Source organism: Anomalospiza imberbis, chromosome 6, assembly GCF_031753505.1.
Source record: "Anomalospiza imberbis isolate Cuckoo-Finch-1a 21T00152 chromosome 6, ASM3175350v1, whole genome shotgun sequence".
NCBI lineage: Eukaryota > Metazoa > Chordata > Aves > Passeriformes > Viduidae > Anomalospiza > Anomalospiza imberbis.
The window spans coordinates 32244417-32360853 of NC_089686.1; the positions used below are offsets into that span (position 1 = coordinate 32244417).

The 116437-nt window shown below is 37.0% G+C and overlaps 2 protein-coding genes and 4 long non-coding RNA genes across 13 annotated transcripts; 3 read left to right on the forward strand and 3 right to left on the reverse strand.

Moving 5' to 3' along the window:
• Nucleotides 1-14107: 14107 nt before the first annotated feature.
• On the reverse strand, nt 14108-20495 carry LOC137475629 (uncharacterized). The gene is made up of 3 exons (XR_010999991.1): nt 20134-20495; nt 19073-19241; nt 14108-14422 (listed from the first exon to the last, which is right to left on the reverse strand). It is a non-coding gene; the product is annotated as an uncharacterized lncRNA (long non-coding RNA).
• LOC137475628 (uncharacterized) lies at nt 14664-17321 on the forward strand. Its single transcript, XR_010999990.1, has 2 exons — nt 14664-15850; nt 15915-17321. It is a non-coding gene; the product is annotated as an uncharacterized lncRNA (long non-coding RNA).
• Nucleotides 20496-21099: 604 nt separating the features above from the next.
• THBS1 (thrombospondin 1) lies at nt 21100-37002 on the forward strand. The gene is made up of 22 exons (XM_068193090.1): nt 21100-21259; nt 21423-21517; nt 22242-22819; nt 23305-23380; nt 23628-23824; nt 23999-24124; nt 25655-25748; nt 26093-26266; nt 26640-26816; nt 27114-27287; nt 27463-27590; nt 27708-27860; nt 28360-28578; nt 29078-29185; nt 29571-29730; nt 30124-30242; nt 31899-32133; nt 32519-32746; nt 32958-33229; nt 33685-33782; nt 33893-34032; nt 34655-37002. The coding sequence occupies exons 2-22, from the start codon at nt 21448-21450 to the stop codon at nt 34660-34662; spliced, it is 3534 nt and encodes a 1177-aa protein (XP_068049191.1). The 5' UTR covers nt 21100-21259; nt 21423-21447; the 3' UTR covers nt 34663-37002.
• Nucleotides 22539-26199, reverse strand: LOC137475631 (uncharacterized). The gene is made up of 2 exons (XR_010999992.1): nt 26071-26199; nt 22539-23410 (listed from the first exon to the last, which is right to left on the reverse strand). It is a non-coding gene; the product is annotated as an uncharacterized lncRNA (long non-coding RNA).
• Nucleotides 37003-43434: 6432 nt separating the features above from the next.
• On the reverse strand, nt 43435-113777 carry FSIP1 (fibrous sheath interacting protein 1). Of its 8 annotated transcripts, none has more exons than XM_068193096.1 (13): nt 112489-112615; nt 112213-112360; nt 111954-112123; nt 110978-111130; nt 109457-109626; nt 108512-108596; nt 106963-107061; nt 103999-104090; nt 103159-103266; nt 99580-99744; nt 95428-95565; nt 46980-47526; nt 43435-43573 (listed from the first exon to the last, which is right to left on the reverse strand). In XM_068193096.1, the coding sequence occupies exons 2-13, from the start codon at nt 112278-112280 to the stop codon at nt 43548-43550; spliced, it is 1821 nt and encodes a 606-aa protein (XP_068049197.1). In that variant the 5' UTR covers nt 112281-112360; nt 112489-112615; the 3' UTR covers nt 43435-43547. The 8 variants fall into 8 exon arrangements, with proteins under 8 accessions (XP_068049197.1, XP_068049198.1, XP_068049194.1 ...); XM_068193097.1 differs by lacking the exon at nt 43435-43573 and adding an exon at nt 43954-44108; XM_068193093.1 differs by lacking the exon at nt 43435-43573 and adding an exon at nt 44204-45701 and having other exon boundaries at nt 109457-109629; nt 110981-111130.
• LOC137475633 (uncharacterized) lies at nt 72673-73054 on the forward strand. Its single transcript, XR_010999993.1, has 2 exons — nt 72673-72782; nt 72933-73054. It is a non-coding gene; the product is annotated as an uncharacterized lncRNA (long non-coding RNA).
• Nucleotides 113778-116437: the final 2660 nt, after the last annotated feature.

Here is a 116437-nt window from a genome sequence, read left to right on the forward strand (position 1 = left end):
AAAGCAACAAACAGAAGTTCTTTACAGAAAATGGGCACTGGTGCAAGCAGATATTGTTCATTGACAGCTTTTTTCAGAAATATGAGGCGTTACGAAAGATTGGGTTGACTCAAGAGCAAGTAGGAATTTACTGGGCCAGAAGATACTTGAGTTTTCCTGAAATTCCTGTCTGAACTTTAAATAAGCCTCTTGACATTGAATGTCCTCAAGAAAATCTGTAACTTTATCTACTTTTTCATGATATTATAGATATTCATGTCTTGGAAGTGTGAGCTGACACAAGGCTGAGGTTGAACTGCAAATGTCAAAGCATTACATGGAAAGATTTACGTGCCCTATTAGTACTTATTTTTCATTAAAAGCATATAGATCTTTTAATTTAAAAAATATTCTTCCAAAAAAAAAAGACAACTAACCCAAACATTTTACCATAAAAACAAGCAGCTACTATGGTAATTAGGTTGCACCAAAATTTGGCTTTGGCATGTTTGTTCTTATCTGCCCTCCAACAAAAAACAGCCTTGCAGCCTCTTAGCACTGTAAAGGCTGGAAGTAAAATGCAACTCTGATGGGAAGATCATCAACGTGCTTGCTGCAGTTTTGCACTGCCACATCAGGAATCAAACCCAGTTTGCCCAGACAGAGCCTCAATAGTCAATCTGCTGCTATATTTTGGTTCTCTAAGGACTCTGAATCATCCTATCCTTTTGTGTACTCCTCCCACATGCAAGGTCCCATATGAGGCAGCTTATCCTTCCCAGCAAGAAAGGCTGCTCAGAGGTTCCCTCATGAGCATGTGTAATATTGCTGCTGAATTGGCCAAGGATGTAATGCAGAGCACCAAGAAACTGAGCACAAAGCCAACCTAGGAGCAAAGAGCAGAGCCTTGGACTGCAGTTCCACCAAGCTCTATAGTGTACCATGGGACAAGGTCAGCTGCTTCACAGATTACTGACATGCTCTGCAGATGATGGGATGCTAAGCAGGCAAAAAGCATAGTTTTCTTGCATTGGGTTTTTTCCATCCTTTAGATGGGAAAAGTTTTCCAGTATCCTTTATCATGCTGTTTTTAGTGATTCTTCATTTGTTCAAAATTATCCTGGTATGCTTTTAGAAATTATACGTGACCTGAGTAGTAAGGAAAATCCAAAGTTGGGGGGTTTATTTCGATTTTCTAAAAGTAATTTTGAGCATATATCAACTAATTAAGACAAAATAACTTCTGATATTATCAAATTATATTTCTTCTAGGATGGCTCAGGCTTTTCTATAAAGTATCTTTGAATCATTCAGGAGTTGATTCATTATGCTAGAGGAGGCAGACAGATGGTATGGAAGATGGTAGCACTGTCTATCATTGCATAGTAAGGACATTTTTCCATTATACACTCATATTAAATAATGCATTTTACTGAGCGTTAACATTTCATGAAGGGATTGTGCTCATGAGTTAGTCATGGTAAACTGGGAAAAAAAACCCCAAAAAGCCACCAGAATCATTACTTTCTTCTTCTTAAGTGCAGAATAACATCTTTAAGGACTTGCCAAATAATTGAGATCATGCTTTTGTTTAAAATCAGAAGAAAAATTCTTTTAACCCCAAGGGAAAAATGTCTTAGCGGTACAAAAAGCACTGTTTTAAAGCAGTGTCAAAGGACAGGGCAGCACCCATTGGATTCCTATTCCATTTTAGTTTCATACCTGTAGTCCCCAAAGATATTAGGTGAATCAGTCATCTGGGAGCTTATCACTGATTTTCAGAGGTCAAAGCAAATTATTTTTAGAACACTTGCTTTAAAGCACGCTGCATTAAAAAGGGAAGTGATGCCTGTGCATTTTCAGTCTCAGGTGTATAATAAAAATTAGACTTGAATTTTCATGTTTTAGAGGATTAGGAATTTTAAAAGTAAAACCAGAAGCAAGGCTTTGCATTATGCTGGGAAGCAGGTACAACAATCCATTTAGTGTGGATTTTAATAGAAAATATTTTTACATGTCCCTTCATTTGTATTGGAAGGGTATTTGGTTCTGCAACATTTAAGTAAATCAGTAAAGTTTCTTATAGATAAAAATTTTGAAATTATTTCCTACTTTCAGTTTGTGGGAATCTGAAGTGGGAGGATTTTTGGCAGGCAGAAGGACTTTAGGGGGTTTAAGTAAAGTTCTTTTAGTTACCAGACTTGTTGAAAAATTCCTGTTTTCAGAAAGCTCAGTTTTGTGGTGTTCATTTGGTTTTCCAAAGGCCTGTCCCTATTCATGGGAGTACCAGAATTCAGGGTCACCTGTTGAGCTTTATGGAAGCCATTGCCTGATTTTTTTATAGATATATAATGCAGTATTCTAAAACAAAGAAGATTAATAATCTTAGCATTATGGTGATGTTGAAAGATGACTTTGTGCCATGAAATTAAAATGTTGCTGTCATACAGAGAGAATGTAATCTGGAAATAGGTTTATTAACTCTTTGGGAAGCAAGGATTCATGAATACATATTGAACACTTGTATTAATCCATTCTAAAGATTTGCATTAATGCATTCTAGAAGCCCTTTTGAATGACAAAAAAAGAAAAACATTCTTTCCTCCAGGATACTAAAAATGTAAGTTAAATTCTATATATCAGAATGGAATAACACTATTAAACTTCTATAGTCTTCTATAAATTTCTTCTACTTTTTATAATTGCAGAGATTTTGCAATGAGTTCATCATTTCCCAATACTCCGTTCTGATACAATGAAGCATGTGATCCTTTCAGTTCTGGATATAACAATCCTATTTCATATATGTCAATGTATATACATTTAACCTTAACAAGCCAAGGAGCCAATTAACTTTAAAATAGCTTCCATCTAAAACCCTGTCAGGACACCAGTCCTTCTGAGCCTCACTCAATGCAGCTGAATGCATTTAGGCTTTAAAGTTTCACTGAGAAACAGCAATAACTAACTATAGACTTCCTCAGTCCACTTAAAGTGACAATAGACAGAGAGAAAGAAATTAACATTTCAGGACTTGAACTTTTGCACTGGCGTCTGACTGATCGTTAACAGCTTTAACATTTGTTTAAAAGTAAGCAGACACATACCATAGATTGAGAAACAGAAAAAAATACCCTGAGTGAGTAATCTAACCTGAAAGTTACCATAAAACTACGCAAGAAAGCAAAATATTTTAAGCAGCATTTCAGAGCAATGTGCTTATTTATTTAAACCTTCAGCCCATGTTTGGTGTAGACACTAGGCTACTGATGATTTGCAAAGGATTTGAAATGTATATATCTGGCATTGCATAAATGAAAGGAAATTTAAAAAGAAAATTTTCACATGTTATTTTCAATTGCAACATTTCTTCTCCCTATCTCAGCAACTAAATTACGAATGGACTACTGTGATGGTTTAGAAATGGTACTCCCTCATTTAGTGCTTCCACTGAGCCTCTCCCAGCCATGCTGCTGCTCACTCACTCTCCCGCCCCATCTGCCCTGTGGCAGGATGGAGAGGAAAGTTAGAGGCACAAAAGGTAAAGATCACAGGTTGAGATAAGAATAACTTACTGGAAACAGCAACAGGATAAAATAATTAATGGTAAGAGCAGCAATATTAATAAAAAAATTGTACAAAAGTAATAAAGTGATTCACATGCAAAATGCTCAGTGTGGAGCCTGACCTGACCACAGCCACGCCACCCTGACCTCTCCTTCCAGCTCAGAACCGGCACTACCCAAATGCTCCCTCTGCCATGCTTACTTGACTGGAACAAAACACTTCTCCTCATAAGAGACTCTCCACCCCTGGCAATGATGTACCCAGAGGTGGTACAGAATCACCTCTGGGTCCTGGCCATGCCCCTCCGGGCTACAGCAAAAATTAACCCTGCCCTGGATGGAACCAGGACAACTGCACTGTGCAAATGCTTTCTCCCAGCCCCACTCTCAAGGAATGTGCAAGTTTGACTTTTTGAAAGATTATTGAAGTCTGATGAGTTGATAAGCAAGGAGAAAAAGAAAAGCTTGAAGTAAGAAGCACTGGTTCCCTTTGGAGTCTGACTGAAGTGCCTTAAAGATGCCAGGGACTCACTAGAGGTTTATGAGATGCTGTCTGTAGAAAGTTTTCTTTAGGTTTTTTTTTTTGTTTTTTTTTTTTTTTTTTTTTTTTTTTAATGAAGCTCTTGCTTTGATTTTGGTACCTGTACCCAAGATCAGCACAGGAGATATGTTGGTTCAGATGGGCCAGATTGTATTTCTGCCACTGGTAGACTTGGCTCAAAGGGGCAATGTGCCCTGATCCCATCACACAAAAATGTTATCTCTTCAGAAATTCTGAGGGAAATTTTCTGTTACTTTGCCAAGAAGCAAAATTAGCAGATTCACTGAAATAAAATACATTATCTAGTTGCTAGAGCAAAATCGCAAATGAACAAGAAATTAATCAACCCAGCTATAGATAAGGTCAGAAAAGTTCAAGAAGAGACAGGTCTTTCCAACCTTTTGCAGAAGTTTAATATCAGCTGAAGGCTTGTTCATGTATGCCATATACTGTAGCAGTTGCTTGACAAAGGACAACACTGGAACCATGCTATTTATTACCATACACTTGGTAACTTTTTCTTCTCCTCCTTCTTTCATAAACACATTGGCTGAGAATCACTGTTTTGCAGCTGCCAGATGCAATAAATTTCCAGCACACTCAAAATCCTAGCTTTAGTTTGTTCTCAAAGAAAAGGCAGACACTATAAAATTTAGTAAACAACTAGCCTGCAAACTGAAAATGCCCCAAAGTCCTGCCTGATAATGCCCCTCATACAGGATTGAAATCAATTTAAGACAGCAGTTCATAATAGATTTTTTGACCAGGGAAGGAAGGGGTAAAGTGTGGTTTTCATTTCCTTGGGAAAAAATGAAGACTTTTTAAAATGTGACTTTTGAATTTCTCTGTGATAGGCACAATGGCAGTGCTAGTCAAGAACATCACTTTTCCAGAGACAGAGAGGGACAGATACTAGTTATGGCATAAAGGATACTAGTTATGGCATTTGGTGCATCCATCAGAGAAAATCACTGAACGAAAGGAAAGGCTGAATTTGAATCTGGCATTTAATGTTTAGGTTCATTTCTAGAACAAACAGCTCTACTGTGCATGCTGCAAAAAATGGAAGAGTGATTCACTACAATGTGCTGGCCTAAAACAAAGCCTCCTATTCTGTTCAGAAGTGGAAGTTCACTCAGGAGCCTGCAGTAGAGACAGATCCTGATTAAAAGCTCATAATAATGAGTGGGAGATTTCAAGTGGCTTGGAGTGATGAATTTCACTCTGTGCTTTAAATACTCCTCATCCTTCCTCCACACCTGCATATCAGCAAAGAGTCATGTTGAGGAAGTCCAGAGGAGCGGGCTGAGACTGGAAGGGCTCAGCAAAAGCTCTCTAGGAGTCTTGTCCTCTTCCCCATCTTGTTAACAGTTTTCCTTTCTTCCTCAGTGTTGATTTTCCTCCTCGTTTTCCAGACTTTTCTTTGCTAATGTAATTTGGACTTAAAACATTCTGGAATTGTAATTCTTCCACATTCTTGCCTTGAAGACAATTATAAACAAAGATATGTTAATAAGATTCATACTCAAGTGGACTAAATGGGGAAATCATGGGAGAAAATGTGACAGTGATGCAAAACCCACTGTGTGAAAATCTATTGGGTTAGAGGACTTTCAGAATTTCCTACGAATACCCTGAAACTATTCTTTAAACTAATGCTTTCATCCAACAGCCGCTCACAACTGGAGAGTTTATAGGTCTATTATAAGCCTGCCAAGAGTACTGTGGTCAAATGCAAGTCCAAATAGCCTCTCCAAAACATCCACACTGGGAGAAAATGAAATAAGTTTGGTTTGTTTGACATTTGGACAGAAAAAAAGCAAAAGAAAATTCAGTGCCTAACTAACAGTTGCCATCTGCCATGCTAGAAATTGGTATTTTCACTTCCCAAGGTAAAAAACAGTAGGCTGATAGGAGGCTCTTACTCATGACTGCAAGTGACTATTTTGAAGGGGAAGTTAAAACATTAGAATCTAACTTTAAATTAGTTGACAAATCACAATACTTGGAGTAAGCATTCAAAGACAGAAAGGAGGAGAGATGCAAGATCCTGACTGAGCAGTAGGCCTTTTGCACATTTCCCAGCAAAGAAAAAAAATAAAAGGAAAAAAGACCCACACGATGAATACAGGAAATGATTCAGCCTAAAAATTTAAACAGCCACCCAGAAAAGAAATGGGATAAATGTGCCAAATAAAGATATATACATTTCTGCAGTTGTTATCAAAACTTAAAATAAACCTCTCTCCATATTGAGGTCTCCACATTGAAAACTATCCATTATATAAATTTCCAGTGAGGTCCTCTAGGCCCAGGAGCTGGGATCTGGCAGATCAGAAGGGGATATGCCTAAGAGTTTTACACTGTTCTCAGTTGTGCTGAAGACCATATCTCCCATCATCCACATTCAATAACTGGACAGTGCACCTTGGAAAGCAATTTTCTTCTGCTTTTCAAAACCACTTGGAGTAGACATTTGGATTACTCTCAGTATCTAGCACAGGACAGATGGACACAGTAGTTTCCTCAGGCAGGCCATTCTGATTTTTTTCTGAAATTGGTCTCTGTGGGGTTTTCTGGCATCAGCTCTCAATCTCTTGCCAGCTCAAATAACCTGCCAGAAGCCTTTGACCATTGCCATTTCCTATGCCAGGCTAATAGTCCTGAGTTTCTCTGCCTACTGCTCATTCTGGGCCATTGTGCTCTGTGACATTGTTATGGGACTCAGATCAGGCTCATTGATTCTTGCAAGGTAAACAGGCCCATAGACAATATGCTAAAGAGGTCAACTAATCCAGAAATAATCCCGCTATTAAAGCTGTTTCTTCACAATGAAAATTAAAGGAGAGGGGGTGGGTAAAGGTCAGGAGCAAAAATGAACATCTAATGAACGTAATCCTGCCAGACTGGCGTGACATGCTGTGTTGATTCTTCTGGAGGGTGAGTAGCCAGTTGTGCATATGTGTGTGTTTGAGAACACACACATCCTGAAGAATTTTGGAATACAGAAAGCTTAAGGCTCCAGAAATGCCACCATAATTTATATATACACTGAAGACAGAAAAAAAAAAAGCCACAGGATTGAATTTTGCCTTTTTCCCAGCCATGGAAATCTCAGTCATGATATCTTTGGCACCTCACCAAGAAAATCTTTACTTTACATGCCATTTTGTGATTCGAATTATTTAGACTTCATTTTGACCAGAGTAAGATCCTGCACCAGTCTTCCCTGCCTGTCTAAATACGTAGTTGAGGTTGTTTTACTTCTGAGTCTATCATCAGAATATATCACTTTCTTTAATAGGGATAAAAGCCAAGTTTCCTTGCTGTTCAATGTCAAAAGCCACATGTAATTGTCATGCACTTAAAGCATAAATGCTCAGCTGGTTCAGAATGTCACACTGGGCCTCTGCTCTAAAATCCCATCTAGGAAAGAGATCGAGACACCTTGTCTTAATTCACCTAGAGAAAATACTTAGAAGAAGCATTTAGAAATTTCCAAGTGAGCAGCATTCACAAAGGGCTTTTGCTGCAAGGAGATTTTCGACTGGCAATATGATGACTTAACTGAAGGATAGCATTTTGTCCATCACAAGGTTATCAAAAACTACATGCTGAAGAAAAAAATAAAAGATCATTTATCTTGTCATATGGAGTGATAAATCATAATATTTGTCAGCGTGTATTTTTCAGTTTATTTCTGGCTAACTAAGGTCAATGATATTGTAAAAGACACTGCAAAGGCTTCCCTTTATTATCCAGGTCATACAAATAACATATAGATAAGTGTGGCACTCTAGACGACAGACATTTGCCAAAATTACCTAGAAGAACTTTAGAGCCAAAATTTTCATCGTCAGAAAATACGTTGACCTTTAGTTTCTCTCTGCTTTTTAAAGTCACTGGATTACAGTTGTAAATCATATTAGAGAATCAATGCTACAGCAAAATGCCCCCCAAAAAACTGAGGTTGACCAATGTTTGAAGTCTTCTTTTACCAAAAGGTACAGATGAAAAAGTTAGAGAAATTTTCTCTTAGACAAACCTCTTGTCAAGCTAAGATGCTTCAATCATTTTAGAGATTTTTTACTTTTACAATCTTTCCTCATTTTATGTGTTCCCATCTCCTTTGAATGGTTACCAACTTCTGACCCAAATAGAACTTCAAAACAGACTTTTATTTGGAACAATAACCCTGCCTCAAAAAGCATAATACTATCTTGCTCAATTTACTAACGGCAACAAAACCCAATTAATGATTGAATTTGTGCCAAAATGAAAATCTGGGTTGACTGAGGGGTTTTGTAGGAAAAAAACTGTTAATGATTTCATATGACTGCAGAGTATCGATTTTTGCAGATACATTTTCTCCTCAAACAAATTATCAGAGATAGTACCATATTCTAAACCAGACAAGAGACAAAAAATTTAAAAGACCACCACCAGAGGAAAAATTACCAGTATTGTTCTCCAGCAACAGAGCAACTGTTGGTTTTTCTGGCCATTGCAACACACAAGTAACCACTACTCTTCAGATGATATGACACACTCATACTAACAGTGATTCTCCTCCCATCTCAAGAGGATTATTTAGTATTTCTTTCTGAGGTCTTTTACAAACCAAATATTCGTTCCTATTCTGCACATCCTGAGCACTGATCCCAAACACTTTTGCTAAAAAAGTGTGTTCTAGTGTATGTTCTTTTGCATGAATAATTTGTACAGTAATCTACTTTCCTTTCCCCACATGACTGGATTAAAGTTTTATGGGGCACAGGGTAAAACCAAACAATAAGAACAATCTTATTGTCATCGTCACCAAGTTTCACAGCAATTCTGTTCTCATGTTTTCCTCATTCCATCATTTTCCTCCTCCCTTTTTTAGACAATTAATTTCTCAACTTGCTGTCCCTCAGTCTGAAGTCTTCCCTGCTGCTCACATGAAACAGTGTAAGTTACTGACTGTTGAAAACTTCAGCTGAAATGCAGCCAGGTCAAGATGAGGTTATGTAAAAGTTTAAAGGCAACATTTTTAGGTCACATTCCCAGCAGCACAGATTCCAAATGTTTCAGTAAGCAGACTGCACTTAACACTCTAGCTGACAGTATTCATTAAATTAATACTGTGCCTATAGACAGTTCATAAAGTGCATTTTTACCATGCACACCCTGTAAGTACATGCTGTACTTGTACCATTCCCAGACTACCTATACAGTCAGGTATTTATTTGTACTCAGGCACAGAAATGAAGAAAATTTAAAGTAGTTGTTTTTCCCAAAATAATTTAATAAAAAAAAGATGGCTTTTCTTTCCCTTTCTGTGTGAAGATTAGCTAATCTTTGAAATTACAAACAAAATTAAAAGCCTAGTCATTCTAAATACTTTATACTGGGCATGCTTATTCTCCTTTCCTAATACCATTGCATGTGCCAACTCTCACCACTGTGAAGAATCTCCACTACATAAAACTTCAGTTTTGATTTTTTTCCTTTAGTAAAATGGCTTTTATGGTATTTTGGTTATGCATTCTCATGACTGGAGATTGTCATGGAGATTTATTTGAACATTTTAGATGTGAAACCTCTTTGTAACTCTTGGAAATGTATTCTGTTTGGTTGCAAATCCTGAGAAAACAAGTATTTCTTTATAGTTTCAATAAATTGAGTGTAGGACTGCAGGCATGAATGGACCAGAAGAGAGTCACAATATAGCTCTAACAGAAGGACAAAACCTATCCATCAGAAAAAAATCACTACATTTTCCTTGTGCATTTCCTCAAATTATTTTTGAAGCACTTTTCTAGTGAACTAGTACAACACATTACCTCCTATTTCCTGCTGGCTTCTGACTGAGATGGATAAATTGAAGTCTGGTGGAATCTATCTAGGCAATGTATTATTTGACAGAGATATAATTTTTTTAATGCTCTGAATTCATTACAGTATTGTACTTTTGATATGGTGTATGTATTTCATAGCTATCCTATAATTTGTGCTGTGGACCTCATTGATGGGTGATCTGAGGAATGAAAAACTGATTTGGCTTCTACAGGGCAACCAAAGCAAGTGAAGGGCAAGGTCCAGATAGGAAGGCTGTTCATCCTTTGTACTCCCACCAAAGTGTATTTATAAATGTTCTCTTCCTTTCCTTTTTCCCTTCAAAGTTCGAATTTTTCACTTCCTACTTGGCTCTACAGTTACTCATCTTTATGTGGAAATTTCTGTGGTTGTTTGTTGCTAGACAAGTTTACATTTTAATAATTGCTTATGCAGAATTATACAAGCTGGGAAGGCAAAGAATCAAGAACAAAACCAACATTCCACAACAGGGTGAGCTTCCAACTGCAGAAATAACAATGGTAATTAAAAAGGAGTTTTGCAATTATAAAATTGCTTTAGCTATAAAAAGGAAACAAATTAAAATACTCATGGTGTCGCTAACATCCTTGCATGATGAAACAACTACAAGCTAGTGTCCATAAGGCAGCTTTACAGGAGAAAGAAATAAGCCAACAAATTCTAAAAGCATTTGGATTACCATACATTAGCTAACATTCCCTCCATAAACATATCAATACATGTATTATAAACCCTGTCAGAATTTCCCTTTGGTGGTTAGAATTTATATACCAACTAAAAACCCCATAACCTTTATATACATACTTTCTGCATTTTGTTTTTATGTATTCAGTTATACAGTCCTCTTTAACCTATTAATATACTAGTATCTTGTTTATATATGAAGAAGTTCAAGACACAGAATGTCTCTTTTTAATGAAGAAAAGTCGTGTTTCCTTTCCATCAAAACATGCTGTGGCTACCAATATTCCCCTTATTGAGTATGTCCTTAAAGAAGAACAAGAGTGTTTTGACTTACAATCTACTACACGTGAAAAATATGTGGATCATAATGCAGTCAATAGCAGCTAGCTCATTCAGGGCTAGGTCCCAAAATCATGGTCATAACTGGGACAGCAACCTCAACCTCTGACTACTGGCACATTCCAATCTGTTAAAGCTAAACCTCTCTCACAACCTTATGGTCAGGCATGTTGGGGTGCAGAAAACCATGCAGAATGTCCTGTTTCTAGTTTAAGTTCATATATTTAGATGCTTGCCTCCAAAATCAAGACTTGCTCTGCCCGGAGAATTTCTCCACAAACACCCCATTCCTTAACATATCATAGGCAATGGGGATTTTATTTATGCTTTTTTTTCTTTTTTCCCCTTCAGCCTACATGGGCTACCTGACCTCAAATAACACCTTCCAACAAAAAAAAAAAAAAAAGGAAGTTGCCTACCTTTACATGCCAATCTACATACCACATTCCACTGCCTTTATAGTTTCTAACTCCTGAAAGCTCTGATTAAACATGTCTTCCTACTTGTTCATAGAATGGCTATTTTGTGTGGGTTATCACTGGCTCAGAAATAAAACCTCAAACACAAAGCAACACTGAGTGATTTATTCAGCAACACTGAAGGGGCAAGTTTCTAGCATATGAACTGAAAAGCTACATGCAGAGTTATGAAGTCCAGAAGCTACTAAACATCTACATCTTCCTGATTTTTTTTGGTCTATTTTTATCTAAAAGCAGAAATAATGTTTATCTCTCCCTGAGATAGATGCATTATTACATTCAATATGCATATACCTTATCTGCTTATGTTTCTACAAGTGAATTGGAGGCTGTACCTTTTCCTGGTTTGTGACTATTGGTCATACTCTGAAACATGTTCTAGCAGTTTCCATTTTCTTGCATCTGTATGTTGAATACTATCCTGTCTTTAGCATGATAAAAAATTGTTCAAAGCTACAAAGCCAACATTTGTTTTTTAGGCTTCTTTAGCATATGAAGCATGTTTGTAGGAAGAGCCATAAGAGGAGAATACATATACTGAAATGTACAGTTTCTCAGAGATAAACTTAGTAAAGTTTGAGAGTTGTTTCTCAATCAGTAATTTAGCAATGAAAGAGAAAAGCAGAAAGATAGAATCCACAGTGTCCAGAAAGGACAGGTACTTTGGATTAAGAATGGTATCATTTAAATCTGTACATGCCTGAGAATGTGTGCAAAGATACTGGATGTGCACAATTGCATGCAGCAGTCAGCAATCTAAAGGAGATTCTGCATTGAAGAATTACACTTTTAATAAGTACATTTGGCACCACTCTGCACTGAGGAACTACAGGTAGTTAAAAATTTCTGAGTGAAAATTGCAGCTGGAATCCTCAAATCTTTACTTTTATCAACAAAAAAATGTTAGGCTGCCAATGTAAGGCAGTACAGTGCTTTGTCTACCTGTTGAGGAAAAGACTGAGAACAAAGATTCAGTGTTTGCCTAAATGAACAATGGAGATAGTCTTGTATTAACGCTACTCACAGACTGAGCCAGCTAGACATGCACATCTGTGGTGCAGAGACGCTACCGGTTAGTACTGTGTCAGAGTTAAGCATAGCTGCAAGGCTGTGTATTTTACTTCAGACCTTTTGCCAAGACATAAGATAGTATGTACTCCTAGATACAGACACTCAAATTACATTCCAGCTTATGCCTTGCTTATGCCTTGGCTTGATGTTTTCAGATAGGTTCCTTTGGACAAAACTTTCCAAATGGCCTTCAAGTTTGGACAGCTTTACCATTGCAGGAAATCAGACATTCTTAGGAAGCAAATAGTTTACATTTGGCCAATACATCCAAGGCTGTTCTGCAGCAACATCAATTTTGAACTGGCAGTTTTTAAAAATCTTACTGTCAAGACCTTTCTTCATGCCTCTATTTTCCACCCTTGCAATTGAATAATATAAGTCTACAAATGTTTAAAGAATATTCTTGAGTACTTGAGTACTCCTGTAATAAATGTTCTAATACTGACAGTAACTTCCAAGACTTGCTGGCTTGCTCTGTGCAGTTATATCAGATTCTTGGTCTTCACTTACCTTAGCAAAGTTGGTTAAAACCACGTTAAGATGCAACTGCTCTACCTTATAAACAGTCTTGTATACAAAAAACTAAGTTGAAATTCATCACAGTGAAGACCAACTCCTGGATATATGAAAAAGAAGTTAAATACAATGCAAAAATAACTGGAAAGACAAAAACCAAAACATATTGACAGGACTGGAGGCCTGCATTAAACCACAGGCAGCACAAAAATTAATGATATGACACTTTGCAAAACTAAAATTCAAGGAAAGAAAGAGAAGACTACTGTCATGCTAGTACATGCTACCAGAAGTATTCTATACACAAGAGACTAATTTTTTTACTTAAGTGTTATTATGGCCTTAGATAGTGAACTGCATTGCATAAGAGTTTTTATAACCATGCTTTTCAAAAAAGCTAAAGAAAAGCTGGAAAAAGTCCAAAGTAGAGATGAAGAGGTTCAGAAAATATGAACTATGAAGAGAGATTGAAGAAATTGGCTTTGTTTAGTCTAGAAGACTGAGGAAAGACATGATAGGAGGCTTTCATGCATACAGGATTCCTTGTAAGGGGACAGCAACCAACCTCTGTGCCTCGTGGAGGACAAGAAGAAATCAAAGTCATTTCCAATACAGAACACTGTACTGTGAAAGCAACTCTACAAGAAGAGAGGAGTAAGCAAGCTGCATGGGGAAGCTGTGGACCTAAATTGAACAAAATGTTTACAAAAACAGGTTGGGCAACTGGAAATGGTCTGCTGTACTTGAGCCTCTTTAAGCTCTCTTTCAGAACTGGAAGATGTTATAAGGTCTCCTTGGAGCCTTCTCTTCTCCAGGACGAACATTCCAACTCTGTTTACATAGGAGAGGTGCTCCAGCCCTCGCATCATCTTGATGGCCCACCTCTGGGCTTGCTCCAGCAGGTCCACAAACTACTTATGCTGGAAGTCCCAGAGTTGGATGCAGTACTTTGGTGGGGTCTCACAAAGGCAGAGCAGAGATGAAGAAACTCCTCCCTCAACCTGCAGACCATGTTTCTTTTGATGCAGTCCAGGACATGATTGGCTCTCTGGATTACAAGTGCACATTGCTGAGCTTCTCAACCATCAACACCCCTAAGTCCTTCTCCTCAGGTCTACTTTCAATCTGTCCTCTGCCCAACCTGCATTCATGCTTGGGATTGCTCTAAAACTGGTGCAGGACCTTGCACTTGCCCTTGTTGAACTTCATGAGGGTTGCATAGGCCAACCTCCCAAGTTTGTCAAGATCCCTCCGAGTGGCATCCCAATTTGGGTTGTCTTTCCTTACTCAGATGGCAATTTTCATAGGGCCTGGTAGAACTTTCTTAAAAATGTTGCTCCTCTGCTGAATTTGTGTTTGACTGTGCTTGAAAACAATTTTAAAGTTATCTGGGGGGTAGGAAAAGAGCAATTTGTTACACAGACCTATTCAAACAGACACAGAGCATGATCACAGATGTCTTATCGCCTTACAAAATTTGGCTAAAAAATAAATCTACCCCCGTTCAAATCATAGACAAAGTAATTTTGATGTATATATTCTCAGGTCCTAGGAACTACTTTCACTGTCATGTTTGTTAGGTTGTAGTTCTTGCTAACAAAGTGAGGCTATTAAAAGAATATGCTAGGCTATAACTTCAAGGCCCATGTGTACCAGAGCAATTTCCTAGAGGACATCCTAATATTGAGTGAAAGCATGCCTAGGCTGAGCTGTTGCAGAGCACTGCTTGTGCTTTCATTCTGTTTTACAGGCTAAGTCTGGAGCCTCAAAAGGGTCATAAGAATTATTTCTCAGTATAGATCAAATTATTTGATGTCTCTAATGTTACTGAAGTTGTCAGACTGTCCTCTTTCAGATATTATAAGAGTTTTATTTCAGAGAATGGAGAGGTGTCTGGATAGTGGCAAATACTCGTTTTATTTTTTCGGGGGAAAGAAGAAAGTATGTGCTACACATCAGACTTTTTTAGCTCTTGCATGACTCTCTCCAGAACTGCTTCCTCTACTCCACTTGCTGTGCAACTTGGCAATGCTACAGTATCAAGCAAACTGCTAAGACAACTTTCTCAAAATTTCCTCCCATTCCCAAAAGTTAAAGTAATTAAAGTGACACAATTTGGGAGACAACTGTAATTGATATAGATATAATGCTATATGTGATTTGAGTTTAGAAAGCATGAGTCACAGCAGGCTGCACTTCTGTCATGGATTAACCCAGCAGGCACCTTAACACCACACAACCACTCACTCCCCCCATCAGTGGGATGGGGTAGAGATGCAGAAGAAAAACAAAAAAAATCTGTCGGTTAAGATAAAAAGGACAGAAAAAGAAAGGAAAAATAATAACAACAATACTGCTATTTGTTATTACTGTTATAAGAATTAAAATATACAATGATGCCCAATGTAATTGCTCACTGACCGATGCCCAGCCAGTTTCCAAGCAGTGAGACACCATTCCCATGCCAATTCCCCAATTTTATCGTATAGCATGATGCCACATAGTATGAGCTTTCCTCTGGCCAGTTAGTGTCAGCTGTCCTGGCTGTATCCCTTTCCAGCTTCTTGTGCCCCCCAGACTACTCACTGGTAGAGTGGGGTGAGAAGCTGAAAAGTCCTTGGATCAACATAAACACTACCTAGCAGCAACTAAAACAGCAGTGTGTTATCAACATTATTCTCATCCTAATTCCAAAACATAGCACTGTACCAGCTAACAGGAAGAAAATTAACTCTATCCCAGACAAAATCAGTATCACTTCTAATAAAGCCATGTAAGAACCTGATTCTGAAGAATTTTTGACTTTGTGTAAGCAGGTCTGTGGCTGGTAGTGGCCTCCCTGGATCACGATCATCACTGTAGCCACACGCTGCTACAAAGGTCAACAGGGCTAGTGATGTATCTAAAATCTACAGGAATGGGAAAGGCTTTGCAGTATTCAACACAACTATTATGACCTCTGGGATAAAGAAAAGGCTAGACATAATAAGTACCCATACTTTCTATGCACTTTTTACCTCATGTATATACATTATGTAGCTTGCAGTTCCACTTAGTAGCAGACTGCTTGGGAGTTTCAGCTGGGGTGTGTCAAGGATTCTTAGTCATATATTTCATAGATCATTTTATTTGCTCAAAATAATCTCTTGGCAAGACATCTTACTTCCCTGCCCCTAAGGCATTGTTTGTAATAAAAGTCTGAAAATAACTATACCAGGCAAATTTGTTATTCAGTCTTCTTCTTCAACATGAAATGGAATCTCTTCCAGTCTGTGTTCTTCCTAATGAGCTGCTGCATCAAACTGCACAGAAACTCATGCAGAATAAGGGAATGACTAAATTCTTTATTTTACAGCTCAGTTGTGAAGTTCATCCTTTGTCTAATCTTGTTAATTCTAGACCAAGTTCATAACACAGACTGTACTATAGAGAGATTGCACTAACAGTTTTTGTGCAAGTAGAAAAAAAGCAGAGCTACACATATTGCGATAACACAGAGAGGACATTGGAAATTACCAACAAAGCTTTCTGTTTTATATTTATCTGTCCCTTCTAGACACTCCATTTTAAGCAACTGGCCTTTAAGAAACTCCAGGCACACCACTTCCTAGCACAAAGTTAATCTTCCCTCTCATGAGCACATTACTGTTTATTCATCAATTCTCTTCGTTATTTTAAACACATATCTTTCAAGTTGTGTAATGACAGAACAGTCCTTTTTTAATATACAAGTTATTTGTTTTTTCTACCACATGACTGCCAGCAACACCCAGCTATGTATTGCACAGATCTTCCAATGCCTTTTTTCCTGATGATTGGAAGATATTATGCAATATTAAGTAATTAACAGCATTTTTAAGAGTGTTCTATTGGATCTTCAAATAATTGATTGCTTCTGCCTAATTAAAAGAAGGAAAGAAGAGGGTAAAGATTTGTATATGATATGGTATTTTGCTCAAGTGAGGTTTCATGTTGTGGCAAAATGTGTATGTTCTGTCTTGTGCATAATCAATCCTGCCTGATTGTGTAATATGAAATTAATGGAGACAAGAGATGCTCTGAGAGGTGATCAAAAGTTAAATCTCTTTTTCCCTTTATTTGTGATTATGTTGTGAGGAATACAAGCTCTGTAGCTGTCTGTTTACAACTCACAAAAACACACCGGGACACAGATTGCTAACGGATGTAAATGAACAGCTTTCTTTCACTTCAGAGGATCAAAGGTCCCAGTATATAAATGTACAAACATGTACTTATGGTCACCTCTGCTGAATAAAACATCTAAAAGGCATGTCCACAAGTATGTCCACAAGAATTCTAATGAAAACCAAGGAAACTCTACCATGTGCTTGAATTTGAATACATGCTCTAATAATTCACTGACTAGAAATACTTCACTGAGGCAGAGACTAGATGCCTATATCTACAGTTACTTTTCATCTGCTGCTTACAAAGGAAATACATGAAAAAGCCTTTTGATTGAGAATACTAGGGTTTTCCTCTTTATGCCTTCACAGACAAAAGAAACCAACTTGGTTTTAATTTCAGGAATAGAGTTTGGGGGTGTTTTTTGGTTCATTATGCAAATTTTAAATATTTCTTTAAAATAAATGCTTTCTCCTTCTAGAGAAAAAAAAAGGCTTAAAAACTACAGAATGGCTTTACTCTTTCTGGTGAAAAATATGCTACTGGCATTACATTAGTACAAAAGCATATGCAACCCTGCAAGAAAATTTTATCACCCAGTTAATCCATTTAAAGTATACTCTTCTCTTTAAATTGTAGTACATTTTGCAAACCCCAAAATCTGACTCTTAGCAAAAAAATGTGCTGCACACCCACTACAATTTAGAAGAAATTAAAACATTTCTGTTTTTTAAGGGGTAAGGGCTCAGCTCCGTGGGTTAGCTATCTATTAATGAAACACTGCAACTTCCCAAACATTTTTTTTGGTATGGGAGAAGGTCTAATTTTGATGGAAGATCTTCAAAAACAAGAACTACCCAATTTGCCTTGTGTATGCAGGCAGATTACAGCTGTGATTAGCACACAGAATATGCCTGCAAAAAAAAAAAAAAAAAAAAAAAAAAAAAAAAAAAAAAAAAAAAAGAACACCGAAACACCGATAAGCAAGGTATTCTTGTCAAGAACATAGGCACCAAAGTATTTTTTTATTCCAAATTAGAATAGACTAGAATGACTCCTGAATTAATGTAGAATGACTCTTTCACAGACATGGCACAGATTTGCAAAACAGCAATGTCCTGAATTCCACCCCAGAGGGGAAGGATTATGCCCTGCATTGAAATCCACACTCCTCCAACAGGTATCTACCCGCCCTTGGTAGGCAACCATTAGCTTCCTTACTGTCAGGACAATAAACATCAACAGAGGACAGCCCACAGAAAGTCATAAATGGTGAGATCCTTCTCATCTGACTTTAGCCACTGTCCTAGTTTCAGCCAGGACAGGGTTAATTTTTTACAATAGCCAGAAGGGGGCGTGGGGGGGTGGAGGGCAGGCCCTAATGTCAGAGCCCCATCCAGCCTGGCCTTTCAGAGATGGAATAAAGAATTTCATCCTAGTATCTAATCTAAATCTACTCTCTTTCTTGTACCTTCAGGTAGTGAAAGGCCACAATAAAGCCAATCCAGAGCCTTCTACAGGCTGAACAGTCCCAATTCTTTAAGCCTTTCCTTGTGGGAGAGGCGCTCCATTCCTCTAATCAACCTGGTGGCTTCCTCTTCTGGACTCACTCCAGCAGCTCCATGTCCTTCCTGTGCTGGCACCCCAGAGCTGATGCAGCCCTGCAGGTGGGCTCTCACCAGAGCAGAGCAGAGGGGCAGAATCCCCTCCCTGGTCCTGCTGCCCACACTGCTCTGGATGCAGCCCAGGACACGTTTGGCTCTCTGGGCTGGGAGTGCCCATGGCTGGGGCATGTCCAACCTCTCACCCACCAGCACCTCCAAGTCCTTCTCAGCAGGGCTTCTCTGGATCTGTTCATCCCCGGCCTTTGTTGATACTGGGAGTTGCCTGACCTGGGTGCAGCACCCTGTACTTGGCCATGTTTAATCTCATGAGATTTCCATGGACTGGTTCCTGAGCTTGTCCCAGTCCATCTAGATGGTGTTCCATTCTTCAGGTGTGTCCACTCCACCACTCAGCTTGGTGTCATCTGCAAGCTGGATTATCCCTTCATCTATGCATCTGAGAAAGACATTAAATAGAACTGGTCCCAGTACAGACCCCTGAGGGACTCACGTCCATCAGGACTCTGAGCCCTTAACCACCACCCGCTGGATATGACCATCCACCAATTCCTTATCCAGCAAACAGTTAACAGATAAACTGATCTTTTTCTACCATTATACTTACAGAAGCTAAATACTCTGTGACATATGATACTGCATTCACTATGCTCTTCAGCTTTATGCTGAGAATACTGACTGCAAGAAGGGAGAAAAATTATCTCAACTAGCATAAATGTTAAACCTGTCCAGGTTAGAGCAGTCCATGTGCTTGCATGCTCTCTCTCTTGCTGATCTTTTAGGTTTTTTTTTACTGACATGGCTCTCATCATCACCATCATTTCTCTTCTGTCTCAGTTCTTTATCTTGAGATGGTTGAGGTTTTTCTTCTATGAATCACTGTACAGTAAAGAGAACTACTTCAGATGGTATACTCGATCTTCTAAGTTAAAAGGGCAGACAATAATTTTGGCTTTGCCCTAATATACACAATTCTGCAGCTATCTCATTCTTTGGGTCAAGAATTTCCCAGAGCATTTCCTAGGATAATCTGTAGTGCAGTAATTCCTTCTCAGACATTAGCCAGCACAATTGTCTGATGCATTTTACACAGTTCAGAGTCCAACTCAGTCACTGCTCACTCCAATTTTCCCTCACCACACACGCAATTGCCTGACTAGGTCCTTCTCATTCACTGACACTCCACTTTCCACGGGAGCACATGCCAAGCACACAAAGGCCAGGGAATGCAGAGGAATTAACCACTTTTGGAATTTGATTACTTCAAAGCTGTTTCACACGCTCAAGTCACTTTTAGTCATTCAGAATATGACATGATGTAAGGAACCTACCTTTTAACCTATAGATTTCTTGTTACCTGGAATTCATATTACATGGGAAATTCTTAGCTGAAGTAGTGTTAGTCATTTTATTCATTAAATAAAGCTGCTATGGGAGACTCTCAGCTGTGCTACGGCGATAGTAATTTCATTCCTAAGGCCAACTTTTTTGACGGTCATCCCCACACACTCTTCTCCAGTGACAAGGAAAGATGGAGTGGAAAGGCGACAGCAGGCCCCTGCTGCTACAGCCTGCCGTCCTCTGTCCTCTCTTCCTCCACGGGAAACGCCTCCACCAAGGCTGGGCAAGAAGGGCTAGTGAGAATTGAAGTTATTCCCCTTTTGTGAACCCAAGTGTCCTGTGTGCTGTGTATTGGAACTGTGTATTGTATATTCTCTGCCTCTCCCTCAGTGGGCAGGCAGAGAAAGTCTCATTAAGTGAATTGCGTTAATTAAGTGAAGGATGCTTTCACTAGCGCCTCGGGACAGCCGGAGGCAGCGGCGTCTGGGCGCAGCCCTCCTCCAGGGCCCCGCTAGGTGCCGGCGGCGGGACGCGCCCCCAGCGCTCCCCCTGCGGTGCGCGCGGCCGGAGAGCAGGGCCGGGACGCCGAGCGGGCGGCGGGACAGCGGGAGCGGGTGCCAGGCGGGGTTCACGGCCGGCTGGGGGAGCGAGGGCCCCGGCGGCCCCGCGGCGGCTCCCGCTGCCGGCGGGCAAGGCGATGGGAGCCGGGCGGCGCGCGGGGCCGCGGGCAGCGCGGGAGGCCCCGAGGGGCCAGCGCCCCCTCGCGGCGCGGCCGGGCGGCTGCGGCTCCGCGTCCGCCCGCTCCCCCGGCCCGCGGGGCGCGCCCGCCCCCGCCCCCCGGCCCCTGCGGAAAGTTGTCCCTGGCCCCGGAGCCACCCGGCTCCCGCCTCCCGCTTCCTGCCCCGCCGCCGCCGATTGGCCCGCCGTGCGCCCAGGAATGCGAGCCATCCCTTTATAGCCGGGCGCGGCGGCCGGCGCCCGCAGAGTCCCGGCAGCGCCGCTATAGCTGCCCGCCGCTGCTCGCCCTCCCGCGCCGGGACAGTCGGGACCGCCCGCGGATATTGGTCGCCGGTACCCAGAGGCCGGCGCTGACCGCCCGGATTGCTCTTCCCGCAGGTAAGTGCTGAAGCGGGTCCCGCCGCTCTCGCTGTCCCGTCCGAGGGCGGCCGGGGACACCTGCACCGTCCCCGCTGCGCAACCTTCCTGCCGGCGGGAGCCTCGCTGGCGCCGGTCGTGGGTGCGACGGCAGCGCGGTGACCTTCCTCGTGTGTGTCCCCAGGCTGGTTCAGAGACAGACCTTTGCCATGGGGCCAGCGACTGCTCTCTGTCTCCTTCTCCTCGTGCTCGGCGGCTCAGAGACCAAGCGCACTGCAGGTAAGGCCAGCTCTGTGCTGCTACCGGGGCAAAAAGAAAAAACTTTGGTGCCTGTTGTAGGCAGATGAAGTTGTGCTCGGTGGTAAAGAGCTCCAAAGCTCTCAATGAACAAAAACGTTTCAACCTGAGCATCAGCTAGTTGGGAACGGGAAACTTCCTCTGGTGTGGAATTTGTGTAACCTTGAGAAATAGGAACGCAGAGTCTCCAGAACTTGAGCGTGTAGCTTGTCTACCTCTGCGCTGAGCAGAAGAAAGGAAGAACGTGATGTAGGAACTGCCTGAAGAAGGAATGGGGTAGTAGGCTGTCGTCTTGGTGCCATAGAGAAGCGGCTGCTGTGCTGCTGTCACTCAGCTGGATTATGCAAACTCACTTTGCCATGTCCTAGCATAGGAATATTGCAGATTGGGCTTTGCTGTCTATTTCTGTGCTGCTCGAGTGTAATGAGGTGCCAGAATGGCTGCTACCTTCGTGTGTCAGTCAGCGGGTACCTGGCACTCCTGTGCCGACTGGCTCCTGTACAAGAATGCACATGTACTGCTGCACAGCAGCTCCTGGTGGGACTGCTGCACCATCAGAGCTACTGTCTGTGCTCTGATGTGAGGCACTGTGCCTTGCACGATGTGCACCAGCAGCCAAAATGTTAAGTAATCCTGGGAGATTTGCACCTACTCAGCCTCTTGTCCTTTTCTCATGAAGCTTGTCCTGCCTGATCTCTCTCTGCAGAATCCAGGAATGATGATAACAGCGTGTTCGATCTCTTTGAGCTCATTGGCTTCATGCGGAAGGGAGCGGGGCGCCGGGCCCCCGGGGTGTACCTGGTGAAGGGACCAGAATCCTCCAGCCCTGCTTACCGCATTGAAGATGCCAGTCGCATCCCTGCTGTCCCTGACTCAAAGTTCCAAGACTTATTAGATGCCATCCATGCTGAGAAGGGCTTCATTCTCCTGGCCACTCTCCGGCAAGCCAAGAAGAGCAGAGGCACGCTGCTGTCTGTGGAACAGAAAGATGGCTCTGGTCATGTCTTCAGTCTAGTATCAAATGGCAAGGCAGGCTCCCTGGACCTGAGCCTTTCTGTTGATGGCAAGCAGCAGTTAGTGTCAGTAGAGGATGTCTTGCTAGCTACAGGACATTGGAAGAATATCACCCTGTTTGTGCAGGAGGACCGAGCTCAGCTCTATGTGGGGTGTGAGAAAATGGAGAACGCTGAACTGGACATCCCCATCCAGAACATCTTCACTAGGGACCTGGCCAGCAGTGCCAAGCTCCATATTGCCAAAGGGGGAGTCAATGACAACTTCCAGGTAAGACTTTCACTTATGATTTTGCCTAGAATTTTCAGTCATCTGTTTTGAAGGTGTATTAGCTACTCAACGAGCCTAAATAGCAGCAAAGACTTCTAAATCTCCTAAAGTTTACTAATGGAGTTTGAAGGGTAAAGCATTAGATTTGCAGGGATGGAACTTCCTGCAGCAATGAGAAGGCACTGAAGCTTCCAGACAGGTAGTTGCAGCTTCATTGCTCAGCTTCTTATATGAGATTCAGAAATCCATGGGTTTTTTCCTTCCTGCCTGGAGAGTTGCCAAGTCCTTATGCTCAAGGATAAGACCGTTAGGAAGCAGGGCTGGTTTTCATTAAGGAGAGTAGAGCAATATGTTTCACTTTTCCGTCTGTCTGTCATGAGATTGCTCTGTAAGATCTTGCATGACCTTCAGTCTCTCCAAGTGCAAGTGGTACTTCTTTCCCTTGCAGTTGCTGCAAATAGCTGTAATTCTTCCTCTGTCCACAGGGTCTGCTGCAGAATGTGCGGTTTGTGTTTGGAACAACTCTGGAAACTATTCTGCGGAACAAAGGCTGCTCCAGCTGTAAGTTTACAATCTTCTGAGTCCAATGACCTATTAAAAATAAGATTTCTCATTACTTTAGAAAGACAAGTTGAAACAGAACTCAGAAGTATGCTGACATGCAAATCCACATTGCATAAGAAATAAGATTATATTTCTACAGGCACTCTAATGAAGCTGGTGGCAGCTGTTTAGCAGGTGTTAGCCTGGAATGATAAATGCATGTCATATAAAAGGCATTTACTTCACGTCTGGTTTTTTCTCTTAGCCACTAGTGCAATCATCACTTTGGACAACCCCATCAATGGTTCCAGCCCAGCTATCCGCACTAACTACATTGGCCATAAAACAAAGGACATCCAAGCAGTCTGTGGATTTTCTTGTGATGAACTAACAAATATGTTTGTGGAACTGCAAGGACTACGGTCCATGGTTACAACACTTCAAGACAGAGTTCGAAAAGTGGTAAGTGATGGTCAACTTCATGGTACTTTTCAGTAACTAGCACTTAGTGAATTAATTATAACCTGACTTTTGAGAGCCTGTGTAAACAGCAAAACAGTTTTACTTTGACTTTTGTAAAAAAGGGTATTTCTGTATTAAATCCTAAATATCTTCTTTTTGCTTCTCACGCCCAAGACTGAAGAAAATGAAATCATTGCCAAAGTAGTCCAGATCACTCCTGGAGCGTGCATTCATAATGGAGTCTTGCACAAAAATAAAGAGGAGTGGACTATTGACAGCTGCACTGAATGTACTTGCCAGGTAAGATTCCTCACATTCACAAATCAACTGAATATAAACTCGCAAGCTGGAATTAACAGATATTTCTAAACGGCATTGTTTGTTAGAAAGAGTGAATCATACACAGAACTGGGCATACTAAAGAAGCCATAGAATTACTCAGTTTATTTAATTCTACCAGATCTCTGCTATAAAGGCAGCTTCCATACCTTGTCTCAACAGCAGTATTCTAGAAAATTACATGAAACTGAAATTATATGTATCACTCTGATACAGCCATTAACAGTTTTAGTTCCTTAATTTGGGGAATGCCTGTATTCTTTACATAAGTCCATCAGCAAACTAAGTCAGTATCAATATCACAAATGTATAGTACTATCAGCTCTTCTAGATCTGCCTTCTGTCCTCACTGAACCTCCTGCTGACTTAGTAGAAAAAGACATTGTACTACTCAATAAAGGCACTTAAATTCGTGGTGTTTTTCTTTAGCTAGAAAATGTTTCTAGGTGTGTCCTATTAGCTTTTCTAGATTATATGGAACAGCAATCCCTTTTGGATTTCAGTTGTTTAAATCCCTGGGTCACCTGGCAAGATACTTAAGCTTTGTGTTTCACTTCTGCTGAATGTTGTAAATATACACAAAACATACAGTTTCAGGGTTTCTTTAAATTATTTGCTAGTTCCATTTAAGTATACCTTAGCAAAAGCACTTTGGGGTACCAGTCTACCAAATAGTGGGTTAATTAGCATGCCACTCTTTAGAAACTAAAAGTCAGGTATTTGTATATGTGCAATACAAGGCAACTCAAATTCTGTGTCTGCTTCTTTAGTTCTCTACGTCTTTTGTCTTGTAGTCAGCAAATGGTAATTGACTTTTGCATTTGCCTCGTTCCTACCAAACTGTTTACTCAATGTTAGCTGTAATTGCCTTAATCTAGTAATTTGCTTGGGGAGATTAAAATAGGAATCATGAGAGCATTCTTCTGACCAAGCTGCTACCTTCAAGAAGCAAAACTACAGACTGCCCTTTAGCTCTTATTGAGATTGGGGGTGGGTGTTCTTACCCTGCCTGTTTGGCTTACAGATCAAAAACCTCTAATTATAAGTTATAGATTGTACGGCACTTGAGCAGAGTCCACTAAACTCATTTTATCTTTACCATATAATCAGCTTAAATCCATATTAACTGAAAAAAAAGTTGGCTTTTCATTTTTGTATCATTTCTTTGAAATCTGACCTTGTACTTTGGGTATCACATAATAGTCATTTACTTGAGCCAGCATCTGCTAGCTACTACTGGTAAACTTCTGCAGAATCAAAATATTTCTGCTTTTGACTAAAAAACAATGGGTGAGAATGGAAACAAGATGAACTTTGGAAAATACCTGGGATTACCCCTTGGGTGGTATTTTAACTCTAAATACAAGGGATTCTGCTTTAGATATGCTACTGAGTCTTAAAGTTCTTCAGAAAAGGCCCCTGTTATTTACTCAGACTCCAAACATTGTTTATATTCCACTTGGTAACTGTAATTCCCACAATTCTTCATAGAACTCTGCCACTATATGCCGGAAAGTGTCCTGTCCTCTCATGCCTTGTTCCAATGCCACCGTGCCTGATGGGGAGTGCTGCCCTCGGTGCTGGCGTAAGTACTTAATACTTTCACGGTCCTGTAGCAGTTGGCCACATCTAACTAGACTCATGCTGCTCTACAGTATACCAGAGCTGGATATCCAAGGGTAACCTTGTACTTCTGAATAGGTTAATCTGATGTGTCTTTGAGGCTAATCACTTACGTGATCCGTGTTCAGATATTTTCTACAGTATGCAACATACTGAAATGTTTGAGTTCATGGCCTTTATCTCATACAATAAAGGAAGATGCATATGGCTGCTGAGAGCAGTTGTGTCCTTTTTTGCGGAGAGAGGGGTAGGAGAAAAGATATGGAAAAGACCTGGAGTCTTACTCAGAGCTGTATCCTTCTGCAGCTAGCGACTATGCAGACGATGGATGGTCTCCTTGGTCTGAATGGACCTCGTGTTCTGTGACCTGTGGTAATGGGATTCAGCAGAGAGGCCGTTCCTGTGACAGTCTCAATAACCGCTGTGAAGGCTCCTCTGTACAGACTCGGACTTGCCACCTTCAGGAGTGTGATAAGAGATGTAAGTACTTAATCTACTCATGCTGGTAGTAAAACAGAGGCTGCTTTTATTGGATGTATGTTAAAAGCAAGGATTACCATGTAGCTCTGCCACTGGCATGGATCCTTCGCTTCTAGCTTTAAGGACTTGTATTAACAAGGTGGAGGGGAGCAGATAGTTAATGCAGTAGACAGGCGCATGTTAGGACACTGCTCCCAGGACGAAATGTGATGACAGTTTAGGCATGAAATTTCCCTAGTTGCAAAACTTGATCTGTGACAGTCAGGAGGCTATCCATTACACATAGAGTCTTTGGTCCTGGTACTGGCTATGTCCTGCGTGCTGTACAGCTGAAGTCTTCAGAAATTATGAATAACAGAAATCTCTCTTGTAGTTAAACAGGATGGTGGCTGGAGTCACTGGTCACCATGGTCATCATGTTCTGTCACTTGTGGCACGGGTATCATTACTAGAATTCGTCTTTGCAACTCTCCAGTACCACAGCTGAATGGCAAACCTTGTGAGGGTGAAGCAAGAGAAAACAAAGCCTGCCAGAAAGATCCTTGCCCAAGTAAGTGTGTCCTGGTGGTAACTACTAATTGGTAGCTTAAATAGTGAACGTTCTGAGTAGTTACTAAGTAAGCTTGTTCTATATTCTTCATAGAGGTGGGCTATGTAAAACCTCAAAGGTTAGTTTCAGATGAAACTATTTTTATGCCTCTTCCATGGAGTCCATTAATTCTGGCATTTAAGTCAGAGCAATGTCTGTACTGCTCTCCCTACAAAAGTAAAGTCCTTAGTCAGGTAGAAACTAGTTGTAGCACTGAATTTAAAGCTATACATGTTTTCTCTCTTCTTCTCCCTTTAGTTAATGGCAACTGGGGACCATGGTCTCCATGGGATGCTTGCACTGTGACATGTGGAGGAGGACTTCAGAAACGAAGCCGTCTCTGCAATAATCCTGAGCCTCAGTATGGTGGGAAGACTTGTGTAGGTGAAGCTAGAGGGACTCAGGTCTGCAACAAACAGGACTGTCCGATTGGTGAGTATCCATTTGCCCATAAACATCTGAAGGTTGTTGATAATCTTGAAAGTACCAGTGTAAAGTCTGCAAACCTCAAATGCTAGAATTTTAAACCAGGATATCAGCCAAATACGCTAGTGTAGCAGCATGATAAAGTGTCCTTTATCATAACATTTCCTCGCTTGTTTCACAGATGGGTGTCTGTCTAATCCCTGCTTTGCAGGGGCTACATGCACCAGTGCCCCTGATGGTTCCTGGAAGTGTGGTGCCTGTCCTGCTGGCTACCACGGTGATGGTATTCACTGCCAAGATATTGATGAGGTAAGAAGACTATAGTTTGGTCCTTGAAAGGGAACAAAAGAAAATGGAAAGGGAGAATAGAATTACTGTTTCATAATGCTAACTGTTGTTCTCCTTTATCTCAAACTCATATTTCAGTGCAAAGAGGTTCCTGATGCCTGCTTTGTCTTCAACGGAGTGCACAGGTGTGAGAATACAGAACCTGGGTACAACTGTCTGCCTTGCCCACCACGTTTCACTGGAACACAGCCATTTGGCCGCAGTGTTGAGGATGCCATGAGTAACAAACAGGTATTGTCAATTTGAGAATTGTTCTGGGTTATGAAATCTCACAAAGTTTCTAAAAAATAGAAAACGCCTATGTGTTCTAGGCAAAAAAGACTTGGAGCATTTAATAAAACACCATCTTCTGTGATTCAGAACAGAAGAAGCATTAACCAGTTTCTTTTGAAGATCAAAATGAGTTTTAAATACCATCGTCCTCCTCAGCCATGGAGGGTTCAGAGGTTACACATAATTTTAGGAGTAACTCAGGAGTAAATCAGTATTCACTAATGATACAACAGTATGTGCCTCAGATATCTTAGTGCTTGGTTCCATTTGATAATACATAAGGTTTGAACAAGAAAAATAATTAGTGCTAAGACTGGTACTGGAGTTGAGGACCGGAAGAAAGCCATGTATGAGACTTTTTTTTGCCTGATTGATTAGGATGTATTTGAATCTTTGGGGGAAAAGTGAGGGATAAATTAATGTTTTCAGTGGGTTTAATTTCTGTGTGGTCTTCTAGGTCTGCAAGCCACGTAATCCATGCACAGATGGAACACATGACTGCAACAAGAACGCCAAATGCAATTATCTTGGCCACTTTAGTGACCCCATGTATCGTTGTGAATGTAAACCAGGCTATGCTGGCAATGGCATAATCTGTGGAGAAGATACTGACTTGGATGGATGGCCAAATGAGAGCCTGGTTTGTGTTGCCAATGCTACTTACCACTGTAAAAAAGTAAGTTTATCTGCTTTTACCATCTGCCATTCTAACAGCCTAAGCTATTAAACTATGCTCTCTGCAAAAAACTTTCTAGGGATAGAGGAGGTGTAGGGATACCATTGTCCAGGCACTGCTAGGAGGCTCTTGCTGTTGCTGTATTGCTTTATATATTCTTGTGATATGGGAAAAATAAAGCCTGATTATTGTAAATGTTCTAGGAAGAGTCTAATTTAGACCATACCTATATCAGCTTTGTTCTGATAGCAATCTCCAAGGGAAGAGCAGCAGGGTAAGATTCTCAAAAGCAACCCAATCTTTATTTTAGAAATTATTTAACTTTGGCTTTCTAAGACTTATCACTGTAATGACTAGCTTAAATGGACAGAATTACAGTAAGGTTATTCCTACCTGATTGAGGTGTTACAATTTTGCCTAATGATTAGATTTTACCTGCTCAAATCTATATTCTAATAATACCAGGAGTGAACATCTCTGTGTAATTCTTTCCTTGTAGGATAACTGCCCTAATCTGCCTAACTCAGGGCAGGAAGACTATGATAAGGATGGGATTGGTGATGCCTGTGACAGTGATGATGATGATGATGGCATTCCTGATGACCGGGTAAGGAAACAGAAAAGAACAGCCTTTGAGGATGTGGCTTTCCCATTCCCCTTCCCAAAGCTGGGGTCTAGCTTCTGACCTTAATCTTAAGAGAGGATCATAGGAAATTGCTGGCACTGACAGCTATCCTAGAAACCTTAGATATGCATAACTGTGCAGACAAACTTTCTGCAGCTGTTTGAGCTTTGGAAGTGAATTTTCATTTTTCATTCAGCCATTCATACACTCATGCCAGCAATGGGGTGTTCTGAGATAGTAGCATCTGAGTTTTAACTGTTTCCCCATCTTTCATTTCTTCTTTCATAAAGCAGTACAAGCATAAGCAGAATCTGGTTAAAGCTTTAATCTGACTCTTTTTAAAACTTGGCTTTTCTCACTTTTACAGGACAACTGTCCATTCATCTACAACCCACAGCAGTATGACTACGACAGGGATGATGTTGGTGACCGCTGTGACAACTGTCCCTACAATCACAACCCTGATCAAACGGACACTGACAACAATGGAGAAGGAGATGCATGTGCAATAGATATTGATGGAGATGGTAGGTGGCCTCTGATCACTCCTTTAGATGGTTTTCTAATCAGCCATGAATCAAATGAACCCAGTGTAATTCTGATTTCCTACCAAAATTTCATCCCTGAATGCACAAAAGTTCCCTTGTGGTGGTTTCAAGACATGAAGGCTACTGAAGGAACAGTTAGGGCTAATGGAAATTCACTTTGGAATATACACCTTTTGGCACAGTTCAATTCTATCTCCACTCTCACGAGGCGATAGAAGCAGAAGTCTGTGACAGAGCTAGTGATGAGTCATGTTTCAAAGCTTTCAAATGATGCTCAAAATGCTTTAAAAAAGGTATGAAGAAGTGTGTGGTGGCTTTATACAGTCCTTTTTAGCATTTAGATGTCTGATTTTCATTCATGAACTTTTACAGGGGTGCTTAATGAAAGGGACAACTGCCAGTATGTCTACAATGTAGACCAGAGGGATACAGACTTGGATGGTGTTGGAGATCAGTGTGATAACTGTCCACTGGAACACAACCCTGACCAGGTAAGGGATTTGAATCATATAAATAGAGGACTGGTGTGCTAAAAAATACAGCATGTTGTGTGTTGTAGAAAATATTTGAACGGGTTACACCTGAAATTTTACTTGTCACAAATCATTCTTAGCACTTTCCCATTTGGTGCCTTTATTAAATAACATGCCCTCAGAGTTTGAACAGCTGCTAGGTATTTTTTGAAAAGTAGTGTAGTGAAGATCTGTAAGACTACTGCATGTGCTTGTTGCCTAAACCTTTCTTAGGTTTGTCACTTGTGGTGATCCTCACAGACAAAATATGAAATACTTTGGGAACATTGTGTAACATGTGGGTAGTGGAACTACTATCTTCATAGCCCATAGTGCTGTGTTCACTTAGACACAAAGTTGTTCTTTAAATTTTGTCCCTAAACTTGAAGCCAACTGCATTTCAGGAGATAACTTCTCTAGCAGTAAGTAGAAGGCAGCACAAGTTGCTTTTCTCTAAGAAAAAGTCATATTCTGACACTTGTAAAATTCACCTTCAAAAAAATCCAGGCGGATCCAGACTCTCACACAACTTACTGATTCAAAAACTGAAGGCAGAAGTAGATAAAGCCTGTGACATCCTGTCAGTTAAAAGACTAAGTTTAATAGTTTCAGGGACATAACTGGAATGTTTGAAGGGTTAGAAAAGCAGATGCAAGTCAGTGGAATGTAGCCTAAAAGCAGTGTTACTTGAAGGATTTAAACGGATAATATAAAATGTCTTAGTTATTGTCGCTTGCTTTACTACTTCCTCACCTGAGGGAAGAAATCGCCTGGAGATCCTTTGAGGCAGCTGCTTTCAGGAAGATCCTTTCTCTTGTGACTTTAAAATTTTAATATAAGACTAATAGCTTTCCAAACACTATCCTAATCAAGTTCTAGAAGTGGAGATACTAGATTTCAAGTGCCAGAATTAGCAGCTAATCCAACAGTGTATGGTATGCCTTCCGTCTACACCAGGGTCACCCACCTGTGTTCACAAGACTACTAGGCTAAATGTGAGGCAACCTCAGGGGTGACAGGATTGTTTTTCTTAGTTCAGGAGCTGATTATGCAAATGACTGGCTAAAATATGTGATCAGCAAGCACACTAGTTAGTTAATGCAGTCTGTCACCACCATGGGAACAATAGTCTTGACTGATGAATCAGGGGGCATGAAGAACATTTATGATAGAGAAAATTAAGCTGTGGTGTAGAGGATATAACACCAAGCATTGGTAGACTGTTCTAATGTTACGGTCTCTACTGACTAAGTACAGAGTAATCCAACCCTGATTTGGCCCTCAAAACCGCATTGCTGCCAGGGAAGGCACGAGATAAAGTACCCTGCATCCAGTATGGTAGACTAGTGACAGAAGAGGCATGTGGCAAAGGCACAAGATAGCTGATGATCACACTGCTTTCTGATGCTGTGAATTCAAATTAAAACCAGAACAAGACTAAAGTAGCATAAAACCAGTTAGCACAGGCAGTTTTAAGTGTGTATTAATCCACCCACTATATCCATCTTAGCTCTTGAAAAAGAAAGCAGAAATCCCAATTAATTCTATATATTAAGACTCCTATTTCAGAGACTCCTGTCTCAGCCTTCTTTAAGTGGCCTTTTAAAATGTTTTTTTTTTTTCCTCCTCTGATAGGAAGACACTGATTCTGATCGCATAGGTGATCAGTGTGACAACAACCAGGACATAGATGAAGATGGTCATCAAAATAACCTTGATAACTGCCCCTATGTGCCCAATGCCAATCAAGCTGACCATGACAAGGATGGAAAAGGTGATGCCTGTGACCATGATGATGACAATGATGGTATCCCTGATGACAAAGACAACTGCAGATTGGTTGCCAACCCAGATCAAGCTGATTCTGATGGTAAGAGAGCCGGTATCATAATAACATTTTAAGAGTATCTTCCAATAGTTTGATGTTATTTTTTTTCATACTATTTAAAGTTGGACAAAACTAAGTAACCAAAACCCAGTATGTCTGTACCAGAAAAAAAAACCCAGAATGTTGTTGTAGTGCTTCTCAGGAGTAAATGTCAATGTAAAAATGACCACATATCCAAACTACTCCTAAGTCACTATCAGGCTGGAGTGAAAGGGCATTTATACGGTAGCTGCTGTGGTTTCTGTCATGTGTCTGCCAAGTACCTGGGCAGTCAGAGATCTGCAATTCAGACTTCAACTCCCAAGCTGTAAGACTCAGAAGCAAACAGCAGTGGTAATAAAATAGTAAAATTACTTTTATCTTGCAGGTGATGGACGTGGAGATGCTTGCAAAGATGACTTTGACCAAGACAGTGTGCCAGACATTGATGATATCTGCCCTGAAAATGTGGAAATTAGTGAGACTGATTTCCGAAAATTTCAGATGATTCCTCTGGATCCCAAAGGAACATCCCAAAATGATCCAAACTGGGTTGTTCGTCACCAGGGTAAAGAACTGGTTCAGACAGTCAACTGTGACCCTGGCCTTGCAGTAGGTAAGTGGAAAAAATTTAACAGGCACTGTTGTTTGGGGTAGTTTGATGTTTTTTGTTGTTGTTGTTGTTTGTTCGTGGGGGTGGGATATTGTTTTGTTGGGTTTTTTAGTTGTGGTAGGGGAGAGGATGAGAACCTGAGTAACTATTAAAAGGTTGTTTAATAATTGTAAAAGAGTAGCATCTAAAACTTTATTCTTTAATGTCCCCATAGGTTTTGATGAATTCAATGCTGTGGACTTCAGTGGTACCTTCTTTATCAATACAGAAAGGGATGATGATTATGCTGGCTTTGTATTTGGCTACCAATCTAGCAGTCGTTTCTATGTTGTCATGTGGAAGCAGATCACCCAGTCTTACTGGGACTCCACACCAACCAAAGCTCAGGGCTATTCAGGTCTCTCCATCAAAGTTGTGAATTCCACCACTGGTCCAGGAGAACACCTTCGTAATGCTCTGTGGCACACAGGAAACACTCCTGGCCAGGTAAGAGTGGCACTTACTACATGCTGAAGTACTCTTAACGTGGTAACAGGAGTACTCCAGTGTGATAACGTACTCTTCTGCATAAGGCTGTTCTTCCAGCAAATTAGACACTTAGAGGGGGCCTGCACATGCTGATCATGTAGGCTTCTTGGCAAAGACCAAAAACTTCATAATTTTTCCTAATCAAGTAAAATATTATATGCAATTAACAGGGTTGCTTACTGCAGACAGGCTTTCCAGTAGCAGTGAATCAATGGTTTGTGGAATTGTGCTGTATCTTCCAATTTACATATTTTAAAAGTAAATTTAAGTGCAGTTGATTTCTATTATTTCTATATTTAGGCTATTACAGAGCCTAATGACTTACTTGCAGCCTTTAATAATAAGGCAGCTTTAGTCAAAAAACTTCTATGTTATCTCTGGTCTTTGATTGATAAAAAAACATTCTTTCACAGGTGAGAACTTTGTGGCATGATCCTCGTCACATAGGCTGGAAAGATTTCACTGCATACAGATGGCGACTCAGCCATAGACCAAAGACCGGCTACATCAGGTGAGCATCACCCTTTTATCTGAAGTAAATACCACAGGAAAAGTGGATGTCTGTGGAGATGAACCTCACAGGATCTTGTCAAAGATGGCTGAACTTTTGTCTCTTTGTAGGGTTGTAATGTATAAAGGAAAGAAAATCATGGCAGACTCAGGACCAATCTACGATAAAACCTATGCTGGTGGTCGGCTAGGATTATTTGTCTTCTCTCAAGAAATGGTGTTCTTCTCAGACCTTAAATATGAATGCAGAGGTAAGGATGACATTACAGTTAAGAGATCCTGTATAAATGAATTGGTTCAAGAACATAAGACATAGGAGCCAAAAGGGAAAGTTCAACTGTGTTCTTTCATGGTTCAGGTTCGAACAAGTTCTGCAGGCAGAAACAGGGCACCTTGATAAACTCTTCACAGTAAAAAAATTAAATATATAAAATCCAAGTGTATTTCTATTGTTTTATTTCAAAGTATCAGAAATCCATGTTGAATTCCAGAAATTAAATACATCTTGACTCTTCTTTAAAGTGCTGACTAGAGTGGATGAGCACATCTGACAAAATCTAAGGTAGAAATGCAATACATTGACTTTAGCAAGTAAAGAGCCGATTTGCTTAAAACTAAGCAAAGTAGAAGGTTGTCCATGTATTGCAGTCTTGAAGTTTAGTAGAGGTAAGTGCATACAACTAGTTCCAGCTGTCCGAGTCTTCTGAAATTGTCACTTCATTATGTAATGGTTACACAGATTAGATTAAGAAGCCTAACTCCAGGAAGCATCTAATTGAAAGTACTTTCCATTTTCTCTACAAATGTCTCTGGGCGTTAATGACTTGCATAGTACACATAAATATTTAAATATATCTTTTCCTTTTTTCACAGATTCATAATCACAAGATTGTTGGAAACAGAGACTATTTAAAAATGCTGGTAATTGCACCTTTTGAAACGTTTAGCCTTACAAATCCTGGGACCATTATATTATTCCTTCCTTTCTTCTTTCTGCATAAATGTGGACTCGAAACACATGACCTGCCTCAAGAGAATGCTTTTGAGAGAATGAAAGTGAGAACATACTTGGTATCTGACCTCTGCTGAAGTGGAAGGAAACAAATGTGTCTTGCAAATGAGAATTATCGTCACTGAACAAGCACACTTCTTTCAGTAGGAAAGATATTTGTTTGCTGTTTATCACAGTGCAGTGTCACTGCCTCTCTAACTGGAGGTCCCATGGAGTAGCATTTTGTAAAAGAACATCTTTGGATGTGCTGTGGACTACTTAAACTGAAGACTTTTCATTGTGTGGGGAAGAGGGAGTTTGGGTGGGAGGGGGAACTCTAGGTCTTTCTTTATGGGGTAGAGAATTTTTTTAAGGAAGGCTGTGCTACTTTCGTTTACATCCATTTAACTTGGAGAAATTGTTTTCTATGTCATACCTTTTAGATAAAAACACAGCCTTATTCTTTGGTGAGCTAGATCAGTTGCTGTACTACATAGAAAAAAACAGATATCCTAAAATTTATTTCTGTCATGGCAGGAGGGAAAGAGGATTAAAACTGGTACACTGGATCACACCAGCTTTGGGAGAACTGGGATTTATGATTAGATTCTGTTTTTTTCTGATTTAGATGCAGGTCTTGCTTACCTTCAAATGTGTTCTTTCAGATATGGTGCCAGAAAGCACCACCATCTCAGCTAGCACTGTGCTGTCCTTCAGAAAACCAGCACATGCTTCACTTTTTATGGTTAAAGAGGCACAAAAATAATGTAATAAAAACATTCCTTTTCTACATGCCATAGATGTTTTAAACCCCTCGCTTCTTTAGAGGGGAGGAAAAGGGGCCTGTAGATAAAATTGTAAAATATTTATTTTTGCCTATTCTTGATGTTATAATGACTGAGGGATTATTGATTAAAACAACAAGAGATGCGTCAAGACTATCCACCTAATCATTGTTACAAGTCTTCATGACTGTAAGATTGTAAATACAGATTATTTATTGTCTCTGTTCTATACTGAAACTAGAGAGGGTTTAGTTGAGAAAAAAAGTCTTGTCTGGAGCAGATAGTGGTGATGTATTTGTTACAAAGAGCAATTTTCCCATAAAGGCTTTGAGGCGCAAGGAAAATTGAGGGTGTGGGCAATGGGATGTTTGTTTTTCTCAGTCTGAGCTCAATGTTGGCTTTTCCTTTCTTTGTGCAAGGCAGTTGGTAGCCTGGCAGGCAACTGTTCTGCAGTGCTAAAATTCAAGTCCCTTGAGGTAGTAGCAGTTTCTGTCCCATCCGTAGCACTAGAGGTGAGGGAATGCCATTCACCCTCTTAGCATGCTTTAGTGCTGGGAAATGTCTGTGATGCTTTACCTCTGGTCAGCAGAGCCAGTTTACCTAGAGCCAGGAGAGCTGCCCTGAGGAGATTGCAGTGGGAGGCACAAGGACAGCCCTCAATAACCATGTCATGGGCTCTTTGGGCCACTGCATGCTCCGTTGGGAACTAGTGACATGCAGCTACAAAAGAGGGAATTCATCACAGACTAGGCAATTTCAGGAGCTCCTTGCAAAAGAGGGAGAGGCCTTGATGTACATTAAAAGACTGTTTTCCCCAACAGAAGGGACAGCATCCTTATACCTATAATATTTCCTTGTCTTTTCAAAAAACAAAAAGAAATTAACATGGTGAAAGTTTTACGTACAAATATTACCTCATTGTTGTGTGACTGAGAAAAACCTTTGGAGCAAGCAGAGTTCAAATGTCTAACAAACTTTAAAGCTACTGTAGTACTAAAAAATTAATGCTGTACATAGTAAAAATTTCTTTGCAGAAAATGTATTCCCAGAAAGGAAATGGCATTGGAAAAAAAAAAGTCAAATACAATTTCTAATGTTGTATTATATTTTTTCCTGTCATCTTGTATACCATTGCTTGTATTTTTATAAATTATTTTTCTCATTGCCATTGTAATAGTTAATCACATAATTGTGTAGATAGGCTATTTAAATAATTTATCATGAAATGCTACCTGTAGAGTTAGTATTTCTATTTTTATAAAAAGTTTGCACACTGAAGATTTTTTTGCTTCCCTCCTCCCAATGTTTTTGCTAGCATAATTTTCTAAGAACATGCTTTTTTTGTAAACATTTTTAACCATTTTTCCATTCTAAAGTTGTGTAAGTTGTACAATAAAGCTTCTTACATACAAAGAACAATAAACCACCAAGGACATTTATATTTATACCTTTGTTCGCTGGTTTTATTAATGTTTTGTAATACATCTCTGAATCACTGATGTGTTACTTGCGTCAAATTTGGCTTTTATGCAAGATTTTCTCTGCACTCTACATTACAGCTATACTGAGGGGGTGCACCTGAGCTGTTACCCTGCGTGTAACCTCTGGCCCACCTGCACGCACTGCTGCAGTCACAGCACGGGCAGCTGGCACCTTTGATTCTGAAGCTTCCCTTGAAGACTTCCAAGCCATGCTGCCCTCGACACAGGCACGAGGCGGAACACTCTTTGAGTGACTGCAGTCTTGCCCAGCCCTTCCACATGGAAAGAGGCAGCATATTGGCTATTTGCAGGGGCTGGTGCGTCAGGCTCTCACAACTGAAACTGCCAGGGTGATCAAAGAGCTGATGCCAGGGCACCCAATCAACTTCCAGAACATGCTGCTAAAACTAATGGTCAAGACTGATTCCTCAGTCTCTACTTGCAGCAGCAGCTTGTCTTGTGCACCCCTTAGCAAAGGCAGCTGCTGTAACAGGAGTGCTAGATACCCACATGAGAAGTGTAGTGAGGGCATCCTGCAGGTATAGAAAATTAATCTTTACATCTTCTCTTCCTGAGGATGAAGACTCCTGTTCTTTGTCACTACTCTTTTGAGGGCAGTCCTGTATATTTGAATTTTTTCCCACTGAGAACAAGGAGAGCAAAGAACTCCTGGCCTGTTATGAGAGGCGAGGAATTTCTGCCCTCATTAGTTATAGGACTGTCTGCTTGACCTGCCTGGAATGAGATGGGGTAGTGGGAGTGCACTGACGGTGTAACCCATCTGATCTTACCTGGGCTTGCAGTACCATATGTCCTGCAGTTTTGTCTCTTAACTCTTCTGGCCTCCAAAAGATGCTGAGAAGACTGACAACTATAAAAAACAAAGATGGTTCCAACCTGGAGAAACCTCTTCATTTACTTGCAGGAAGAAGGAGATACCTTAAAGCCAACAGTTTTCTGAGCACATATCTATATCTGAACATGTCTATGTATGAATATAAGTAGGTCTAACCAAAAGTTTGAAACAGAGAACTGCTGCTGCTGTGGGGAAGACAGCCTTGGCAGCCCAGTCCAATGATCTTGTCTGAGCCATGCCAAACTTTCATGCTAATTTAGTGCATGCATTTTTGTAGCTTTTCTTGTCATTAGAATAAAAAAGGCAAGCCATATGCTTTGTGTTAACCCATAGCCTAAGTCCACCCACTTTTTGCTTGGTGGGTGGGAATACAGTAGGACACAGGAAAGAGCTATAGTTGAGGTAACTTAGGCCTTTACTTGTCCAAAGAAACTACTAAAGAACTAAATATGATGAACATGGCAGGTGGCCACACTTCACAGGGCAGAGAAGCCTGTGGGAAATTTGCTGTTCCCAACCTCCCTGGAGACTCATCAGTGGAACACGTAAGTGTACTAGCCAATGCATGCCACTTCTGGAATTACTTGGTATTGGCCAACTATTTTTGCATAGGTAATCTTTTCATTTCATGCTACTGTAAAGAACACAATGTTTTTCTTCCACAGCACAGTCTTGTCAGAGCCCATGCAAATGCATGACCTTCAGTTTTAAAGTGGTCATTTGCATCAAACCTATATTCAACAGGAGTAGTAGTTTAACCAGTAGGTATTCATAAGCTATGGAGATAAAGACTGAGATAAGTGTAGAAAGACCTGCATCTTAATGACAATAGTGAATTTTTTACTGATATTGGTATGATTTTTGCATGAAAGTCCACATTAAATGGTAGATTTTCAACATAAATACATTTTGGAAATGAGTGTTGAGATTGCAGAAGTAAGCATCCTAAAGTATCCACAAGGGGAGTTCTAGTTCTTACTTCTCACCTTTTCCAAAGAGAAAAAACTGGTGCACAAAGTTGTATGAACATTCAAGCAGAGTTATTACAAGAGGAAGAGAACTCACTAAAAAAAGTGCTTGGCAAGCAGAAGTCTTAAAGATAAAATATTCCACAGGAAATCCATTAAATTAGACAAGTATCATAGACAAACTTGGATTTTCAAATTTAAACAAATCCCAGGAAGCCCAGACATCATTTGTCTCTCATTTCTCACCTGCTTTCAAAGTGAAGAACTGCTGGCCTAGGCAAAACATACAAGGCTAAACTTGTTTGTTTAGGGCTGCTGAGGCTCTGTGTCCATGTCCCTTGACGGCTCTGCTCACAAAATGTGTATGGAGAGACCATTTTAGTGTTATTGTAAAATAAGGGTAGAATGCCTCCAGCAATGCCCTTCCCACCAAAACTATGCATACCAAATACACAAAGCAAACAATAAAAAACAATGGCACAGATCAGTACTTCCACAAGAAAACAGCAGATTTTTAACGGAAAAAACATTCTGAATAGAGAATACCTGCCTGAAAAGCAAAATTGTTCATGCACTTTAACACTCTGCAAGTTACTGCACACTCCAGAATATTCCAGTTTTCTGGGGTTTTTTTTAAGCATAAGAGGTATTGCAGATTCAAGTGCAAGTAGTGAACTATTTCAAATAGACATAAATGACAGGGAGCCTTTTATTCCAACTACTGCATCTGGATCCTAGCCAATCCCTCAATGAAACGTATAATTGGATAAATGTAGGTTATGGCATTAGTAGTATTCAAGTGCCTCTATTCTATTTGAAAAGGAAACAGTTTTTCTGACCTTTAAATCTCACTACAAATAAAGAAGCAATTATTTCTCAATAAGCACATCTGTTGAAAATTAAATTACATTAAAGAAAAAATCGATTACTATTTTTCCTAGCTTTCATAAACCCTCCTAACTTGTCAGCTTCCTGAGGATCTGCCGAACTACCTTGTCTTGTGTCTATCCTTCACACTGTGAAACTCCCAGAGGTGAGGCTCTCTCTTCATAAGTGGGGGAGGAAACACACTTGGAAATGTAAACTCTGGCAAATTTTTCATGTAAAAAGCAAGAGACAGGGGATCTTTTTCAAAGCTGTGCTTAGAAAGCCTTTTTAAGAAGCATAACAAAAAGGTGCACTCTCGTATTATTTGCTGAAATTTTATCCAGCAAGTACAGGGTTTTATTAAAATACAGAAATTCTCATAGTCACTGAAATCACAGAAATTGAGCTGCAAACAACCACCTCTCACTTATATATATACCATCCCTGATATAGAGGTAAAAAGGCACCCTTTCCAGCACACGAATTTACTGGCATACTTTTTCACATTTCTGGACTAGTCCTTGATGACATGTTTAAGCAGCCCTTTCCTCTCTGATCTATGCAGCAGATAATTTTTGCACAGCCTGTTTTCACTCTGTGCTCAGCATGCCCACTGGCTCTGCAGGAGTTCTGCTCGGGAAGTGAGAAGGAAAGCATGCACCACAGATCCACTAAGCAGACACCAGCCCACGTGTCTTGAAAAAAGGCAATAGGCTGAGGATTTTTGTGGGGTGTTTTCCTCTTTTTTTTTTTTTTTTTTAATGACGAAACGAAAGGTTTTTTCACCCCTTGGTAGAACTACTTTAATTTAAACTTGAATTATGGACATAAAAGACTAATTTCACTCATTTTATTGTTGTCCAGATTCAGGAAAGTTTTTAACTTTTTTTTTTTTTTTTAATCAGGATATTTATTTTGTCACTACTCTTCAAAATGAAAATCCCTCAACCACTCTAAGTCTGCAAATAACTGTAAAGCTGGAGTGAACTTCTGACACCATTACAGTATACTGAAATCAATGTTGTAATCCTTTAAAATAGCCCACTCAAATATATAGTATATTTTCTATATTATATATTCAATTAATGCATACAATTTATATATGCGTATATATGTATATATATACACATACATAATGTTAATGAAAATGATTGAACCACCTTAATTTTCCACATACAGAGGGAAAAAATATGCAGTTTGTCATTTAAGAGGGCAAACCATGGCAGCATCGAAACATACCCACTGGAGAAAATCAGTAGCAACAGCTGAGCACTGGCCACCACAAACACCAGCACTGTATGTGTATCACTAAGGGATCTAAGTGACAAAGACAGAATGATTTGATCATGTATTGCTCAGCAACTAGGTGCAATCACACCAAAATCTGTTCTTCATGGCTATGTTGCCTTCACCACTATTACATTTTTGGAACAAAGCATCTATCGTGCTGTAAAATCATAGATAAGGAGAACAAAAAGCATAAATTTACATGCACACATGAAACTTCTTCCTTAAACACCTCAAAGCCAAAAAATCCGAAGGATGACTTTAAAAATCAGTCTCCTGTGCTCTGCTGTTCTGGATTAAAGGAGCTAGAGAGGACATTAAAGAAGTTAGTTATCAGAATCTTTTGCCAAATAAAACTTATGCTGAATTAAGCTATGTATTTCAAAAAACCTGTTTCCAAATCCCAAGTTAGGCTGCAAAAGAAAATTAATTTAAATATCTCAATCATCACTGCTGCATCACTCCCTGAGGAGAAGCTGCCACATTCCAGTGCAGCTGGAATTCAAGTGGCGGCCCCAGTGGAGGGGTTATTGCAGGTCACAACACAGAGTCACTGGAAAAACAAAGAAAAACCCATGAATACTCCTGGGCTCAACTTTCTTTTTATCCTGGTATTGGTGATGTTTTAGCAAATGACCTTGTCATTATATTTTATATAATATCTCTGTTATTGTCCACCTCTCAGCAGTATGATATTTTTCCAAATATTTTTTTCCAACAGTTTTACTTAAAACTGAGAATACAAAAAGAAAGGAGGACTTGAACTGATATTTCACCTGTAATGTCTAGCAAGAAATAAAATATTCCCAAACAATCTGTTGTTTAATATAATGCAGTAGAAACCAAGCACAGATAAATATTAGGTCACTAATTTTTTACAGTCTCTGAGCTTTGGGTACTCTGGAATAGCAAGCCATGAGTGCTAGGTCCCTGTGGTTTGCAGTGACTACAACTGGTGCAGGGTGCTCAGCACTTCCCAAGACCAAAAGTTAAGTTGCAGACCTCCTGTTGGAATACATATTTCAAGTCAATAGCCATCCAAACTTACCTGCTTATCGCTGAAATGCTAGGTGCGAATAAAAAGATGTATGGCTTCAGGAATGTTGTAAGTCTTTGTTAGCAACAGCAACCCTTCCTTGAAGGTGCTAGCAAAAGCTTTTTTATAGCAGCAAGTGAATCAAGAAAATAAAACAGAAAAATTAAGAAGTATTTAGCATTTTCTTAATGTTCTCTAGATATTATACATACAGTCTTTAAACATAATTTAGATTTCTTCAAAAACTGCCCAAGCACTTGAAACACTGTTTTTAAGAAGGTCTCTATAAAACACAAGTTCCATGTGAAAATAACTGGACTATGAAAAGATTAGAACCAGCAGACAGTTCTAAATGAATATCATACAGGCACAGAAAATACTCTTAAAAACACTTGACAGTATTGCTTTAATTATATTTATGCTAAAAAAATTATGACATAGGCTTAGTATTTTTATGGTAAAAAATACATGTAGGTGAGATTTGAAAAGTTCCATGAAATGTACATGCAGCAATCCTGTGCACAACATCCACTATCCAAAGGTTTGTTATTGCTGTTGGAGAACAAGTGAAAATATAAGAAAGTAAAAAAAGAAAAAGCAATTGCTTACTGCAAATATAATGTCCCATTCAGATTTTTAACTGAAAGCAAGTTGATTTGATTCTGATCTCTGTTATAGCCACACAATTACAACTTCCCCAGAAATGTGCATCCAATCCTACCGGCAATTCTGTAAATTAGATTAAAATCTGGGCCAATATGTGCATTAATTTAAGCATTCATATTAGATCAAGTAAACCCTATGCAATAACAGCCCATGTATAGTTAATATTCTATCCATACATCTATTCTCGGTGAATGTTAAATGACTATAGGTATAGGATCTGAGAAATAATTTGTCCTTTTAAGTCAAGAAGTCACATGAGAGTTTGTCAATGGAATAAATCGGTCGAGTCTTCTTTGCTAGAGTATCTCTCCCCACTCAAAAATACTTTCAAAAATGAACCATGTTTTTTTAATAATGTTTTCTTATTCTGACATTGCAGCACATGAAATGGGAAACCGACCATCAGCTGAATAAATAAGAGAAAAATCAGGAAAAAATACTAGACAATTAAAAACCTGTAATGAATTGTTACTATTCTCTCAAACACAAACCAGCTGCATTACCCTTCCCCCATCACTATAAGGTTTCACAACCCAGTAGCTGCTAAGGCAAACTTCTGAATTACTCCACTTTTACTCCCACCAAGCCTTTACCAGGGGCTGCCATCTTTCCTCATTTAATTGCATTTCTTAGCTAGAAGATGTTTGCTGTGTGGTTGCCATTTTCCCAGACAAGAATCAGGCAGACCTGAGTAGACTAGTGCTGATGTTCTGATCCAGCAGAGCACTTGTGCAATTCCAGCCTTCAAGCAAACCAGGGGTCCAGCCAACAGACAGCCCCGGGGCAAAAAACTGAGTAATGGGATGCTTCACTGAGTCAGGACTCTGAGTCAGACAGACTGCAAGCTCCTGCAAACTGCAGTGAGATAACAGAAGACACGATTTAACTAACTTTAAGAAAAAGCTGGACTCTGTGTGTATGTGAAGAAAAATTAAATTATTATATATATTTCATACCCTCTCTAATAAAGCTCCATCAGTAAATACTAAACTCTTCCAGTTTGGTTGTTTTTTTGTTTGTTTTTTTTTCTTTTTTTTAACTTTTTTTTTACAAACACAGACACACACATCTTATCAGACACACAGCTACACAATATCTGTGTACATTTCTTTATAAGACAGAACACTCCCAGGAAATTCAATGAAATGCAATAGTTTATTTTGAAACCAAAACACAACAATATATGACAATGACAATAATAATTATCTCTAAAGAAAAAAAATCAACCCATGGAACATTTTAAATTATAATCATTTTTTCCCATCAGGTTGCTTGATATGATACTGTATCAGTGTAATATCCATGATAGAGGTTTAGCTATACTTTCAGAAAACAGTTGTGCAGAGAAGCATATAGTCGCTCTCCCCTCAAATTTCAATGTTCATATCATCTAAAAAAAGAAAAGAAAAAGATGCTGAGCTGCTGTAAGCACGGTATTTTTTGCAAAAGGAAAATGAAATGGTTTGTTCTACTTAATATAGGTCCTGAAAATGGCGGTGGAAATAATTATTTACTGGCTCCTATAACTATGAGAAGTAGCAGCCTTTTCATATCTGCATGTGGGCAAGTCTGGATTCTGTTAACCTCAGTAAACATCATCTATGTTTACATACATTTGAGCTGGGGATAGATTAGTGCTTCTTTCAGGAAACAGGCATTACTTATCTTCGAAGGCACACAAGAGTTTCCTTCATATATTTACATATGTATGCATTATGCTAATAATTATGCTTTCCTGAAAAAATATATAATTTAATGTATTACAGTAAATCTATATCACAGACTACAGTACCATAAGGAATGCAAAACTGAAATTGTGCTAAACCAGTTTTACACTATTTTATTTGTTTAGTCAGCACTACAAAGAATTTAAACAATGTAGAGTGGGCAAAACAATCAAAAGACTTACAGAAGATTATGTATACATATTTAAATGTCCTTTAGAATTTAGGAAATAACAAAACATAGCTATGTAAATATCTCTTACAAATTAAAATAAAACCTGACACTTCTCATACCTTAATCTATATTTGCCTTAAACTGGATTGCACTGGGATCTCCATTTCTCAATACAATTAGCACATTTAATCATGTCTGAACTAACAAGCAAATTATCTACAGAATACGTTAAGCAAGTTTACAAACTCAATAAATAACACACCCTTTGGCCTATGTCCAGGACTAATTGCTTCAGACAGAACTGAGTCACCTTTGTAGGAAACAAATTAATTAGCTTCTTAGTAAAAAATGAAAAAAAATCAGGGACTGAAAATTCAGAATACTTCCCCTCTCAAAAAAAGAATTTGTATAAAAAACCATCATAAAACCAAGATGCTTATTAACCATACAGATTTGAGTTCTACAGGATTAAACATGACTCATCATCTGTTTCAGTCACTAGTGAAAACAGGTAATCGAAATACCCCATTACATAACTCTGACACACATGATTTTGACTCAAAGATATTTAAATTATTATGTGTTAAATGTTAAAACATTCACCTTGTAGACTTCTACAATGAGATGTCCCATATGGAAAGGCACTTAATATTGAAAATCTCCTTCCTCCCTTGTGCAATAAAATACCCCACAGTGACTATATCTACAGTTACCTGCTCACTTCACTACCCAGTGGTCACAGTGCACGGTGCTTTTCTTGATTTAACACATCCCCTCTTAAAACACACTCATAGTGGGAGCTGGTAGCTGGGGCTGAGTCATGCTTGGTTCTGACCGTGCTACATCTGTTCGGACTAGAGCAGAATTTTAACTCAAGTGCAGGCAGCAAGTTACTGAGTTTTTCTCACTGTTGGTTGCCAAAGAAGCCTGGTGGTGCAGTAAGTAATCGTGTTACTCCTGCATGAGATCAGGTTGCCCCCGGCAGAGGTGATCTCTATGGTGCTCCCAGTGAGCACTACCACCACCCTGCTCTCCTCTGGGCAGACCACTCTCTTCCCTTGCTCTGCTCCTGTGATGCCTGCATCTACATGAAGAGCAAAGACAGCTTTTGAAGGTAGCTGATAAGTAACCTGCCAGGAAAAAAAAGCACCAAAACCACCCAACCTTTTTACAGGTACTATTTCTATTTTCTTCCTGTAGAAGCTATCACTTAAATCTCATAAGGGGAAAATAGTGCAGGTAAGTATGGATATCAACTTTGTCTGGCAGTGTAAAAACAGCAATAACAAGACTTCCTGCATTCTGACAGGCAGAATCACTTTGAAAAAATATTAAAATTCCTGTCATTGTAGAAGGATTAAGTACAAACAATTAAAGAAAGAGTTGTGATCGTAATTATGAAATTATAACATAGTGGAAGGATATTAGAATGTTCTTCTTAATTACTGATGTATGCGGAAAAAAAACAGTTTCTCTAAATCCAGAACAGGTTACCAGTATAACAAAGACCAATCGACAAACAGAGTAAAATGTATTGATTTCTAGCAAGATTAGCTTTTAGCACTATAATTACAAATTTCATACTGTCAAAACTTTTATGAAAAAAATGAAACGTTTACCTACCTAAAATCTGGCTTATTTGAACAGCTGGTTTTCCAGGAAGAGAACTAGTCTTAGGTTAAAAATCTAAATATAGATTTAGACTACAATATAACAATGTAATTACATATAAGAACATAAAAACAAGAGATATTTCCACAATTGTTTTATAATACCAGACAGAGAGAAAATTTAATTTTTTGCTAGTTAAAGTCTATTTCTTTTACCAAACTAAAAGTAATTTATAGAAATTGTTCAGTGTTATTAATTTTGTTATCTTATGTGTGTAAATTTATACTCCCTAAAAGCAGTTTATTATCTTTAATATATCCAGGTCGTGTTTGTTTCTATATGACCAAGTTTACTTTATTAAAAACTTTCATTAAACACTTGGATTTTCATGTGAATTTTTGTACCAGCTACTGTGAGAATATTTGCTCTCCACAGAACCGTGAACATGACTTTCTACTACCAAAAAGGTAACCCATATGTATTTTCAACACTGTTTTCCAGTTGACAGAATTAATCAACATCAGTGATATATTTCATAAAACTCCTAGTCAATTATTTCAGGGTAAGAATTTTAATAAACGTTCTGTTATTTTGTGTGTATTACTTTTGGCACAGTTTTATGTTTTCTAAAAGAACATTCTTGTCCCACCATAATAATCAGTGTGTATTGGTGCATACCTTTGGTGAGAACCTGCTTAGGTTTTTTCATTATAATCAAAAGCCTATTCTAAAGGGTTGTTAAGAGTCTCACCTCCTTTGGTTTGCAGTGGTATGCTGAGAATGTCAGCCTCTGTGGATGGCTCATTGTTCATGCTGATGCAATATAATGGTTCACCCAAGAAAGAAGGTTTCTTCAATCTTTTTGTGTTGAGTGCTCTTGACATAAAGTAACCTTCAGTAATACTCTTATCTTGCATCTTCTGTAAACCTTCTAGGTCATCAGGTTCCTCTATTTGGGCCAGTGAATCCTTTGATAAGTGACTACCATCCAATGCTTTGCTGATATAGTAGCCAGGGATTTTGCTCTCTGCATTAACACATAAGCTTTTGTCTTCGAGTCCAGCCTTTTCCTGAGCCATTAACATCCCTACAATATGGTCTTCAACTAACATTTTGGAAAGACTAGATGTGGAGTGAAGAGTGGAGTCTTGACTTGTGTAACAAGGGGGACTTAATCCAAAAGAAAGAGATTCCTGAGACTGTGGCATGGTAACGTTACTTATTGTTCTCTGAGGCTGCATACATTCTTCCAGAAGGGTCTTAAGCTGCTCGTCAGAGAGGCTCGTTTGTTCTTCAGTCTGAAAAAAAAAAAATAGGCAAGAATTTCTTCTGTCAAAATATAATTGATGAAAATCAGTGCAATAAAACAGCTTGAGAGATACACTGGCAGAGTCCTTAAACAAATATCAATGTCTTTCAATTCAAACTGAATTTAAATATACATTTCCATAATCACAAAATTTACGCAGCATCCTCACTAGGTTCTAGATAGATTCTGTGATGAAAGTTAGGAAAGAAGCCTGATGTCCACAAGGCACTGAGGCCTTTGATTGTGCATAGTCTTCCATGAGATCTGACTTGCTTTTAATTACTAGGGTATGCACTTTTTCATATTTCTTGGTTTGCTGAGAATATGTACAGACACACACACACACATAGACACTCTTTAAGATTTCAGTTATTGAAAGCAAAATAGCACGTTCCTGCTGGGGCAATGGCTGGGGGACAATGACTGTTGGGGCAATGCAGCTGGGGTTAGAAATGGTTTTGGACAGCACCAGCCCACAAAGACTGTCACATACTGACTGAAATATCCCCAGCCTCTCACAGTAGAAATGACACATAGTTTCTCTCTCAAGCACATGACACAAAGCACATCAGTTACCTACCATGGCAAGCATGACCCATGGCAAGTGGGTCATGACAGAAGAAAGCTCTGCCTTCTGTAGGACAGTTTTAGTGCTTCCTTCAAGCGGTCACTGCTTGCATAGCTCGCAGATGTACCTTTTCAGTTAATTTCTTATTCAGAGACTGGCACACTCCCATCATTTTTATCATACAGGACATTTCTAAAATTTCATATTAAAGATAATGACTGATATTAGCTGGTTATGGTGAAGAATAGAAAATTTTGCTTAAAGAGGTTAGCAACAGGGAGTTACTTCCAGCTTTTACAATCCTTAATGCTCCTGAAAACAGAGTAGCACAATATTCCCTGACAATTTAAAGATTATAATGATAAGGATAAGACTATTTTGGCCATGAAATAGGAGTTATAGGAGATATCATAATATGTATTTAAAATGTTGGAAACGCTATGCAACATTTAATAGAGAAAAATGCTTTCTATAATCAAAATCTCAGTTTTACACAACCTCCAAGACACAAAGGATCAGCTGGCACATTAATGAACCCTTAAGCTACAGTGATTTATGTAAAACAAAAATTTTATTCATTGTGCAATGACCTCTACAGAGAATTTACTTTACATTGTGCTAGAGGATAGAGCTACTGTCATTTCAGAGGAGAGATCAAGATCAGATGTTTAGCTGATATTTTTTTCCCTGAAGGTCTCTGATCCAACTCCAGGAGTCATATTATCCTGTTTGATATATATGACATGTCTTGGCTACAGCCAAGGTACCAAAGGGTGTATGGATTATATCTGAAAACTGATTACTCCTGTTCATCAATGGGGACAGTTTTCAGTCAGGAAGGAAAGAATATTTCTTTGAAAAACTTGTGGCTATTAAATATTACAAGATTACACTAAAAAGTGAACAAGAATGACATTTTAAGTTACCTTTAGTCACCATTCTGTACTTACATATTCAAACATTAATAATAGCTAATAACCACTGCTACAGACTGAATCTTGTACAGTTCAGGCACTAAATGAGGTGCACAAACTCAGATCTATAGAGTTATTTAACCCAATAGTCTTTTCTGCAGATATCAATTTCCTTCCCAAAGATACTCCAAGTTTCTTTATTGCACATAAAACTGCAACTGCTTTAAAGAAATCAAGATATTAAGGGCTTTTAAACATGAAAAAAAAAAAGAGCATCGACAGACTATCATTATGGGTAGAGATCTTTATTTAGATGAACATTTAATCAGGTAATTATATAGAGATTCAAGTAATCTTGGTATCAATCTATGTATTTTTGATAATATTAACTGAAATCAAACCACAAGCTTAAGCGCTTACATAGGAAACATGCAAAATATTACATCTTCAAACTTGACTTAGTCTTTTAATTTTAATCCTAGTGTAGAAAGTACTCACTGATGAAAAATAACTCAGTCAGGGAAAAAAAAAATTAGTAGCAAAACACTATCATGAATCAAAAATGAAACATATGAAATGTTTCAAATTTTCACTTTAAACTACTAGTCCATGCTGAAGCCCTTCAATTTCTTGAAAAAGTATTTTAATTTGCAGGATAACATTTGTTTCCAAGCAGTGATTATCAGAATGGACTCACTGTAAGAAACAAGACGCATCCACACAGGAAGAGCATAACATAATAGACCACTACTGGAAGCACAGCTGCATCAAGAGTATATCCACAGAGCAGATTATACTGTGTAAACATAACTATATTTATAACACAGAAGATTCTCATATCTGGAAACCCACATGGATTCCCACATGGTTTTGAGTGTGTGGTTCTATACTAACATATTTCAAAACTCTTGGCCAAGATCATTCGGAGCTAATTTTATGTTAATGACAGGGCAATTCACTCACTGCAGAAAGGAATTATGTATATGAAGCAAATTAATGACCAGTACAAAATTAACATTGTGAGGAAGATCATCTTGTCTTGCCTTTCTTTGGTCCTTTTATTTCCCTTATTCCTCCCTGCCATTTATTTGCAGTCCATTTTCCCTCATCCATTTTTTTTTCTTTCTTTCAGGAAAATCATATGGCTTGTATTCATAGATTACCTTGATTATTACCAGAGGGGTAAGATTTAGAACCTAAGGCATATGGTGAGGGAAATTAATATAATAACCATGGAGTTAAAAAGTTTGGGAACTAGTGGGCTTGTTTTTCTCCAGAGTGGCAGGGCTGCAGCCAAAGCAGACAGTGTAAAACATTTCTTTGTTCCTTCCTTTTTTTTTCTCTCTCTTTCTCTTTTTCTCCCTTTGGATTTTTTTCTAAGACATGCATGTAAAGATAAGGAAAGTATTTAATAAACCTCTCCAAAAATTACGTTTTAAAATACTAAAGGCTCATTGTTATTTTCTTTTGCCAAACTCAAGAGATGACTATAGGCTTAAGGAAAAATACACAGTGGAGAAGAAGATAAATAGCCATCAGTCATCCACTCAGCAGCCAGGAATTTACATTGAAATGGAAGCAGAAAGGCTGCTGTTAAAATCAGGAAACAGAGTTTAGGGAAACACTATTGGAAAAGACATCTCACAGCAAAAAAGGCTGTGCATTTGCAACCAAATGAGCATTTCAACTCATGGAATTGCATAATTACAACAACTGTATTAGAAGTCTGCAGAGTGTATATTTGTACACATCAGAAGCAATCCAGTCACAACCAACTGTAACAGTTCAGAGCCATGACTTGGAATCAGAAACACAGTCTCAGGGAGACACTTGATTCTACATCTCCCATGCTTTCACTCCCCTCATTGTAAATAATTTACAACTCCTATACAGAATAAATACTTCAAGACATTTTTTTAAAAATACAAGTACATAAAATGAGTGTCATTCAAAATGCAGAAACAGCCCACTAGACAAGTGAAAATGAGGTAGCAGGTCTGGTTTCCATTAAAAACTAGAAAACCTTTTAATTGTTCTGGCTAATTTTTAATAGGACACTGAGTCCTATTCATTTCCTAGGCTTTTATACCGTTAATGATCCAAAAAACTAATTCCTAGCCAGGAGTTTAGGAGCCTGCTAATGACCTTTACTGTTTATGTGCGGTTAGCTTTTCACACACTTGTGGCCCTCCTCTAACTGAAGATTTCTTGTTCCTTGCTGAATTCCTCCGTGACAGGAGTCTATAGAGAAAACCTTACTGCATGTGGTAGGAATGCAAACTTGTAGTTTGCTGTGGATAGCCCTGCTGTGACTACAAGTTTTCAAGTTCAAATCTTTAGGCTTTCTTTCTACATCTCTACAGTAACAAAAACAGACTAACACTGAAAGCCTGTATCAGATTTTACCATGGGGAGAAGGCTAACATGTCAGGATTATTTCTAATTATAGTAAATAACCAAAAAATGACACACAGTAAATGAGTAAGCACTACAAAGTCAGGATATTTAAGGACTTATGTAGCTTGCACGCTATAAACATGGAAATTTTGTTCCTTAGTCTGAAAGTGCTGCACTCAATAGTTCACATTACAGTTTGTTTGAAATAATTTACTTTGATGCTTAATTTGCTGACGTTTTTACTAGTGTGTGAGACTGCAACAGTCAATTCTGAGGTAACTATTTTCTTCCTGATAAAACTACTCCATTTTAAGAGAATACTAATCTATTGAGACAAAGTTCAGATTTTTGACAGATCAGCCCAGGGAAGTTTTGTAAGTTTTAGTTATTCAATAACTTATCAACAATTTCTCAAACAGCTCTATTCTGCTTTGAAAAGGCAATCCTTGCCTTCCCTCTCCACATTGCTCAATTCAATGTGGACCATCAACTCCAAGATCTCACCTTTCTGCATCACACACAAGCATCATGTACTTGTCTACGAACAGTACTGGTCAGTGCAACTGTGAAATATTATTAATATGCTGCATACAAACCACATGCATCATGTCGTTGTGGAACAGCTTCTTATAATTTACATCAATGTTGAAAGCCCAAAGTTCTTTTGCACCACAGAAGCCAGTTTGGTGCCCATAACTTGTAAACTGATTGAATTAATGTAATATGTCCATTGTGGATTAACCCCAGCAGACAACTAAGCACCACCCAGATGCTTGCTTACTCCCCATCCCCTCACCCCAGTGGGGAAGGGTAAGAGGAAAGGAAGAGCAAAAAGAGTAAAGGAAGGGAAGAGTAAAAGCAATAAATCTTTTGGATTGAGATTAAAAAATGTTTAATAAGCAAAGAGAGAGAAAGATAACAAAATAAGCAATGCAACAGCAGTCATTCAGCATCTCCCATGGATAGACCAACACCCAGATAGTTCTGAGCAAAAAAATTATTAACTTTGTAGAACTCTCTCTTCTCCCTTTTTATTACTGTGCATAAGATTATACGCATTGGCATGGAATGTCTTTTTGATTAGCTTGGGTCATATGTCTCAATCCCAACCTGCTGCACAACCCCAGACTACTCTCTGAGTTGCTGCACAACTCAGACCTCTCTCTACTGGGAGGGCAGACTGAGAACCACAGAAGGCCCTGATGCTATGCAAATGCTGTTCAGCAATAGCTAAAACATAGGTCACAAATCCAAAACACAACACTCTATAGGCTGCTAAGAAACCATTAACATCCCAGCCAAACCCAGCACAGAGACCCACACATCTGCTGTCACAAAGAAATTAAGTGTTCACCGTGTCACTTTACTGCTTCTAGTAGTTGCTTTTTTGTTTTATAAACACTGTGTTAAGAGAAAAAGCTTAATGAATGTAAAAGAAAAAAGTTAGTATTTCTTCTGTACAGCTGCTTCAGAAGGGTTAGTTCAAAATGTAACAACAGAAAATACTAAAGGGAATAGACTATAAATATGCTCACAACTAAATGAGCATGTTTTTGGAGAGGCCAGTAATGTGTATGGATTTGACAGTGTTAAAAATTGAGACTGAAAGCTGAAAAATAGATTCAGAAATTAAGAGGTCCTTACAATCAAGATTTACCATCTGGTGGTTCTGTGCTTATGTCTAGTGGGTGTGGGGACTTCTGTAGTGTTTCAGCAATGACATATATCTTCAACAATGAACAGGATTCCTAAGCCATAGGAGAAAATCTCTTCCTGTTTTTCCCTCCTTCTGCTGCATTTCCTTCTGTTAGTTAAATTTTCCCTTCTCTTATTTTTTCCACTGTTTCTGTTTGTGTAAGGCAAAATGAAAAGGTGTACTAGTCAATTTTTGGTAGCTGCTGCTGCTAAGAGCCAAAACACAGAAAGGACAGAAGTATCTTGGCAAAAAACCACAAGCACCAGACAAAAAGAGGAGATTATTGGGCATCTGGTAACTTCACTGTCTGAAAAGAAAATTCAACTTGCAATATTAGGAGCCACTAGAACCTCAACATCAAAGTGATTATTAGCCTTTTGGAATAATATAAAATCTCCACTAGAAAAAAATTTTAAGAATTTAAGAGAAAATGAACTTCATTAAGAAATTGAAAATTTAAAAAACCCTAGATTTTCTTTTTCCTTCTTTCTCTGACAAGAGAAATTGTCACAGAAATCGAAAGGAGACACGCGTTTATACAATTTTGATCATATTTAGAGTAGCAAAGTAGGTAAAAACTGTAGAGACAACACAAGATAATTGCAGCAGTTTTTTTAAGGTAGTTTAGAGGTTATAGAGGTAAATACAATTAAATCAGTTTTGCCTCCAAGAACTTGTCATAAACATGCCTATTTTAGTCATTACAAAGAGGCGTAACATTTTTTTTTAATTTTACCTTTCTCAAAAATATCAAGTCAATTGCTTGTGGCTTGAATGTGCCAATAAAGGGAAAGTGTGTTTCATCAGCTATGCCACTCTCTGTAAACTCTAGAAAGACAAAACACAAATTTACTTTTCATTTGACACTATAGACACTAAGTTACATTGCTTACAGGTGTGGAGTTTACGTGGTACTATATGAGGATATAATTAAGAGGCTTGTAAGTGGGAATTATTCCTTGGAACCCTATGGAAATGTTTCCATTGTTTTTAAAGACCCAAAAAGCTGTATTTCTGAATAAAAGTACAAGTTGTACTTTTTACCCTACCTTTCAATTTTAACTTCATTTCACTGTAGCTTTTGACCTACAGGTTGCATAACATTTTCTAGGTGCTTACATATTACCAGGTTCTCACCCATGGGCACTAAAATCTAAATTTGTATGTCCTCACCAAGTTTTAAGAAGGTAACTTTAGGAAACAGAAGCTGAAAATTTCACACAGACCTAAAGTTTCTAACATTTCTATCAGGAACATTTTGTAATAAAAAAATAAGTATTTTTCAAGTAACTGAAAATTACTCTGCATTATCATTTTCCTCCATTAACTACATATGACTTTGAAGCTCCATTTTTATTATCTGAACCAATAGGGTATTTTTAAACTTTAGACCCTAAGCAGTATTGGATTCAACCTAAACAGTTAAAATATGAAATATAACTCATCAAAATATGTCTTTCCATTAGCAGTATGGCTTTTTCTGTCATTTAGGAGTTAATATAATACTTATGCATCATGTTATACTGTACCATTTCCCCTAAGGTCCAAACACCAGTTGTATAGCATATTTGACTTTTGTATATATTGTATAATAAAAATTTTCTTTTGTGAAGTTTCAATGTTGTCCTGTTACTCAATTTTACTCCAGTTTCCATCATTAGCAGCAGGGCACAAATTTCAAGAAAGCGGGAATTAACAAAGGAAGCAATTTTATTCAGCATCTTTAACTGAAGATAAGAACTAAAATTCTAAATAAATATATATTAAATTGTGTAATTAAATGTGCATAGAGTATATTTTCCTGGCTAGGGCAAAGAGGTACTGACTTGAAGTAAAGAGCCTGTTTAACTGGATATCCTACTAGTCACTAAACAGTAAGAGCTGAATGTTCCTTAGAGAAAGTAATTTCAAAGTTTAAGAATTTTAAAAGCTGCATAAATCATGATGTTATTCTCCCTTCATTTAAACACTGAACTATAAGAAAAGTCTCTGATTTAAATCACTTTGAATTTGAAAATCCATCTACTCCTAGGTCATCAACAGATGTTTTGCAGGAATTCAGCTCTTCTAACTCCAGATTAGTACAAAACTTATCTCTTCTAATCTACTGTGTTTGCAGATAGAAAAAAATCTAAGTATTTTTCCATATATGAGCCACTTAAAATTTTTAATTTCTAAAACCTTTCTCAACAAATGGATAGCTACCTGTTTTTAGAGTACTTGATTCCATACAGTTTCAAGAGTTCTTATATTAGGAGCAAGATGGTTTTAACTAAACACACTGAAGGTGTGTGAAAACATAAGACACAAATTCCTGAACTGGTATTTACAATCCATTACTCAGAATAAGACTCTCATTTTCCTGCCTCTACTGAAGAAGCAGAACTTCTGCAATTTAGATTATTTAGCATTCAAAACCAGTTTCCTAAATATCTCATTTTGTGTTTTTAACTGTTTGTTATTAAGCACTTAACAGATTTCATTCCATAGAAATCTCTTCCTTGAATATTAAGTTGTGGCTTTAATTTTCAGTAAAGCCAGTAGAGTAGACAAAAATGCCTTGATGTGGTTGCAGCTGTTTTCTGTTATAAAACTCCACTTCTTTTCTTTTTGGTCATATTGGCTTAGTATTTTTTTCCGAGAAATAGTGTAGCATAATGGGATCACCCTCACATACAGCATTTTTTAAACTGCAATGAACTATCCAGAATTTTGAGAATGCTTACAGGTCTATAATCTACTGGAGGAACAGAAAATGTTCAAGAACAGAAGTGTTCAAGGCCAGGGTAGATGTGGCTCTGAGCAACCTGGTCTAGTGGAAGGTGTCCCTAGCCATGGCAGAGCAGTTGGAACTAGATGAGGTTCAAATCCCTTCCAACCCAACCATTCTATCCTTCTATAATTCCATGAAAACAAAGAAGACACAAATGCATGATCTAGGTGACCTATGCAATTAAGAGTACTTTAGTCTCACTAAATATGGAAAGGACTGGCCCAAGGAGCAGCAGGTCATAAAGACTGATCTAAAGCAACTACAGACAGAAACTTCAGACTCAGTTTTCTGATACTTTTCAGAGATATCTTTTAAAGTGACTCTTAATTGGTTGGCCTTGTGTATCAATAGCAACAGGCACCTCTAAATACTGACTTTTTCTACGTTACATATTAATGTATATGGTAAGCCTGCCCTGCAGTATGTATTTTGAAAGTGTAAATATTCTTTTCTGATATCAAAAGTATTATATGAAGGAAGGTCTGCTATATGTAGAATAAGATACAGAAACTCACAGGGTTCTCCAGTGAAGTAATATAGGTAGGGTACAATCTCAGTTATCCAACTTAAGGTGGATCAAATTCTCTTTTATGGATGTGGTTTTCTTACAGAGTTTTTGACATCCTGTCTTTGTTTCACAATCACACCACCTAAATCAAGAGCCTCAGCCAAGTGCTAGTGTCAGCTGTAGTTCCCCAAGGTCCTCCCAGGCAGCAGAGAGACATCAGCACCGGGAATTGTAATTCAACCCAACTAAAATTTAAAGACAGAACACTTAGAATTTTGCTTACTAGTTGCTGTTTTAAAACTGTAGCCTTTATGACAACACATTTAAAAGGCTACTCAACCAAAAGAGAATAAATGGGAAGAAGCAGAAATCAATATAAAAAAATAAATTCTGCAAGTCACAGAAAAAGCAATAAAATATAATTTTCAGAAACTTGTTGTGAAGAAATATGTTGAAATATAGAATTGCAAATCAATTATCTACCTTTAAATAACAAGACCCATAATGTATCACACTAGTTTAGCATTTCATTCTCTTGCTCCCACAAGCTTAATATAAGCTTAATATAACAGCATGTACAGTATTGCCATGTATGGGAAAATGCAAGAATTCAAACACTGCTAAAATCTAGAGTATTAACAGTACCAAAAATTACACAACTTATGGGAATAAAGAAGAGAAGTTGTCAATCTTTGTAGCTGTGTGAATTGCAAAGGTGGAATTCTACCTCATAGTCTCAGGACTATGAAGTCTCTTTAAAAAAAGAAAAAAATCAAGAACCCATTCACTGCTTCTGAAATGTTTCTCTACTTTTCAATTCATGGCATGGATAATTACACCCATAAAGGAAGATCCCATCTAAAATCTATGAAACCATCTTTGTCTTTAAGGGAAAGATCCCTGTACATAAGCATAGATAAATGAGTAAGGGTATGGATAGTTGTGCCATATCTCTGTCTCTGCTTGTGAGAGGCCAGAGAAGGAAATTTCTTTTTCAGTTCTGTTTGGTGGGGCCTGTGGCCACAAGGCAAGTGCAAAGTTTCAAAAGGGAACATCAGGTTGTTGCTGTGTTTGTCAATGTGGGCATATATTTTATGGAGCACTGAAATAACATTTTTTAAAAATAAAGAGAATAATAAGAAGCTTTTTCTTTACTGAAGAATGGAAAGGTATTTTGAAATGAGGTAACTGCATTTGGCTCTTGTATTTCCATTCAAAAGGAAAACCCAAAAGCCTTTAGGAAGAATGTGATGAACAATATTGCCCCAGGCAAAACATTTTATTTGGAGTTTCAAGCCTTCCTGCACCCTTTCTTGATTTTGGATAGCGGCGGGGCACAAAATCTTTCAGTAAGTACAAGAGCAGGAGTTAAAGCATGAAGCATTCAAATATATATTACCAGAAAATTCTCATTTACCACATAATAATAACATTAAAAAAGCTGAGACTAAGATAATATGAGTGCTAATCTATTGTTCCCACTTGATGTTTGGCAGCTGTTTTTATGAAGACACATAAAAAAACAAAATTATAACATTATGTCTTTTTTTTTCTAACTACAAAAGGCACTGCACAGAAAGTCTAGTTGTTAAAGTAAATTTCAGTTTTGATTATTTATTAAAATACACTTTTTCCTCAGGCTTCTCTAACAAAGTAAATGTGCAACAGTACTATGTCTACATTCCTGCTGGCATGATAAATTTCATACATTATTATAACCAAAACCCATGTATTTTATGTCTTTGCCAAACTAGAAACAGCATAAACATTTTAAGAACAGGTAAGAGAACAAACCCTCTATTTTGATTCTGAAGCAATGAAAGAAAACCTCAGCTACTTTCTGCCACTAACTATAATAGTTTTCAATTCCCTAGGCTTTAGCAATAAAAACCACTTTCAGCATCTTTGTTTGTTCTCTGCCTCATGTCCTGTGGCAAGGACAACTGAAAAAGTCCAAGCATTCCAAGTGTCGCAGCTCCTTATTGCTATTATCCTGGTTCATGTAATCAGAAGCACAGGTATCTGCATACAGACAAAAAGCAAGAAACCCTTTACTCAGTTTAGAGAGGCAGACAGTTGATTTGACAGGGGAAGCCATAGACTAGAAGGTACACAACACATTGCTTTAGTACACTTTTCCTTGTCTCCACTTTTCCTGCTAAATCCATGCCTGGTAGATAAGAGATGGCTGTGTGTCTGTAACTAGAAGCAGCAAGAGCATTCAACAGGTCACACAATCACACAGGGCAGGTTCCTGTATTTCTTCCTCATCACCAAGGAGCATGCCACAAGTGACAGAGGTACAGGAAATGAGATAGCCCAAACAGCATATACTAAGCATAAGCATACCAGCTTTCCTGCACCAGGGACAAAAAACAATTACACTCATGTAGAAGGCTTTATAGTAAAAAGACTTGTGGTTCAAAAAAAATGTCTTGATGATAGGAGAATATTTTAGTGTTTGAATTTTTCAACCATTTTCTGCAGAATGTGCTCACACGTAAAATACAATTCAAAACAGCTGAGTAAATATTGATGCTAAGAAATTTTGCTTTTAGAAAATTAAAACAATTCTAGAAACAACAAACAAATTACAAAAACGTAAAATGATACAGATGCATGTAACTCAGAGAAAAGTTAATATTTTGCAGTTTGAAATGTACACTTGCAATTGGATATAAAATATATTTTTAAATTAAGCTTTTGACAATCCCATTTATACTCAGTGATGTATACTACAGCACAAAAAGGAAAAAAAAAAGTATAATATTTCCCCTAGTAAAAGACATGAAAGCACCAAAAGGCTCATGTTTTTCAAAAGAAAGTTATGTAAATTTATCATGCATTTGGGATACAGGTGACTCTGCTGAAGCTGGAGTCTATCTTTTGCCCATAAAGTCAAAGTTCACATGTCACTCATAAGATCTGAAAGATTAATTTACAAAAAGTCTCTGTGATCACATTACAAGGTCAATAGCTTAAACACAAAGCACTGTGCACCCCAGTTGCTTGGAACTTTCTTTACTTCACATTGGAATGTTTTTGCCCAGTTGCTTTGGTAAAAATGAATAACCAAAGTTCACAGCTGTGTTTCTGATGAATTAATGATGACATTGTTGGTTTTAGAGGACACTATACTACTCTCAGTTATGTGGAATCACAGCTACTGAATCACTAGGCAGTGACAGAGTCAAGGGTTTTATTTGCTTCTTCCAGGCAGTTAGGGAAAACTATTTATTCATTAGGTTAATTCAGATAGAGAGTTCCTTTTGAAAAAAATTGAGAAAAGAAGTGATCATATATTTTGAAACATAGGAAGTTAGAGTGAATGACAAATATTTTAAAATTCTAACTTCTTTAACCAAGGACATTCACTGCTTAGGTAAACGTGATTTTCCATTAGGCTTATTAAAATTTCAAGCTTTTAAAAGACTTCCAGGATTATTCAGATTATTCCAAATTATTCAAATGAAATGTACCAAGGACCAGATTGAAAAACAGTTTCTATATCAAAAATAAGACAAGTATAATATATGTTCTTAGAAAGATAAACATCTCTGAAAACATAGAGCAGCTACAGTTTCCAGCATTATTATGCTGCATAAGATGCAATAAAAGAAAATCAGAAGAGATGGAAGTTCCATATATCTGATTTTTTATGCTAATGGCAAAAAGAAAAACATACATAAACATCTAACATGTTGTTTCAGACATAAAATTGTATGTAAATATCAAGGTTGGCTACAGCTACAATCTGGAACGATGATGCTGTGTATTAGTATAGCCTTTACAGTGTGTCTACATGTATGTATACCAGCCTGGCTGGCACAGTTTGAGAGTTATATTTAATTCTTAAAATGAATGAGTTTTAATTAAGAAAGACACATAAGGGATCTGAGCCACACAATGATATTGTATTCTTTCCAGAGACATCAGAAATTCATTCCTTCTGGAATTTAAAGAATGAATTGTTGTGGATCTCACTGGTCTGCCTGGCAGGAGACACCATCAGCTTGTTCTCTCCTTATGGAATCTATTCACACATGTATCCCCTTACTGTGCTAAGCACCACTTCATACAGGAATTATTTAAATGCACTTGATGCATTTGACACAGTCTATGTTTTATTTTATGCATTACTGGAAAAATATTCCTTACATGGATGAGTCATTTGTAGCTTTATGTGAGCCAGTTTAATATTGGCTACTGGGACTTATAGGCTGTCAGGCACCATAGTGGAAAGCCGTAAAATGGAATCTGGAGAAAATAACAAGGCGAGGGACATGACATAGGTACTTCTGTATTTTATCCTCAAGTCACTCTTGGGAAAGAGGATTAAAGCACTTCAGTCTCCCTAGTCAGAGCTAGAAGTGTTAAGCACTGTGTCACAACATTTTGCACCTTTTTAGGCACACTGTCTTTGGCTTGGCTTTCTCACATGTTAGAGCAGTTTCATTGATAGCCATGAACAGTAATGCACCGAATGTATTCTACAGCATTCTGCCAAGGATGGATAGGTTTCCCTCAGAAGACAACACTTTTAGTTGGAAACAGCAGGCTTACAAAGAACTAAATTTAGTTCCCTCATTGCTAAGTGAATGTTTGAACTATGAGATAAATTGAGTAATTAGAAGAGCTCTTCCTTTTTTGAAAAAATGTTTTAAAAGTGCCTCGCTTTACAAAATTCCTCTAGGTTTTAGATCTTAAGAAGACAAAGGCACCTGATTGGAGCCCACATAAAAAAAGCCCAGACTACAGAAAGGGTGAGTCCACAGACATTTGGGTTCTGAGTTCAGGGTTTTTTTTTCCTCTTATGAGTTTGCCTTAGGCTGTTCCCAGCTCAGTAAACTGGCTGCTCTGAATATTATTCTAAACCCACATAATCCTCACCCTGAACTGCAGAGAAAGCCCAGGAATTAACATACATTCACTCAATACAGCCTTAACTGACTTGCCCAAGGTGGGAGGGCAGAATGTGCTAAGCCACTGTACCTACCTGTCTTCCATGATGTTCCTAGAATAGAAATTCACATCTACTGTGTATGTGGAATGGGGTAAGGATGTGCAAGTATGTATGCAGAAATCCACTGTGCACCCTAATGAGTTAATTAAATAATTTACTGGCTTATTCACAAAAACAGAAATACTGGGATGGACACAGGAAAAGGCTGCAAATGAAACCAGTGCAAAATAGAAAATATTAAGAATAAATTAGTAAGTGAAGTGAATGTGTGGAATGCAAATTCCTACTCTGCAGTATGTAATTAAAGAATTTTGTAAAATCCCAATATTTGACTCTAGGACATGCATAAAAAAAAAATCAGGATCACTGTATCATCCAAAACCACAAACCAGACCCATATGCTCATGAAACAAACCATATGGAAAAAAATAAATCTTTTAAAAATATTCAAGAATATTTTTGACAAGACTCATCAAAGAATTCTAATAATTTCTATAATGAGAACCTTAAGATTTATTCTTCTCATGACACAGGATAAAAGTTCATGCTAAAATCTTTAAAAGGCTACTCTGGGAAAAAAGAAAAGAAGTGGTGAATATTTGGTAATAAAAACCAAATATCATGAGATAAGAAATAAAAGGACAGCTTTCCTACTCCAAATGAGGCCTCTTTATAACAGATGAGCAATACTTGGTTGAGAGTTTTACCAGGAGGAAATCTTCTGGCTTTTGGACAGCTGAGAGATGCCAGTACTGTATTGCCCATGCAAAAAGAGGAATAGTGTGACAAAGAGGAGGAGTGAAAGTCTTGCCACGCTCCTCATGCTTACATCTGGTCACAGCTACAGTATAAAGTTGAAGTTACTTTAGTTACAGCACTGCAGAAAACGTGCCAACAGATCCTGAGACAAGAACAGTTGTGCAGCCAAGGAACTAATGATACATCTTAATCAATCTCTCGTCCTAAAACAAAAGTGAACCTGATCCTAAATTTAAGAAACACCTGTGGCTATTCTGAAGCTGTTGCAAAGTAAACCACAGGAGTTTAACCTGATAAACCTCAATTGCTACTAGAAGTTCTATATACTATCATGAAGGAAATAAAGACCGAAGATACTGTACCCATAAAAGGATACATTTCTCTTCCTGGTTTTACTATATATGTTTTTCTGTTCAGCCACTTACTGTATCTCACTTTTATTAATTTGAAAAAAATACTATTAAAGGGACAAAATGGTTCAGTCAAAAGCTTGACTGGAGAACTCTGAATTCCTTGAATAAAATATATTATATGATGCACAAAAGAATACTAATAAGGGCAAACTGTGCAATATTGTATATGCTAAAAATGAGAAATCAGACCTACAAATATTTTAGAACAATGCTGTGGTTTTGTTCATACAAGTGATCACAAAACTGAGATTACAGCAAAAAAAATAGAATTTGAGAAAGGTAAGCACAAAAAAAAGTCCAACAATTAAGACAAAATTGCATTCTATATTTCTTCTGAAATTTGACACAGCATGCCACCTCAAGTGATTAAATTTTACTTTATTTGAACAGTAAAGCAAAGTATTTTCAATGACAGCCATGTAACAGTAAGATTACTATAAAATATTGAAAAGAGGAAAACACTGATGAACAGAACTAAAAACAAGAGGTGACATACCTCACAAAACTGAAGGAATGTTTAATTCAACCTCCTCAATTATTACTGCCTTCATTACATATTTCATGTAATTTAGGACCATACTCTTACACTGCCATTTTCTCCTCACTTACCTCACACAAAGAAAAATATCATAAGCAGAAAGTCTATGGTCTATTCATCAGCACACATCTTCTAATCTCTGCCTATGCATTGCCACAGACTGTAATCACGCCTGATTTATTAGTGCAGTTCAGTGACTCCTTTATTGCTATTTAATCCTGACTGTTATACCCTACAACTGCCAACTATCCACACAGCACCTATTGCACAGTGTGTCTGGCACTATAAAAGTACTGAACTGTAATTAAAATTACAGCATTACCAAACATACTAAAACCATTACTAAAGATGAGTGCCAAAGGTAACTTTCTGAAGGGGATTAGCTAGGACATTCTACAGCACTATCTGATGAGAACATTACATTTCAGGCATATGAACATTTCAAACAATAGAAAATATCACACGGTAAAGCCAAGGCATTCTGATATGCTCTTTGCACCTGCATATTTCAATGTTCCTGTCATATAACTACAAGGAGCTTGAGTAAAGCCACAGATAATATCCAGATGTGAGATTATCTGATGCATCTTTTAATAGTACCAAGGAACTCACAGCCTATAGAACATAAAGGGTAAAAGGATTAAAAAAAATTCTTTTCCTTTTTTATTTTGGCTTGTTCAAAGGGTTGCTCTGGGGCAAGGTGATTCAAAACCACTTCAGGGTGGTCCACTGTAGTTTAATTCTCCTGCTCATCACTCTCCCTAGCATCTAAATATAACAGAAAATCTTGTAGTGCAGTATTAAATACTTGATTGTATTTCCCTACTTCAGAGGATTTTCTTTCTGTAAATCACAAGACCTTTAGACTTCATCTTTATCCTCCAGCACCTTTATTCAGGGTATTTTTCCAAAAACAAAATAAATATATCTAAGCAAAATTCCACTCTTTAAATTTTCAGACTTGTACCTTATCCCAGCCTTGCCAAAAGTCAAGGGTTACTATTGTGTAATTTGTAGTTATAACATGTGAAGCATGGTGTAACCAAAAACTTCATATTTATGCTTGTAATAGATTTTCTCCTTTCTTCATAAAAATTAAAATTAGTGATTTTGTCTGGTTTTGTTCAGAATGAAAGAGTCAACCAATACAGTATATAAAATAAAATAATAAAAAAGAAAAATCATTTGGTTGAAAGAAGCTAGTATGAGTAGGTATCAAATACTTACATTCCTTCAAAGACACAAACTCATTTTATCAAATATAGAATCACATGATCATAGCAAAACTGAGATTGGAAGGGACCTCTGGAGATTGCCTAGTCCAAAAAATTCCGCTTAAAGCAGAATCAACTACAGTAGGTTGATCAGGCTGTGTCCAGTCAGATTCCAACTCTCTTTGGGGATGAAGAATCCACAACCTCTTATTCACCTATACTAGTCTTCAATCACTCTCAAAGGTTTGGGTTTTTTCCCCCTTTATGTTTAAAAGGAACATTTTGTATTCCAGTTTGTACCTATCTTGGTTTTTTTCTGAAGGAAAAGATATAAAAATAATGCTTATGAAGCATGATTTGTGAGCTAGTTTCCACCAATTGCATTCTGAGTCTAGTTAAACTTCAATAACCCTAAATACTTACAAAGGAGTGTCTGAAAAACATTCACACAATGCCAGGAATTTAATACTCCTAACCAACACAAGATTTTTACGCTCTTTCTTAGAAAACTCAAACAATATGTGCCACCATCAATAAGTACAAGGAAGACTCTCTATCTCACATTTCATCTTCTAACACCAAGTTAAATAATTTTCCTTTAGCAGTCTCTGTAAATCATCATAACGGTTTAACAACACATTGTTCATGAACATAATTTTCTGAGCTTATTAAAGTCTCTATTCACTTGACGGTTGTAAAAAAGCTAAAATCATCAGCCAACTGCTGGGTTTCATACGCCAGCTAAAAAAATAAAGGTTCAAAAAAACAGACAATCATGAAAGAATCCATTAAATTCATCTGTGTTTTACACTGGAATTTGTTGTCAAGTCAAACATTTTTAGTGTTTTTAGTACACAACTGTACTAAAGTAAAAAGAAGTTTTTAGTACACAACTGTTCTTTGTCAAATATATAAAATAAAGGTCTGAGTCTAAAGGTGTGCATGGATTGCCATCCAATGTGACGGCTGCTGTTTGTGAAACCATACATAAACTATCTTGAAAAGAGCTGTTAGAAGGAAAACCATGGCAACAGAGAACTCAGTGTAGGCCAGCTATCATAGAATGTACTCATGATCTCCAGAGAGCATGTGCAGTCCAGGGTGAATCCACTCGAATGACAGCTCCATTATCAGTGCTAGCACCACTGCCGTGGTCATGTTCCCGATGTCGACTGAGAGATGGCAGACGGTGATACAATACTTGTATTTTTAATATTGTATTAACCCCTAGAGAAATTGCATACTTCTGCTTTATCTCCCCACCCTCTTGGGACAAGGAGTCCTCTCTGCCAGTCTTGCTGATCACTACTCTCAAATATACTTTTTTTTCCCCATATTGATTTAGGGTTAGCAGGTTTGCCAAGCACTTACAGGACTTTTGCTAAATATCATGTCTGTTCTCACAGCATACAGGCAAGTGACTTAAGAGCCACGACCTCCTCCAGTTCACAGTGTTTCTTCCTTCAACCACAAAGAACAAGCCCCAGATTGCAAGTTAGGAAAAACTCCAGAGTTTTTTAGTATGAGAGTCTAGACATCCAACATTTCCGCAATAAAACTGAATTGATGCTTGCTATGTCCTATCATGATATCCAAGTGAATAACAGAGCTCAAAGATTATTTCAGGCTTCTCAGTCTTGCTAAAAACTCTTACTTTATTAATGAAACTATAAATTAATACTCAATCAGCTTCTTCATTGTCCCTTTTGCTTTTCTTTCTATCTCCTTTTTCAAATACTAGTACAAAAATGAGAAGTTTGCTTCTCTGATTACTAATTCCATGAGTCTTCTTTGACAATGAGAAATTTACTAGATGTGCCTTGGATTTAAAATTGGATTTAATGATTGGGGAAATACTCTTCTGTACCAGAGTTACATTTCTCCCTAAGTGATTCACTCTATAACAATAAGGTGTTCACATTATGAAAACAGTTCCAGGTGTCAGGCTAAGTTAATGCTCCATAACCTGAGATGCAAAGCATTTTTAGGTTTTATTGAGGCTTCATGACTGCTCAAAGAATCAAATCCATACTTAATGCTTTCAAATGAAGATAATTAAAAATGGAATAAAAGATTAAATATATCAAAGAAAACGTTTGCTTGGCAATGTTATATACACTGTTAACATACATGAAAAGTAAATTACATTACACAGTACCTCTTGATCTACCTTCTTTTCATGACTGAATGCTTATCTCAACAAACTGAGGATGTTTTACAGGCATTTCACAGATGACTGTTACTGGACTGCCTTCAGAAAAAACATAGTTTGTATTCAGCATTTCACAGGTACAGATGTATTGATAATCTAGGGAAACAGCTTCCTCCCCATAATGTCTTATTCAACATACCCACTCTAGGTCCTGCAATAACCAATTCTTTTGAGGACTGCAGTTTCCCTATTACTGCTGTCTGTCACTGCATCTAGCTCTGTTATGAAATTCTGTGACATCTCCTCTTGCCTATATAGAAAATTAGACATTTTGAAAAGAAAAATGAAAAATTACCTAGAAGAGACTATGAAAAATCTCCTATTCCAAGCCCTCTAGAAATATTTAACTATCCTCATGCCACTTCCAGTTCAACTTTTGTCTAATCTCTTTTCACGCCCCTAGTGGATATAGGTTACCTAAAATACTAAACTATTTATTGTTTTCTTAATAGCTAATCTGGATTTTTTTGTTATTGTTGTTCTTCAAATGAAGCACGATTTCTCGTATGACTTTTCATTACAGAAACCATTTCCTTCATTCCACTTTGCAGAAGTGCATACTTAAAGACTGCTACCACATGTGGAAGGGGCTAACAGCGGGCCTGTCAGCTAAAGGAGCAAGAAGAAGCTGAGAAGCAAGAAGAAGCTGATAAGGAGCTCTCTACAAGGCTGTTACCACAGAGACCAAGAGAAGAGAGGAATTGAAGAAGGATAAGGAGGAAACTTTGCAGCTGGACAAGAAAGTTAGCTGAAGTCACTGTTACTTTTCACCAATGGTGTTATGTTGAATTATTGTGGCCAATAGTTAGGGTAGAAGAAGTATAAACAATTAGAAAGTGCATAAAAGGTCAGCCATTTCTGTAATAAAGAGTTGCCATCAGAAGACTGCTTGATGTCTCTGCTTTGTGTCATGACCGCCTCAACAATGACAACCACATCCTCCCAGGAGTTCTCTCATTCATTCCTACCCACCTCAGGTCTTTCCATATTGGTGTAGTTATTATCTTCGGGTCTGTGATCTAGGCATCTAGACACGGTTTGATGCTCTCCTTTGCTCTCTCACCAAACAATCCACTGCTATTTCACTAATGTTTGCATAACAGAATATAGGATTCTAACTGAGACCTAACAAACTGGCACAGAACAGAAATATATCTTTTTTTTATACACCACAGTATGATGGTTCATGATGCAACATGACTCAGGCAGTTCAGGATCTGCCATAAACCTGAGAAACCTTCCACCTAAACAGGTATTGTCCTTTGTATTTCTGCTGCTATTTCTAATCACAGCACCTTGATGAACTGTGTCCTAACTATTTTTGGACCCTTTTTATACAATGTTCATTTTTTAAGATACTGACATATCTGTCAACTTCATGCTACCAAAACATTAATAAGCATACTGTTCATTTCAATTTCCAGGTCATACAAAAATTCAAAATAAAACTGAGCCAAAGAGAAATCCTGTTACAGTCAAGTTTCACTGACTTTTCTACAGTGAATATTTAATGTTTCTAGCCTGCACATATAAATTGATTTGAACCCAACTTCAATCTACTGCTTCTATCTAAAGCCATGCTGGCACAGGAGGAAGTCCTATTTTGTGATACTGTTTTTCTTGACAAATCTGTTTGCTGTTTCATCCTCATTATTTTTTCCTTATTTTTAAAAAATAAGTGCTTTTCCCATTTGCAGTCTCTCAGTAACCACTCTTGTGGCCATTTTTAATTTTGACTAAGAATATTTCTGGGATTTCTTCTTGCAGTAATTTAAGTCTGATTATCAACCAGATAATTTGAAAACACTCAGTCTGCGCAGAGAATCTATCTTACTTTTGGGGGATTTTTTTTGCTATGGATAGAGATGCTAGTTCACTGATATTAGAAATAGTAGGGTTAACACTTGTATACCATTTTTTTTACCATTTACAGCAAAGCATGCTGTAAAAAAAAATTTAAAAATTAAGAACTTTGTCCCTAGCATGACTTAAAACAGGTTGGTCCTCCTTATAGTAGAAGGATTTTCTAACATACAATGTTTATTTCTTTGACATACTTTGCTGATTTCAAAGCCTGTGAGCCTTAGCCTTTATGAAATTCTCTCTCTAACCTGGTATTTTTCTTCTATATTTATCCATATTACCTTACGAAAGCAAGATTATTTTCCCTTTTCATATACTGTCTTAGTGTGTTTGAAATCAACAAATTAGTTCTAAGCCTTCTTTTGCAACTGGATTACCTTCACTTCTGACTTTTCACTTTTAAAATTAGTTTGAAAGTTGGGGCAGGTGGGAGGTTTGTTGTTTTTTAAAAAGCTTTCCTTTCAATCCTTATTCCCTTGAGAAGTTTAGTCCTATTATTTCTCAGAGTCTGCTTCTTGACATCTACTTTTTCTATTTTGTTTTCTTTACTAAACATTGTGAGTACCATCATTGCACTGTCACATCAATCAAGTAGCCTTTCACTTAGCCATTTTTAGCTGGTTTCTCACTATTTAAAACTACATCTATAGAAACTTTCCAGCAAGTTGCTTTCATTTTCCTTCTAAAGAAAGAAAAACCAAAGCACTATGACATTGCTAAAAGGAAAAAAGTCACCAGTGAACGCTTGTTAAACTTACTCTATTATACCTTTCTCAAAGGATATCTGGGTAATTAAACATTTTGTCATACCACCAAATCCTAGATTGCTTTGTTAACTGCTTACAAAAGTCTGCATAGATTTATTGATCTTCTGTGGTAATCTGCTCATTTTGAGTTCATCTAATTTTCCCTTCCCACCTTAATAATTCATTCAATAACTCAAGATTCCTCTAAATTTTTGATGTGTATTCTTTTCTCTTCTGATTCTTTGGCCTGACTTGGAAGAGGCTGTACCCCATTTATAGCACCCCATCTCTTCACTGCCCTTCCTCAGACACACTCCAGCACCTCAATGGCCCTCCTGAATTGAAGGGCCCAGAACCGGACACAGCACTCAAGGTGTGCCCTCACCAGTGCTGAGTAAAATGGGAGAATCACTTCCCTGCTCCTGCTGGCTGCACTATTTTTGACACAGGCCAGAATGCTGCTGGCCTTCTTGGCCACCTGGGCACATGCTGGATTATGTTTAGCCGGCTGTTGACCAACATCCCCAGATTCCTTTCCACTGGACAGCCTTCCAGCCACTCTTCCCCCAGCCTGCAATACTGCATGGGTTATTGCAGGACCTGACACTTGGTTTCATGAAACCTCATCCTGTTGGTCTCAGCCCATCTGTTCCTCTGCAGAGAACTACTACCCTCCAATCAAGACTTTAATTCAGCTTGGTGTTATCTGAAAATCTGCTAACAGTAGAGTCAATCCCCTCATCCAGATCATCAATAAAGATATAAAACAGGTTTCATCCCAACACTGATCATTAGGGTGCACCACTGGTGACTGGCTGCCAACTGGATGTAACACTGTTCACCACCACTCTCTCTGGGCCTGACTGTCCAGCCAGTTCTTAACCCAGCAAAGAGTGCTCCTGTCCAAGCCATTGGCTGACAGCTTTTCCAGGAGAAGGCCATGAGAGACAGTGTCAAAGGCCTTGCTGAAGACAAATAGGCTACATCAACAGCCTTTCCCTCATCCATCATGGGGTCACAAAAGGTCACAAAAGATCAGGTGGATCAGGCAGAACCTGCCTTTACTAAACCCCTGCTCGCTGGGTCTGATCCCTTGTTGTCCTGTATGTGATGTGTGATCACACTCAACATGACATGCTTCACAGCCTTGTTGAGCACCAATCTGGCATGCTATAAAAGCAGAACCAGATTCCAGAATTTGTACAAGAGCGATCCCATTAACTTCTATGTCACAACTCAGGTGGCTTTTTGAATAAAAAAGCCCTACTTTCCTCCTGTCCTACAGACATATGGGGGTTCTATAGCACAATCAGCCTCACCAGAAATTAGATCTAGAACTGGGGGTTTTAATAACTGTGCTAGAGAGATCCCTCAGCACTTTAAGCATATAGGTTTTACTTTTACCACCTAAAGTGCCCAAATATTATTTCTCTTTAAATTCTTCCCATATTTTCTGCTGGAAGAGATATTTGCTCACATTTCCTCCAACAAAGCTGTTACTGTGCTTTATTAAAACAACTCTGCTTATAACCATGCTAACATCTGTGAAGGGTTACATTTACTGGTTGGTTTGGATTTTTTATTAAACGCCATGACAGTAAAAGTGATTTAAAAGTGCCAGGCATTAAGCCTAAGCAAGACAGAGGTCAGTAGGGCTTATCACCATTTAAAAATTGAAAGGAGGGGGTAAATCTTTATATTTAAAACACATTGATAAACATACGTATGCAGTAATGTGAGGAAAGCCAGTTCTGTATTTGCTAGATATGTTTCCACCTTCATAATGCTCCAGGCTGATACTCACTAGCTGGTCAACTAGCAAGTTTGATTTGAGTTTAAATAAAGTAGAAGTTGATTATAATTGGAGAATGCCTACTACAGATTTTAAATACCTGTACAATCCTTCATGTTTATAAAAAGCACTGGCAGAGACTTGCAGCATTCCTCAGCAACTACTTATTAAGAGATGGACAAGCATCTAAACATGAAGCTTTTTCTTTTCAAAACACAAAATGTCCACCACAATGGACTAATATCATGTAAACACATATTTTTCCCTTCATTTACGAGATAGACACTTAGAATAATAGGAATTATTTCTGTGAGAAGGGCAATAATTTCATGAGAAGAATTCCCAGCTTCCAGTCAACATACTGAGATGAAGCAACACATTTCACATATATACAAGTTTGCCCTCAAAAAGAAAGGAAATTTGCCCAAAGTTGAAGAAGCAAAAATCTATAAAAAGGACGGGAACAGAAATGGTAGCAGACAATGGGCTCATTGTTTACAAATACAAAAACATGATAGGAAATTAGGATAAATATTAAACAATAGAATATAAGTAATCATATGGGGCCTCTGCTCCTGTAAATACTGAGCAAGATGCTGTTGGCCTGCTCTGCTGCCAAGGCACATTACTGGCTCCCATGCAGCTAGACCCCCCATCCACCAGGAACCCCAGGTACTTTTCAGTGGAACTGCTCTTCAGCCTGTAGGTCCCCAGAACTGTTGTTGGCAGTTCCTCTTTCCCAGGTGAAGGGTTTTACTTTTACCCTTGCTGAATTTCAGAAAGTTTCTGTTGGCCCATTCCCCCTTGCTGAAGTTTCTCTGGACAGCAGCCCTGCTCTCAAGTGTATTGAGCTGAGAGTCACATCACCTTCTCTGCCCTTCCCCAATCTGGTATCACCTTCAAACTTGAACAAGAACACTTTTTACACTGCACTTTATAAACACCTATGTAAATAATGCTTCTCATTTTCATCCTATTCTATAGAAAGCCTTATCCAAGCTATGAATCTCATGACTAAGTAAAATATCAAGAAATCATCCATATCCCCTCCCATCTTCAGTCAGTAGCTAAAGTATGTTTAATTTTTCAAAGTGACAGGATTTTATGCACTAATCAAAGCTTTGTATCCAGCTTAAACCAACTCTGAATATTACAACAAAAGAACCTGAAGTTACATGTCTCCTCTGACTGGCTGGATTTCTGCCATTCATGCCTACTATACAACATAATACCATTAATTGATGTCACAGTAGAAGAATTTTACTCCCCTGGAGTCACATATTCTAGAGAAGCGAGCATTCAGGACAAATACCAAATTCAGTGCCCAATTACATGCTCATGGCAATAAATACTGAAGAGAACAAGAAAAAATACAGCTATATTAATAATCATAGTGGTACTCCAAATACAAAAATATATCTCTGTAGTTCACACTCTCAACACTTCCCCACAATATGAGGTTAGAAGGGACAATGGATCAATCCTTTCTCATTGAAGGGAACTTGGGCAGAAATAACAATGTGTGATGCATTCAGAGCAATAATGCAAGAAACAACAGGGGTTGAAGGATTAAAAACAGTTTGAATTTAGACAACAAAGAAACAGACAAAGATACCAAAACAATAGCTTTACTTTTTTTAAATATTTCTTAAAGCATTTTTCAGTGATCCACTGTGCACTACTTAAATTCTTATTTCAGTATGAAGAAAAGAATCACATCAGGGTAGGTATTGTGATGTAGAATTCAACACAGCACTGTTAACAGACATTGTCTATTCATCTCTGCCACCTGGTTTTGAATCCAGTCTTACTTATGGCAACTAAAATCTTCCTGAATTTAAAAGTTTTACACACTTTCCCTAGCAGGGGAAAAAAGGGCTTCTAAGAAGGTACTGAGAGTAGGGAAAAGAATTTCCCATTCTACCTTCTTCTCTTCAACAAAAGGAGAAAAAGATCTTAAAAGAGATTCTTAAATTCCCCTCTCTGTTTTCTCGACAGAGTAGTTTCTACAGTGACTAAAAATCAGAAAGTTTTTGCAGGAGACACAAAACAGAAGGAACACACAGGGGTCAAAGAAGGAAGCTACATAACTCAAAGAGAAAACACAAAGCATGAGACAGCACTAATGACAGAAAGATTTTGTAAAAAATGAAGGGATGAGTGGGTTGCAGTGATCATAATGGTTCGATAACAACCCAAAAGGGGCGATCTCTATTATGGGGAAAACAGGGAAAGAAAGGAAGAGAAAAGGACTATGATACCAGAAAAGGCAAACAGAAGTAGATGTGGGAAATATAACACAACCAGAATTTGAGAAACAAGAAACAAGGAAAAAAGACAATTTTCTGCTTCATCAAAACAGTTGATTTGCCTCAAAATTCTATCAAGAGTAATGAATCAGCCACACCTCCAAAAATCTTATCAACTGCCCTGCTACATTACCACCTGAAATCACCTAGGGGAAAAAAGCTCATACAAAAACACCCTGCACTAAAAAGGCAACTCATGCTAAAATCAAACAGCAAAATCCAAATTTTCAGAAAACAGTACGAATGCTGAATGTTCCCTTAACAGGTCATCTCTTCCTCTTGAAGAGGAAGAGCCTCTTGTCACTGGTGTGCTCTACATAGAACAAGAAATAACATGACAAATGGATGGAGATGTGTTCATATTCCCTTCCAATCTTGCTAGTATTACAGTGCTTTTAACATGATAAAGTTATATTTTATAAGCAGAGACAGTAGTATAACTATGTTTGTTATTTCTTCTTTATGGCACATTGTTTCTTGGATGACTTCCCATCACAACATCCTCACAGAAATTTCATACCTAGAATGACTTCTAAAATGTTCAGTAAGACTGTGTCCTCAGCCACAGAGAACTAGCTAAAGGAAAATATGGTGGGCTGTTTGCAGTTTTTTTCACCCCCAATATGACAGCATTCTCTCCAAAAGTCACGTCCTTTATTTAAGGGAACCTACAAAATACTCCTCTTTCTGCACTTAAAGCAAATTAATTTACTGAGCATGATTTATGGACATGGTAATATACTCATTGTTTAAAGGCAGAAATAAAATTGTAAAATAAACTTACTTCCTTGAAATAGTCTAAAAAGCCAAACCCCAAAATCTATGGAAGCAATCAAAAGAGGATAAATCAAACTAGAAAAAGGAGGCAAACTGGTAAACAGGCAGGTACCCATGTTCTGATCTGTATATAGGGGTCTAAATGATTCAGTCAGTTCCAATAGAATTATCATTATCAATTACACAAAGAAACAGGTGAAGAAACCACATATTTTAACCTTATAAAATGAGATTTATAAAACCTAATTAGGAGATCGAATTTCAATTACTTCAGCATGAGCTCTATGCTTTCATTACACCAAAAAATCTCCAGCCCCCCAAATCATATTGCCCCCTTTGAAACAGTGATACATCTCACTGTTACTTCTTCAGAGGCATGAGTGTTTGACTTTAAACATACTACTGGCACAACTTAAATATTGTTCTCCCACACTTCTACTCTGGATGTTTGTAACAACAATTAGTTCTCCCAACATGAAAAAAAAGGAGCTGTTAATTCTATTTCCTAGACATGGAATTTTTCCAATTACTAGATGTCCATAACAGATTAACATAGTGATTTCAACAATCAGAGGGTTGCAGAAAAAATGAGAGTGAAAATTCTTGTGCTTATCCAAATTTTAAGTTACTTTTGATGATTTCCTTCTAAATTTAAAAAAATAACTTTATGAATTGTATGAATTATGTGGTTCACTTCTGAAGAGTGGTAAACACAACTTGCCAGTCTTTTTTTTTTGCCTTTACTTGCCACAAACAAGTACTCAAATGACTTTATGTAGGACTTCAAATTTAAAATTGGATATCTGTTAACATAAAAATGATGTTCAATTAAATATTTTTAATGTTAGCAAGATAGAAACTGGTCAAATTGCTTCACCTGCTAACACAAGTATTTTATAGAAGAAGAAAATTAAGTGTTAATTTATTATGAAAATAACAATGATTTGCTAAAATCTTCAGATCTGAGGAATGTAGTCACATAGTTCATATTATTCAAAATCCACTCAAGAAAAGAAACAGAATAATTGCTATTTTATCCCTACATATCTCCTTCAGACTGAGTAGTGTCTTGAAGTTCTTTACATTATTTCTAAAGTCTTCATCTTATTACAATACTTCTCCTCAGAAAGAAGGCTGATAAAATAATTTTTAAAATGTTATCAATGAAAGAAATGCCAGGAAGTTTTCTGGGTAAATGCAAATTATCATCTTAAAATAATGATACATGTCCAGCCCATAAAAGAAGATTATACATGCACTGCTTATCTGCATTACAGTTATTGATGGAAGTGAAGCAACATTTTGGTTCATTGCTGTTGTAAGAAGTGGTTGATATTCAAGTCTTAAGAATAATGCATCTAAAATTTTAATAATATATAAATCTATCTTTCACATTTCTGAGTATTTCCTGTTTCTGCTCTCATCAACATAAGCAAAACACATTCAAAGATGCATTGCAATTTTAGTTACTCTGTGTATTTAAAGTTGGTAAAGTCATGGGAAGTACACATGCATGTAACAAATGCTCACAAACAACAACCAATACATGAAATAAAAAATAGAAATAATATGAACAATTGAAACACTTAAATCTATTACTTTTATTTTTCCTTTCAGAAATATATTTCTCCAATAAAAGATTAAGCTATGTCTCTTGAAATTAATCCTGCAGCCAGATATACTCCTTATAGCCATGTAATTTAAGGAACAATATTAAGTCTTAACCATAAATCATCTTCAATATTTTGCATGCCTTTGGGTATTGAATTTTACATCTGCAGCTAGGGAAAAAAGACAACTGTCTTGCTATTACTCAGCAGGATACAGATTCCTTTTTGTAAGTGGAATTCCAGACATTCCGTCTGTTTCCCATAAAAGTAGAAAATAGTTGGTCTTTAAGTAGATCAGTAATCGCACATTTAAAGAGTGTAGGTAGAAACCACATTCAGCCAAACCATACAGCATAGCAAAAAAAAAAGTTTTATTCCCTTATACAAAATTCATGCATATGAACTATTGCTTAAACAATAATATGATTTACATATTAGAAGATTAATGTTTCCTGACCAGTAAAGAGACAAAACAAAGTTTTTAAAACCAATTCTACAAAATTATTAAATATAAATATAACTATTAAATTTTAATTTAAAATTAAACTACCAAGATGGAAAAAAGGAATATCTACCCTTTTTTTCATTGGCTCTTTTCACAGCCAGCCATCTCAAGGCGTACTAGCTACCTTGCAATGTCTCATCTGGTCATGCAAAAAACTCTTTTCACGTGATTAGAGTTATGCATCTAATTTATTATGTGCACACAATGGGCATTTTCCTATTGTGAGAGCAAATCTCCACGTTACTATGGTAAAAGCAGCAACTAGATATGCAAAGAATAATTTGCATGAGAAAATGACTCTGCACAAAGCCTATGTGCACTATGCAGAACTTACTGATGCCACAGGGTTTTGAAAATTTAGCCCTGGTTTCTATGGCCTGACTTGGCAAGACAGCACCTAAGCAAGCATACACAACTGAATACACAAATATAAACCTCATCTAACAATAATTTAAAAATCACATAGAAGTCAAACTTCACAAAAAGGATTATCATAATATTTCTGCCCACCTTTTAGTGTAGCTGGAGGAAGTTCATAGTTGTTATTGCCATAAATACAATGCAAAAAAGTATTCCACTTACCAGAAAAATGCACTTTTATCCTAGAAGTATGCATTTTTGCTATGTTAAGAAATCTCTGAAATGGTCTAGACATTTTGTTGAATTATTAATTAAAACCATCTCATAGGCATAGGCCACAATAAGTACAAAAGTAAAATAACTTTTCTGCCACTTTCAAAATTTCCAGTAATGCAAAATATAGGCCTCATCCTAAATAAACTCAAAAAAACCCTAAAACCCTAATGAAATCATAGATATTTCTTTTAATTTGCATTGCAAGCATGGACCTGCAGGATCAGACCTATATAATATGAATTTAATTATTGAAGACAGAGTGACAAGATCATAAAATATTAAATAACTAGACCCTTCTTTTTGTACTTCAACAAACTAAAGCATGTACACCTAATTATGAAAAAGCCCCTCAATTTACACCTTGACAGTAAATGCAAGTATATAATTAAAACATCTATGAAACTTCACCACCATAGAGGCATCTAAATACAAAAGTACTGACCTCATATTTTAAAAAGAACTATTATGTTGGTTCTGAAGAGGGAAAACAATTGAAACCAAAAGTGAGGAGGTAGTTATGTCTAGAAACATTATTATATGTCTTTCATGTGTGATACAAAAAAGAACTCAATAGCATGTCTGAAGTAAGACACTTTGAAATCCAATATGAATTCTTGACACTTAATCACCTTTACTGTTTAGTCTACTTGTCACAAAACCCCACTTATAGCAAGGTTTCCCATTTTATCAAAGATTGTTGTGCAGGTATATGCCAATAAAGCATAAGCATAATTAAAGGATGCCAAAAGTTAGAGATAAGCTACTGACATTTTGGACACCTTAAGCCAAACTATCACCCTGCTGTTATAAACTATAATGTAAGAGTAACACATTTTTTACGTGCATACATTCCACTTTCACAGAAAATAAGCCTAAGACTTTTCCTACTCTTTCATTTTTATATGAATGGTCCTGATAAATGTCAGAACAGAAAAACAAATATGGTAATTCATTATGAAAACTATTTCTACCATTTTCTATATAGTAATAGCTTTAACAGTTCTTTGACCATTATTCCCTTTTTCCAACAAACCCAGTAAACCTAAGTTTTAATTCTGAAAAAATGAAAAGATACAAAACAGATACTGTACTGAGCTAAAGATATCATTCATTGTGTTCTGTCTCTCAGCCTAAGTATTATATTTTGAATGGCTAGTTTCTTTTTCTTACTGCTTTGCACAACTTATATATTACTAATGTTCAAACACTAAATACAACATTTGACTTACCACCGTATTTTATTTTATTGATAACTTTACTAGTTAACAAAAGTAATTCAGAATCAAAGAAGAACAATGAAAGGGGAGAAGGATCTGGAGCACAAGTCCTGCTAGAGTTCCTGGGGGAGCTGTGCTTGTTTAGCCTGGAGAAGAGATGGGGACTCAGGGGGGACTTCAATGCTCCCTACAACTACGTGAAAGAAGATTGCAGGCAGATGGACATTCTGCCATGTAATGAGTGACAGGACAGAGGAAATGGCCTCAAGTTGCACCACAGGAGGATTAGGCTGGATATTTCTTCACTGAAAGGGTGGTCAGGCATTGGAACAGGCTGCCCAGAGAAGTGGTTGAGTCATCACCCCTGGAGGTATTTAAATGATGTGTAGGTGTAGCACTTCAGGGACAGTTTAGAGGTGGACTTGGACTCAATGATATTAAAGATCATTTCTAAACAAAATTATTCTGTACAAACCTTCTTAGCCAAAACCACACTATATATGGCAGAAATACAAATTTTTAAAAATTTATTTCCATTTATTTCAGAACTATGTATCCAATATTCTCTAGATTAAGTGAAATTATTTGTGATGTTTAGACAAATGTTTCTAACAACTTGTACACTACCAGTTCACTACAGAAGTCTGAGGTACAAGACCACTGTTTCTATTTCACTGATTTCCTACTCCAGAATTCTTTGTTAAGGCTACTGTGCTAAAACCCCATTATCAACAGAGGAAGAAGAGTAATGTTTTAAAGAAAATTAATTCAATCTGGAATATTCTTATTTAAATATGTATTTTCTCTTTCTGTCCCATTACAAAAACATAACAAAGAATATGGGTCTTGAACATTTATGATAAACTCTGTTCCAAAAGCCATAATTGTTATGGCTCATTAAACAACTGCCTAGTTTACCTGTAAAGACTATTATGCGCATGTATACTCATATCTAAATAAAATGTTCAAAAGAAGCAATAATTCTGAATTACTAATTTACAGTGTTGTACAAAAGCCTAAGAAGCAGCACAGTATCAGGCTATTCTCTCTCCATGCAAAGAGATAGTCAAGATGATACTATTTTAAAATCCATGCCACAGGTAATATATTCTGTTAGATTCATTCAAGATTTAGGACAGGAAATAACTGCTGAAAGAAATTACCACATAAATTACATTCCTTGAAACTAGATGGGCCTGAGAATGACAGACTTCTTATTTTATCCAAACTATAATACTCATCCTGTACTCAAAATATAGAATAACAGTATTCTGCTCAAAATGAAAAGACATCTGTCTACTTTCTAGTTTGACAGAAGGTAAACTAGTAAAAACCAGTCTAACAGGCTTTTCAGTTTTACTAATGGCAATCACGAGCATAGATTATGACTCGCTTTAGCTTAGAAACTTAAACTGACCTAAGACTTCAGCACACTCCTTAAACATTTCAAGTACAATCTAAGAAACTACAAGAGGGGCTTTTTTTAATATGTTTGAGGGAAGCTGACACCCAAGTACAAACAGCATTCACAGCGAGCACTTGAAGGCACATGCAGGACTAAGTGGATTTCACTTAGTTGAATGTAGTCTTTCTTGCAGTGTACACTTGCTTATATAATATCAAGAGTTCCTAAAGTGACTGGTCTTGCAATGATCTAAGTTCTTAAATGTATCTTATCTGAAAGAAATGCAGTGATCTAACAGAATATGAATTAGCAGGTTATTCTGGGGAAAAAAATCTTAGTTACCTAGAGAAAAAAAAATTAATATTGGACTTATAAATTAACTTATACAAGTAATCTCCCTGTCTAAATTTACCTGACACCTGCATAACTGCACCTACAGTTAAAACCTTCAGAATAGAGCAATCTGTATAAGCCACTTTGCTTTATGTACACAGGGATTCTGTGAAGCATCTGGCAGTACACAGAATTTTAGGCAGAGTTCCCCTTTCTAAACAAAAAGAAACTCAAAAGGCTGAAAGCTTCCACCAGCTTCCAAAATTATGATGTCATTACTATGAGAAATAGACCATATTTTTAATTATTGTTTAATTATTTGAAGACTGCATTTTTTGGGGCCAAAGTAATACTTTGACTAGTCCATGAAGCTGAAATACATGTTAATTGTCTTCAGGCATTTTGAATTAGACAGCTATGAAAGAATGAATCAGAGTACATTCATATAATTTCACTTCAAATCAAGTGTACCTTCATTTTTTTTTCCTTGTGTTTTCTTGCAATAACAAGTATCCAAAAAGTGAATGTTTTTCTTCAGAGCAGAAAGCATTTGCTATTTTCAGCTGTGGCTGACAACTGGCTCCTATGCAGATAGAGCAAACTCATTGCAGGGGGCATTCATTTCACAAAACTGTATTAATGATTAATTAGACTGTACTTTAAATGTTCTCTTACAGAGAATGTTTAGCTAGTTCAAGCCAGACAGATTGTTAAAATCACTAAATTCAAAATTTAGCTTGCTATACCATAAATCCCTCAAAACCAGGATTTTTCAATCTTGCATATTATATTATTTTTATACTATATTACTTTATTAGCTTTTACACTCTTCTAAAACTTCTGTTCAGGACATTAGCAGTTCTGTTGTATCAAAGAGCTGAAAATCATTCCCATCTTTACCTTGTTTAGTTTGTTTCCTTTTGTCTACATCACATTTGGACACCTTTAGAAGAAGAGTGTAGGCTTTTTTCAGGCAACAATTTTTCCCTTTCAGTGATACATGGAGATTAATTAAGACAACTTGACTGTTCTCTCTAGCTTTCACCAGAACATAAATAATATTTCAGCATGAGATTCTGGTGTCCTGTACCAAAACTACACATCAACACAACTTAATTTAACCTTACTAAAACTTTATATTTGCAGTTAGCAAATCTGCACATTACCTGGCAGTTTATCGTTTCAAATACATAATTGGGAGGTAAACCACAGAAATGGTTTTAAATTGAGAAGATTAAGAACAAATTGAATTAGAAAGTGTTTGCTGTGTTCCAAAAATAAAATGAGAGTAAATTAAAAATCAGAATAAAAATTGCACATTAAAATATGTTGTCCTCACAGTGCATTATGTTTTCTGTTATTTGCCTGCTCAATGGAATTTATCAAAGTAAACTCCATATTCAAAACTAACTAAACATAAGAGGAACAGCTGTGATCTACATTGCCCTGCTTAACATGGTTAGTTCACTCATACACTCTGAAACTCAAAGAAAAACACTACAAATAATAGCAAACAGAATACAAACAGGAAGCCTGAGAGACAGTAGAGAAGGAAAAGCTAGAGTCGAGAGCTCCATCCAAATACATAAGCCAGTATGTGGAGCTACTGTAACAGGTTCTACCAATGCCTTAGAGATCTACATAAAAGAAGCATTTTACTTTTATTTAAAAGTATTTTTTGTAATAGAATTACAAAGTTGTGAATGAATAACTTTAAGAGTTAAGGATGGAAGTGGAATTAAACTTTTCAACAAGCAATATGTAGTTTGACAATACTTAAGCACATTTTCCCCCACAAAGTATTACTTCCCATGGATTTTGGTTGAGTTCTGGGTTTTTTCCTCCTCTGTGGGATTACTGGGAGGTCAACTGTGAAAGTACAAGTAAGATTTGGCCTAATCATTTTTTACCTGGCAAAAATCCAGATAATAAGTCATGTAGTATAATATAATTAGTAGCTTGGCATTGTTTTGTTGTATGTATTTGCTTGTGAAGCAAGTTCAACAGTTTATCAAACTTTAACTGTAACACATCTCTACTCACTAACCAAGCTCTTTCCATCCCATAATCTCAGCACAAATTACTGTTTTTATCCACTGTTACCTGTGTTCTCAGATTGTATCTGTCAAGCATAGAAAATACACTCATGAATGTCTTACCAAATGAAGTATTTACTCAAAGATCTGAGTATCAAAAGCAAGTAGTAACTTCAGCATTCAATATTAAAATTATTCTGCCCAAACAGATCTCTACAGCCAGTCATACTATTCTGTGACTTCTCAAAAGTTTGTAGGATTATGGCAGGTCTTAATTGATGCAATTTTTCAAGAAATAGTAAACATAAGAGCCCTAATGAAGGTAATTATATAGCAAGAATTAATAACAATGCATAGAGTAGATACACATACAGAAAATGTGGGTTTTATTTAAATGGTTTACCTAATACTATCTTCAGAAAAGGTTTACAAAAATGAGAAAGAAATAGGATTCTTCAAAAGAGAAAAAGTCTTTAAATGTCATGTACCATCCATCTGGCAGATTGGAGGTGCCTCTTCTTTAACCGTATCAAAATGTATTCAATATGCTCATAGAAAGATTACCCCAGTATTTAACAGTACATGTCCTTAGTAATTCAAATTCAAGCTATTAAAATAAGAGCTTATTTTTGTGTACCACCTTTGTTTCTAAAGGCCACTGAAGTGCTGCATGAAACAATCTAAATTGTCAGTTAGAAAAAAAAAGACAATCAGCTGTTGAAAAAAGATTACTGAAGGACAAGGGAAAAGAGGAAAAGGATCCCAACCAAACAACATACCAGAGCAGAAAAAATAATTACCTTACACCAAAGAGTAGTTGAAGTAGGAATAATAAAATTAGCTGAGCTGGAATTGGTTCTGACACTAGTGTTTATTTCTACAATAGTTAAATACAATTCTGATACATAAAGATTAAAATTCTTATAATTTCAGTTTTGTCTCACTGTTTACATTGCCAGTTTCATGTCCAGAATGTAAAAGGAAATTCATCTGCTCTACTTGAAGAAAATCAACAAAATAGGGAAAACAGTTTTTATTCCAAAAGTACTTGTAAATTGAAAAGACAGGAATTTCAGCATCTTTTGAATGCAAAGATACTTCTTATAAATTAAATAACTTAAATATCTTGCACATTATCCCTCAGGGGTGGAAAGTAAGCAAATTTTACTTTCCATCTTATTAAAAGATCAGAGGTTATCTCTAATGCAGCAGTTTTGTGGATTCACATTTTAATGTAGAAAAAATAGTCCAGTAAAGCAAAAGACAGTTAACTGTAGCCTAACACTGATGGCACAAGTTTCTGCTCTTGTTCTTTCCATGACACTGAATTTAAAAGAAAAATTTAAATCAAAAGATTGCAGTTACATCATCAGCTTTGTTACTTGCCCACTAAAACCCTGGCCATGTTTTTTTGTGTCCACTACACCATTCATAACATATCCAGTTCTCTAAAATGCTTTGACTTCTGTAATGCAATACCAGAAAGAAAAAAAAAATTATGCAATAGACTATTTTTCTTTTGAAGCTTTTATTTTCCAACACAATTTTTCCAATTTTAAACAGCATCAATCGCCCACTTCATCTTTATTTTTTTTGCCCAGTCTTGACACATGCGGTTACTTATCACATGGAGAAAAAATATCTGCTTTACCACTATCATCTGAGAAATCTGCATTTGGATTCTTGATTTAACAATTTCCAAAGCTTCCCAAATGAGTAGAATTAATTGTATTAGCGGGGGAAAAAAAAAAAACACAAAACAAAATAAAACAAAGCCACTAATTTCAGCTTACTTTCCTAGATTTTCCATAGTAGCTTAATCCCATAAAATCCAAAGTAAAGCTTGTTAGATAGAAAAGAAAAGTGCAAAGCTCCCCATTTAAGGACTAGTTACAACTCATTAAAGTAGGGACACATATAATTTGAAGCATTAGAATGCATGCTGAAATATAATTAGTGGCTATGAATCAAACCAGGATGGATTGAACTAATTCCTGGAATGCTATTATGGAGAGTACCTTGTGGAGAAAGAATGATCCCTCTGTTTGCACAGCAACTAAACAGCTTCAATTTACTTTTAAAATTGACTCGAATTGGGATAAAGGTCCAGGATTTCAAAATGTGGCCTTCTAAATATAATCAGCCTGAATTATGCCTGTTTCACACTGTGATACTTGCAACCTGGTAACAGGCAGCAGGGATAAGGCTGCACTCAGCTTATTTCACTGCTTAATTTATATGGTAATTACCACACCACAGCCAGAATGGAGAGCATCTGCCAAAACTGAAGGCCTCAGAATAATAAAACTGACATGTGCTGTGATATTGTTGAAGTGCTGACTAAGAAACTTCTTTTATCTCCTCTTGAAGCTATAAAATGGTATTCGTGTTATTACTAGCAGGGAATTTTAACAGCCTTGCACTGACAGCAATTATGTAACACATGCACAAAACAATAGAGTTTCACATCACTTAATAAATCCTTGAGCTCTCTTAGCTCCAGATCTCTCGCTGGCTGGATTTTATGGTCTGGTAGTTCTATCCGACCTTCAGAACACTGAAGTATACAAACCACAAAAGCACTAGAAAATTATTAGAAACAACTGGCTTTTCTCCCTGTTACATCTATTTATTGAAGAGGGCATGATGCATCATGACGGAGGTTAATTAAAAGATTTGTCCACTCACTTTACTCTGTAGCTAAATACTGTTATGAACCCCTGGTATCAAAACAAGCAAGATACAGATATTATTTTTCCTACTATGATCATCCTCTTATTAAGCAACACTTGCATTTAGGAAAAAAAAAAAGGCAATTTCTTTAGCATGCAACAATAAAAGAGATTTAATCTGTCTTTATTCATTTTTATGAAAATAAAACATGTGATTAACATAATCTAAATTTGCAGCTGATTTAAAATTTGCAGCTGATTTTCCTGCTTACATTACGAATTCTGTTTCCAATACTATGATTTAGTTTTTTAGCTTACATATATTGCACCTGAAACTCCTAGTGACAGTACAAAAATTTCATAAAATAACTAAAACTATTGTACTATAAACATTTAATAAGCAAACTGACAGATAAGGAAGTACAGATAATTGAAAATAAAGACACAAAGACAAGTTAAAAGGCCATTTCTGAACTGGAACTTGTGTTGCAGGATAGTGTTCACACTTCTCCAATCAAAGAGTGTTTTACAGGCGGATTGATTAAAAAGGGAGATACACTATTACACCCTGAGAAATCTAGAAAGTAACTGGAAGTCACTAGGTGATGAGACAGAGACTGAAAAACCAATCAAAGTTACTCATACAGTAATTTCAAACACTGATAATTCCATTTTTGTACCATGCAGGTGGAAAGGCATTTGTTTGCATAATGACTGTTGACATGAATTCACTAGACACCCCTAATTTATCTCCATACTTCATACCTATAATATTTACAGGTTACAGTCTATCACTCATAAAGAGTCTGAATAATGTATGCATGATGACTATTTCTAATCTTTCTCCACAAATAAGTGCATATTCTCTACATTCTATACAGCTACTAATTCTGTCATTTCTTGAATTAACATAATTCAAGTTCATTATTTTTTTTATATAAGTTCAGGTTACAGACATACCATTCTGAGAAGAGCCATCATCACACTATACTTGAAATTTCTCTCACAAATATAGGTTACAATGCCTTCTGTTGCATACAATACTAAAAAGATCACCCTTCTTTTGCTCCTTTACTAAATTAAAAATTCTTAGCTGGTTATTGCTATCACTTTGAAGTCACTTATGTCACTACTGCTTTCTAGCTTTGCCTCTAAATATACTAGCAATAAAAACACGTGTTGGTACTTATAATTGGATTTTATTTCCTCAATCAATTATCCTAAACAAAAAATAAGTACAAGATATTATATATGAGTGAAATTCTAACCATAAACAACTCTAATTATTTTCCCAATTACATACATGTACCTGTTAAATATATAATACATGCAAAAAAAATGTAGCACTGTGTTATATTTATATGCAATAACACTGAGAAAGTAATATACATGGCTTCAACAAAAAAAAAGCTCTGTAGACTGCTCCTCACAAACCAGAAGCTTCCAGCACACTCTTAATAGGCTTCTAATACATTTAAGCCAATAGCAGAGGACAGGCACAAAATGTTTGTTTCCTGCAGAATGAAGACTCCCTGCTGAGAGACACCACTCTTCCTTGATATTTCTTTGAAGGAAGGCTTTGATTTACAGAAAGAAAAGCAGCTAGGAAGAAAAAAAGAACTGCTACAACCACAAGCTCATGTTTATAGAAGCAGTTATTCAGTTTTAATCTTCTTTTCCATGAACATCTCAAAAAAGTGAAAGTATTCAGAACATTTAAATACTCTTCTTAGCAACAAACATTGTTTATTGTTCAACACATATATGTATTGCAGTGTAATTACATTTTGCATTGAGGCACTGGGGATGATAAATGCAATCAAAAGAAAAATATATAGTTTTAAATAAAGAACATCAATAGTCCAGGCAGAAAAGACTATATGATATGAATAATAACTGGATCCCACCAGAATGGAATGGGGAGTTCTCTGCATGTGAGAAAATTAAGACGACCACATAAGGAATAGGGAAGTGCTCTAAAAAAAAGGGCAGTGACAGAGCACATACAAAGGGAGAAGATTATTAGTATGGAGGTGTGTTTAATTTTGACTGGATTTTTCATTTGGTAAATATAACTAACTACACAATTGATTTACTCTTTAAATTATAATGAAGAGGCAGGGGAAAAGAGCCTATGAAGATATAGTGCAAATACTCCTGAAGGAATAATTTAGAAATGTGAAACCTCTTCTACAGAAGTAATTAAAATAAACCTATTCACTCCTAAATATAACTGGCAGAATAGAAAAATAAAAATGGATCATATTAAGAAGCATTTCTTACTAAGTCCAATCTTCTGTCTTGCCATGTCAACTTATTATAATGGACTTCTTTTTATGGTACTACTTGAATATTTGAAACTAAAGGTATCACCCTATATAGAAAACATTTCTCCATAAATAAGCAATACAGAACATATAAAAAGTTGTCATTATCATGCAGTATTATGTAGCAATGTACACTTCTCAGTATTTCTAAGCAGAACAGTGCCAAAATGAAGAAATAAGGAAGTAAATCACACAGAATATTCCGAGTTGGAAGGGACTCACAAGGAGGACCAAGTCCAATCTGAAGTGAATGGCCTGTATAGGAATTGAACCCACACCCTTGGTGTTATTAGCACCCTGCTCTGAGGGGAAATAAAACCCAAAGCTAAACTAGACAACAGAAAAAAGAACCAAGGAGATGATCCTACAACCCTGCTTCTTTAAGAGCTGGAGGACTCTGATAAAGTTAGGATTTATCACAAAGTATGTGGCCATGCTTCTTACAGGGACACAATCAATTTGTGTGATGACAATTGCATGTGCCCTGCATAGTTGCAAAAGTATATGCCCAGAAAGCCATTTCTAAGTCTTAGCTTAATTTCCCTTTTTATGAGGGGAGACTTCGATGGCTAAGACATAGTCAAGTCTGAAAAATTTTCATCACAGCCCTGAAACAAAGCATTAGGGGAAAAAAATCATGGTGTTAGAAACCATTAATCTAGATCAATCATGAGACTGCCATCAGAAAAAGGAAGTTCCTCATCCCCACACAACAATCTGTTCATGCATTTTGCATGAGAGATACAACCAGTGCTCCATATTCCACCCATCACTAGGCCAGAGAAATATTGTCCTCCTAATTTATGCTGGTTTTCCCCTGAATACTTTGTTCCTTGATGAATATTGTAATAGCACCATGGGAAAGATGATGTCCTTCCTCATCTAAATCTTAGAAAAATAATTATGTAGGGTTAGGTCACTCTCTTGCCTGAAGCAAAATGGAGATAAAGCTACTGAGACTAAATTGTTTAGGTTGAATAAAGTGGGGGCATGCTCTAAGCCAGGTTGTGTTTCTGGAAGAAAAGAGGCATAATTTTGATCATGCCTGATAACACACTTTGTACCTATGGCTGCTTGGATGTATTGGCATACTCTCGACATGTGTAGCAAACAGAAGCCATAACAAAGGAATGCTCAGTCCAGCATCAAAAAACAGACTTAAGCATAAGACAAGCCACGAGGTGCCCAACCCTGCCAAACTGGCAACCAGTACAAATACTCAGTAGCAGAACGTCAGGCATTTACCTATTTTTTCCATCAAAAGTTTATATGCCCTTAGCTCTAATGAGAGGGAATATTTTAAGTGGAGATTTTCTGGAAAGAGGACATCCCAGCCTCCTAAGTATTTTTTGATACTGACCTGTGCTGTGCAGCACAAATAAAAAATATCATGTATAATTAGACTATTTAAATATATGAGAAAAAACTTCCAAATCTTTTCTCCAACCAATTTTGTTCGACTCTGTAAACCAGATTACCCTGTTTCTGAAAATAAAATTACTACATTCATGCTATAAATACTGCTGTCGTCATCACAGGAGACTCCTTCTAGAAACCAAAATTCTGTTGGAAATACTTCAAGCTTTCAACTAAGCTTTGTCATAAACCTGTGATTATCAGATTTATCACAGTATGCTATCAGTTTGCTTTAAAACATTCATTGCAGTATCCCTCTTATCTATAAATTCAATGGGATTTTTATATTCTTAGGAATCATACAGAAAAAAACATTTTGTTTACCACTACTGCCTTTCATAGGTGAAAATATATAAAATATTATATAGCTTAAACTGAAATAAACAACATGCCAACAACAACATTAAAATATTTATAGAAGTCACATATTGCTAGGGCATTTAAGAAGGATTTGGCCTAGGAACCCCATGTGGCTGTCAAAAAGTTTGATGTAGTTTACAGGAGTATCTCCAACCTGTGCATCTGCTATGTGCTTTATATATGTTTTCACTCTTAGAGAAGCTGTATGATTACACTTCCATCTTGGCCTAGTAAGCTAAAGTGTCTCAAGAATAAAATCAAAGCTCTACTACAGAGCTTGTACATGCAGACATACAGACACACACAGGTATAAGATAGATTTACAGCAAAAAATTTCTATGTTGACATTTATCACAGACTCAAAATCACACAGCCACAAACTATAAGATGGAGAGATGCACTTATATGCTACTTTTCAAAGATTAAGATGCTAATACTCACCCACAAAGGATAAATTACACCTAAGTAGATGTTGCAGAAGGTTTCCTCCACAGCAGCCCTGTTGTTTTTAATCTCTCATTTTGAATAGGACATCCTAGGGAAAAGCAGAAACAGCCTTCCCCAACAAAACTTGCAGAGAAACAGGGGCTTTTTCCTGACTATTTCACTTGGAGTAGAGAGCGCAAGCAGGCCAACAAAAATAATACCTCTTTCCTACGGAGATTAAAGAACAGTGCTAACTTGCAGCAAGGCACAAGAAAGTTCTGCGTTTACCAGTAGAGATGTGTGACAACAGCTAAATACCTTCTCAGAGGGACATGCACACTTCAACGATGAAAATTTTATGCTGTCAACACCTACTAACCAGAGAATTTTTAAGCATTACTTCAGTATTACCACAGCTAGAAACCATAGTTATTGCACTGAAATGTGATGCTACATGTTGTGCAAACAGGGAAGAGAAAGGAGAAATGAAAAGCCCAAATAAACTTGTTAAGTATATCCATACAAAAGGTACATGTACACAGTAAAGTACCTGGAAAACACCAAAACTCCACTTTTTAATACACTTGACTGTTTTTAACCAGAAGGCTTCAGGCGTGAGTAGAGCAATGAGCAATTGTTTACAAATACAACCATTGGATGAAGGGCACCATCCTGCTTTGAAGGCTTGTGTTTATCTCAACCATGAACTAAGGCTGACAGGTTGAAAGGGGAGTTTGGAAGGAAAGAAAAAGAGCATTACAAGTAGATATATGGAACCCAGGTTGGAGATGATGAAAGATGTCAGGAGGCAGAAAAATTGATGACATAGTAAAAAAAGTAATAGGCAAATACAACAACACTGCTGAGGTCAGAGAGGACAGCAGTGTGACAAAGATAGACTGAATAAGTAACAACAGCACAGAAGCAAGTCAGTTTTCATGGACTCTTTCACTGTCTAAGAAAAAGCACATTTCCAATAATAATCTGTTTGATGGCATTAAATGTCATTTATAAATAAACACAATTAAGAAAGCAGTGCAGTTACACTGAAGTCGTGTTAGAGACATAAAATGGGAGAAGATCAAACAATGACTATAAGTAACACTACATGAATTTAGAGATGGGTGAGTAGTCAAAGATGGTTTGTTATTTTATGATTGCAAACACCACAATATAGCAGAGCTGTAAAGCAGCAGAGTTGTTGTCTTAACTGGAAATTACATTTTGGGAGAAGGAGGATCGGCACATTGAATTGACAGAAAATTTGACCATTCTTACCTAGAAATCCATTATATTTAATACTGGTCCCATTACAGGTATCAAATTCCAGCAATGATTTCTCATATACAGTATCAACACATAACTAATACCTATGATGCAACTGGCAATATTACTTATAACCATCATATGGATGCAGTTCAACTTAATAGTCATTTACATAAATATTATCTTTATTTTCCATATAAACTAGAAGCATCATTAAGGATTTAACTGATCAATATTTTAATATAATTTAGTTTTTTTAATTCAACATGTGTACAAAAATTATTTAGTTTTATTGAATCTTAATTCAACATGTAGTTTTAAAATATTTTTTACAAATCATTTAAGCAGCCACTTCATTCTTATCCACAGTACAGTGGAAAACAATCAATACACAGTAAATTTATTTAAATCATGAGTGAATTGTTTACATTTTGTCAATCTACTATTAATCTTATTGTTCTCTTCTCATGTGTAGTAGCTGTTAAGTGAATAAAATAAGATTTTTCACACTGATATTTTCCCAGGTGGAAATGCTACCACACTTCACTCTGAAACAACTCTGTACAATCACATAATTAGAATGAAGTCTTGTAAAACCTGAATAAACAAGACTTGTTGGAAGCTCGACAACAGCTTGACAAGCAACTTTAGCGCCTGGTAGACACTTTTTGAAGAAATAACAGAGAGAGCGACATATTTCAACTTAATTTAGATAGGCTGTCCTTTTTCCCTTTATTTGGTGCAATGTCTTATGAAAATGTTTTATTAAACAATTTCTACTTTTATGGACAAAAACATGCTTATTTAGAAACCAGACACCACATGATACCATATGAATTCAAATAAGGATGTTTGTTATTTATCTGCTATAGTCTACAATGACTACCAATGCACAGAATAGTTAAAAATATGGCTGTGGTTCTGTGTTCAAAAGTATCAGTTGTTAATTTCTGGAGAGACTGTGATACAACAACATATTACAGTATTTTCTGGTTGACAAATTGCTTTCCAGATATGTAGTAGGGGTTTATGTTACTCTCTTCTTGCCTTTAGAAGGAAAGAAAGGAACTATGGCAGAGGCCAGGAAGAAATTATTCTTCTTTTCTGGAAGCTGCCTAATACAGACTCAGGATCAGGTACACCGAATTCAATCAGTATCAGGGCTAAAACTGGAACAAGACTTTGTGTAGTAACAAACCCCATCATCACCCCGATGAACAGCAAATGATGTAAGTGATGTAAGACCTTCTCCAGGACCAAAAAATAATTAATTTTATCCTGAGATTTCCCCACAGATATACTTTATTTTGCATCAAAAAATTAGAATTATGCTTTTTGGAATAAGCTCCTATGGGTAATCAAAGCTCCTGACAGCATTGTCACATTTGTTATTTTTGTTCTTCATCATCCTTCCCAATTGCTCACCTTTCTGCAAACTTTAGCTATTCCAATAACCAAATGTATATTTTTCTAATACTACTTTGCATTTAAAAAAACCCTTAATAATTAACAATCACACTTTGCATTTGGCCACATGACTGCAAGAACTTGGAAAAAAAAAAGATTCCTAGCCATGTAAAGATGTCTGATAAATTTAAATTTAACACTAGGGTAACTATATCTAGCTTCTGTTTTAAAAGCACTTACTAGAAGTAAGAGGACACCTTTTTTTTCAAGTAGGTATTAGTATCTTGGTCATGCCAAGAGGTAATTGGCATTTATACTTATATGTGTGCATACACACGATTACATGCATATATATTCAATATGCATTTGAAGTATTTCTGATTTGATATATTTAACCAAAATCCAAAAAGAGACGTGTAGGTAGACTTCTGGCAGGAATTAATCAGCTTCCAGTGTAATACATTAGAAATCAACACAAATATAGGCAGCAAAGGTGAAGCTATCTTACATAATAGCTTGCTTTGATGTGCATTTAAACCTACTGTCTGCCATGAAGAAATTCAACACATCATCAAACGTGTCACTGGATTATCACAAATGGCCAAGGAGACAAAGCTACAATTGAAAAATAACTACATTTATTATTCTTTCTATATAAAATTCTTTTCATTAATGCTCAGCAACACGCATTTGGCAGCTGAACTGGGTATTTTTTGAAGCATCAGTTAACAATGCAATCCACAAAACAAAGATAAGCTCAGTGGTTTCCAGGAAACTGAAAGATGAAAGAATGCAGAGAGTCAGACATGGTTTCAAATGAAGAACAAGGGAACTAAGGTCAAACTGAAACCTAAAAGAAATTCAGCAAGGGCCCAGATACCAATGTACAGATACATTTCAGTTGGATTGAAATTTCACAATGCATTTCAACAATGCAGACAATACGTTCTTTGGTATATTAATTCACTAGGGACAATTTTTTTCAAAGTAAAGGAGGAACTCAGATTCCAAAGCCCTTAGTTTCACTAATTCAAGTGTAATATTTAGCAGATTATATGTGTTTATATCAAATGTAAATTAGATTAGAGTTTTATCTTCTGGCTTTGTTTTGAGAGTTTACTCCCAGATTTAGCTGAGACCATGAAGTCTTACAGCATATATGAGGTTAACTGTAGTGGAGGAATCCATAAATGTTATTATTTCAGAAGCCAGCACCTACTAAATCGCCTCCTCCAGAAATATGATTAATGTATTCGTTCCCCTTGAAAAGAAGGTCATTACCATTAAATTAAATTTAAATAGTCCATTTTACAGTAGTGAAAAAATACAGCATTCTACCATACACATCAAAAAAAGCCAACAGAGTTACCTTTATACCTACTGCAAGTAATGTCCTAACACACAGAGCTAAATTCTGTTTAGTTATTAAACTATTCATAATTTCCACCTAGGAAGCAAAAACAAAAAATATTTTGTCCAAGGGACTTTTCAAAATACATTTTAAGGTAAGTTCTCTCAGATACTAAGTTTGTAAAATACTGTATTTTACATCTATCAAGTGTAACCATGCATTCAGAAATAACAATCCTTACTGCTGGCACATCACCTCCTCTACACAGAGCAAAGAATTTGCTTATAATTGTACATAGCAAATTACAGTGATTTAGGAAAGAGTAAAGGAGAAATTGAAATGCAATATGAATTTTAAAAATGTGGATTTTAAATACACAATTTTAAAGAAAGTAGAAAAATAACAATGCTAAAAGCTGCACACATGGACTCTTGCCACAAGTGAGAGGCAAATCTCTCACAACCTGCATTTTATAAAGTAGAAATGACGACTTTATTACCAGTCAAAATATCCCCTAGAACCATGCCTAGGCATTCCTATTCTGACATACAGTGAAGAGTGCCACCTATTGAATAAAAAGCAGTATTTCCACAAATCATTAAATTATTCTGGAAACATGAAGTCTATGTATTCCCTTCCTCAACCCAAGCCTTCAGTTTAGTTTTTCATCATGCAGTGTCTTGGCAGAGACCAGATTTGCCAAAATATTGCTTTGGTATAGAAACGAGGTCCAAACAAAACTGCATATAAGTTATCTGATTTAAGAAAAAAAAATTCAATTATGTGTGTTTCATTGAAAAGAAAAAAAAGCACTCTTTTTTAAGGCTGTTCTTTTTCACTCAAGAAAGTGTATCCTTTTTATATATTTAAATTTACTGTTAGAAGGAAAAACCTACTTGCATTCAGACCTGAACCCTTCTTTACCTTCACTGACAACTGAAGTATGTCACAGAGGACCTACTACTCACATATTTGACATCCACATGCCATGATCTCAGTCATGCAACAGAGCAGCAATGATCAGAAGACAGTGTGTCCCCCTAAAGAAGCCCTGCCAGGTGCTGCATAGCAGGCAGCAATGCTACACATTGGTGCAGGTGAAGTTCTCTATTTATAAACAGTGTAAATTGACATTACGGTCTATCAATTTAGAGTTTTAAATACACACAATCTAGTCAAGGAAATATGGGTGGTATGTTGCAAGAGTCTGCATGTAATGTGATACCAAACAAAACTGCTATAACCCAAACAAGTTTTGGAACTGACCCATTTATAAACAAAATATTTGAATGAGTCAGTAGCCCACTGCATTTCCCAGGCCTGGTGCAGACTATCATACAATCCCCAGACATATTTCCTCAGATTGTGCTTGCCTCATGAGCAAGGTCAGTAGTGACAAAAAGTGATATAAAGGTCAATGAGTAGAAAAATATTACAATATGCAGACTTAGTTTATCTGATTACCCATTAACCCAGTCAATATACTAAAGTTCACAGATTTCCCCTATTTATTTCTCTCTCTCTTTTAACTGTTTAATACAACATAATAGTGTATTAAAATGAAGTTCTACTATTGTTTTGTACTGTGAATAAATAAGAATTAAATATGCTTCCTTACTGTAGTCACCCACACCCAAGCAGTCTCTAAAACAATCACTGTTTCTTTGTCCGAAATCTTTGTTCTCATAATTCATGTATACTCCAGCACTGCCAGAATAAACCTTGCTTATGTTGAGTGGCTGAAGCTTTTGCATCTACAGCAATGGTGCTAAAGTAATTGAGATTATACAACTGCGGTTATGCTGCCACCTGAATCACAAAACTTTTGATCTGCACTGGAGATCCCTTTTTGAGGGTGATAAAAGATAACAGGAACAGTTATGTGGAGAGTAAGCCTACTGCTGAATAAAGACCTCCAAGAGAAAAAGGCAGGCTAACATGGATGTTTGGTCAGTCATAACAAACTTAGATATTTATGTTTTCCTTACTAAGCGGAAAAACTCTTAAAATGAGCTATACACAAGAAACAAATTTCTACAATGCACAGACATAAAAATGCTATTTTTCTTTCAATTTAGTGGTAATAAACATAGATTACCAAAATAACTTAGTGTATACCATATTCTCATCAGACCTGGTCCTCCAAAGAACACTGAAGTACATGAGCCATTAAAAAATCCTTTTAGGATGCATTTACATCCTATTGTTTATGCTATGCACCTCTGGGGAAGAAGAGGAGAATAATGTCTTTTACTTTGAAAGATCCTATATTAAAGGTAAGTATGCATTACAACTGAAAAAAAAATATTTCCCAGACTAAGAATAATTATTTGAGGCTTTTGCCTGCATATTTCTTTGGGGATTCCCTCAGAAATTTACATAAGGTTAAAAAGCTTGATTTTATGTAAAGATGCAAGGAATGATAAACTCCCATGTTCCCAGACTGACAAAAGAAAAATACGACAAAAATAGGAAACTTACAGGACTTCTCCTTAGGGATTCCAGCTGATAATCTATTTCTCTCAGACGATTCTGTTGATCGCGCTTTTCCTTACTGTCCTGCAGAATCTTTTCACCTGGAATTGTTTCTAGGCTTCTATTTGCATAAACCAGAGGCTCCTGAGAAAATAATTGATAGACGTTAACCATGTAACTTTATATTGCTTCATAGACAGATAAGGGTTCTTCTGATTTCTACTAAGAAAATAGTGAAATGCTTAGAATAATACATCAATGCCAAATTCAGAAAACCTAGTTTTCATTATGTTTCATATTTTCAAATACAATAGCTAAATATGAGGCAAAACATATTTCAATAAAAGAACTCTTACCCTTTGCATTTTAAGAGGAATTTCTTAGTCTCCACATCTAACACCTGGATGCTTAATTTCTACTACTATAACAAAAGTACTCTGAGAAGAGGGTTGACTGAATGACTGGTTCAAAGTTTGCTCCTCTTAACCATACTGGGATCAGAGTTAAGTCAGAAGAAAAATGAAAAAATGAGCCAAAATGACAACAGCTTTTGTTTACTAGGTATCATGGTAAATGAGGAAAAACTCTCTCTGTAAGTTGGAATTAGTTGTCCAATCTTTATTAAAGATTTGGGTTACACATTCTCACATCCTTCAATAGGTTTGGACTAGATTCTGAAGTTTGCATCAGTCCCAAATACATTCAGGTTTCAGTATTACACATAATTCAGTTCATTGAGAATGGCAAGTATTGGCAAAACTGCAAAGTTATGTTGTAATCAGAAAAAAACCCAGAGCTTTCACTTGCAAACCATAGATTCTATAGAAAAATCCAATCATGGCAAAGGTAAAAAAGCCTAAGCAAAAAACCTTCCCCTATCTTGATCATCAATTCAACCCAAAGGGACATGAGCAGCCATAGAATAAAAAAACACTCTATTCATTCTTACTTTCAGAAGCAGCTCAAGAAATTTTAATAGACACACAAGGAAAATAATTCCAAGTAGCATGACTAATTGAAAAGAAAAACAACCTTCACAATGCAACATTCAACAGTAAATTCCTCAGCTTCAATATAAAAAAAACTGTATCTGTAAACAACTTTTTCTAAACATCAAGCAAATCTGTGAGTTCTGATATATAAATCAAAAATATTAGTTGCTTGAAAATAAACATATTTTAATACAGTAAAAATTTCTAAATATATATTTACAATCAGTAATAGTTGGCAGTACCACAATGACAATAAATGAAAGTAAACTTTCCTGTAACAGACAATCATATTTTCTGTTTCATTCTGTATTGCTTTCAAAATTATTCATAATAATCTATTTGAGATTTGACCACTCTGGAGCATTAAGCTGCTGCTTTCTCGTAACTAGTTCTTACAGCCTCACTTCTCTCATCCCTGAATAGTAACTGATAGAAACTCACACAATATGAGTAAAGTCAAGGCTTTTCCCCACTTACTAATTTTTTAACACTCTTCTCAAGATATAAAATAAATGTATAAAGTATTATATCAAGGAAAACATTTTATTGTCAATGTTTTGCATACTTCAGAATATGTTTTGTTTCAATTATATACCACATGTGCATAGTAGAGAAGTCCATTTAAGATTACTTTGTCTTTCACATTCTTAGATCTGTAGAAAATAACACTGTTGAACATTTTACATAAGGGAAAATACAAATACTAAGCAAGAGTCAAAGCTGTAACAAACATAATGCCAAAGAAAAATATGTAGTATTTGAAATAGCTACAATTATTTGTTGCACTCTCTTTTCACTGAATTTTATAAATAAATAATAAAAAAATCCCACCCAATGAAGCATATTAGGGTCATACAATCACGTTGAGGCATAAAACTGGCTGATCAGTTTATTAACCTGCTTCCAACCATGTTCTGAAACAGATACCATCTGTGAAATTCATGTGTTTTGGCAAAGCACAGGCATAGAGCATAGGCTATAAAGGGCTTCATTAACTGAAAAACTAGTGTATCTTCTGAATTTTGAGTATTTATTTAATCTTAAACTGGTAACTGTATAGCACTTCTATAATAGAAAAAGGGAATATTTTCCTGATTAAAAAAAAAATCCAATCAGTTATAAAAGAACTCCTTATGGTAATATACATTAATTGCCTTTTAAGACAATGAAGCCTACAGATACTATTGTTTCTTTAAATCCCATCTTCATTTGCTTTAGTTTTCAGGTATTTCTTCAGTTTTTCAGGCTGGTAACTGTACTCATCACACACAGTCTTACACTTCATATTCTTTAGTCTATCATTTTCCTGTTTCTTTCGGGATTAATTTAAATTTAATTTATTCTTCCCCAAAAATATTAAGTAAGACAGAAACATTTTTAAATATTTAGTTGATTTTGCATCAGAGCAAAGAAACATTTCCGAGAGAAATGCAGTACTGATGAGAAACATTTCCATGTAAAAGGGAACATTAGTCATGGAAAGGCATTCTTAATCCCTCTGGACTCCTTGCAAAAAAAAGGTGAACATGTCTGCTTGTCTGTTACAGCTCAGCTATGGTATTGCAGGATAATTTAAGCCCATTATTAAAGATTTCAGAGTAAGAGAATAGTTCCTGTATCCTGGCAAATTATCCATCAGTGACAAAAAGGACATCTCCCACAGAGGCAACACTGATTAGGCATCTGCATTTTGGAAGCTATATCTAAGACAATTCTTGGAAGAAAAGAATGTGCAACTTCATCATATGCAACCCTGAGCTAATTCTAAATTAAAATCATAGAACTAAAATGTCTGAAAGTTTTTTACATGCTGCAAAACTACATGACAACAAAACAAAACTGAAAGGGAACTGGTTTTCACTAATGAAAGGCTACAAGGAATTAGCGACCTGGTTTTGGTTGTTAAGTTTAATATTACTCAAAAAAGATAATATGTTACTCTTTCATTAGCAAACACCTAAATGCAAGTTTCTGTTCAAATACTTCTAGGCTATTACCTGAAAGGAAGCAACAACAATAACTTGAACAAACATTTCCAAACAGAGCATTCATTATCCCAGGCAAGTCACATTAACTTCACGCTATGTCTTGCAACACTGAACACAAGATCAGGCAATCACTGGCAAGCTCAGGGTAACAACTGCATTTGTTATGTGATTACCAACAAGAGGGAGGTGCCTTTTCACACATTAGATCCCAGCTGGTAAATGATCAACATCAAAATGTGATTCCTCTGGAACTGAGCTACAGAAAATACTGCTAGAGGTAAAACAAAACCTCACGCTCAGAAAGAAGCCAATAAAAATGACATTAAAGTGCCCTTACAAAGGAGAAAAAAAACAAATCCACAGGTATTTTAGCCTTTCAAAGAGATGTTTCTCACACACTGGTAACTGAGAACAGTTTTGTGAATGAACATTTTTACAGATATTCTATGATACATCAGTTCTGGCCATAAAACAGAAATATTATAGAAGTATATAAGCTTTGTGCAAATAAATGAAAAATAAGAATTAGGGTTTTTTGTTTTAAACCCCATTATAGTAGAGGCAACAGTAATAGAGCATGGGATAAATTGGAGTCTTCTAAGTACAAAATTCAAACAATCATTTCTCAAGGCTGAGACCTTGAGTCTTAATCTTCAAATCTCAGTATTGCTGGCAAGGCAAAAAGACAAAGACCATTAAAAACAAGGGACATACAATTTCAATCTATCTTCTACAGTCTTTATCATTGCTTATCAGTCATTGCCTTATCCTTCAGATCATAAGTGAACAGGCACTTTTGCTATCCTGAGATAAGAAGAAACCTAATTCTAACTCCCAAAGGTAAACTATCATGGATAATTTGTTTCTATGCTGAAAAAAACACCCTCATGCAGTTAAAAATGTATGCATTACCAATTTCTGAACATGTATCTTGGAAGTGTGGAATCAACAACTCTTAAAAACAAGTCAGTTCTCAAATTACATAAGACTCAAAATAGCAGCAAATTATTTTTCCATTGTTTTCTACTGCTAAAATTTCTCACTTCACTCCTTAACACATAGACTGTATGAATAAATAGAGGATCCTAAAAAAAATGCAAAAGACACAAATACAGCCAAATGCAGTATTGATCGCAGCACACACTTCATCTGCAGATGAGCTCTGATTTGTAACCTACCCGATATATCTGGCTTGGACATTTTGAGCTAGAGCTAGAAAGAGCAGGAAACTCCCCATCAGATAGCAGCAGTTGAAGCTTACTGTCTATCTCATTCAGGAGATGAAATTCCGTCAGTTCAGGTGTGTACCCTTCTCCTGGTGCCTGCCAGACAGGTACATTGTCCTGTTGGAAGTACAGAAAATACTTAAGCCTCATTCACAAAGGAAACAGACTTTAAGGGCAGTTACATATCAAGTGTATTTGTTTTTCAGATAAACCATACTTAATAATAAAATGTACATTTTCATCCATCTTAGTATACAGCTAAAATCTCCCGAATAGTCATGTCCCTAGCACACTTGAAAGCAGCTATGGACAGAACAAGTAGAGACATTCATACATTCATCACTTTTAAATATAACCAAGGAGCAACTTAAATGCACAACCACTTTCCATCTGATAAAGGAGTCAAAAAGTGAGAAAGCCTAACCAAAACTTAGTTTGGAATGAAACTGCAGAGGTTGATACTACAGCAGAAACCACCTTGAGCCAAATCTCAAACAGAGGGTATGAGATGTAATGTGACACTTGCAAGGTACCACCAAAGAAGAAAAAGGCATTCATAGGAAATCAAAGGAACTGCTCTGAGGTCAGTAGCTGCCATCCTTCTAGAGCCCCTATGTGTTATCACAGAAACTCTGGGAGAGACACAAAGCAGATCAGGATTTACATTACTTTTTCCCCTTGATAGCAGTTAACACCTGAATAACACATATGCTATATACTCCAACTACATACACTTCCATATTGTGAGTGAGCTTACATATTGTGCGTGAGCTAGGCCACTTAAGCCAAGCAAATGAGCTCATACCCACAAACAGATGCAGGTTCTTCACAGCAACTTGGCACTCCCTGCCTCACACTCAGGGAAGCAAGTCTGCACAACCCCCCTCCACTGGGTATCAGAGTAGCAGATTACATCTCTGTCCTGACCACAATGAAGCAGTAGATAGGACCTTAGAAGAAGAAGGATGTGTGGAAGAACATGAGTATATTGCTGGTTTCCTTTCTTTTTCCTACCAGAATAGGACCAGCACCTTGCTCTAAGACTCTAACATCTGCCTTGCAAGAAATTCATGTCCACCATTTGTTTCCAGCTGCCAGATTAGGCCTCTAGCTATTCAAGCAGTTGCATCCATACAAGAGGAGGAAATATCAGCTTCCAATTACAATACCACTGCTATGAGGTCATTTGTGGTTCATCCCCATTACCCTAAAGCACGTTAGTTGCAAAAAGAAAAAAGAAGCATATCCCAAACACCTGTCATAAATTCATAAATTATCTTCAAAATAAATGCAAAAAAAATAAAATAAAAAAAAAAAGAGGAAGAGAAAAGAGAGTCAAGAGAGATCCATCCTTTTTGTGAAACAAAATCAGTTCTAATGCTTTCTCATACAAGTATGATGAGACACAACTTATGAGCCTGACCCAACCTGAGCTGACTCCAAAATAGCCACTCACAAATATCTTAGATGCTTGCCAGCTTTGTGGAAACATCTGTTCAGGTGAGACAGTGACCACAAAAACATAAGTATCCTGCATGGTAATACATTTGTGTCATGTTAACCACCTCCTAATCAGAGAATGAAGATCACAGAGCAAAACTGCAGAAATTACTCAAAAGGAGTCCAGTAAGATGTAACTGGGCTCATTGCTGCAGCTCCGTGTCTGTATCCCATACTCCAAATATCCAAATTACCACAGCAGTCATTTTACTCCAGGATGAAATGGACTCACACATTCTCTTTTGTATTTTCAAGATAGCTTTGCTTGGAAAATAAGCTTCTGTCCTGTCAATGTTTCCTGTGTGTTAACTCGGAACAATACTTTTGTAACAGCACAGTCAGTGCTTTCTGTGGAACATCTGAAACAATTATACCCCTGCAGCTTCAGCTTTGACAATTAAATTAGCATGAATATGCGTACTTCTAAAATATTCTAAACACTTGTAAAACATTCTTTCAAAAAGTGAGAAGTGCTGTTTAGGTACTTGACACATATAGTAGCACAAGTCAAATGAGGTTATCTAATCCACATTACACCACACAGAGGAATTCATACAACATAACCAGATCTGCCTTAATGGGCAGCCTCCAAAACATTACTTCAGCCAGTGTAATTTCACCAGCTTTTTGAAAGTCAGAATAAAATAAGATTAAAGAGGCCCCCAGCTGGATAGTTACCTGGGCCAGCTTGAAGTTGTCTAGATTACTCATTAGCTGATAATTTCTTCACTATTTTTGTTATGAAGTAGCCACAGGAAATGCCTCACCCATAAAAAAATTCAAATGTAGGATAGCAAGAATCTATCATTGGACTAGACAGGTCTAACTAACTACTATCCTTTCTTTCACTCTACTTTGATAGGGAAGTTAGGAGCTTTTTTCTTTAAAGAAATTATCTATTATAGACTAGAGTAACCCACAAACTACCATTCTTGTCCATGGTATCAAGAACATACAGCAAGACACATGTCCTGGGAGATTATCTACTTCATATCTAATGTAAACAGTGAAATCACTATAGTTACATGACAACACGTGCCAAATGTAAAATGTGGACAAATGTTATACTTTTCCATTGCCTTGATTCCTTGAGAATTGATGCCAAAAAAAAGTACATATTATTAGTTGGTATTTGCATTAGCTACTCTGCATAAATGCCTCTAAATTCTATGACAGGCACTAGCTTAAAGAGAAAGAAAACCTAGTAACTACACATTTTTAGAGAATACTTTTGCAATCAGTAAAATTAATTTTAAAAAAAAAAGGCCACTATTCCCTAGGTCAGAAAGCTATGTTTACTAACAAAAGGTTGTTTAAAACATCTTCAGATCTTTAAATGATGACATTTATCAAACTGAAGACCATCTCTTAATAACAGTGATTGACGGGACAATCAAATACTCTTTGTTACTCTCCATGAGGATAATTTTACTCACTTCAGCTCCTGCTATTCACTGAAGTATGCAGACTGTACACTGTTTAACAATATTTGTTAAAGCATAGATGTCTAATGCTTAAGCAGACTTTATATTCTTTTAAGACAGACTGAGTTGGAAACCACAAAAGATGTCACATTATTTTTCTAAATGGACACATAATCTTCATAAATGTGTATTTCTCCAATTGCTGCATTTTGAAGTCCATTTATCAGTTGTCAAAAAACTGTTGTTGGGAGGTTTTTGCAAGTAGTTGCTGGCCTTCCTCCCTGAGACCACAGCACTAACCACTCAGATTGATACTCCAAAACTTTACACTTTACATTAAAAAAAAGTCATTTTCTCCAAGTGCTGTTCTAAGGTTCCCTCCTCCTGTGTCTAACTTTTCTTTTAGGTTCTGCTGTTAGTAAAATTAACAAAGAAACCAATGAGAATTCATTTTTGGAGACAAATTCAACAGGATCTATCCATTTTCTCTCTATCTATTTGCTCTCATAACTCCATAGGGTATTTTATAGTAGAACTAAGATCAAATTTCGATTTACTGTAAAAATAAGCCAAATACAATAGAACATATAGACTAAATTTGTCATACCTCAAGATCTTGCAATTCAGATCCATCTTCTGTATCTTTCAATAGTTCAGTTAGCCTTTTCCTTTCTCCCTCAAGCAAAACAAATTGGTTTCCTGAATCCCTTGCTACCTGAAATATTTGCAACAAGAAAAAAACCCATGCTTAAGAACTCCACTAACTCAAACACCTCCAAAACAAATGTTTTAAACTCTATGAAATTAACAGCCAAATCTTGTTTATTTCAATAATACAAATTATCACTCTGACAGAAAAATATAGCAGTCTACATATAATAAATTGATAATCTTATCTTAGTCTTTGACATAGCGGGGAGGCAAATATTTTTCATTGGATGAAAAATCATGATACCTACTAGGTCCTCACAGGAAAAAAAAAAAAGCAGAAAAATCAAGGGATGCCTTTTCTGACAAAACACAGTCCCATCTAGGCTACACATGAACAACCTGTATATCTATCCCTTATTTATGCATCAGGTTAACAGTAAATAAAATTAAGTTTATTTCATTTAACAGTAAATAAATTTTTTAAATTCTTAGGATGCTGCCCTTAAAAAAAACTATGTACAGGCACAAACACAATTCAGTTTCCAGTACTCTTTATCAAATGCACAGAAGCAGTATTATCCTAACCAGTATGAGCATCCAAGTTGAGAACTGCCTAATATAGTACTCTGCCATAAACAGCAGTTTTAACAGAAAGGTAATTTCTTCACTTATGCCTAATTAGCTTCTAAAGTTCCTGATTTAAAAAAAAACTCTTCAAAAGTACTTATCTACTAACAAAATTACTTATCTAGCTAACATTTAAAAAATGTTATTGGTTTTATGCTTCAATGCTTACCTCAATGTTCTTTTTAATGAAATGCTGGTTGGTTTCATTTTTGCTATGTGTTTTTTCTGCTGTTTTTTCTGTTTCTAATTCACTTGGATTATCTGATGTTTGAGGATGAAAAGTTGGTACATTAAAATCATTCCTATTTTGAGTCAAGATGAACTGTAATAACATCAATCCCATTCAAACCTTTAACAAATATAGAGTCAATAGACAAACTTTTTGTATGATGTTTTCATTATTTATGTAAATAGTGTTATGTATTATTGTATTTAAAACATTCTATTGCCAAAACCTAATTTCATTTTCAACTTTTTATTATATGAATGTAACTCAATGTTACAAAGGCTAAAATACTTTCGGATTTCTGACCTCAAAAATGTTAAACATGGTGGCCTTAAAAGCCACAGCATTCCTTTTAAACCCTATCATTGTTGCAGTTTTCTCATCATTACAAAACCAGACAATAATTTTTTTGAAAACCACAGAATTATCTGGAGACATATCAAGTACATTTTTCTAAATAAAACAGCTGAAAAACAGATTATATAGTTGGTATTATTATAACACAGCTTATAAAACAAATACTGTTAAAAAATAAAATTCATCATAGAGCTGAAAATCTATTGAACACACACATGATATTCTAATAACAATAAGTTTCTATCCATGACAAAAAAGGCATGATTCTGTTATTCAATGATTTTTATCATGCTCAAAATAACAATTCCTTTACGAACAGCAAATATTTGTCACATTATATAACAAGTCTAAGCAAATATAATCAACTTCTAAATACCAAGAACTGCTTCAAAAGCAGGCATGGTACTTTTTGCTTTTCTGGAAAGCAGAAATTTGAAAAATGGGTGGGTTATTTTCCTACAAAAAAATGAATTTGACGTGTTAGAGAATACAAGACAGGCTATATGGAAATAACTATTCTTCAGAGTGAATAGAATGAAAGCAAACCCCCAAAGATACGAAATAAATTCTATGCATCCTTTACAGACAAACCTTAAAGGACTGAGGTGTTGGATCTGACCAAGAAACAGTTCAAATGCACAACTCTTTTCTGAAAGCATCCCAAGCTTTCTTTACCATTACCAGGCAACATCATGTGCCAAGGAAATGTATCATATATGAATGTAAACATCAATATAAAGATGACAAGTTGCATCCTGCAATGAGCAGAACACACCAAACAGCAACATAACATACAATATACACCTTAATTTTAAGCTATATCTTTCACTTGACTGTAGAATAGCATTTTTGAGAGGGAGCTATCATACAGAACATGTCAGAACATTGAAGAAAGAAGGGACAGACATGGATCACTGAGACAAAGAATATACTGAAGACTGCCAAGAGTAATTAAAAGAGAAATTGCTGCTAAATAAATTTTGCATATGCATTTTGGTGGACTTGGCACATATTTCAAAGATTTGGTATAAATCTTGATGAGAATGAAGAAGTAATAGCATAAAATTAGTGCATACATTCTTCTTCACAAGCTCCTCTTGTTCTTGGTCTGCCTTTATGACAGCTGTGACACAGAAATTCAAAAGCAACCAAAACAGTAATTCTTAGCTATTCAGACACCACATCAAAAGCCTCCAGCAGAAATAGGAAAAGTCATTTAAGGCAATATATATTGCTCACAAGCTGTAAGCAATCTCTACTTCATGCATTCCCAAAGCAGGAGCATGCAGAACATCTCAAAATAGTGCAAATGATAGCAACTCCCAACCATGCCTGTACTGGAAGCTCCAGAAGTTAGTGCTGTAGTGAATGCTGGTAATGAAACCATTATTACATACATTGTTAATCAAGGGCACTCCATCACAACTCAAAAATTTTGAAGAAAGAACCTGAGGGTCAAGCTTTATTTTAAGGGAGGATGAAAACACATGGTAGAAAGATGGAGAAATTAAAAGCTCCAGCCCTCAAAGATAAGGTCACATACTGGGGAATTAAGACAAGTGATAAAATTATAAAGGAGCTGAGTCCCATATTTAAAAATTAAAACATGCAGTCACATTCTACAAACTACAGGGATATTGCTGCCATCGATGCTTCAGCCTTAAGGAATGCACTTATATTATGTCTTTGTCATCCTAGCCAGTCACCAGGAAGACAGACTCCTTCTGTTTACATAAAATGGTAGTTGACAAAGAAATCAACAATTGCAGCTGATAGCAATTGCAGTTGAAGCTATTATTCTTATATCACAACACATGTGAAAAGTTACTAACCACACAAATTTGAATTTCAAATAGGAAAAGAAAAGAGGCATACAAGCACAATTCTATTTATTTTGACATGATGGACACACTACACCACTAACAGCATTTGAAATGTCTGTACAGTGCATGATAACACATGGTCTCTAAAAGAATCAGCAGGTGTTTGAGTTTTTCCAGAAAGTACTTATGCAGATATTACAATAATCAGCATAGCAAAATATAAAATAAGTTGTCTGGAGATTTATGTTTCACACAAATCCATACAATTTCTGCTAAAACCAAAAAAATACAGAACAGTTGCAGTCAAATTCAGCACCAGTTGTCATTTCTAGATGTTTTTTTAAATATAAGCCTATTAAGAAAAGCTGTGATACCTTAGCGTAATAGCAAAGATAAGTTTTTAAAGAAGTGCCATGAAGAGTCAATAGTACATTTTACAATGTATCAGTTACACACCTCTTCCTTTTGAAATGAAAGAAAAATGGTTTTATAAACACAAAAGTAAAAATTTTCTTGGCATGTTGAGTAAAATGTTTTAGATATGTCACAAAGCTGTTCTCTTCTTTCATTTGCAAAAAAGGTAAGAACTTTCATTCTTCAGTTAAGTAACCTTGCTTTTTCTCATTTCACTGGCCTTGCCAAAAAGGCTAAATCTTCATTGCTCACTCATTGTACATGTTGTTTTGCTATTTCTAAAAATACAGACTCTATCGTTAATAAAGCTTACCCTGGTTTTCTTGGGCTTTATGGCAATCATAATCTTCAGGATTTGTTGGTGTGGGAAATACTGAAGTACTTATTTCATCTTCTTTAGCATGGGAGGGATCTGTAAGGATTTTTTTTCCATTAAAATTTAATTGAAATGTATTTAAAGAAGATCTAGCACCATGTATATCATACACTTGGAAAGTAAAGAAATTCACTTGGATAAATGACATAAGCATTGTATTTCTCAAGAAATAAAGAAAGGGGAAAGTGTAAAGTGTGAGTCATATGTACACTGGTTCTTATGGCCATGTTCCTGTTTTTAACAACTACTGCCCATAGAAGACAATTCATCACATTCTCAAACACATAGCCCAAGGCCCTAAAGTAAAAATGCCTCAGCAGACACCATATGGCAAGTCATCTAAAACTTTGAATGAGAGTAAGGCATACAGGTTTTCCCAGCTGGTGTCTGCCTGTCCATGAACTATTAGACTTCCAAGCAGCTTAGGTCAAGGGCATAGTCTAGAAAAACAGTGTTCAAGCATCCTAGTTGTTCAGTTATTCAAAGAAAAAAATAAATCAATTGAAGTATTCACACGTTCCAACTGGAAATACAGGTTAGAGCAGTAAGTTGCAGTCTTAACACTTAGCACTTACAGAAAAGGACTCATATTGCAAAGAACCAAATTAATTACATGTGATTTTCACATTGAAAAATACATACAATAACCAGTAACAATTAAGTGTAACGGACTCAACTGAACAAATGATTTTGTTAAACAGAGCATGGGGTAAGGAATTTAGGGCTGTTTAATTAACCTCTGATTTATATTTCTGCTGTGAGCGTGTCAGACGGTTTTGTTGTGCCTGAAAGGCTTGGAACACTTAAGTTATTAATGATTTTGCACCCAAACTTGTGCTTGATTTCATAGCTACATTAAAAACTATAATAGCTCTCATATATAATTTACTTAATAAAGCTCTATCAAATTCAAGTTTTGAAAAGCAAAATATATTAAAAGTATTCCATTTCAGTGTCAACCAGGGCAGTCATCAAGACATTTGTTTAATTAAATCATTATCAAAATAAATACGTAAGACCTGAAAAGTACGGCACTAGCATGATACAGAAAAGATAAAGATCAAGCTGGAGGAAAACGATAAATCTAAACCATGCAGTTTTGTCAGTGCAGTACACCAGAAACCACATGATGCACACAGTCTCTACAGCAGCTACTTTTGAGATAAAGGAGTTAGCAATCATAGAGTCTTGCTTGTCTACTGTTATTTTAATATATCCTGACATCTACTGGACACTGTCTAAATATCACCCAAATCAAATTGTTTTCTTCCCTTACTAACCCAAACCTTAGCATAGAAATAAAAGCAGGTTACATTGTAAATAGTAAGCTTTGTTGAAATATTTTCACTACCATTATTATGTAGTACTTCCAACATTCAAGCTGAGATTTTTTGCTCAGCAATAACCATTCAGACCTCAAATCCTTATTCTCTCTCCAAAAAGAGAAAAGATAGGATGTATCACAATTCTGTTTCTCTTTACTTACCAGCTGTATCATGCCATGAGGAGAACACAGCTAAAAATTGGTTTGTGTTTTCCACCTCCTCGTGGCTTCCTGTGGTTCTGATACACTATTCAAAAGAAATAAACTATGTGTGTAGAGATACATGCATGTATTTAAAGTAAATTCTTTTAAGTGAAATATATTGTCTGCTTATCAGATCTAATGCACTTCAGACCCCATGAAAAATTACTCTTCGCAATTTATTCTCTTCTTGAGGCTATCTGAATATCTCCTGAAGTTATGACAAAATATGGTGAAACTTTAAAGCCTCTGTTATGTATTGTCTTTTATGTGGAGACCCACTTCACCAGACAAAGAAGTTCTGTAATATCTATGCGGCTCCAAATCCAAATCCAATGAAATTATGAAATGCAGTCAAACCAATCATGTTTTTTAGAAACTCATATTTCTATTCATGTAATACAGAGGAAATACTAATTTGTTTCAAGGCATTTAACTGCTAGAGGCCAGGACAAGGATAGGGTAAAGGAATTTGTGTTGTAGCAGTCTTATGCCTTGTTCAGGCAGCATCTTTAATTTCTTCAACAACAGACAGTGCTGAAATAGCTGGGCCTAAGAAGGATCCCACTTGCAGAATAAATGCCTTTCAGCCTGAGTTCGCAGATGTTACCTCCTGACACACCTTACCCTCCCTGCAAGCAGAGAACTCATACTAGTAAACCACACCCACACAGCTGTATATTTGGTAATTTGTCTTATCAATTTTTAAGGACCATCTCCTTCTTTCAAAGCCTGCTTAGCCAATATGTATTAAAAACTATCCAATCTTACTTTTTAAGATACATTTCTTAATTTTAATTAGCCAACTGTGAGTTACTTAGTAATAAGGCTTCTGTGAAATACGATCATTTTATAAGACAGTACTCTAAGACACATCAGTCACAAAACAAGCAGAACACTTCTAACCTGAAGTTCCTTCCAGAGCATTGCCCTCATTTCTCTGCCTCGCTTTTTAACTACTTTTTCCTTAAAACACTGCTTTTCAAGTATTGTGTCAAGTTTATTCATTTTCTTTATAGCTGCTTGAATATGAGCATTTATATCCGTGTCTTCAGAACATTCCAAGTCAGAAGAGTCTGTTGGAGAATATATTTAAAATTAATATATTTAAAATAAAATATATTTATAAATTTAAAACAAGCATTAAAAAGCAGTTCTGGTAATTTGGAAACACCCATAGACAAGAGTACAACATTCTCAAACATATGTTAATTTCTAAACCTGTTTGAAGCAGGGAAAAATACAGAAGTCTTTGCAACATGCTGAATCAAACTCTGAGCTGTAGCAGTTGGATAAGGAGGTGTGGGAGAGGAAAAGTCGCCTATTTTGGGCAAGTGATTTGATTCAAATTCATAATGGAAAAGTGACAACATCTCCACAGTATCAGCAAAAATCACTGAGTTTAAAAATATAAAATATTTTTTTCAGCCTGATTAGTAGAATACATTTTGAAATTCATAATTCTGGGGTTAAGACAGACTCTGTAATATCTCTGCCTTTAAATATTAGAGAAGTTTCAGTCTTATCTCTTAGCAAAACCAGATTCTGATACTGGTACTAGAAAATAATTGCTATAAACAATGAAAAACTGTGAAACATGATGGAAACTACCATTACTTAATTAACGTAGATTTCTACATTATCTCTTTTTTTTTCCTAAATATGCAGATTATAACTTTTACCTTTTCCCCTTCCTATAGCATCCTCATACTCTGTCCTCATTTATTGCTTCCACATTAAGAGTAGAGGAAACACTTGTAGCACAGTTCCTAATCCCACAGATTTACAAATTTTGGAGCCTTGCAACACTCTACTTCATTGTCTAATCTTTTGAGGTCAAGTGCTTTACATAGCCATTGATCCAAGCATTCGCTGTGATGCATTGGTCTACTTTATGCCATAAAAAGATTGGGGATACAACAAGGGGAGAGCTATAAAAATCTAAGTGAGCTACAGAGGACAGATGGATGGAAGGACAGATGGAAAATAAAAGAGCACTTACTTCAACTGGCCTGAACTCAGCAGATTGATATAAACCTTAAATTACTGAGTGAAGCTTTAGGCTGAGTTCTATCAAATTTTTGTTCTGCAGATATTAGTATCCTGTTTGGTGACCAACACTGGATATGATAACCACTGAATTCGGCCTTATTAGACTGATTGAATCCACAGAAAACTCAAATTCTATTATAGCTTTAAAGAAAATTAATATCCATTAATAAACTAAACTCTAAATAAAAAATTCATCCAATAGCTATTGAATAGCACAATTCATACACATGCTCAATATGCAGTATTCCTTTATAATATATAATATACACACAAATACAACATTACAAACTCTCTTAGAAGCTTTAATAAGAAAAGGAAAAGGTTTTATTGAACTGCTAATTTTATACACCTGAAAAGTACAATTTGATTTTGCACTACCTGGTTTTCCTGGGGAAGGTTCACAGGATTTCAAGATTTGTGAAGTAACATCTGACTTTGCATTATTTGGTTGTCCTGGGGAAAGTTCATAGATTTTCGACGTCTGTGTTTCAGTGCTTTCATCTCGAGAATCTGAATTAGAGCTACATCCTAAAAAACACAGAGAAAAGCCTTTCACAATAAACCAGACACATTTTTGTCAATTAGGGTTCACCACAGAGCCCTTGCAGTGGATTAGTTAAAAAAATAGCATATACTAGTACACCAGAATTCATGTTAAAAACAGGAACAGGAATCAAGGGATTTCTTTTGACCCCAATTCTGTCATGAAATCTTAGCTAAATTTCAAGACAGTATCCAAACATCTGCTTCACTCACTGGTCTTTACATCTCTATTTGAAACAGCCAGACACTCCAGGACATTAATCCATCACCACTTATAGAATGGCAGAAGAATGCCATGAAACACTTCTGCAAGTACTTCAATTAAAGTTATAAACTGCATACATATATTTAAAGTATTTTATTAGAAATTAACATTGTTCATTTGTTAAATACTGTAATTAATAACCATAAATTCCAGGTTTTTGGACAGGTGGACCATTATTAGGATTCAATGTTTCTAACAAATGATCATGATTACTCTGAAAAGTTAGATAAAAACATCTTAATGAAAACACTTTCTAACATGATTCCATGGAACACACGCAAATGGGTTTTAATGATTTTTTTAAGCCAGATCACAGTTTATGATGCCACAAGACATTTACTGTATTGTACTGACCATAATAACACATTTCTTTCAAAGGTGGATTTCAAAAAGTGAAGAGAAATGAAGGCATGGATTTTGACATCTTCTTTTCCAGAATTTTGCTTATTTGCAACCTCTATTCCCTCCATCAGTAGAATTTTACCCAAAATGTAAAAACTTGATATTTGGTCTAGACACAACCAAAGTTTTAGTCATTCCCACCTGACAACTCGTTGGGATTCCATAGACACTTGTGAAGAGAGAAGGTCATGCTCTCCACTGTTTGCTGATCAGTTCTTATTTCCTGGACATCAGATTTATCTCTGTCATCACCTTTGTTTTCTGCTGGACAGCCATCTTCTAGACTGCCTCTCTGATAACCATCAGCCAAACTGACAGGTGAATCAACCTATGAAATGCAAATTATTGCCACCCTGAAAACAGGGATGTCTTGGGTGAAGAAGATAAGCACAATACTCACGTGCTATCACAAAAGACAACAACAATTCTGTACAACACTGCAGAGTACTTCCTAAATAACAGAACCATTTTCAGGTCTGATACTGATACCAGGAAAAAGCTCTTTTTCTTAGATTTTACATTGATTCCTCAGCTCATCATTCCCCAGACTGTCAGATTTGGGATTGTCAGGCTAGGATACATATGCAACTACAAAAGCAGAATACTACTTCTTGAGCATTCTACTATGCAGAATTAGGCATGGAGGTTTTAACCTGCTGAAGGAGAGAAAAATTACCTTTTGCAAACGTGGTTCTGGTGTTAATAATTCCATAGATGTATTTAAAGATCTTCAATTAGGTCTTGAGCTAGATGCAGGCCTTGAAATTTCATCCAAGCACCTACTTGTAATATCCACTGTTACCTAAAATTGGGAAAAAATCAGCAAAAACAACATTTCAAATGAACAGTTTCATAATAAAGCACTACAAGCCCTGCAATATTTCAGATATAGATCATATAAGTTTCAACTGCTTTCTAGCAACTCCATGTTGCAAGGTTTTTCCAGTTCAGTCCAGCTGGCCACTCACGTATGTGCTTTTTAATATACATGCAAATATATATTTACATCATCAAGCCAACCAAAGTATTCAAAAGTGCTTATTATCAAAGACACTTCGAATTGCATACATCTTACAGATAATCTCTCAACAGAGGAATTGTCATGGGTCTTCTGTTTTTGGTTTTTTTTTTTTTCCTTAATCATTGGACTGACAAAGTTAGCACCAACAAAAGAATAACGGCATTTTAAACACATCTTAAACACAACTAAAACAGCCAAACACTACTTATGTTCAAATGGGAAGTTTCTAAATCTAAACGTTCACATTTCCAACCTCAGTTCAGTTTTGAGTTCAAACCACAGACACACACGTTTCTCTGGAGGAAAAAAAAAAAAAAAACCCTGTGTGAATTCACAGGATTCAACATCTCAGTGCATCATGATACGTACTGGCAATTCTCAGAAGGCTCAAATGAACACAAGTTTTATTTCAGAAGGGGGCAGGCAGGGAGGCAGGGTGGAAAGCAGGGAGGCACAGAGGCAGGCAGGGAGGCAAGAAGGAAGGAAGGCAAGAAAACAAGAGAGGAAGGCAGGCAAGGAGGGAGGGAGGAAAGCAGCCAGGAAGGGAGGCAGGGATGGAGGCAAGAAAGCAGAGAGGAAGGCAGGGAGGGAAGGAGGAGAGCAGAGGAAGGCAGGGAGGGAAGGAGGAGAGCAGAGGAAGGCAGGGAGGCAGGCAGGGAGGGAGGAAAGAAAGCAGAGGAAGGCAGGAAGAGAGGAAAGAAAGCAGAGAGGAAGGCAGGGAGGAAGGCAGGCTGGGAGGGAGGAAGGAAAGCAGAGAGGGAGCCAAGGGGGCAGGCAGGGAGGCAGGAGCCCCGTCCTCACCGCGGGAGGGCGGCAGCAGCGGCGTCCCCGCCGTTGCCGTGACGACCAGGCCGGCGAAATCTCGCGATATCTGCGGCTGCCCGGGCGTGGGCCCGTCGGTGGCGGGGCCGCTCCCGCTCCGCTCCCGCTCCGCTCCCGCTCCGGTGCCGCTCCGTTCGCAGGGATCCGGCCGTGAGCGAGGTGTCCCTGTGCCCCGCTGGAGCTCTGCCCTCCCCATCCTGGTGGAGAAGAGCGCTGCCTGCAGGGCGCCTCCTTCTCCGAGCCCCCCCGTGCCGCAGCCGTGGGAGCAACAAGTGCTGCGCTGCCCCTTGCGAGCAGTGCCTGTGCTGTGAACTACGGCTGTTCTCTGCGTGCTGTTCTGCACTAATCCTGCCAATGCTCGCACACAAGGATAGTTGAATCGCCTTTCTATAAACCCCTTAAAACTTAAAATTGTTACTGTTGTCATTGTTTTTACGTGAATACTCACTGCTAATAAGGAGTTCATTAATAAGGGGAGCGTGATTGCCTTCCCAATCCCATCCCTTTTTGTCTTTCCTCCATTTAAACAAAATGTGAGGACCAATTCCCATAGTCCAATTAACTTTAAAAAAACCGGCAGAGACAATTCCGGGCTCCTACCACTTCCTTTGATACACGTGTGTTAAAATTAGGTTTTCATTGGCTAAAAATCCACAAGAAACAGTTTCTTCTGAAGAAACAAAGTGCATCTCGTTCAAATCAAGGTTTTGATTGACAAATTTTTGTGCCAAAATAAATCTTACTTAGGTGTTATGTATTGAGGTCTGCAGTAGAGATTTTGTTGATGCTTACAGTATATATTGCATTTTACTGTCACACGTGCCACTCAGAGAGCCATTTTTTCCTGGTATTTAGTGTAGTTACAATGCAATGTGGTTCACAGGTAAGAACTGAAGACAAACAGAAAATGCACTAGGGAAACCTGTGTGGTTTTGCCTCCTCCCTAAGTCTGCTGAGCTCTGCTACGTTAAAATTTTAACATTTGTGATCGCTAAAGCAATACCATAGTGGTGTTTAGAACCTGTGGTGCTTTCCAAATGGTGCAGATGATGATTTGAAGCAAAAAATAAAATATATATAAAAAAAAAAAAAAAAGAAGAATGCATGTTTACATGTGCAAGTTGTATAGCTAAGACCAGTAATGACAAGGAGAAGGCAGTAGAATGGACAGTATTATTCCAAACTGACTAAATTAAAATACGGGGGTTCTGTATTAGGAATTACATTTGCTATCACAATGAGGTATGGCAAGCAGCTAGGTGTAACTGCCCCAATTTCTTTTTCTACAGTACAATGCATATGCTGAACAGCTGACAGAGTTTGTCTTGTTATCAACTTTCCTATTACAGACTGCCTACAACCTCAGTGCCTTTGAAAGGAGACCACCCAGCTCTGGCTCTGGTTACAAACAGACATAAAACTCCTTTGAAATTGGTGCAGGAATAGGCTTCTTGCTGCTGTTTGTCCACGTAGAACCAGTGTAGGTTTCCAATGAGGCTTCGCACCTGAGACTGAGTAATAATGGCTGAGCAGGGATATCTCAAACCACAGTTGATCTTATCATCTGCTGTGTGTCCTGGAAGACCCAGAGATGAAGAGGTTCGTAGAGTTCATCTCAAATCCCGTAAATCAGGTCATAAAAGTCTTCCTCTCCAATAAGGACTGAACTTTATTAATAACATCAAATATTACATAATCTCAAATATTGTTAGAGGTGGCAGGTGTACTTATACTGAAGCTTGAACTAGAATAGCAGAATCAAGGATGAGATTTTTTTTTTGCCTTTCCAGGAACAGGTCAATTTTGTTCAAAGACAAACTAGATAGTTCTTTGAAGTATAACAATTTAAAAAAAAAAAAAAAAAAGGTTGGAATGAAAAAAACTCTTTGTGTCTAGAAAGTGGACAGCAAGAAAAGCAATCCAAGATGTGCTTTTCATCCTAAAAGACAGGTTATAACATGATGAAATCACATTTAGACAAGCTGTCTTGATACTCAGAACACGGTTGTCATAGTAACAAAATTTATTTATCCTTTTCTTCCTGATCCAATCAAAAAGAAATACAAACAACAGGGAACATACAGGGATCTTGTTCCCAATTACTATTGCTTACCTTCACCCTCCTCTTCTGAAAAGCCTTTTAATACACAAAGAGGTAGCCAAAACACTTTTATTTCATTGTCTCATACATGTTGGAGAAAAAGAAATCAAGATTTTTTTTAATGCTCATTAGTTATTTACCTTTGATTATTTTTCATATTTTTCTGTGTACTCACCTGAAGTACCTTTTATTTACCATAAGCAATATTTCTAAGGCAGACTGTAACAGTTCCAGTACTCAGGTTAGGACAAGCACAGCTAATAATATTCATTATATCAATTCCTCTAAAGGTTAGAGCAGTAAACACACTCCTATCTTGCAAAGGACAAGTGATTATGTATTAGTATCTTTTGACTCGTATGTGCCAAGTCAAGGGCAAACAGCCATGAATTTTGGGCCATACTCAAATTTTCCCAGAAACCCTTGGTGAGGATGAGTAGAGTTCTGCAGGACGCTCCATCAGCAATAGCGCTGTAGCACAATAGCCTCTCAGCTGAGAGAGGCAGGCCAAACTAAAATGCTAAGTCCAGAGTCAATTGTTTATTAAAGCCAGGTATTAATCCTTTGAATTGCATTGGAAAAGCTCCTATGTTTACAAAACTGCCTTCCATGTTGCCCCACCTTCTGCTGCAGGACAAGACCAGGGTGTGGAAGCAGGAGCTCAAGATGGACTGCGTTGTG

Bases quoted from the DNA above. Each gene is read 5' to 3' on its own strand.
- THBS1 (XM_068193090.1), top strand. From the start codon at position 21,448: ATGGGGCCAGCGACTGCTCTCTGTCTCCTTCTCCTCGTGCTCGGCGGC. The intron at 21,518-22,241 runs GTAAGGCCAGCT...CTCTCTCTGCAG, and splicing joins AGAGACCAAGCGCACTGCAG to AATCCAGGAATGATGATAAC. The intron at 33,783-33,892 runs GTGAGCATCACC...GTCTCTTTGTAG, and splicing joins CCAAAGACCGGCTACATCAG to GGTTGTAATGTATAAAGGAA.
- FSIP1 (XM_068193093.1), bottom strand. From the start codon at position 112,280: ATGGTTCTGTTATTTAGGAAGTACTCTGCAGTGTTGTACAGAATTGTT. The intron at 109,630-110,980 runs GTAGTGCAAAAT...TATATTCTCCAA, and splicing joins ACCTTCCCCAGGAAAACCAG to CAGACTCTTCTGACTTGGAA. The intron at 104,091-106,962 runs GTAAGCTTTATT...CTCAAACATCAG, and splicing joins TAAAGCCCAAGAAAACCAGG to ATAATCCAAGTGAATTAGAA.